Source organism: Ascaphus truei, chromosome 7 (genome assembly GCF_040206685.1).
Source record: "Ascaphus truei isolate aAscTru1 chromosome 7, aAscTru1.hap1, whole genome shotgun sequence".
In the NCBI taxonomy this organism is placed as follows: Eukaryota; Metazoa; Chordata; class Amphibia; order Anura; family Ascaphidae; genus Ascaphus; species Ascaphus truei.
This window is the reverse complement of record NC_134489.1, coordinates 4,563,685-4,699,449: the sequence shown is the minus strand read 5'-3', so window position 1 is coordinate 4,699,449 and position 135,765 is coordinate 4,563,685. Positions and strand designations below refer to the sequence as shown.

At 45.8% G+C, this 135,765-nt stretch overlaps 3 protein-coding genes across 5 annotated transcripts; 1 reads left to right on the top strand and 2 right to left on the bottom strand.

Annotated features, from left to right (window-relative positions):
* Positions 1 to 31,393: 31,393 nt before the first annotated feature.
* EXOSC5 (exosome component 5) lies at positions 31,394 to 88,697 on the bottom strand. Its single transcript, XM_075606889.1, is given in 7 exon segments — positions 31,394 to 32,524; positions 41,040 to 41,129; positions 43,331 to 43,471; positions 76,893 to 77,014; positions 85,843 to 85,956; positions 88,470 to 88,565; positions 88,568 to 88,697. Coding segments are annotated over 7 exon segments (771 nt in total). The 5' UTR covers positions 88,683 to 88,697; the 3' UTR covers positions 31,394 to 32,431.
* On the top strand, positions 88,622 to 106,979 carry BCKDHA (branched chain keto acid dehydrogenase E1 subunit alpha). Of its 2 annotated transcripts, none has more exons than XM_075606887.1 (9): positions 88,622 to 88,768; positions 90,466 to 90,645; positions 94,196 to 94,282; positions 94,588 to 94,696; positions 98,012 to 98,173; positions 100,570 to 100,776; positions 102,253 to 102,394; positions 103,322 to 103,493; positions 106,089 to 106,979. In XM_075606887.1, the coding sequence occupies exons 1-9, from the start codon at positions 88,694 to 88,696 to the stop codon at positions 106,257 to 106,259; spliced, it is 1,305 nt and encodes a 434-aa protein (XP_075463002.1). In that variant the 5' UTR covers positions 88,622 to 88,693; the 3' UTR covers positions 106,260 to 106,979. The 2 variants fall into 2 exon arrangements, with proteins under 2 accessions (XP_075463002.1, XP_075463003.1); XM_075606888.1 differs by lacking the exon at positions 88,622 to 88,768 and adding an exon at positions 88,817 to 88,835.
* Positions 106,980 to 119,655: 12,676 nt separating this feature from the next.
* On the bottom strand, positions 119,656 to 122,469 carry B3GNT8 (UDP-GlcNAc:betaGal beta-1,3-N-acetylglucosaminyltransferase 8). 2 transcript variants are annotated; one of them, XM_075606722.1, is made up of 2 exons: positions 122,346 to 122,469; positions 119,656 to 121,480 (listed from the first exon to the last, which is right to left on the bottom strand). In XM_075606722.1, the coding sequence occupies exon 2, from the start codon at positions 121,468 to 121,470 to the stop codon at positions 120,280 to 120,282; it is 1,191 nt and encodes a 396-aa protein (XP_075462837.1). In that variant the 5' UTR covers positions 121,471 to 121,480; positions 122,346 to 122,469; the 3' UTR covers positions 119,656 to 120,279. The 2 variants fall into 2 exon arrangements, with proteins under 2 accessions (XP_075462837.1, XP_075462838.1); XM_075606723.1 differs by having other exon boundaries at positions 119,656 to 121,477; positions 122,346 to 122,426.
* Positions 122,470 to 135,765: the final 13,296 nt, after the last annotated feature.

The following is a 135,765-nucleotide window of genomic DNA, read 5'->3' as shown; positions in this document are numbered from 1 at the left end:
AAATGGGAGTGTGTGTGTGTGCAAATGGGAGTGTGTGTGTGTGCAAATGGGAGTGTGTGTGTGTGTGTGTGTGTGTGTGTGTGTGTGTGTGTGTGTGTGTGTGTGTGTGTGTGTGTGTGTGTGTGTGTGTGTGTGTGTGTGTGCGCATGGGAGAGTGTGTGTATGGGAGTGTGTGTGTAGGATACCAGAAGTGTCACATATCCCCCCCCCCAATCACCCAATCACCCCAGTCACCTAAACCCAATCACCCCAGTCACCCCACCCAATCACCCCGTCACCCCACCCAATCACACCATCACCCCACCCAATCACCCCGTCACCCCACCCAATCACCCCGTCACCCCACCCAATCACCCGTCACCCCACCCAATCACCCCACCCAATCACCCCGACATCTCGCCCCCGTCATCTCGCCCCCCGTCTCTCACCCCTATCTCTCTCTCACCCTCTCTCTCACTCACCATCTCTCTCTCACTCACCCTCTCTCTCTCACTCACCCTCTCTCTCTCACTCACCCTCTCTCTCTCACTCACCCTCTCACTCACCCTCTCTCACTCACTCACCCGCTCTCACTCACTCACCTGCTCTCACACACTCACCCGCTCTCACTCACCCCCCCTCTCTCTCACCCTCTCTCTCTCTCACCCTCTCTCTCTCACTCACCCTCTCTCTCTCACTCACCCTCTCTCTCTCACTCACCCTCTCTCTCTCACTCACCCTCTCTCTCTCACTCACCCTCTCTCTCTCACCCACTCAGTGTGTCTGTCTCACACTCTGTATCTGGATATCTTATTTACCCTATATATCTTAACTGCCCTATACTACACCGAAATAACCTATACTGCTTCCAGATCTGACTCAAGCTTCACACGGAAGACATCGGAACCCCCCCTAACCCAGAAGACAGGTAGGAAACACCTCCCCTCCAATGTATAAGATTGCGGGAATGAAGGTATCTGGACATTGAGGGACTGCGGATCAGGTAAGATCCCAGGTGGGATTGCTGCTTTAGATATTGTGAAGCGGGGACATCCAGACACTGGTTAAGGGGTTCAGGAAACTAGTCATTCACACCTGGCTTTTATTTCTAGATCGACATTTACACACACACAGACACACACACACACACACACACATAACAAAGACTAATTGTAGTATAATGTAATACAATAAATACATTTATGTCAAAAACGAATGTTGTTCTGACTAGGAATTTATTAAATGTATTTTATTTATATATTTTATTTTAAAGCGGGGTTGGGGGCGGGACTAGGGTTGGGGGCGGGACTAGGGGCGGGGTTGGGGCGGGACTAGGGGCGGGGTTGGGGCGGGACTAGGTGGCGAGTAGATTTTTGGGTGATTTGTCGAGCACAATTATTTTTCATTTGAAGGAAGTTTTTACACAAACAAAAGACAGAGAACACCGCTCACTCAATATAATACTAATTGATAATATATCATTAATTTTTCACGAAAGGGTGCAACCTATGTACTCAAGTTAACAGATTAATATATAAATGAAAGGCTGACAAAAACTCAATCAGTCAGTCAAAGAAAGTACATTTTAAAGTGCACTCCTAAATAATTATTTTTATATTTTACAGTGAATATAATATAGTGAAAAAACTGTGATTAAGTGATAAAAATTAAATTGTTAAAAATAACACGTGGTGCTCCGATCTATATTATATGGCTGCAGTATTAAATTATTTGCCATAAACAATCATGTCTTGGACAACAGAAAGAGTAGTGCAAATAATTGCTACTCATATGATGGAGTATGTATGGATGCTGTGTTGCCTAAAGCAGCTGATTACAATTTGGCTAGCACACACTTAATCATTGCAATCAGAGGAAAGAAAAATTCACTGAATATCATGAACCATAGCCAATCCACCTAATGTCAATACAGTAGCACAAAACTGCTTGCTATCTTTATATCATCACTGTGTATAAATCGTAACACCACCCAATGGTCAATTGTATTCCAATAATAACATAGAACCGCTACATAGTGAACAATTGCATTATTTATAGCAAGGATAGTTAACAACTGCTATCAACACATGTAAACCATAGATGTTCATTGATGTTCCTTGTCCAGTGAATATATAATGAGTATATCAAAGCATGGTATAATGCCTAAAAACTGATATATAAATGTTGTATGTTGTTAATGTTAACAGCGCAGTTCCAACATCACTGCATAGGTTTAAACTCCTCTAATAATGATTGCAATCTGGTGCATAATTGTACTCGTGCTGCAGAGTCCCTCATCTAGCTAAGCTGGCTGAAGGAAGCTTTTATCTGCAAGTCTGTGGAACGGCGATGGACACAAGGTTCACACAGAGTTATGCGAACATTTTTAGGGGTATGTGGGAAGATGACCATATATGGTCCAACAACCTATACGGTGTGGGCCTTGTGCTCTGGCATCGTTTCATAGACGACGTGCTTTTCATTTGGGTTGGCACTGAGCAGAATCTAGGCAAATGTATTGAATACATTAATTTAATAATTCAAATTTAAGGTTCACAGCAGTTCAAGATAGGCTGTCGGTCAACTTTATGGACCACAACATCTATATTGAGGATGACTTGATCCACACAAAGACATATCATAAATATGTGGATGCCAATAATTATCTTTTAGCAACAAGTCATCAGGATCTGAAATGGATCCAAAACATCCCGCAAGGACAGTTTTTACATATTAAACAGAACTGTTCTAAAAATGAGGTTTATCAACAGCAAGCGGAGAGTTGAGTGAGAGATTCCTGAACAGAAAGTATAAAAAAAGTAACATCGAGACAGCGTTTCAGAAGGTTGAGGCAATAGAAAGGGAGGATTTGATTGTAGCTAAGAGAACGCAAGCAGTCAATGGTAAAGGAAGTTTTAACATGAACATCCCTTTTTATTACGGATTACAATGCTATGGCACCAGATGTTAAAAGAATTGTGAATTGTGAGTAAACATTGGGGAATACTCCTGAGGGATGAGAAATTAAAAACTATTCTTCCCATTCATCCACAAGTAATCTTCAGGAGGGCTAAAAATGTAACACAAGCACTGGCGCCTAGTTTGAAGAAATCTGTTACCAGCACTAGCTGATTGACAGAATCCACTTGGCAGAGTGGATGTAAGGGCTATTTTACATGCACTGATCGCTGTGCGTAAATTCAGTGTTAGCAGCAGTAGATTCATGTCGAAAATAACCAGTAAAGAGTATGAAGTTAACTCCTTCATTAACTGTAGTAGCACCAATGTTGTATACCTACTGGAGTGCCCATGTGGACACCAGTACGTCGGAAGAACATGTAGACCACTTAAAAGGAGACTAGGAACATAATAATAATATTACAAAAGGTTTGCAAACCTATAGTGTCTCCAATCATTTTAGATTTGTCCATGAAAAGAATCCCATTGGTTTAAAATGTATGGGGATTGAATGTCCTAAGCCGAATTGGAGAGGAGGAAACAGAATAATCCAGATATACAGAAGGGAAACTTTCTGGATATATCAATTGAAGACACTGTCGCCCCATGGATTAAACCTAGATTTTGATCTGGGTTCATTCCTGAGAGACTAGAAAAACTGTGGCACTGTACCCTCTTTCTGTCTGTTACCCTGTAATAATATTTAAAATTGGCCTTCCATCATTGAGCGATCGGTGGATGAAACAAAATGTGTAATTTATCTGAGATTAGCTCAGAGTATAATCCCAAGGATCTATGGTACATATCACTCTGTGGAAATATATATTTTAATCTTTAAAAATTTGAATGGATAGTACTCATGTATCTTTTATTCATGTATATATTTCCCTATCAGTCTTAGTGTTTGACTATATTATAATGTCCATATAGTATAAGTGTCTAGCACTGATTACATCAATGCAGATATACATAGTTGAGGTTTTATTTATGATAATTGGTTGAGATGATCTGTTTTGAATACATCAGGCAGTTGGGTATTCTAGATGCATTACCTACTCACATTTGAATCATAATACAAATCACCTGCATACAGGCTGGGCAAGCAATTGAAGGCATCATTTTACCATCAGTATTTGTGTTGTGAGTGGATAGCAACAACTATTTAGTGGAGGGAGTTCCCTCCTATTAATTAGGTCACCCCTGAGGAAGTGAGACGTCTCTCACGAAACATGTTGTGTTAAATTACTTTATTCTCACATTTCGCTCGGAATCCGCCTGAAATACCTAGCTGCCTGTGGGCCTGAGTTTGGGGGGTGTATATTTTATGATCGTGGACTGCCGATGGACTGTTTGCGGTTTGCTGTTCGAGCACTGTTAGTGTGTTGTCTCCTCGCCGTGTCACTGAATGTGACGTTATCAGGACGGTACGGGCAGCGCCAACTAGGAAGCTGCACCAGGAGATTCCCTGCACGTGGGCTTCCAAACAGAGAGTTGCAGGAGACTGCACTCACAGCCAAAGCGTGGATATCGTGGATATCGGCAGATCCGGAGAGAGCATACCCCAAAGGGCCCCACAACCAGGCTTACAAGGTTGAAATGCGTTTATAGAAAGGAATAATTCATGAGTTTTATTCCATATGTTTGTTTGTATGTACAATACTAAATCTTAGTGTATAGCAGTGCTGTGCTATGTTTTCATTTTATTCCCTTATATATCACTGCTGGGAGATTTATATTTGCGGAGTGGTTCCAACAACTTCGTTCAGCTACACTTTTGTAAGTGTTTTTTCCGTCTTGCACCATACACGGTGTATATTTTAAGTATTAGTGGACAAAGTGGTTAATTATCCATTGAGATCCACTCTAAGTATGTATGGGTGTATATGTTTGGTAGTGGTGTGTTCACAAATTAATGCCAGTCACCAGTTATTTGATTTAATTTGGTGCAAAATTACACAGAGGTGGTTTTTGTCTTTAAAATAGTGTTTTTAAATTTAGTTTTTAGTGTTTAAAATTTTGTTTTTAAAATACCTCATTATTGTTCTCTACACTTTTTGTTTTTTCATTTCTTCATGTGCTGCATTGTGCAAGAGAAACAAGTACCAGCACCAAGGAGGGCTCTATTTTGCAAAGACGTTCATATGGGATTTGGATAACCTCAGAGGACTCACGGCTGCAGGACTTTTTGTTTGCAAGTAGACACTCTATACTTGTAATATATCGGTATATAATAATTGTCTGACTGCTTACATTTCATCAGGTGGTTTTTGTGAACAGTATTTATATATTTGATAGTCAACGGGTATAGCGCTATAGTTGAGTGTTTGTTCCAGTGTTTAGGTTTAGCACTCACTGTACGTTTATACAGTAGTTAGAATATTTTCTTATAAACAAGGATGACTGATGGATTTACAAAGAAGATGAAATGATATCTCCTAAAATACTGATACTAAAAAAGAACTAACAATCCAACTAAAGCATATCTTAAAATGACCACTATATACTAATACTAGAGTGTACAGTTGAAAGTAGGGACTTGTGACAACCTACAAACATACATTTATTAGAAGATCAGATGGCAAAGCTAAAAGGAATAACTATAGCTAAAAAAAACAATATGCAAATTATAATATAATGAATCTGTTATAGTGAAAAGGACCGTTTCAAAAAATCCAAATGACACACAACCAAACCTGTAAGGTGTCCACAGAACATATAACCTGTACTTTATAATGAATATCAAAGGGGCCTATTCACTAAACTTCGATAAGTGCATGTAACGAGTGCTCACCACAAACAGGACGGGGCCGCAAGGCTGAGATGGGGATGTTTGAATACACCGACCAACAACCGCGCAACCGTGTCCCGATTGCAGAGTTGTAGTCTTGTAGCTGGGTCAGGGTATGAGCGGTCAGAATAATCGTGGTACTCGACGTGGTCTAGGATTGGAGAAGTCGGATGGTCGTTGTGCGTAGCCGGGGTCCAGGAGTAGAGAAGGTGGGAGTCCAAATACAAGCCAAGGTCAGGGATCAGAGAACGCAGCGGTCCGGGTACAAGCTGAGGTCAAAGGTAACAGAAAGCAAGACAGAATGCAGAGCAACGGCAGGGCAGCAGGAGGCTTGAGGCAAGAACTTCAAACATAAGCAGTAGTCTATGCTCAGCCAGTTTGCCTATTGGTTGTCTGAGCATATAGGGAACAGATAACCAATGGGAAAGTACTGCAGGCTGTGAGTCACGAATAATTAGACATATGCTGTCCACTGGTAAGCAGGGGCGGAGTGCACCGCAGGTGAGGAGTAGTTGCAGATAGCATTAACCCCTCGAGTTCCCCTGGATTGTGATGCCGGCATGAGGTGGATACAAGAACGTCCTCAGTCGCGTCGCGGGGCGGAGCCAAGGTCTGGTCCCGGCAGGAGTACTGTGGCGCTCGCACGTGGGGCATCACCCAATGCGTCACGGGGCGGGACCGAGGTTCAATCCTCACAGTGCATTATAGCACTAAAAATGACTGCCTGTGCTGCTCCGATAACAGGGCAATATCGCACTAAAACGGCTTTTTCTAGCACTATAACACTGTGGCTAAAACAAGCCGTGTGGTAAGCCAAACAATGCCCGAAATAGCATTTTTTTACAAAAACTGCTATTCACTAAACTCTGATATGCATATAGTACTATAAAAACTTGCAATCTTTTCTCACCAGCTAAAAGCTGATGCTTGTAACAATGCTCGTCGCAAGCAGGAAACGAACCCGCAGGGCTGAGGTAGGAAGGTGAAAGAACCGACCTGAGCCGAGGGACAGAGTCCTGATAGAGTTGTGTGTCGTAGGCCAAAGGTCAGGGCTGGCAGCAGAGTTGCGTAATCAGTGTGGATGCAGAGGTCGTGGCGGGCAGAAGACAAGGATAGTCGAGGTATGTGCTACAAATAAAAAAAATTGAATAAAATACATGATATTTCAATACAAAAAAACCATTTGCCAATAAACAAATTGATTGGCACAGTGGTACACATGCCCATAATATGAGCATGATTTGTCACTATGCAGTCAATGGACAACCTAAAAAGAAACATGCAGCAAAAATACAATACATTAAAATTTAAAAAAAACAAGTATTTGCCTAAAAATTAATTGCCTGTCACTGTGCATATCTATACCCTGAAAGTGACGTCACATCCTTTAAAAAAATGGAAGCCGTCACGTGGTATTCCAACAAATGGGATTAGGGGAGTACTAAGTGATGCCTCTCATGGTATATCTCCCAATCTGATTGGGACCGGTTGGCCATTTTTTTCTTGTAACGTCATTAATTTCCGCATTACCAGGGCCTGTAACTCCCGTGCACTATTAAATCAATATTTAAACTGCATGATCGCCTGTAAGAGCTGTGCACAGAGATGCAGCGTCTCCGTTCAGCTTTTCCAGGCTGCCGTTTAAACAAACACTTTCAGTGCGATAAGACTTAGAAGAAAAAAAATAGTACAATCTTTTTGACCGCACTTAAAAAAAATGGTGTTCTTAGTGAATACCGTTTTGACACACGTTTTGTAGTGCGGTAAAACAATGCAAATTTGCTGGCCAATGCACTGAATTTATTGAGGTTTAGTGAATAGGCCCCATGGCCCTTTGATATTAGTTTTTTATGGATAATCGTTTGATGTCCCTTTGGTATCCTCTTCTGCAGGGACTCTTTTGATTGAGTTTCTTCTGCTCTGAGTAGACACTTTGATAAAGTCCAGTGGGTCTTTCCGCCCTTTCTTTTGTTTCTTTATATGTACCGTGTACATCTTACAGTTTTGGTTGTGTGTCATTTGGACTTTTTGAAACGGTCCGTTCCAGTTTATCAGATTCATTCAAATTTGCATATTGTTTTTTAGCTATAGTTACACCTTATAGCTTTGCCATCTGATCATCCAATCTATATATATAAGACTGAAATAATGTTTGTGTGTGTATTTGTTCGCCCTGTGTGATTGGCCCTGTGTGTATTTCTTCCCCCTGTGTGATTGGCCCACGGACGCCCCCCCCCCCTCACATTGCGTGCACCTCTTGCCCTCACTTGGAATTGGAACCTCACTTGGCAGGACCATCTCACTTGGAAGCTGACTTGCTAGGAGAACAACTTTGCTACTCAACGCTACCCACACTCCTCGGCGACCCCGGCCTCACTGCCTCACCTCTCCCCACACACCAACTCCCACCGTCCAACCAAAAGCAGCCGCCGCCGCAGCCACCGCTCCTCGCCCCCGCCAGCTTCACCGCCTGACCTCTCCCCCCACCCCCACCCCCCGGTCACAGCACAAACAGCCGTCGCAGCAACCGCTCCTCGGCGCCGGCAAGCTCACCGCCTCACTGCCTGACCTCTCCCCCCCCAGCACAAACAGTTACCGCCTCACCCCCCCCCCGGCCCAGCACAAACAGCCGCCAATGGCCTCCCCTCTCTCTCTCCCCCCCCGGCACAGCACAAGCAGCCGCCGCTCCTCGGTGACGCCGGACTCACTGCCTCACCTCCCCCTCCCCCCCCAGCCAAGCACAAGCAGCCACCGCTCCTCGGTGCCAACGGCCTCACCTCTCTCTCCCCCCATCCCCCCCAGGTCACAGCAAAAGAAGTTTCCCAGTCTCCCCCTTCCTCCGCACCACTGAGGGGTGGGGGGAGGGTGAGGGGGAGCAACACCAGACTGACTGCCACACACACATACGTACTGCCTGACACACACATACTTACTGCCTCACACACACACACACTGACTGCCTGACACACACACACACTGACTGCCTCACACACACTGACTGCCTCACACACACACACACACACACACTGACTGCCTCACACACACACACACACACACACTGACTGCCTGACACACACACACACTGACTGCCTCACACACACTGACTGCCTCACACACACACACACACACACTGACTGCCTCACACACACTGTCTGCCTCACACACACACACACACACACACACACTGACTGACGCACACTGACTGGCTGACGCGCACACACACACACTGATTGACGCACACATACACTGACTGACGCGTACACACACTGACTGACTGATGCACACACTCACACACACACACACTGACTGCCGCGCACACACGCACACACGCACACACACACACTGACTTCCACGCACACACACAATGACTGCCACGCACACACTGCCTGATGCGCACACACACACAATCACTGCCGTGCCCACACACACCTTGACTGACTGACACACAAACCCGCACACTGCCTGACGCGCCCACACACACAATGCCTGACGCACACACACTGACTGACTGACACACACACACCCACACACTGCCGCACACACCCTGCATGAAGCTCTAAAGAGGGGGAACTGTAAAGGGTGGGGTGAACGGGGGACAAACAGAGAGGGAGGAGGGGGGAGGTGAGAGAGGAGGGCGGCAGAGGAGAGAGATAGAGAGGGGGGAGAGGAGAGAGGTGAGCGGGATCATTACATCCCGGGCAACGCCGGATATATCAGCTAGTAAATGTATAGTTGTAGGTTGTCACAAGTGCCTACTATTAACTGTACAATCTAGTATTAGTATATAGTGGTCATTTTAAGATATGTTTTAGTTGGATTGTTAGCTTGTTTAAGTATTGGCATTTTAGGAGATATAATTTCATCTTCTTTGTAAAACCATCAATCATCCTTGTTTAATTTGCTATCACAATTCATAGGTTTATTAAGCTTTCACAGTGGGGAATTGTGTCAATGTATTATTTTAGCATTTACAGTTAGATATATCTAATTAATTCTGTATTCACCGTGCAGTTAAGGTCAATACTGAACTCCTAGCACGTTTGTTTCAATTTTGTGGTTTCATTGTTTGTCATATTTTAGAAATATTGTTTGCTTCACCTGCAGTCACCACACTTTACTGCTACATTGTTCGCCGTTTGTATACCCTGTAGGTTTGGTTCATCCATTAAGGGTTTTAAGCAATTAAAACTGAAATTCATGCATTTGTGCTCTATATGCCTTGGATTACGATTTGTCTCTTTATTGTGATATTTCTTGTTCAAATGCTATGGTCACAATATCTTTATCTACCTCTTTTTTTTACCTCTCTCTACATGCAAAGAGTAGGTTGTATCGTGCTCTGTTAAATTTCTAATTATTGGCTGATATACTGTATATATTCACTTTCTCTATTAGGAGAATAATTGGTTGTATCATCTTTCGTTTAAATTCTATAATTTTCAGTCAAGTCTATTGTTACATTTATAATTGCTTCTCACTTGAAGTCTTTGAATGCATTTTTAGTTTATTAGCTCACCTGATTATCATTGACTATCATTAATAGTAAATTTAACCCCGTATGTGGGGTCTTGATGGACATTTACCCCCAATGAAGTGATCCGTGGACAGACACGAAACACACAGGGTTAACATTTTGTGAGCAGAAGGGCAGGAGTGGGATCAGAGAGATGGGGCTGGGAGCGGTGACGTCATCAATCGAGGACCGCCGTCTTCTGTAGGATCAGCTTTGGGTATTTTTTTCATTCATCTTTTCATTATTGTACTTTGTGTGGCCTTACTATGTATTATTTTTCAACTATTTTTTTTTAATAAGTATTATGAAAAGAATGTTGTAAGATATCCCTTGATTTGTATTCCATCTTTGTGGAATTGATAAAGACAGGTGCTACATAGATTATTTCTGAAGGTAAATAATGTGGGTAGTTTCAGTAGATGATATTACATAGAGGTTATTTGAAGAAGTAAAAAGGTGTGGCTGACTCCAAAGATAGAGATTCAGGGGTAGATGCAGGGCCGGCCCGTCCATTAGGCAAACCTAGGCGGTTGCCCAAGTTGCAAAGGTCCTAGGGCACTTTAATAATAATTTTTTTCTCTCTTATTATTTATTTATCCTTTTTTTAAATTATTTTTCTTTTTTTTGTCTGGTATTTTGACGCCCTATTTTTATTTTACGTCGCGCTGGGGTGCAGTCGCACCCCCTGCAGCCCCAATAGTTATGCCACTGTTTATTTTATTCTTGGGGTGCAAATGATGGCTTCTGATAGTAATTTGTGCTCCTTATTTGAAAATACACTAGTCATACATGATGTCACATAGATCTACAAAGACACATGTGTTGCCTTATTGAGAGAAACAGGTAACTTATAAGTAATGCTGCGTATATGGTTTTTGCTCTATATAAGAAGACTAGAATATGAGATCAGTGTTCAAGGCAAACAAGATCTTATCTTGCATCAAACGGGCAATGGATGGAAGGGAAGTAAACATAATTATGCCCCTTTACAAAGCACTAGTAAGACCACACCTTGAATATGGAGTACAATTTTGGGCACCAATCCTAAGAAAAGACATTATGGAACTAGAGAGAGTGCAGAGAAGAGCCACCACATTAATAAAGGGGATGGACAATCTAATTTATGAGGAGAGGCTAGCTAAATTAGATTTATTTACATTAGAAAAGAGGCACCTAAGAGGGGATATGATAACTATATACAAATATATTCAGGGACAATACAAGGAGCTTTCAAAAGAACTATTCATCCCACGGGCAGTACTAAGGACTCAGGGCCATCCCTTAAGGTTGGAGGAAAGGAAATTTCACCAGCAACAAAGGAAATGGTTCTTTACAGTAAGGGCAGTTAAAATGTGGAATTCATTACCCATGGAGACTGTGATGGCAGATACAATAGATTTGTTCAAAAAAAGGTTGGACATCTTTTTAGATGGGAAAGGTATACAGGGATATACCAAATAAGTATACATGGGAAGGATGTTGATCTAGGGATTAATCCGATTGCCAATTCTTGGAGTCAGGAAGGAATTAATTTTTCCCCTTAATGGGGTTTTTTGTTTGCCTTCCTCTGGATCAATAAGTAAGTATAGATATAGGATAAAGTATCTGTTGTCTAAATTTAGCATAGGTTGAACTTGATGGACCAATGTCTTTTTTCAACCTCATCTACTATGTAACTATGTAACTATGTTAAGAAAGGATAACACAAGGACACAGGAGGATTATACTGTACCAGGAGAAGAATCCAATAGGATATTTCAAGTAGAAAAAAGAACAGATAACATGCAACCTCTTTATAAAGCATATGACATATGTGATGTGAACTACCATATATATGTATATGTAAGTAATAACTTCAGGCAATAAATGTGATTTTTGTGTGCTAAACCGGATGCGGAATTATTATATCTAGGTAAGATATAATGTATTGAAGACGTTTCAACAAATGTATACACAGATAAAGTTAAAAATTACTCAAGGAGAAATAAGATTGAAAAAAATGTTAGACAGAAAATTACTCATGACATGAAATTTCTCCAGCCAGAATTCTTTACTTTAGAGATATTCTTTAGCATAATGTCTTTCTAGTCTTTGAATGTGAGTCGAATAGTGTGCGATTGTTCCAGGAACTTTATTTATGATTTTTAATATAAATCAGAGGGGAATGATAGAATGTCCTCCCCCTCCTCCGAAAAGAGTGTGAGTAATTCATTGGGAATATCTGAAGAAGTAAAGATGTGTGGTTAACTTCTAAAGACAGGGTGACTGAGATTGATTGCAGACAACTGTTGTTGAATATTTTTGTGAGAGATTCGGTTATAGAAAACAGACAAGTTTTGAGTTCCTTATATGAAAGATGCTATTCATATTATGCTAGCAAACCAGGTTTGTATGGTAAGACCGGAAAAAAGGGAAACACAAGAGCGCACCAAGATAAGAGAATTGAAGTGTATTACCAACAATATAAGATAGTAACCACTTACATGAAATAAAACTTTAATATTCCCCGATCTCGACGATAACTTCTTTGGCGGGGCATCACATTAGGTGTGCAGGGGCAGTTTCAGTCCTCAGAAATCAGTCCCGCGTGCTGGGGCTGTCTCCATAGCACTGTCAGACCTCCACGAGTGTAAGCGTGGCTGAAAGCGTAGCACGCATGCGCAGGAAAAGAAGCCCTCTGCAGCTGTCCTTGGAATACCTGTCCGTTTTAGTTATCGTAATTGTGGTCGGAATAGATACACTTGTGTGTATACTGGCTTTCAAGAGCGTATAGGCCAGCAACACAATTCGCGACGCGTTTCGTATACAAAAGTATACTTCGTCAGGCAATAACTGGGGCACCTGTCTGGGGTCCTTTATATGTCTGTCAAGATTCGTCATTGGTTAATCCCAATGACTGTACAGCCAATCAGGCTGATAACTGAAAGGGGTGGGTTAAATTTAGAATACTCCCCTCTCATGTGTGATTCCATAATGTAATTATGGGCTTGATAGATATATTATAATAATTCAGTGGCACTTGTAAATTTGAGAGGGTAATCATTCTCAAAAACAAGAATGTCACAGACTAAAAAAGACATATAAAGTCACATAATCAGGTAGCCCCTATGGTCAAGTGTAATGGATAAAAAATACATATATAATAATATGAACATATATAACATTGTACAATCACATTAAAGACAAATGAAACACATTAAAAACATATAAAACAGATAATGGGGTACATATATTACATAAATTACATTACATTATGGAATCACACGTGAGAGGGGAGTATTCTAAATTTAACCCACCCCTTTCAGTTATCAGCCTAATTGGCTGTACAGTCATTGGGATTAACCAATGATGAATCTTGACAGACATATTATGGACCCCAGACAGGTGCCCCAGTTATTGCCTGATGAAGTATACCCTTGTATACAAAACCCGTCGCGAATTGTGTTGCTCGCCCATACTCTCTTGAAAGCCAGTATACACACAAGTGTATCTATTCCGACCACAATTACGATAACTAAAACAGACAGGCATCCGAGGGCTTCTTTTCCTGCGCATGCGCGCTACGCTTTCAGCCACGCTTACACTCATGGAGGTCTGACAGCGCTACAGAGACAGCCCCAGCGCGCGGGACTGATTTCTGAGGACTGAAACTGCCCCTGCACACCTAATGTGATGCCCCACCAAAGAAGTTATTGTCGAGATCGGGGAATATTAAAGTTTTATTTCATGTAAGTGGTTACTATCTTATATTGTTGGTAATACACTTCAATTCTCTTATCTTGGTGCGCTCTTGTGTTTCCTTTTTTTCTTGTTTATTTGGTATCACCGTCGCAGTTCTCCGTTGGGATCCAATTTGGAGGTGGGGGAAGACACCTCGAATTGCAGGAGCAGCAAAAGAACAGAGAGGAATCAACATTCCACATCCTTAAAGAGCAAGAGCGCGGACTGAACATTTTCCTACTGGTAATCTGTGTGACCCACTTGTTGAGTCACACAGCATCCCCTTTTTCCCATCCAGTTTACGCAGCAGCTATCAGACTCTTATGGTTTTATTGTCTCATTAACACATTTTTGTTTTACTGGGTTCATCAAATAACTTGTGTATATTTTGTTTTAGTATTGGTTATCGTATTGTTCCATGTTTCGTCCACCTTTTCCTTCCCTTCCCCCTCCTATTCTCCCTTCCTCTTTCTCCTTTTTTCTTTCCCCCCTTCCTCTTCCCTCTCCCCTTTCTCTTTCTTCCCCACCCCTCTCGCCTTCCCTATACGGACGTATGGTGGCTGAAAGTAATACCAGCCAATTCCTAGACTGCCTCAAAAATAGGTTTAACAAACCAGAGCTGTTTAGCAAAATGTTTTCAGACACACCGCTAGAAGATGTGGCAACTCCTAGTTTGCCTTCTCTTATGAATGAGTTGCATAAATTATTGGAGAAAGAGACTAAGTCCTGGCTAGAAATGGCCACATTGGAGGAATACATAAGGGTGGGTCGCATACCAAGGGGACTTAGAGTCCTCAAACCCTCAACTTATGTCACAGATAGTCCGGAGTTTGTCAAAGAATGGGAGAGAATTCAAGATCATTGCTCATTAGAGCTAATCCGATTATTAATCCTGGAAAGGAAAAAAGAGATAATCGAAGTGGATAGCAAAATAACTAAAGTCAAAAATGAGATTTTAGAGATTCCCTGTCTAGACAAACTACCGCAACTAACTAAAGACATGAATGTTAAATTGAGGAGATCAGAAAACCAAATTTTGATCAATAAGAACAAAAAATTCCTTAGAGATAAGAGGGATTATGCTCTTAATATACAGAGATGTTGGGACACAATAAAAGAAACCACTACAGATGGAGATCCTGTTACACATGATATCCATAAATCCAGTGTTGTAGCCCCAATTCAATCCAAGGGTTCATTACAAACTAAACATACTAACCCTAAAGCCAATATTACTATCCCAAGAACTCCAAGGGATCCTAATTTTCACGCTAGACCCACCTATGAGAAACACACTAGACTCCCGTCCAAATATCAAAGGAATGATACTACAGATCATTCTGGATGGGGTACTAATGTCCATAAACATCAACAATGGAATTCCCACTATTCCAAACAGAATAGGAAGCATAACAAACACCAAACTCCACATAATAGGAAAGACAATAGTGCCCCTAGAAAACATACCAACACCCGTGGAGGACAGGAAAGTAGAACACCTATCATTCCTCTTCATAATAAATTTGAAGTATTAAAGGATATAAAAGAGGAAATAGCAAATGAGGATTTTTTAAACAGGTTGGAGAAAATGAGACAATCAATATCCACCTGGGACTCCAACCATCCGCCTCTATTGGGAGCCCCCAAAAAAATCACAAGGAAAAGACAGGATTCAGGAGAGGACATAGAGGAAGTGGAACAAGAGGTAGAAAAAAAACCCTCCCCTCCCAAACCTATCCAGATGACCCAACATTAAAATCAAAGGGCATCTTTAACTTATCCAATTTCCGCATAGACCATACCCTAATCAATGTCTTGGGCAAAGGACTTTCATTGGCCCCTACACGTAGAGTTAATAATTTTGATCTTTATATAGATCTTCAGAAATTCAATCGTAAGTTAACTCTAAGTAGACATTTAATTTCAGATCAGGGGGGGTCAATTACCAATTCCTAATACTATCAACCCTATTGTCAGTACACTGTCTACTAGTGAACAAATCCAACTAGTGAACATGATGTCCTTGATGGATGAGGGTTCCACTAGTACTAAGGATGACATGTCTACGCAACATTCATTGTTCAAACCTAATTCCACCTTCCATCCCTATCACTCTAGGGGACAGTATATTGACATTTTTAATAAACTAGTTGAAAAGGAATTTCAGACTCTTGGACAATCGCAGACAACACGAGTGAATCAGGATACAAATCTAACTGCCCAGGAAAGACATACGCTAAAAACATTACAATTAGATTCAAATATAGTTGTACGTGAAGCAGACAAGGGTGGAGGCATTATACTCCAAGATAGAGCAGATTACTGCTTGGAGGCTACAAGATTATTGTCAGACCCATTGTCTTATTGTAAACTGTCTAAAGATCCCACAGCTCAATTCCAACTGGGTCTTAATGAGTTGCTAAAATCTGCTTATCAATCAAATGTTCTTACAAAATATGTGTTTGATTATTTGTGTTGTGCGGCTCCCACCATCCCTATTATGTAACATTTGTCTAAGATTCACAAATCACTCACTAATCCTCCGGGGCGACCTATTATTTCAGGGATTAATTCACTTACTGCTAATCTTTCATCTTTTGTAGATCCCTTTCTACAACCACTAGTACCACTGTTACCATCACATTTACTTGACAGCACTTCTCTTCTCACCATTCTTACAGGATTCACTTGGAAAACTTCTTATCATTTAGCCACTTTAGATGTTCAAACACTTTACACCTCTATCCCACACAAAGGGGGTTCAGATGCTATTGATCACTTTTTAGCACTACACGGCACTTTCCCACTTCTTCAACGCAGGTTTATTCACAATTCAATAGAATTTATTTTGAAACACAATTATTTCCTTTTTGAACACGAGTTTTATTTACAACTGTGTGGCACCGCTATGGGGACACGTTTTGTACCATCTTTCGCAAATTTATACATGGGACGGTGGGAATCGTCACACATATGGGGTGCCGATGTACAGTATCACCGCCACAGTTGATTATGTGGCGGAGATACATCGATGATGTGATTGTAATTTGGGACGGTGACAGCATCTCATTTGACAGCTTTGTTGCCAGGTTAAATGACAATCAGTTCAATCTCATTTTCACCAGTGAGTTAAGTCCAACTAATATTATTTTTTTGGATTTAGAAATATACATTGCTAATAATAAATTATACACCAAAACCCATTTTAAAAGCAGGAATGTAAACTCCTTTCTACACCCAGCAAGTGGACACGAAAGGAGATGCATTAATAATATTCCCTATAGTCAGTTTCTGCGCATTAGGCATAATTGGGCTGATCTAGAAATGTTCAAAGTACAATCCCAGATACTCTTTGAATGTTTTCTACAAAAGGGCTATGACAATATTATAATTAATAGAGCGTACAAAAGGGCGTTGAATATCAATAGGGATAAATTGATTCAACCTCCGAACAGTAAGCGAACTTAAAATCAAATTGTCTCCACCAATGGAAATTTGAATATATCCATTCGACCATTGGAAAATACTGTTGTTAGCAACTCCATTTCACCAATCACTGCACCACATATTTTAGAGCTCAACAAAACAGACCTTAAAAATGAGAGAAAGACACCATATTTTGTAACTAAATTTAATAGTTCACATAGTAAGATTAAACATATCCTCAATACATATTGGTATATCTTACATATGGATCCCATTTTGGCAAAATTTTTACCTAAAAGACCACCTTTTGTCTTTACAAAATCCAATAATCTAAAAACTATTCTGGCCCCGAGTCTCCTTAAAGGTAGTGTTTCCCCTAAAAAGAAGGACCTTAGAGATTATTGGGTTTAAAAGGTAACCACAGATGCAATAGGTGTAAAATCTGTCCGAGAATGTTAACACAAGATCATTTTAAATCCAAAATGAAAGACTTTACATATGAGATCAAAAATTATATTGATTGCTTAACAACATATGTTATATACATCTTACAATGTGGATGTGGACTACAATATGTAGGTCGCACCAAACGCCATCTTAAAATACGTGTGATGGAACACCTTAGAAATATTGTTAACATTCCTAAACTATTGGCTTTAGGTAAACCACTTACACATTTGTTGTCCCATTTTAAAGATGTTATCAGTGCAGCACTGTAGGGGTTAAATATATGGGTATTGAACACATAGCTACAACTATTAGTGCTGGTGATAAAGATCTGCAAATTGCAAAGAGGGAGCAGTTTTGGATTTTCACCCTTCAAACAAAATATCCTGGGGGGTTAAATGATTATGTAGAACTGACTCCCTTTTTGAGGTGATTACATAAATGTTATTCTTTTAGTCTGCCAGTTGTTCATTTCAAGGTTCTGCTTTTTTCTGGTTTTTTATTATATTTCTGTTTTTTTTCCCTTTCCCATTATATTATGGTTCATTTTCCCCCCTTTTTCCCCTTCCTTCCCTCTCTCCCACTTCTTTATTCCCCCGTCCCTTTTTTCTTTTTTATGTAATATATGTACCCCATTATCTGTTTTATATGTTTTTAATGTGTTTCATTTGTCTTTAATGTGATTGCACAATGTTATATATGTTCATATTATTATATATGTATTTTTTATCCATTACACTTGACCATAGGGGCTACCTGATTATGTGACTTTATATGTCTTTTTTAGTCTGTGACATTCTTGTTTTTGAGAATGATTACCCTCTCAAATTTACAAGTGCCACTGAATTATTATAATATATCTATCAAGCCCATAATTACATTATGGAATCACACATGAGAGGGGAGTATTCTAAATTTAACCCACCCCTTTCAGTTATCAGCCTGATTGGCTGTACAGTCATTGGGATTAACCAATGATGAATCTTGACAGACATATAAAGGACCCCAGACAGGTGCCTCAGTTATTGCCTGATGAAGTATACTTTTGTATACAAAACGCGTCGCGAATTGTGTTGCTGGCCCATACTCTCTTGAAAGCCAGTATACACACAAGTGTATCTATTCCGACCACAATTACGATAACTAAAACGGACAGGCATCCCAAGGACAGCTGCAGAGGGCTTCTTTTCCTGCGCATGCACGCTACGCTTTCAGCCACGCTTACACTCGTGGAGGTCTGACAGCGCTACGGAGACAGCCCCAGCGCGCGGGACTGATTTCTGAGGACTGGAACTGCCCCTGCACACCTAATGTGATGCCCCACCAAAGAAGTTATTGTCGAGATCGGGGAATATTAAAGTTTTATTTCATGTAAGTGGTTACTATCTTATATTGTTGGTAATACACTTCAATTCTCTTATCTTGGTGCGCTCTTGTGTTTCCCCTTTTTCTTGTTTATTTGGTATCACCGTCGGAGTTCTCCGTTGGGATCCAATTTGGAGGTGGGGGAAGACACCTCGAATTGCAGGAGCAGCAAAAGAACAGAGAGGAATCAACATTCCACACCCTTAAAGAGCAAGAGCGCGGACTGAACATTTTCCTACTTGTATGGTAAGACCATATACCGATAACTTATGCAGAGAAAAGCTGCGTAAGAAGTTTTTCTCTGCATAAAAGACTAGCAGACTAGCAGATTAGTGAAGAATAAGGATAATACCAAGACAGGTTGCCATCTTTGAGAACAAGTAAGAACTTGATTTGTATATCCTGTATCTGTAAAAGACTCAAGGAAATAAATGTTTTTTATGAGCTAAATCCGAATGCTGAAATTTCATATCTAAGAAGAAGATATGGACATTTGATTTTTTTTTTTACAAGGGCTTGTCGAGACATCTGAATGGGGATAGCGAAGAACGGATTGGACCTGACAAAGTAGAAGAACCTGTCAAGGGTGGGTCTATGACTAGAGTGGATCCCAGTGGCAGGAACAGCATGGAGCGTTATCGGGGTCACAAACAGAGGTCGGAGGTAGACGGAAGGTAGCGTGGTCGGGTCACAAGCAAAGGTCGGAGGCAGGCGGCAGACAGTGTGTCGGGGTCACAAGCAGAGGTCGGAGGCAGGTGGCAGATAGCGTGGTCGGGGTCACAAGCAGAGGTTGTAGGCAGGCGACAGATAGCGTGGTCAGGTCACATGCAGAGGTCGGCAATGAGGAGACAGGAACAGGACAATAGCAATAGTAACAGCAGCAAACATAGGAACCTAGCAGGAACTGAAGGAACAAGTATAAACAGGCACTGACAGATAGGAAAGGAAAGTTTAAAGAGGCAGGCTGAGAGGTAAAACACAGGTGCAGACATGTCAGGTCTCAGGGTCTGGAATCTTCCTTGAGAGAGTAAGCAGAGCAGCAGAAATCTCGGTGGAGAAGCATGGGTACAGCAGGCTAAAACATGACATTACTCCCCCCTCCCAAGAGCATTCTCTGGACGATCCTTCCTAGGCTTGTCTGGATATCTCTGGTGGAAGGCTCAGACTAGTCGTGGAGTATGTACGAAGTCTTCGGGTTCCCAGGACCACTCCTCTGAGCCATAGCCTTTCCAGTGGAGAAGGTACTGTAGTCTCCCTCCGTTTAACCTGGAGTCCTAAATTCTCTCCACAATTAATTCCTCTTCGTTATCCACCAGGACAGGATCAGGGGGAGGAAGGCTCCTTCCAGGAAATGGATTCTCCCGGAATGGTTGCAGCAAAATCCAAAGTTTGAGAAGAATGGACTCTTTTGTGTCGATGAATGATGTGAGTTGTACGAAAATTCAGCAAGAAGTAGGAAGTCAATACAGTCATCCTGGACATGGCAAACAAAACATCATAAGAATTGTTCTAAAGTCTGGTTTGTCCTTTCGGTCTGGTCATTCGATTGTGGATGATAGCCAGACGATAAATTTAACCGGATTCCTAGAGAGGAAAAGAAAGTTCTCCAAAATCTTGAAGTGAATTGCACCCCTTTATCATATATGATCTCATCTGGAGTCTCATGAAGCCGGAATACCTCTTTCCAGATCAACTTGGCTGTCTGGTCTGCAGAAAGGAGATTCAGTGCAGCAATGAAGTGAGCCATTTTTGTAAGTCGATCTACTACTACTACAAGAATTCACTTGATCTGGGCAGGTCAACAATAAAATCCATTGATATGGACCCACAAGGATGAGAAGGAATCGGAAGAGGCTGTAGCAAACCCAAAGGGGATGCTTGAGGAGCCTTGGTCCTAGCACAGGTCTCACAAGAGAGGACATAGTCTTTAATATCTTGTGATATTTTAGGCCACCAAAAAGAGCGGGACAACAGTTCCTGTGTCTTGAGGACACATGGGTGACCAGTGGGTCGGGAGTCATGCATTAATTGGAGCACTTCTAATCTTACCTCTTTAGCAATGAACAGACAGTCCTTACAGTTCCACAGACCATCACTTAGAAATAGTTCAGCTTATGGTGGAGCTTTATCAAGAAAAAGGTCATTTGAGTAGGCTCCCTTAATTCGTGCGAAGAGATCTGCGGAAAACGTAACCCAGAAAATTTTTCTTTGGTAGAATAGTTCCTTCTTGCGCTTTATCTGAATAAGGATTAGGTAATAACCGTGACAAGGTGTCAGCCTTCCCATTCTTGGAGCCAGGGCAGTATGAGATGTGGAACTGAAATCTTGCGATGAATTGTGCCTACCTGCCTTGTCGCGCCGACAGTCTCTTTGCAGATCGAATGAATTCTAAGTTCCTGTGATCCGTAAAGACGGTAACTGGGTGATTGGCCCCCTCAAGTAAATGCCTCCCCTCTGAAAATGCGGCTTTTATTGCCAAAAGTTCTTGTTTCCGATATCATAATTTCTTTCCGCTGTTGACATTTGGTACGGAAAAAAAGCGCAAGGATGAAGGAGCATCTTGGGTCCAATTTTTTGTGAAAGGATGGCACCAACAGTGGAGTCGGATGAAAAATGGTATTTCTGGATTTGGATGAATAAGGACAGGGGCAGATGTGAAAAGTGACTTCAACTATTCAAATGCCGCATCCGCTTTAGAAGGCCATTTGAAGGGGAGTTCTTTCCATGTGAGTTGGGTGATTTGGGCAATAATGCCAGAGAAATTTTTAATAAAACGTCTATAGAAATTAGCAAAGCCCACAAATCTCTGAATGTCCTCATTTCAGGAATTGGCCATTCCACCACGGCTTGAATCTTGCCTGGGTCCATACTCAAACCCTCAGGGTAGATGACATAACCAAGAAATTGTATGTTGGTCTTTTCAAATTCACATTTTTCTAATTTGATGTACAATTTCTATTTTCGGACATGCTCTAGGACCATCCGGACATGATTCTGGTGATCCATGATGTTATCTGACTAGACTAGGATATCATTCAGGTATGCCACTGCGAATTAGTCCAGTAGCTCTCGAAGAACATCATTGATGAAATGCTGGAAAGTAGCAGGAGCATTACAGAGTCCAAAAGGCATCACCAGGTATTCATAGTGCCCATAACGGATTCGGAAGGCTGTCTTCCACTCGTCACCGGGTCGGATGCGGACCAAATTATACGCTCCTTTGAGATCTAATTTGAAAAAGATCTTGGCTGACTGAATTTTTTCCAAATGTTCTGGAATTAGATATAACGGATACCTATTCTAAAGTGTGATTTTATTTAGTTCCCGATAGTCAATGAAGGGACGTAACGAACCGTCTTTCTTTCCCACAAAGAAGAGAGCAGCACCTGCTGGGGAAGTAGAATGTTGGATGAAACCCTTCTAAAGGTTCTCCTGTAGTTAGCCATTGAGGACCTTCAATTCTGTCTCAGAGAGAGAATAGATTCTTCCGAATGGAATGGCAGCACCCAGTAATAATTCAATGGGGCAGTCATAAGAATGATGTGGGGGAAGCGTATCCGCGTTCTTCTTGTCACACACATCCAAAAACTCAGAGTATGAGTTGGCAGTAGATTTTCTTGGGACGAGGAAATCTGATGTATTCCCACACACTCTGGTATAGAAGTTTTAGGTGTTAGGTAGGCAGGCTAGCTGGCAGTGCTCAGAGGGAAATGTGAGAATCTTGGTCTTCCAGTCAATTAGCGGGTTGTGGATCATGAGCCATGGAATTCCCAGGATCACTGAAAACAAAGGTGAAGGAATAAGACTAAATGAAATCTTCTCCTGATGATTGGGCTCTATGATTTGTGTTACTGTCCCGACACAGCTTATTCTAACAAAAGCCGCCGGTTGACCGGGGCTTACTCCGGCTGGCGCCGGGTCTAGACCGCGTGCCGCCGCATCTCCTCTGTGCACCCCCTCCGATCGCATGGCATTTTGCTCCCCCTTCCCGACCCCCTAGCTGCTCCTGCTGTGCCCCTCTGCTTCCCCGCACCCCCGCTTACCTCACTTCAAACCTTCAGGGGTGTCGGGGAAGCCGGAGAAGCCGGGCGCGCACGTGACAGTGACGTCACAGTGACGCGCGGACAGGCCGCGTCTCCACGCTGCCCGCACGCATCCTGCCGTGCGGGAAATGTTAGAATAAGCTGTGTCGGCTGTGTAGATTACTTGTTTCGTAGGTAACAGGTCCAGAGCTCAAAAGAGAAACGTCAACCACTTCCATCCTTTCTGGAGATTCCTTGGCTATGAAATGTACCGAATGGCTCTTGGTGAATTCTATGTCCATAAAATTCCCTGCCGCCCTGAGTCGACTATCACTGTGGTTGGAAAACAATGTGTTCCTTCCTCGATTATAATAGGGACCAGGAGGTGTGGATGTAAAGAAGAAGGGTTACCTTCATTTTGAGAAGCAGAGAAAACAGTCTTTGAAATGGCGTGGAGCTGATTTCTCCTAGGGCTCTGGAAAGAAGACCGCCTGGACTTATTTGGGCACTTGGCGAGATAGTGTCCATCATTTCCGCAATACAAACCGAGATCTTCTGTTCGGCGTCTATTCCTTTCTCCAGTTGAAATATGTGTTTACTTGCATTGGTTCCTCCTCAGTCTCCCTGGAACGTCTTGGGGTGCTGACATCTCTAACCATGGGGTTGCTTGGCATTAACCCAATCGTCTTTCAGTAAGCCTTCGATCAATTTCAATGCATAAACGGCCAAATTCCTCAAATCCCTCTGGAGGCACCACCCGGGATAGTTTGTCTTTAATTTGCTCGGAAAGACCCTGACGAAATCTTTGAGTAATAGAAAGGGGAAAAAGAACAAGCGCAAAAATACTGTGAGCTATAAAGGATACGTCAAAGTTCAAATGTATAAGGATCCCCTTGATGGGTGCCGCACCGGATAACAAATGGGTTCGTTCTGGGCCACTTGAGTAGTTGAGGAGGAAGGTTCCAAATGCGCACAGTCTCATCAGAATTGGAAATATATAGAGAGAAGAAAAGACACACAAAGTGTAATACTGTATATAGCAGTTTGAGCAGAGAAAGTATTGCACTCACATTTGATGAAATCAAGCGGGCATTTCGGTTACTAAGTTTAACCACACTGGTGTTGTAGACTCTCCGTTAAAAGGACACCTCTAGTGATGTATACCGTCTCCAGTAGCAGGACTCACAGTGTCGTACAGGATCACCGGTGGCAGGATATTCTCAGTGGAACAAATAAAACACAAATAGTGTAATACTGTACATGTGAGTAATCATAGAATACTAAAGCAAAATATGTACTCACATTTTATGAAAATAAAAGGTTTTTGGTTGTTAAAGTAACCAACTTCAGAGGGTGGTTCTGGAATCACAGGATATTTCCAGTTGGAAAGGAAAAGGACACAGGAAAAAAGGAAATAAATCTTTATATAGTAAAAACAAAATAAACAAAAAAACAGAGATGACTTCCTCAGGACATCACGCAACGTGACGAAACGCGTAGAGACGGAGTGACGACATCTCAGATGGTCGTGTGGGAGGAGGTCCTGTGTTCTTCGGCACTGTGTTCTTCGGCTCAGAAACTGAAGCAGAGAGACTGTTCCATTCCCTTGAGTCAGTACACCAAGGAGAAAACAGACGCAGCGGCAACCTTGACGACAAATTACAGAGCTCCAGAATATGAAGGAGACTCTGATACAGATTCCTCCAATACGGAAAAAGGTATTGGCTCTGTCCAAGCACCAGTATCCCACAGTAACTAATGCCCGTAAGGACAAGGGTACAGTGAGAGTTGGGGACTCCACGCAACTTCAAAACAAAAGTACGAAGTTTGAGCCACCAAAGAAAGCACTATCCAAACCTACAGCTGCCCAACAGGCAACAAACAGAGGTAGGAGTGCAGAATCAATGCCAGAAGAATCCTTAGCTGAAGAAGCTGAACTGGCGACTCCGTGGTGTGGAGAAGCTGCAGAAAGACCACTTCAAGAGCAGAAAACTCTAAGGGCTAGTCCTAACTGCTCTACAACTGCTGCCATACACTTTGTCTACAAAAAGATTAGTGCCCGATGCAACAGAAATCTCAAGACCGCGCACGCGATAAAAAGACTTTACGTGGAAAAAGTCCTCCTCGAGCGACTGAGGAGTGCTGATCTCAAGCATCTTCGGGAGGAGACAAACATAAACTGGAGAAGGGGCTCCAATCCCAGCGGGACAGAGGGTTCTCTTCCTCCATCCACTCTCATTTAAGTCACAGAGATATCTAGAATGAGAGTGGAAGGATGGGCTTTGGCCGTGGTAAGCCCGAGCTTCCCATAACAGGGGAGGTATATAATAGGGGACTTATCCCTGTTCAGTAATGTGCCTTTAATCTAGCAGTGTGGTAGTTAATTACTAAATACCACCTGCCTGATTAGATTGTTTACAAAAACCTATCTGTTCAGACAGGAAGTGACTCTCCTTAGCTCTGATTGAGAGCTGACCTTTGGAGAGACAGAGCAGAGGTTCTTGAGTCCCAGGAGAGACTGACCAAAAGAAACCCAGATCTCTGGAGCTGACCAGTCTTGACCTCTGCCCAGCAGAGCTGATTTCAAGACACAGGGAAAACTACTACACCTGAAGCTGAACCAGGAAGTGAGAAGATTTTCCCTCCAAGAAACAGATACAGTAAGACTTTTATTCTTAAGAGACTGCTTATATCTGCTTATTTCATGCTATATGTTTTGGGCTGCGAGAAATGCTTGACTAAGGGAGATGTGAATTATTGCATAGTGTTTCACTAGAAATACTCCCAAGTGAATAGAAGCTTTGTCCCCCCCCCCCCCCCCCCCTGTGTTTGGATGGATTTCCTGAAGAAAAGGAAAATGCACAATAAAGCCTTATTATAATTTCACATTATAAACGTCTCCAAATTGTGTACATCTGTGAACGTCCGTCTACATGCAGTAACAGAGCTCTGGCTGTGCTCAGTATAGGAATGATAGAGAAGGCTGCAGGGCAGGATGAAGGTGCAGTAACAGACCCCTGGGTGTGCTCAGTATAGGAATGATAGAGAAGGCTTCAGGGCAGGATGAAGTTGCAGTAACAGACCCCTGGGTGTGCTCAGTATAGGAATGATAGAGAAGGCTGCAGGGCAGGATGAAGGTGCAGTGACAGAGCCTGGGTGTGCGCAGTATAGGAATGATAGAGAAGGCTGCAGGGCAGGATGAAGGTGCAGTGACAGACCCCTGGGTGTGCTCAGTATAGGAATGATAGAGAAGGCTGCAGGGCAGGATGAAGGTGCAGTGACAGAGCCCTGGGTGTGCTCAGTATAGGAATGATAGAGAGGACTGCAGGGCAGGATGAAGGTGCAGTGACGGAGCTCTGGGTGTTCTCAGTATAGGAATGATAGAGAAGGCTGCAGGGCAGGATGCAGGTGCAGTGACGGAGCTCTGGGTGTGCTCAGTATAGGAATGATAGAGAAGGCTGCAGGGCAGGATGAAGGTGCAGTAACAGACCCCTGGGTGTGCTCAGTATAGGAATTATAGAGAAGGCTGCAGGGCAGGATGATGGTGCAGTGACGGAGCTCTGGGTGTGCTCAGTATAGGAATGATAGTGAGGACTGCAGGGCAGGATGAAGGTGCAGTGACAGAGCTCTGGGTGTGCTCAGTATAGGAATGATAGAGAGGACTGCAGGGCAGGATGAAGGTGCAGTGACAGACCCCTGGCTGTGCTCAGTATAGGAATGACAGAGAAAGCTGCAGGGCAGGATGAAGGTGCAGTGACGGAGCTCTGGGTGTGCTCAGTATAGGAATGACAGAGAAGGCTGCAGGGCAGGATGAAGGTGCAGTGACAGAGCCCTGGGTGTGCTCAGTATAGGAATGATAGAGAGGACTGCAGGGCAGGATGAAGGTGCAGTGACGGAGCTCTGGGTGTGCTCAGTATAGGAATGATAGAGAAGGCTGCAGGGCAGGATGAAGGTGCAGTGACAGACCCCTGGGTGTGCTCAGTATAGGAATGATAGAGAAGGCTGCAGGGCAGGATGAAGGTGCATTGACAGAGCTCTGGATGTGCTCAGTATAAGAATGATAGAGAAGGCAGCAGGGCAGGATGAAGGTGCAGTGACGGACCCCTGGGTGTGCTCAGTATAGGAATGATAGAGAAGGCTGCAGGGCAGGATGAAGGTGCAGTGACAGAGCCCTGGGTGTGCTCAGTATAGGAATGATAGAGAAGGCAGCAGGGCAGGATGAAGGTGCAGTGACGGACCCCTGGGTGTGCTCAGTATAGGAATGATAGAGAAGGCTGCAGGGCAGGATGAAGGTGCAGTGACGGAGCTCTGGGTGTGCTCAGTATAGGAATGATAGAGAAGGCTGCAGGGCAGGATGAAGGTGCAGTGACAGACCCCTGGGTGTGCTCAGTATAGGAATGATAGAGAAGGCAGCAGGGCAGGATGAAGGTGCAGTGACAGAGCCCTGAGTGAAGTGACATAGCTGTGACTGTGTGTGTGGGGTCAGTACTGAAACAGCAGAGAAGGCGGCGGATATATGAGGGATGGGTGTATCATATTTTAGAAAATGTAAAAAGGGTTGATTCTGTAAAAATAACGGTGAAGTATTCCCAATATAAATCATTTTTTTCTTTAAAATGAATGTGCAATTTTAAGTGTATAAATGAAACAGTATTAATATGAGTGTGAAAATAAAAAGCATTCGCTAGCACCATCACACGTTGACCACGGATTATAAAGCATTTTGGAACTGGAAGGCATTATATAAATACCAGGAATATAGTCAGATAAGATGCACAATACACAGCTTTTTATGTCCAGGAGGGTACAGGATTTATTGTGGTAATGGAAATAATGCAGAGAGCTATTACCTGCGTATAATATCAATGCTCTGTGCTACACCACCCAAAGTCACAGTGCACAATGACACAGTGCACAATGACACAGTGCACAATAACACAGTGCACAATAACACAGTGCACAATGACACAGTGCACAATAACACAGTGCACAATAACACAGTGCACAATGACACAGTGCACAATAACACAGTGCACAATAACACAGTGCACAATAACACAGTGCACAATGACACAGTGCACAATAACACAGTGCACAATGACACAGTGCACAATAACACAGTGCACAATGACACAGTGCACAATAACACAGTGCACAATGACACAGTGCACAATAACACAGTGCACAATGACACAGTGCACAATAACACAGTGCACAATGACACAGTGCACAATAACACAGTGCATAATAACACAGTGCACAATGACACAGTACACAATAACACAGTGCACAATAACACAGTGCACAATGACACAGTGCACAATGACACAGTGCACAATGACACAGTGCACAATAACACAGTGCACAATGACACAGTGCACAATAACACAGTGCACAATGACACAGTGCACAATGACACAGTGCATAATAACACAGTGCACATTGACACAGTGCACATTGACACAGTGCACAATGACACAGTGCACAATGACACAGTGCACAATGACACAGTGCACAATGACACAGTGCACAATGACACAGTGCACAATGACACAGTGCACAATGACACAGTGCACAATGACATTGCATTTAGAGGAGATCTGATTAAGTCTTATATATAATTTAATAATTATATTGCATATTTGTGCTTTAAACACCTCAGGACATTTTCATTGCGTTTTCCTGCAAAGCAAAGCTCGTCGATACTACATCTCCCTGCAGAGCGCCTTCCATCAGTCACACTGAGGCCTATGTACCAAGCGTTGCAAACTGTGTTTCTCATTCAAAATTGGCACAGGGAAATCTCACTTTAACTTGCCCTTCTGTGCGCGTGCGGTATACACTATCCTGGAATGCCTCAATCTGCAGCATCAGCGGCACACTTAGAACTGCGCCAAGCGTACAGATGTAAATGGTAAGTACCAAGTATCAAATAAACAATAAGTGCATCAAAATCGCCGCCGGGTGGCCGTGGCCCCTCTGGCACTCACGGCCCCCTGGCACTCACGGCCCCCCTGGCACTCACGGCCCCCCTGTCACTCACGGCCCCCCTGTCACTCACGGCCCCCCTGGCACTCACGGCCCCCTGGCACTCACGGCCCCCCTGGCACTCACGGCCCCCCTGGCACTCACGGCCCCCCTGGCACTCACGGCCCCCCTGGCACTCACGGCGCCCCTGGCACTCACGGTCCCCCTGGCACCCACGGCCCCCCTGGCACCCACGGCCCCCCTGACACCCACGGCCCCCCTGGCACTCACGGCCCCTCTGGCACTCACGGCCCCCCTGGCACTCACGGTCCCCCTGGCACTCACGGCCCCCCTGGCACTCACGGTCCCCCTGGCACCCACGGTCCCCCTGGCACCCACGGCCCCCCTGGCACCCACGGCCCCCCTGGCACCCACGGCCCCCCTGGCACTCACGGCCCCCGTGGCACTCACGGCCCCCCTGGCACTCACGGCCCCCCTGGCACTCACAGCCCCCCTGGCACTCACAGCCCCCCTGGCACTCACGGCCCCCCTGGCACTCACGGTCCCCCTGGCACCCACGGCGCCCCTGGCACTCACGGCCCCCCTGGCACTCACGGCCCCCCTGGCACCCACGGCGCCCTTGGCACTCACGGCCCCCCTGGCACTCACGGCCCCCTGGCACTCACGGCCCCCCTGGCACTCACGGCCCCCCTGGCACTCACGGCCCCCCTGGCACTCACGGTCCCCCTGGCACTCACAGCCCCCCTGGCACTCACGGCGCCCCTGGCACTCACGGTGCCCCTGCAAGATCGCGTCCTGCCCTTCAACACAGAAATGAGCGATTAGATTAGGATGTAGCTATGTTACGGGGCCACTGGGGCAGAACGGGAAATTTGGGTGCAGCCGTTTCACCGCGGCCAAATTGCAGCCGGCGTTTGGCCACAGACGGACCCTCTGCTTAGGGTAGAGGGTTAGGCACTTACCTTAGTGGCGAAGTGGCTGGTTGCGGTACTGTAGGTTCCGGCGGCGGGTGAGTTGCGGCAAAGCGCCGGCGGCCATTTGGTCGCAGCAAAAACGGCCACAACCAAATGTTCTAATCCACCCCTGGAGTGCCAGACCCCACGACGTAGCAGCTACGTCTGTGGGCCCCCAAAGGGTTAAATTGTATCCATCGGTTATTCCACATGATGCATCATACCTACAGTATGAAGAGTTCACAGCTGCTACGCACGTTTTAGGAAGGTATTACTTAAAATATATATTATAATCTGAGTACACATATGGGCAGGACCGGGGAACACGAACATCAGTGAATACAGGCGCAAAATTACACTATAAACTCTGTTAGAAAATCTGTAATGAAGTTCTTGCTTCGGTATTGTATCTCAGCGGTGCGCACAGTGGGGGGGGTGCTGGATTTGTGTGTGGGGGGGGGGCGCGGGCAGTTGCAGAGGCCCCACGCTCTTCCCCGAGGCATTTAAATTAAATGCCGGGAGATAGCGTGCGGCCCCTGCAACTCCAAAACTTACCTGGACTCTGCCGGCGTCACTCGTGTCCATGGCAACGCGGCGGAGGGGGGCTCAGAACGGGGAGGAGCAAGCGGGCGGGGGCGGGGGGTTCAGCAAAAACAGTTTGCGCGCCCCCCCCTGCTGTATCTAACAGTCTACAAAGCATAAAAAAAAATGCAGATAAATTGTAACAAGTTTCAAACTTTATTTCATATACATCCTAAAAATAAGCCTGAAGTCATTGAAACGTTCAATCCTACATAGCATGTTCCAACGGTTTTTGTTGTTGTTTTAGAATAAAATGACCTTTAAAATACTTAATTTCTTATAGTCTCCTGAAGTTTGCTAGTTCGTTTAACAATAAAAAAAATTGTGGGACTGACATTTTCTAGAAAACGCTTTATAACGAGAAATTCCGGGTGTACGATGTAAATGTTTTCGGGGCGTGAAATCGGCGTTTCTGTTTTTCCAGTTTTCATTACATTAAAAATATGTGTTGCTCTTTGTCGGAGAAAGATTGACACACGTTTGAATTGTGTGTTTATCTGCGCACTTTCTTGCGCACTTTCTTGGAGCTGCCTTTGCATCCTATCTGTGGCTGGGTTGCTACAAGAGGTCTAATGCACGAGTACTCAACTTCAATCCTCAAGCCGGCCCCCCCCCCCTTCCCCCCCCCCAACAGGTCAAGTTTTCAGGATATCCCAGCTTTAGCACAGGTGGTTCAATCTGCCTCTGAGCCACCTGCGCACTGAAGCTGGGATATCCTGAAAACCTGACCTGTTGGGGGGGAGGGGGCTTGAGGACTGGAGTTGAGCCCCCCTGTTCTAATGCAATAAGAACGTATACCTCATTTTCTGTTTTTAACTAATTTAACTGGAAGTATCAAATAATCAGTCAGTGGTGTTTTTTCAGTCAAAACCTAAAGCTGGAATCCCTATTTAGACCTCAGTGCTGTTCAGGAAACTCCTGCTGCATTCTCTATCCTGAGCCATGAACCTTGCTTTAAACCCAGACAAAATGGCTGCGGGGTCAGGGCTTGCTCCCGCAGCCAACAGAAAAGCCGCTTTCTATTGGTGACCTGCGGTCATGTTGGTGGTCAGCTGACATTTTCTTTTGTCAAAAGCAGCATAAAATAAAAAATACAAATCTCAGGGACAAACGGTCCCAGGCAGTACTGCAGCTTTAAATTTGATTCTGTTAAAGATTCTGGGACTGCACATTCACAGCTAAATACATCTTCAGCTACAAACTAAACACAGAGGTTAATAATAGAACTGCATTAAATGGGACTAAAATGTAACTTAAATAGCAACATTTCCATGGTGACAAAGGCAGAACAGGTTCAACCCCTCAATGCAGCCCCTCTGCCCTGGAAGGGGTTAAGGGGAGATGTATTCTCCTGTGCTTGTTCGCTTTACAGGGAAATGCCCATACATAGCCTCCCACATGTATTTCATGTAGGTCATATTAAATATGGCTGCTCCCGTCTGAGGTAAAATAAAAGGACTCGGCCTTATCCAAAGGGGACCTCGCCTGGATTAACTTCAAACACCACAGATTGTTTTTACTATCCATGTGTTATTATTTTGGTTGACGGTTAACATTGTTTTCAACATTAACCCTTTTGCTGTCAGAGGGCCTTGCAAGGCAAATGTTCTCAGGATTCAGGGAGATGGGTACATCAGAGAGTTTCTTGCCGCGTGTGCGAGTCCCGACGGTGTGAAGATCATTCTTTTGTTTAGGATTTGGAGTACTTCCTCCTGACGGAGTCTCTGTAGAACTGGAAGAGTTTGTGGGACGCATTCTGTGCCGCTGCGATGCTCTGCTGGAGCTGTGGGAGGGGAGAGCGAGGGGGAGGATGGACAGAGAGGAGGGGGAGGATGGACAGAGAGGAGGGGGAGGATGGACAGAGAGGAGGGGGACAGATCAGGACATTGCAGTGCTCGTTTACAATAAATGTTTGTGAAATGGTAATAAAGGGATATAAGGGAGCAGTGGCGCATGGAATCTGTCCCTGCCATTGCTGCAGTGGCAATATAGGAAGGGCCCATGGAGTAGGGCAGGGGTGCGTAAACTGGGGGCGCGGCCCTTAGAGGCCCCCTGCTCTTCCCCACAAAATGTAAATTAAATGCCGGTGGAGCGCGCGAGGCCTCTGTATCCCTCTTGCCTGCTCTCAGCTGGCTTCTGGCGACATGTGACAACGCTGGGTCAAATGCTACGTCACGACATTGCAGGGTCAAATGCTACGTCACGACATTGCAGGGTCAAATGACGCAGCCGAGAAGGTAAAGGGGGGGGGGGGGGGGAGGTGCGAGCAGGGAGGCACAAAGAAAAAAAGTTTGCGCACCCCTGTGTTAGGGGTCTCTCTCTAGCACAGAGTGACACAATCGCTGAGACGGGTGGGACACAACCTGTCCAGTCTGTCTTTCCCATTTCGGAAAGACACATAACACTACAGCCTATCTGTATTACGTGTGTGCACGGCCTCAATCTGCTACACGCAGAGCACGGCGTGCATCGATCTTACACGCAGAGCAGCATGTCAATCTGCTACACGCAGAGCACGGCGTGCATCGATCTTACACGCAGAGCAGCATGTCAATCTGTACTACACGCAGAACAGGGCGTGTATCTGTTTTATACACAAAACATCTGTGTATCGGTACTTTACACAGAGTAGCGTGTATCTGTAACACCCCCCCCCCCCCTATTTTACATGTAGCTCTTGCATGCAGAGCAGGGAGTGTATCTGCAGTTTATGCTTTGCAGGCCGCTTTAGCAGTGAACGGTTCCACACAAGATTGAAACAATGTTATTGATCTGAAGAAGAGTTATGGCAGTCTCTGTACTGCAAATTGAAATGAAAGAGCTTCTCTCTGTCATATTAACATCTTTTTGCTCCGCAATGCGTTGCAGGCCTCTCTGGCAACACAGGAGTTAACTCCGTGTACGGGAGGGGTTAATGCAAAGTGAGGGAGGCAGAAAATAAATAAATACACTGGGGCACTTCAAGCCCCCCTTCTCCCTCTTCCCAGACCTCTCTGCTGAGTTTATTAAGTGCCAGAGGGAATATGAGCTATTTGTTCAATTTTAATGATTCTCTTTAAATCCTTTTTATTACATTGCTTCCTCCCCTCCCCTTCTCTGTGCCCAGAAGGCAGGCGGCGTTGTGAAGCAGCAGAGCTGGCAGAGTGATTTTCAGCAGGCCGCCACATGCACATATTTAGCGACCGTGAAGGGTTTCAGTGCCAGTTGCGATGCATCTTCTGTTAACCTGCTCACTGCGGGTAAGCTCAGATAATCAAGACCCTGCAGATATAGGGCCTGACGTTAGCAAAGTTCAAAGCACATAGTGCGCCGAGCCAACAATGTACTATTCTTTTATCACTCGTGAACACATGACTTTTTATGTCTGTTCCAACAACAAAGTGACACAGGGGGCAGCCATGTCCTATGGCGTCTGTTCCTCACACTGCAAGGTGACGCAGACAGAAGGGAGCCATCACCCACAGTATCCCTCTCACTGCAAGGTGACGCAGACAGAAGGGAGCCATCACCCACAGTATCCCTCTCACTGCAAGGTGACGCAGACAGAAGGGAGCCATCACCCACAGTATCCCTCTCACTGCAAGGTGACACAGACAGAAGGGAGCCATCACCCACAGTATCCCTCTCACTGCAAGGTGACACAGACAGAAGGGAGCCATCACCCACAGTATCCCTCTCACTGCAAGGTGACACAGGCAGAAGGGAGCCATCACCCACAGTATCCCTCACACTGCAAGGTGACACAGACAGAAGGGAGCCATCACCCACAGTATCCCTCTCATTGCAAGGTGACACAGACAGAAGGGAGCCATCACCCACAGTATCCCTCACACTGCAAGGTGACGCAGACAGAAGGGAGCCATCACCCACAGTATCCCTCTCACTGCAAGGTGACGCAGACAGAAGGGAGCCATCACCCACAGTATCCCTCTCACTGCAAGGTGACGCAGACAGAAGGGAGCCATCACCCACAGTATCCCTCTCATTGCAAGGTGACACAGACAGAAGGGAGCCATCACCCACAGTATCCCTCACACTGCAAGGTGACACAGACAGAAGGGAGCCATCACCCACAGTATCCCTCTCATTGCAAGGTGACACAGACAGAAGGGAGCCATCACCCACAGTATCCCTCTCACTGCAAGGTGACACAGACAGAAGGGAGCCATCACCCACAGTATCCCTCTCATTGCAAGGTGACACAGACAGAAGGGAGCCATCACCCACAGTATCCCTCTCATTGCAAGGTGACACAGACAGAAGGGAGCCATCACCCACAGTATCCCTCACACTGCAAGGTGACACAGACAGAAGGGAGCCATCACCCACAGTATCCCTCACACTGCAAGGTGACACAGACAGAAGGGAGCCATCACCCACAGTATCCCTCTCACTGCAAGGTGACTCCGTAACAGAGACTGGTTGGACCTATGGAGTTTGTGCCTCCCACTACAGGGTGACACACAGACGGCCAGAATGGAAATGATCTAATAGATCTGAACTGCAGAAGATGTTGTATGTAGAAAATCAATGAATGAAGAGACGGACTAAATTGAACATTAGAAAATAACCCTTGCGGTTGTGAAGAAGTTAATGCAAACCCCAAGCGCGCTGTACTGGGGCCTGATATTTTACAGTTTCAATATCCTATTGGTATTCAGCAGGGGAACATTGTCGTCAGACAAAGCGTGATCAGGGAGCTCCAGCTGAGAGCTATTTGTAACAGTGTGTCGGCGTGACAACGAGTCGGGAGGGGGATGGGGGAAGAGACGCTTTGTACGGTTTGACTCATGCTTGGGACAGTCGCTGATGGCAGATAACCTAATTTTACATTCATCCCCCCGCCTGGCACATCTGGAGCTCAGGTTGTAGTCTGGTCTGCTGTTCCGAGTCTCAGTATGGACGGTGTCCAAGGCTGCGCTTATAGTGCTGGTGACGCCAGGCTGCGGGCGCTGGAGAAATCAAACTGAGATGACTTCCAGCGATCGTGACCAAGCCGTGCGTCGCGCTTACTATAAACGCACGCGACAGCAGCAATGCATTTGTTTTGACGCGACGTCGCTGTCACTATAAGCGCAGCCTAAGAGAATGGGGTGCAGGGTGAGCTGTGTCAGGTCAATGCTGGATTAGCAAAGGGTGCTTCAGAAGGAGGATTAGAGTGCAGTGACAGAGCTGTATGTTTGTGTTTAGGGTCAGGACTGGAATAGCAGGGGATAAAGGGGAAAGGTTTGGGGTGCATTGACAGTAGTTTATGTGTAAGACTCCATACTGGAATAGTATCTGTAGATGTGACGGAGCTGTGTGTGAGTGTTAAGGTGTCAGCACTGGAATAACAGCCACCTGCAAAGCGAGTGTGGGGTGCAGTGGTAGAGACACTTGTGGGAGGGTCAGAACACCGAGTAGTGGATACTGCTGAGCATAACTGAGGTGCAGCGACAGCTGTGAATAGGGGTCACCATGTATAGCAGAAAGATTGGCCATTAACCTTTGCCTTGTGCAGTAAAGACTGATCACATTACCCAGTGAGGCAAAGACACTAATCACAATAAAACAGTAGGACCGGGGATTCACTAAGCCACAATGTGAGGTATCGCACTCCGATCCCACATCAATTCCGGATCAGGGCACAATACCCTACATGTCAGCTTAATCAATTTGTCCCAAAGTGTTAAACCATTGGGGATGCCAGTGAGAGAATTCGGGACGCTACCTGGAGTGTCATTGCTGCACGGTCACGTTCAGAATCTCTTCCTATCATTTAAGGAGAAGGCGGATAAGCCGGGAGATCTGTGCATCGCTTAGGGGGGGTGTCGTCATCAATAAGGAATCGTGGTCTGCTCAGGCCCAGAAGCACTTAGCAGAATAAACTCCGCTTACTGGGTCTCCTCTGAGAATTCAGCCTGCCAGCCGCCTGACAGGGCGTTAACACCCCTTTAACTCCCGCACTACTGAGCGTGTAGTGTCATGGTATTAGGGAGCTGTTTGGTTTTTTTTAATGTATAGATCAGACAACCACTTTCCTTGGGCACGAAACCTACTTTCCTAATCAAAAGGATTCTTTCAAAATCTGCTCCGGCTTTTATTTTAGGTATTGTTTAAATATAACTAAAGAGAGAGGCCTGAAGAATTGCTAGCCCAAAGCTTAGTTGGGTAAAATTGCGTGATAAAAGGCACAGTAACAAATAATTTTTTCTTTGATGCAAACCTACTGATATTCGTTACGATGAAAATAAGTCACATTAGCAAAACGGCTCCCTATTTTAAAGAGGTAATTCAAGCGGCGCTTAAAAAGATTTATATTTTTTATTTTAAAGTATGCAGCCTGTGATTACCTTTATTGAAAGCTAATTACCTAAGCTACCGATTGATCCGTTCTCCCGTAAATCGATCAGCAAAGATCCTGCTTCCCAGGGATCACTAAATGGCTGCCTTTCCGTTTCAACAATCCTTCAGTCCGTGTAACTCAGCAGCCACAATGTATTCTCACATTAAGGTAATATTATCTATTGTTACAGTTTGCAGCTCACGCTGCTGGGAATATTGGCAACAAATTATCCCAAACAGGAAAGTGTGCCAAATATCCTGCACTGCTGGGGAAGTGTGCTAAACCTGCTAAAGAAATCAAAGGATGCTCAGTATATTAAAACTCTAACAATGGCATTAAGCGTTGAACAATAAAAAATAAAAATGCTGCACGTATTATCTAATATTACAGAACAGAATTAAAAAAAAAAAAGCACACGTAGGATATTGCCCCTTTAAAAGGAAAAACATGGCAGATATATGTTGAAAATGAGACCCCATTCTAAGCAGGTTTAAAATGTCTTATCAGATGCAATAGCACTGTGGTTTTTAGGCTGCACTGACTGGCAGCGGTCTCACTACCATCTCTGTTTGCACATCACAAGCGACGATGGATTTCATACAAACAGAATACATTTGCACGCAAAGAATCCATTTCTGTTTCTTTTCGAGAAGAAATGTAACGACGACCTTCCAAACTCTCCTGGAGGTTAGTCTTTTCTAAGCCATACTCGTCCCAGCGTATCTGCATTACATGCAGCGCCGTGTGTTACAGGCCTCGCCAGGCACAGAAGGGGCTGGGCAGTATATCTGTACGAGAACATAGGCAGAGTACTGTGATGCAGGTTCCTCTGGTGTTGAAAAGGTTAATCCTCAATAAACCTTTTTTGTTTTTTTGTTTTTTTAAACTACACCTTTTGCACAAGGCAACTGGCCACAGTTTCTCTGGCATGGAAGGGGTTAATATCGCCAACGACCATGTTAAGTGAAGCCGTGTGGTCTGTCTCTCTGGCACGGAAGGGGTTAATTGGTGCATGTGCCAGTGGTAGCTGCCTCCCGTCCTGCTAATGCAATCACCGTGTCTACAATCTATCATCGTGTGTCTGCCGGCATCTCCCTGAAATTAAACGGAGCAATTCTCTCTCTCTCTCTCTCTCTCTCTCCGAGACTTGCCTTAATTAAAAAGCATTTGGCTGCATTTCAAATGCCAGCCACTCAGCGGCCCAGTCCTAGAGGTGCTCCTCCTAGCACCTCCATCCTAGCGACACCTCTAGGATAGTACAGCACAGGACAAAAATGGTCATCTCTATGGAAGGGTATGGAGATGAAAATCCTGAAACCTCTAGGGTGGGATAGTCGAGTATGGCAGAAGCTGCACGGAGCCTGGCACCCCATAGGACTGCAAACCTAAGGTGATGAGTACAGCGCCGGGTACCTTTACAGCTACACACACCTTGTACAAATATTCGATCATGCCATTCAGGGTGACGAACTCTCCAGCCACCTTCCAAATTGGGATGGTTGCGATCGTATACCTTGGGCACAGGGTAGGCGGGGGCATCTCAAGCCGAGCCCGCCAAGATGGAAGCCATTGTGGGGTGACCGGTTCCCAAGGCCCAAAAACCGGTGCCAACGTTTTTGGGGTCAGTATTACCGCAAGTTTGTACCCCACTAGAATGCCATGGCCAAACCCCTGACAGAGCGGACCCCCCAAAAATGGCTCCTTCGCACAGAAGCCTGGTTGCCAGTGTCAGAACTCTCTCTCTGCTCTCAAGGCTGCCCTAGCACGCGCTCTGATCTTCGCCGTCCCCGACTACGACAAGCGGTTCCTGATTCAGACCGATGTCTCTAACTTTGGCATTGGTGCGGTGTTGAGTCAGGTAGGTACCGATGGGATGTACCGGAGCCGCAAGTTGCTAGATTGTTGCATAGGCGGTCTCCCAATTGAGGAGTGCTTGGTCATAGTGTGGGCCCTCTGGAAAGTCCAGCCATATGTGTTTGGTCATTAAGGACCACAATTCCCTGAGCTGGTTGAAGCAGGTCTCAGGGGATAATGCCAAGCTGTTATGATGGAGTCTGGCCTTACAAAAGTATGACTTCCCCATACAGCAAAAGAGGAGCAAGCACGGCAATGCTGATGGACTTTCCCCAGCAGGACAATCCGGGGACAGCTAAGCTCCAACCTTTGAGTGTCAATCTTGGGGATCAACCCAGAGCCCTCGCTTAAGGGAAGAGGTGTGACAGTAGGGGCAGATTTGGCTGTCTCTAAATAAAGGTTAAGCCCGCCATTACCCCTACCTGTCAATAATATGATGTATTTATCCATGCATATACAGTTTATTGTACCAAACTTGTATCCGTGTACTGTGCCCACATTGGGCTGATATATTCTGTAGTCTGGTTCCAGCCCTTCAGGAACCAGGGGTTAACTATGTAAAATGTTTTAAATGTACGGCTCTTTGTGTGGAAAATGGGTATACAAGTATCCAGCCTCAGCACAAAGGAGATCCTGAGCAAGATAAGGTGAGTGGCTTGGGACGTTGTAGAGAGAGGCTGGGCTGTGGACTCAAGTGTGGGAAAATGGCTTACCACAGAGGGACCATTGTTCGAGCCAGATACGGAGTCGGCTATATCTTTGGGGGGTATTGGGAGGACAAGGGGAACCGTTGCTCAGACTGTGCTCAGTAGTCACGATTCCCATTGGTTCGTTCAAAAGCCCCGCTCAAATAAAGCCCTCCCCTGCAAGTTCGGTAACCTCACTCACTCAGGATTGGTCCAATACAGGCAAGCACTCACGTGCTGATTGGACCCCAAAGACAATCCGCTCTGGGATTGTTGCTGGATGGAGACCGAGGGCTATATCAATATGATCCCGGCTTTGGTTCCAGAGAGTTATTGCGGAGTTCTCGGAGAGCCGGTGTAAACCCCTTAAATCTCCAAAGTCCTCCTAGGGTGTTCCGGAGACTTGCAGAGAAGTTGGGAGGGAAAACAAACAAACACACGTAAAGAGAACACTCACATGTGCAGGACGACACTCACCAACAGACACATTCATTATGTCGCGCACACTCCCAGCAGTGTAAAAAAAAAAAAACGGCCTTACGGTCCTCAAAAGCATATATCTATGTGCAAATGGGGTTAATGGCTTCTATTGGATTTAAAAAAATATTTCAGAGTATTTTTTCTATTTTACATCTTTTTTAGTCTCAAAGTTAATAATAATAATAATAAAAAAAAAAACACAATTTCTTTAAGCCTTCTGCTGCCAATGTGGTTCATACGAAAGTAGTGATAGAAAGCACAAACTTGCATCCTTCCAGCACTATAAGGTTTAACATCAGAGATGATTAAAATTCAGTGGCTGTCAGGAACCTACTATCGAAAGGAACATTTGTCTAATTAATGCCTCCTTTCTCCTGTCTGTGCTCGATAACGCATTTAGAAATCCTAATTGTCCCAGGCAAGGACTCCGCTCCGAGCCATTAAAGGATGCTCTCCATGGAGAGGAACGTGGGAAGAGGGAGAAGGAGAGATAAAGGAGCCAAAAATGTCATCTTCATGAGCATCTGTGAAACTCTTGCAGATGAGGTGCGTCCCAGTGCCTGGGTATGGGGAGGGGGCAACAGGTACGTGCCCCAGACTTCGGTATATTAAGGGGGAGGGGTGCGCAGGAGGAATGTGTCCCTGAGGTCTGTGTATTAGAAAGGGTCGGGATGTATGTGTCACGATGTGTGTGTATAAGGGAGAGGGTGAGAGGCATGCCCCTCTGATGTCTGTGTTAGGAGGGGGTGAGGGGTGTGTGTCCCTTTTGTCTATGTATTTGGAGGTGAGAGGTACGTGTCCTGATGTCTGTATGTTAGAAAGGGGTGAGAGGTATGTGTCCCTGATACCTGTGTATTAGACATCAGGGACACATACCTCACACCCCTTCCTGTGTATTAGGAAGGGGTGAGAGGTATGTGTCTGATGTTCGTGGGGTAGGGGCGGTAACTTACCTCTGTGTTAGAATATGCTCCTCTAGTTGACATCATTAACACTTTCTTCTCCACACTCTCTAAAGCGAAAGTTAACAGCGCTCTGCTCTCCTGGTGACGCAGAGAAGAAACATTAACGCCGGCCTGAGCTAAAGCCTGTGTGTTTTCTGCTATTAGCTGCTCCAATGCCAGAGGGCTGAGCAGGGCAGTGTGTTATAGTCCTCTATGACAGTGGGGTGAATAGCTTGTATTATTTATTTCAAAAGGTCCTTTTAGTCAATGTTAAAAAATGAATAAAATACACAAACCATTTGTTCATCTGAACAGACCTGCGAGTGCCTATTTCAACCTACAAAGTTCTATGGCAAAATTGGAGTGCACCTGGGCAACTTACCTTCTTCATTAGTGGAGGGGCCACCTGCATACGGGGGGGGGGGGTTATACACACGTTTGCAGAAGTATTCACCCCCCACCAATAATGGCAACATTTTGTTGAATGACAAAATAATGTATACACTGTTTTTCAAACTACATTTTTTTTTTATTCAAAGCTACAATTCTATAATGCTTAAAACGAACAGTGTTATACGAGGAGGTGGTAAAATGTCAGCAAAGGAAGCGTACAGAATAAAATGTACTGCTTGCTGAAGTCAGTACTTGGTAAAAACACCTTTTGCAGCAATTACTGCCAAGTCTTTCTGTATAGGTCTCTCCGAGCTTTGCAGTGGGATGGTGACATTTTTGCCCATTCTTCACGGGAAAATGGATCCAGTCCTGCCAAGTTTGTTGGGGATCGTAGATGGACTGCAGTCTTCACGCCTCGCCATAAACCTTCAATTAGATTCAAAGCTAGACTGTGACTGGGCCTCTCAAGTACATTAATTATCTGCATGTTCAACCACACCAAGTGCTTCTACCAAGCAGGGGCTGAATACTTATGCAACCAGAACATTTCCTTTGCTGACGTTTAACCTCCTCCTCATAGAACAGTGTGCCGTGTAACCCCCTCCTCATAGAACAGTGTGCCGTGTAACCCCCTCCTCATAGAATAGTGTGCCGTGTAACCCCCTCCTCATAGGACAGTGTGACGTGTAACTTCCTCCTCATAGAACAGTGTGACGTGTAACCTCCTCCTCATAGGACAGTGTGACGTGTAACCTCCTCCTCATAGGACAGTGGGACGTGTAACCTCCTCCTCATAGGACAGTGTGACGTGTAACCTCCTCCTCATAGGACAGTGTGCCGTGTAACCTCCTCCTCATAGAACAGTGTGACGTGTAACCTCCTCCTCATAGGACAGTGTGACGTGTAACCTCCTCCTCATAGGACAGTGTGACGTGTAACCTCCTCCTCATAGAACAGTGTGACGTGTAACCTCCTCCTCATAGGACAGTGTGACGTGTAACCTCCTCCTCATAGGACAGTGTGACGTGTAACCTCCTCCTCATAGGACAGTGTGACGTGTAACCTCCTCCTCATAGGACAGTGTGCCGTGTAACCTCCTCCTCATAGAACAGTGTGATGTGTAACCTCCTCCTCATAGGACAGTGTGACGTGTAACCTCCTCCTCATAGGACAGTGTGACGTGTAACCTCCTCCTCATAGGACAGTGTGACGTGTAACCTCCTCCTCATAGGACAGTGTGACGTGTAACCACTACAACTTTGTATAAAAAAAAGTTATTTAAAAAATAAAAATAAAAAAACTGTGCATACATTATTTGTAATTCAACAAAATGTGACATTATTGGTAGGGGTGAAGACTTCTGCAAACCACTATGCATAGAAGCATTTACATTGGTAGCACTAAACGAGGAGGGCTGTGATGTCCAAAACATGGTTTATGTGCAAAAATTTTAAAAAAATACGTTTTTGTAATGTCTTTGTGACCATATCTCATTTTTTGAGTGCTATCAATGTAAATTCTTCTTCTTGTCCAAATTGGGATGGTGAAGGACTCCTATCTTGTTGAACTGCACCGTATGCTCAAGCAAGACTTCTGCCTTAAAAAAAACAACGCGCGCCTCACATAATCTGCAGCGCACACAGCTAGAGTGCCAAGCCTGGGAGCCCCTGGGAATAAGCAACAGTGTCAGGTGGAGGAACTCGGGCACTCAACTCGGGCACTCAACTCGGGCACTCACAGGACTTCAAATATTAGAAAAAGTATTATTTCATTCATCAACATTTCGGCTTTCACACAAGCCTCTCTCAAGTCCACAGTTACTTGAATATTTCTAATTAAGTTAATTCCCCTGAAAAGTTTTTTAAATGGCATTTATTTTAACCCTTTATGTCCCTTGATGCACCCACCTTCTCCTGCTTGGCCGTGGGGTCCAGTGTCAGGTGCCCGTCACAGTCCAGGACGCAGGTGACCCCACAGAACAGAGACTTCATGGGGAGCCCAGCGTCCATCAGGCTCATGCAGGCAGCATTCAAGCAGCAGGAAAGCAACTGGTAGAGTGGTTAAGGGAAGGTGCCTGGAAAAGCAGCGAGCACAGGAAGGCTCGGGACGCCACGAACACGTGGCCTACACCACATGGCACAATGGGACATTTGGTTGCAGCCATCTGCTATGACCAATCCCCGCTGGCGTTTAGCCGCAGTGGGACCCTCCGCCACCGGCATCTTGTAGAGAAGGCGTATTTGTGTAGGGGGTTCGTTTTAGGGTAGGGGTTAACTTTAGTGGTTTTAATAGTTAGGGCAGGGCGTCCGTTTTAGGGGTTTTAGTGGTTAGTGTAGGGGTTAACTTTACGGATTTAAGCAGATAAGGTAATGGCTTAGGGTTGGAGGTAGCGTTCGTATTAGGGGTTAATATTACGGGGTATCAGGGTAAGGTTAGTCACTTACCATAGTGGTGAAGTGGCAAAGTGCTCCGGCGGCGAGGTGAGCAGCGGCAAAACGCCGGCAGTCATTTGGTCGCGGTGAAACAGCCGCAACAAAATGTCCCAGACCAGGTTCAGGAGGAGGGGAAGGCAGGAGAAACAAGGGAGGAAAGAACAGGGTCAAAGCTTCGCCGAGATGTTACTGCAGCGCACAACAGCACAGCAACGGGACCAGGGACACCGTGTTCCGGAATAAATAAGGATCTCCTTTCCTATTGTCTGATTTTGCTGCGCCGATTGTATTATAGTTCCCTGTACTGTATTCTTTGTGAAGCGCTGAGTACACTTTTGGCGCTACATAAAGACATACAATAAAAACAAAACCAGAACACCTAGCAAACCTGGTGTAAGAGAATTTAACTTGAAACACAGTCTCTTAGAGCAGCGCTCAGCATACACGGAGGGAATACTGCGCAACCCACACAAACACGGCACATCTGGGGATAAAGCTGCCCCAGATCCAGGAGACAATAGACAACTCTTTCTGGAGCATGTGGAAGGGGCTTAACCACCAAACAAAACCTGATCTAGAACTCCAGGGCGGTAAAACATGGACTGAGCATATAGATCTATCAAGATAAAAAAACGTGACCTCACCCAGAATCAAAGAACAAACCCAGGATGCATTGAATTTACTGGAAAGGGAGATAACCAGGCACACTGTAAGAAGGAGATAACCAGGCACACTGTAAGAAGGAGATAACCAGGCACACTGTAAGAAGGAGATAACCAGGCACACTGTAAGAAGGAGATAACCAAACACAGTGTAAGAAGGAGATAACCAGGCACCCTGTAAGAAGGAGATAACCAGGCACACTGTAAGAAGGAGATAACCAGGCACACTGTAAGAAGGAGATAACCAGGCACCCTGTAAGAAGGAGATAACCAGGCACACTGTAAGAAGGAGATAACCAGGCACACTGTAAGAAGGAGATAACCAGGCACCCTGTAAGAAGGAGATAACCAGGCACACTGTAAGAAGGAGATAACCAGGCACACTGTAAGAAGGAGATAACCAGGCACCGTGTAAGAAGGAGATAACCAGGCACACTGTAAGAAGGAGATAGCCAGGCACACTGTAAGAAGGAGATAACCAGGCACACTGTAAGAAGGAGATAACCAGGCACACTGTAAGAAGGAGATAACCAGGCACCCTGTAAGAAGGAGATAACCAGGCACACTGTAAGAAGGAGATAACCAGGCACACTGTAAGAAGGAGATAACCAGGCACACTGTAAGAAGGAGATAACCAGGCACACTGTAAGAAGGAGATAACCAGGCACACTGTAAGAAGGAGATAACCAGGCACCGTGTAAGAAGGAGATAACCAGGCACACTGTGAGAAGGAGATAACCAGGCACACTGTGAGAAGGAGATAGCCAGGCACACTGTAAGAAGGAGATAGCCAGGCACACTGTAAGAAGGAGATAACCAGGCACCGTGTAAGAAGGAGATAACCAGGCACCGTGTAAGAAGGAGATAACCAGGCACCGTGTAAGAAGGAGATAACCAGGCACCGTGTAAGAAGGAGATAACCAGGCACCCTGTAAGAAGGAGATAACCAGGCACCCTGTAAGAAGGAGATAACCAGGCACACTGTAAGAAGGAGATAACCAGGCACACTGTAAGAAGGAGATAGCCAGGCACACTGTAAGAAGGAGATAACCAGGCACCGTGTAAGAAGGAGATAACCAGGCACACTGTAAGAAGGAGATAACCAGGCACCCTGTAAGAAGGAGATAACCAGGCACACTGTAAGAAGGAGATAGCCAGGCACACTGTAAGAAGGAGATAACCAGGCACCGTGTAAGAAGGAGATAACCAGGCACACTGTGAGAAGGAGATAACCAGGCACACTGTAAGAAGGAGATAACCAGGCACACTGTGAGAAGGAGATAACCAGGCACACTGTGAGAAGGAGATAGCCAGGCACACTGTAAGAAGGAGATAGCCAGGCACACTGTAAGAAGGAGATAACCAGGCACACTGTAAGAAGGAGATAACCAGGCACCGTGTAAGAAGGAGATAACCAGGCACCGTGTAAGAAGGAGATAACCAGGCACACTGTAAGAAGGAGATAACCAGGCACACTGTAAGAAGGAGATAACCAGGCACCCTGTAAGAAGGAGATAACCAGGCACCGTGTAAGAAGGAGATAACCAGGCACACTGTAAGAAGGAGATAACCAGGCACACTGTAAGAAGGAGATAGCCAGGCACACTGTAAGAAGGAGATAACCAGGCACACTGTGAGAAGGAGATAACCAGGCACACTGTAAGAAGGAGATAACCAGGCACACTGTACTGTAAGAGGGAGATAACCAGGCACACTGTAAGAGGGAGATAACCAGGCACACTGTAAGAAGGAGATAACCAGGCACCCTGTAAGAAGGAGATAACCAGGCACTCTGTAAGAAGGAGATAACCAGGCACACTGTAAGAAGGAGATAACCAGGCACACTGTAAGAAGGAGATAACCAGGCACACTGTAAGAAGGAGATAACCAGGCACACTGTAAGAAGGAGATAACCAGGCACCGTGCAAGAAGGAGATAACCAGGCACCGTGTAAGAAGGAGATAACCAGGCACACTGTAAGAAGGAGATAACCAGGCACACTGTAAGAAGGAGATAGCCAGGCACACTGTAAGAAGGAGATAACCAGGCACACTGTGAGAAGGAGATAGCCAGGCACCCTGTAAGAAGGAGATAACCAGGCACACTGTAAGAAGGAGATAACCAGGCACCCTGTAAGAAGGAGATAACCAGGCACACTGTAAGAAGGAGATAACCAGGCACACTGTAAGAAGGAGATAACCAGGCACACTGTAAGGAGATAACCAGGCACACTGTAAGAAGGAGATAACCAGGCACCCTGTAAGAAGGAGATAACCAGGCACACTGTAAGAAGGAGATAACCAGGCACACTGTAAGAAGGAGATAGCCAGGCACACTGTAAGAAGGAGATAACCAGGCACACTGTAAAGAAGGAGATAACCAGGCACACTGTAAGAAGGAGATAACCAGGCACACTGTAAGAAGGAGATAACCAGGCACCCTGTGAGAAGGAGATAACCAGGCACACTGTAAGAAGGAGATAACCAGGCACCCTGTAAGAAGGAGATAACCAGGCACACTGTAAGAAGGAGATAACCAGGCACCCTGAAAGAAGGAGATAACCAGGCACACTGTACTGTAAGAGGGAGATAACCAGGCACACTGTAAGAGGGAGATAACCAGGCACACTGTAAGAAGGAGATAACCAGGCACCCTGTAAGAAGGAGATAACCAGGCACACTGTAAGAAGGAGATAACCAGGCACACTGTAAGAAGGAGATAACCAGGCACCCTGTAAGAAGGAGATAACCAGGCACCCTGTAAGAAGGAGATAACCAGGCACACTGTAAGAAGGAGATAACCAGGCACACTGTAAGAAGGAGATAACCAGGCACACTGTAAGAAGGAGATAACCAGGCACACTGTGAGAAGGAGATAGCCAGGCACCCTGTAAGAAGGAGATAACCAGGCACACTGTAAGAAGGAGATAACCAGGCACCCTGTAAGAAGGAGATAACCAGGCACACTGTAAGAAGGAGATAACCAGGCACACTGTAAGGAGATAACCAGGCACACTGTAAGAAGGAGATAACCAGGCACCCTGTAAGAAGGAGATAACCAGGCACACTGTAAGAAGGAGATAACCAGGCACACTGTAAGAAGGAGATAACCAGGCACCCTGTAAGAAGGAGATAACCAGGCACCCTGTAAGAAGGAGATAACCAGGCACACTGTAAGAAGGAGATAACCAGGCACACTGTAAGAAGGAGATAACCAGGCACACTGTAAGAAGGAGATAACCAGGCACACTGTAAGAAGGAGATAACCAGGCACCCTGTGAGAAGGAGATAACCAGGCACACTGTAAGAAGGAGATAACCAGGCACCATGTAAGAAGGAGATAACCAGGCACACTGTAAGAAGGAGATAACCAGGCACCCTGTAAGAAGGAGATAACCAGGCACCCTGTGAGAAGGAGATAACCCGGCACACTGTAAGAAGGAGATAACCAGGCACACTGTAAGAAGGAGATAACCAGGCACACTGTAAGAAGGAGATAACCAGGCACCCTGTGAGAAGGAGATAACCAGGCACACTGTAAGAAGGAGATAACCAGGCACCCTGTAAGAAGGAGATAACCAGGCACCCTGTAAGAAGGAGATAACCAGGCACACTGTAAGAAGGAGATAACCAGGCACACTGTAAGAAGGAGATAACCAGGCACCCTGTGAGAAGGAGATAACCAGGCACACTGTAAGAAGGAGATAACCAGGCACACTGTAAGAAGGAGTTAACCAGGCACACTGTGAGAAGGAGATAACCAGGCACACTGTAAGAAGGAGATAACCAGGCACTGTGTAAGAAGGAGATAACCAGGCACACTGTAAGAAGGAGATAACCAGGCACACTGTAAGAAGGAGATAACCAGGCACACTGTAAGAAGGAGATAACCAGGCACACTGTAAGAAGGAGATAACCAGGCACACTGTAAGAAGGAGATAACCAGGCACACTGTGAGAAGGAGATAACCAGGCACTCTGTAAGGAGATAGCCAGGCACCCTGTAAGAAGGAGATAACCAGGCACACTGTAAGAAGGAGATAACCAGGCACGCTGTAAGAAGGAGATAACCAGGCACACTGTAAGAAGGAGATAACCAGGCACACTGTAAGAAGGAGATAACCAGGCACCGTGTAAGAAGGAGATAACCAGGCACCGTGTAAGAAGGAGATTACCAGGCACCGTGTAAGAAGGAGATAACCAGGCACACTGTAAGAAGGAGATAACCAGGCACCGTGTAAGAAGGAGATAACCAGGCACACTGTAAGAAGGAGATAACCAGGCACCCTGTAAGAAGGAGATAACCAGGCACACTGTAAGAAGGAGATAACCAGGCACACTGTAAGAAGGAGATAACCAGGCACCGTGTAAGAAGGAGATAACCAGGCACCGTGTAAGAAGGAGATAACCAGGCACCGTGTAAGAAGGAGATAACCAGGCACCGTGTAAGAAGGAGATAACCAGGCACACTGTAAGAAGGAGATAACCAGGCACACTGTAAGAAGGAGATAACCAGGCACCCTGTAAGAAGGAGATAACCAGGCACCCTGTAAGAAGGAGATAACCAGGCACACTGTAAGAAGGAGATAACCAGGCACACTGTAAGAAGGAGATAGCCAGGCACACTGTAAGAAGGAGATAACCAGGCACACTGTAAGAAGGAGATAACCAGGCACACTGTAAGAAGGAGATAACCAGGCACAGTGTAAGAAGGAGATAACCAGGCACAGTGTAAGAAGGAGATAACCAGGCACCCTGTAAGAAGGAGATAACCAGGCACACTGTAAGAAGGAGATAACCAGGCACACTGTAAGAAGGAGATAACCAGGCACAGTGTAAGAAGGAGATAACCAGGCACAGTGTAAGAAGGAGATAACCAGGCACCCTGTAAGAAGGAGATAACCAGGCACACTGTAAGAAGGAGATAACCAGGCACCGTGTAAGAAGGAGATAACCAGGCACACTGTAAGAAGGAGATAGCCAGGCACACTGTAAGAAGGAGATAACCAGGCACACTGTGAGAAGGAGATAACCAGGCACCGTGTAAGAAGGAGATAACCAGGCACACTGTAAGAAGGAGATAACCAGGCACACTGTAAGAAGGAGATAACCAGGCACACTGTAAGAAGGAGATAACCAGGCACACTGTAAGAAGGAGATAACCAGGCACACTGTAAGAAGGAGATAACCAGGCACAGTGTAAGAAGGAGATAACCAGGCACAGTGTAAGAAGGAGATAACCAGGCACCCTGTAAGAAGGAGATAACCAGGCACACTGTAAGAAGGAGATAACCAGGCACCGTGTAAGAAGGAGATAACCAGGCACACTGTAAGAAGGAGATAGCCAGGCACACTGTAAGAAGGAGATAACCAGGCACACTGTGAGAAGGAGATAACCAGGCACCGTGTAAGAAGGAGATAACCAGGCACACTGTAAGAAGGAGATAACCAGGCACACTGTAAGAAGGAGATAACCAGGCACACTGTAAGAAGGAGATAACCAGGCACACTGTAAGAAGGAGATAACTAGGCACACTGTAAGGAGGAGATAACCAGGCACTCTTTAAGAAGGAGATAACCAGGCACACTGTAAGAAGGAGATAGCCAGGCACCCTGTAAGAAGGAGATAACCAGGCACACTGTAAGGAGGAGATAACCAGGCACTCTGTAAGAAGGAGATAACCAGGCACACTGTAAGGAGGAGATAGCCAGGCACACTGTAAGAAGGAGATAGCCAGGCACACTGTAAGAAGGAGATAGCCAGGCACACTGTAAGAAGGAGATAGCCAGGCACACTGTAAGAAGGAGATAACCAGGCACACTGTAAGAGGGAGATAACCAGGCACACTGTAAGGAGATAGCCAGGCACACTGTAAGAAGGAGATAACCAGGCACACTGTAAGAAGGAGATAACCAGGCACACTGTAAGAAGGAGATAACCAGGCACACTGTAAGAAGGAGATAACCAGGCACACTGTAAGAAGGAGATAACCAGGCACCCTGTAAGAAGGAGATAACCAGGCACCCTGTAAGAAGGAGATAACCAGGCACACTGTAAGAAGGAGATTACCAGGCACAGTGTAAGAAGGAGATAACCAGGCACAGTGTAAGAAGGAGATAACCAGGCACACTGTGAGAAGGAGATAACCAGGCACACTGTGAGAAGGAGATAACCAGGCACACTGTAAGAAGGAGATAACCAGGCACCCTGTGAGAAGGAGATAACCAGGCACCCTGTGAGAAGGAGATAACCAGGCACACTGTAAGAAGGAGATAACCAGGCACACTGTAAGAAGGAGATAACCAGGCACCCTGTAAGAAGGAGATAACCAGGCACCCTGTAAGAAGGAGATAACCAGGCACACTGTAAGAAGGAGATAACCAGGCACACTGTAAGAAGGAGATAACCAGGCACACTGTAAGAAGGAGATAACCAGGCACACTGTAAGAAGGAGATAACCAGGCACCCTGTGAGAAGGAGATAACCAGGCACACTGTAAGAAGGAGATAACCAGGCACCCTGTAAGAAGGAGATAACCAGGCACACTGTAAGAAGGAGATAACCAGGCACCCTGTAAGAAGGAGATAACCAGGCACACTGTAAGAAGGAGATAACCAGGCACCCTGTGAGAAGGAGATAACCCGGCACACTGTAAGAAGGAGATAACCAGGCACACTGTAAGAAGGAGATAACCAGGCACACTGTAAGAAGGAGATAACCAGGCACACTGTAAGAAGGAGATAACCAGGCACACTGTGAGAAGGAGATAACCAGGCACCCTGTAAGAAGGAGATAACCAGGCACCGTGTAAGAAGGAGATAACCAGGCACACTGTAAGAAGGAGATAGCCAGGCACACTGTAAGAAGGAGATAACCAGGCACACTGTGAGAAGGAGATAACCAGGCACCGTGTAAGAAGGAGATAACCAGGCACACTGTAAGAAGGAGATAACCAGGCACACTGTAAGAAGGAGATAACCAGGCACACTGTAAGAAGGAGATAACCAGGCACACTGTAAGAAGGAGATAACCAGGCACACTGTAAGAAGGAGATAACCAGGCACACTGTAAGGAGGAGATAACCAGGCACTCTGTAAGAAGGAGATAACCAGGCACACTGTAAGAAGGAGATAGCCAGGCACACTGTAAGAAGGAGATAACCAGGCACACTGTAAGAAGGAGATAGCCAGGCACCCTGTAAGAAGGAGATAACCAGGCACACTGTAAGAAGGAGATAACCAGGCACACTGTAAGAAGGAGATAGCCAGGCACACTGTAAGAAGGAGATAGCCAGGCACACCGTAAGAAGGAGATAACCAGGCACACTGTAAGAGGGAGATAACCAGGCACACTGTAAGGAGATAGCCAGGCACACTGTAAGAAGGAGATAACCAGGCACACTGTAAGAGGGAGATAACCAGGCACACTGTAAGAAGGAGATAACCAGGCACACTGTAAGAAGGAGATAACCAGGCACACTGTAAGAAGGAGTTAACCAGGCACACTGTGAGAAGGAGATAACCAGGCACACTGTGAGAAGGAGATAACCAGGCACACTGTAAGAAGGAGATAACCAGGCACCCTGTAAGAAGGAGATAACCAGGCACCCTGTAAGAAGGAGATAACCAGGCACACTGTAAGAAGGAGATAGCCAGGCACCCTGTAAGAAGGAGATAACCAGGCACACTGTAAGAGGGAGATAACCAGGCACACTGTAAGGAGATAGCCAGGCACACTGTAAGAAGGAGATAACCAGGCACACTGTAAGAAGGAGATAACCAGGCACCCTGTGAGAAGGAGATAACCAGGCACACTGTAAGAAGGAGATAACCAGGCACACTGTAAGAAGGAGTTAACCAGGCACACTGTGAGAAGGAGATAACCAGGCACACTGTGAGAAGGAGATAACCAGGCACACTGTAAGAAGGAGATAACCAGGCACCCTGTAAGAAGGAGATAACCAGGCACCCTGTAAGAAGGAGATAACCAGGCACACTGTAAGAAGGAGATAACCAGGCACACTGTAAGAAGGAGATAACCAGGCACCCTGTGAGAAGGAGATAACCAGGCACACTGTAAGAAGGAGATAACCAGGCACACTGTAAGAAGGAGATAACCAGGCACACTGTAAGGAGGAGATAACCAGGCACTCTTTAAGAAGGAGATAACCAGGCACACTGTAAGAAGGAGATAGCCAGGCACCCTGTAAGAAGGAGATAACCAGACACACTGTAAGGAGGAGATAACCAGGCACTCTGTAAGAAGGAGATAACCAGGCACACTGTAAGGAGGAGATAGCCAGGCACACTGTAAGAAGGAGATAGCCAGGCACACTGTAAGAAGGAGATAGCCAGGCACACTGTAAGAAGGAGATAGCCAGGCACACTGTAAGAAGGAGATAACCAGGCACACTGTAAGAGGGAGATAACCAGGCACACTGTAAGGAGATAGCCAGGCACACTGTAAGAAGGAGATAACCAGGCACACTGTAAGAAGGAGATAACCAGGCACACTGTAAGAAGGAGATAACCAGGCACACTGTAAGAAGGAGATAACCAGGCACACTGTAAGAAGGAGATAACCAGGCACACTGTAAGAAGGAGATAACCAGGCACACTGTAAGAAGGAGATAACCAGGCACCCTGTAAGAAGGAGATAACCAGGCACACTGTGAGAAGGAGATAACCAGGCACACTGTAAGGAGATAGCCAGGCACACTGTAAGAAGGAGATAACCAGGCACACTGTAAGAGGGAGATAACCAGGCACACTGTAAGAAGGAGATAACCAGGCACACTGTAAGAAGGAGATAACCAGGCACACTGTAAGAAGGAGATAACCAGGCACCCTGTGAGAAGGAGATAACCAGGCACACTGTAAGAAGGAGATAACCAGGCACACTGTAAGAAGGAGTTAACCAGGCACACTGTGAGAAGGAGATAACCAGGCACACTGTGAGAAGGAGATAACCAGGCACACTGTAAGAAGGAGATAACCAGGCACCCTGTAAGAAGGAGATAACCAGGCACCCTGTAAGAAGGAGATAACCAGGCACACTGTAAGAAGGAGATAACCAGGCACCCTGTGAGAAGGAGATAACCAGGCACACTGTAAGAAGGAGATAACCAGGCACACTGTAAGAAGGAGTTAACCAGGCACACTGTAAGAAGGAGTTAACCAGGCACACTGTGAGAAGGAGATAACCAGGCACACTGTAAGAAGGAGATAACCAGGCACACTGTAAGAAGGAGATAACCAGGCACACTGTAAGAAGGAGATAACCAGGCACACTGTAAGAAGGAGATAACCAGGCACACTGTAAGAAGGAGATAACCAGGCACACTGTGAGAAGGAGATAACCAGGCACTCTGTAAGGAGATAGCCAGGCACACTGTAAGAAGGAGATAACCAGGCACGCTGTAAGAAGGAGATAACCAGGCACGCTGTAAGAAGGAGATAACCAGGCACACTGTAAGAAGGAGATAACCAGGCACCGTGTAAGAAGGAGATAACCAGGCACCGTGTAAGAAGGAGATAACCAGGCACCGTGTAAGAAGGAGATAACCAGGCACACTGTAAGAAGGAGATAACCAGGCACCGTGTAAGAAGGAGATAACCAGGCACACTGTAAGAAGGAGATAACCAGGCACCCTGTAAGAAGGAGATAACCAGGCACACTGTAAGAAGGAGATAACCAGGCACACTGTAAGAAGGAGATAACCAGGCACACTGTAAGAAGGAGATAACCAGGCACCGTGTAAGAAGGAGATAACCAGGCACCGTGTAAGAAGGAGATAACCAGGCACCGTGTAAGAAGGAGATAACCAGGCACACTGTAAGAAGGAGATAACCAGGCACACTGTAAGAAGGAGATAACCAGGCACCCTGTAAGAAGGAGATAACCAGGCACCCTGTAAGAAGGAGATAACCAGGCACACTGTAAGAAGGAGATAACCAGGCACACTGTAAGAAGGAGATAGCCAGGCACACTGTAAGAAGGAGATAACCAGGCACACTGTAAGAAGGAGATAACCAGGCACACTGTAAGAAGGAGATAACCAGGCACACTGTAAGAAGGAGATAACCAGGCACACTGTAAGAAGGAGATAACCAGGCACACTGTAAGAAGGAGATAACCAGGCACAGTGTAAGAAGGAGATAACCAGGCACCCTGTAAGAAGGAGATAACCAGGCACACTGTAAGAAGGAGATAACCAGGCACCGTGTAAGAAGGAGATAACCAGGCACACTGTAAGAAGGAGATAGCCAGGCACACTGTAAGAAGGAGATAACCAGGCACACTGTGAGAAGGAGATAACCAGGCACCCTGTAAGAAGGAGATAACCAGGCACACTGTAAGAAGGAGATAACCAGGCACACTGTAAGAAGGAGATAACCAGGCACACTGTAAGAAGGAGATAACCAGGCACACTGTAAGAAGTAGATAACCAGGCACACTGTAAGAAGGAGATAACCAGGCACACTGTAAGGAGGAGATAACCAGGCACTCTGTAAGAAGGAGATAACCAGGCACACTGTAAGGAGGAGATAGCCAGGCACACTGTAAGAAGGAGATAACCAGGCACCCTGTGAGAAGGAGATAACCAGGCACACTGTAAGAAGGAGATAACCAGGCACCCTGTAAGAAGGAGATAACCAGGCACACTGTGAGAAGGAGATAACCAGGCACCCTGTAAGAAGGAGATAACCAGGCACCCTGTAAGAAGGAGATAACCAGGCACCCTGTGAGAAGGAGATAACCCGGCACACTGTAAGAAGGAGATAACCAGGCACACTGTAAGAAGGAGATAACCAGGCACACTGTAAGAAGGAGATAACCAGGCACACTGTAAGAAGGAGATAACCAGGCACACTGTGAGAAGGAGATAACCAGGCACCCTGTAAGAAGGAGATAACCAGGCACCCTGTAAGAAGGAGATAACCAGGCACACTGTAAGAAGGAGATAACCAGGCACCGTGTAAGAAGGAGATAACCAGGCACACTGTAAGAAGGAGATAGCCAGGCACACTGTAAGAAGGAGATAACCAGGCACACTGTGAGAAGGAGATAACCAGGCACCATGTAAGAAGGAGATAACCAGGCACACTGTAAGAAGGAGATAACCAGGCACACTGTAAGAAGGAGATAACCAGGCACACTGTAAGAAGGAGATAACCAGGCACACTGTAAGAAGGAGATAACCAGGCACACTGTAAGAAGGAGATAACCAGGCACACTGTAAGAAGGAGATAACCAGGCACCCTGTAAGGAGGAGATAACCAGGCACTCTGTAAGAAGGAGATAACCAGGCACACTGTAAGAAGGAGATAGCCAGGCACCCTGTAAGGAGGAGATAACCAGGCACTCTGTAAGAAGGAGATAACCAGGCACACTGTAAGGAGGAGATAGCCAGGCACACTGTAAGAAGGAGATAACCAGGCACACTGTAAGAAGGAGATAGCCAGGCACACTGTAAGAAGGAGATAGCCAGGCACACTGTAAGAAGGAGATAACCAGGCACACTGTAAGAGGGAGATAACCAGGCACACTGTAAGGAGATAGCCAGGCACACTGTAAGAAGGAGATAACCAGGCACACTGTAAGAAGGAGATAACCAGGCACCCTGTGAGAAGGAGATAACCAGGCACACTGTAAGAAGGAGATAACCAGGCACACTGTAAGAAGGAGTTAACCAGGCACACTGTGAGAAGGAGATAACCAGGCACACTGTGAGAAGGAGATAACCAGGCACACTGTAAGAAGGAGATAACCAGGCACCCTGTAAGAAGGAGATAACCAGGCACCCTGTAAGAAGGAGATAACCAGGCACACTGTAAGAAGGAGATAACCAGGCACACTGTAAGAAGGAGATAACCAGGCACCCTGTGAGAAGGAGATAACCAGGCACACTGTAAGAAGGAGATAACCAGGCACACTGTGAGAAGGAGATAACCAGGCACACTGTGAGAAGGAGATAACCAGGCACACTGTAAGAAGGAGATAGCCAGGCACACTGTAAGAAGGAGATAACCAGGCACACTGTAAGAGGGAGATAACCAGGCACACTGTAAGGAGATAGCCAGGCACACTGTAAGAAGGAGATAACCAGGCACACTGTAAGAAGGAGATAACCAGGCACACTGTAAGAGGGAGATAACCAGGCACACTGTAAGGAGATAGCCAGGCACACTGTAAGAAGGAGATAACCAGGCACACTGTAAGAAGGAGATAACCAGGCACACTGTAAGAAGGAGATAACCAGGCACACTGTAAGAAGGAGATAACCAGGCACACTGTAAGAAGGAGATAACCAGGCACACTGTAAGAAGGAGATAACCAGGCACCCTGTAAGAAGGAGATAACCAGGCACACTGTAAGAAGGAGATAACCAGGCACACTGTGAGAAGGAGATAACCAGGCACACTGTGAGAAGGAGATAACCAGGCACACTGTAAGAAGGAGATAACCAGGCACCCTGTAAGAAGGAGATAACCAGGCACCCTGTGAGAAGGAGATAACCAGGCACACTGTAAGAAGGAGATAACCAGGCACACTGTAAGAAGGAGATAACCAGGCACCCTGTAAGAAGGAGATAACCAGGCACCCTGTAAGAAGGAGATAACCAGGCACACTGTAAGAAGGAGATAACCAGGCACACTGTAAGAAGGAGATAACCAGGCACACTGTAAGAAGGAGATAACCAGGCACACTGTAAGAAGGAGATAACCAGGCACCCTGTGAGAAGGAGATAACCAGGCACACTGTAAGAAGGAGATAACCAGGCACCCTGTAAGAAGAAGATAACCAGGCACACTGTAAGAAGGAGATAACCAGGCACCCTGTAAGAAGGAGATAACCAGGCACACTGTAAGAAGGAGATAACCAGGCACCCTGTGAGAAGGAGATAACCCGGCACACTGTAAGAAGGAGATAACCAGGCACACTGTAAGAAGGAGATAACCAGGCACACTGTAAGAAGGAGATAACCAGGCACACTGTAAGAAGGAGATAACCAGGCACACTGTGAGAAGGAGATAACCAGGCACCCTGTAAGAAGGAGATAACCAGGCACCCTGTAAGAAGGAGATAACCAGGCACACTGTAAGAAGGAGATAACCAGGCACCCTGTGAGAAGGAGATAACCAGGCACACTGTGAGAAGGAGATAACCAGGCACACTGTAAGAAGGAGATAACCAGGCACTGTGTAAGAAGGAGATAACCAGGCACACTGTAAGAAGGAGATAACCAGGCACACTGTAAGAAGGAGATAACCAGGCACACTGTAAGAAGGAGATAACCAGGCACACTGTAAGAAGGAGATAACCAGGCACACTGTAAGAAGGAGATAACCAGGCACACTGTGAGAAGGAGATAACCAGGCACTCTGTAAGGAGATAGCCAGGCACCCTGTAAGAAGGAGATAACCAGGCACACTGTAAGAAGGAGATAACCAGGCACGCTGTAAGAAGGAGATAACCAGGCACACTGTAAGAAGGAGATAACCAGGCACACTGTAAGAAGGAGATAACCAGGCACACTGTAAGAAGGAGATAACCAGGCACACTGTAAGAAGGAGATAACCAGGCACACTGTAAGAAGGAGATAACCAGGCACACTGTAAGAAGGAGATAACCAGGCACCCTGTAAGAAGGAGATAACCAGGCACCCTGTAAGAAGGAGATAACCAGGCACACTGTAAGAAGGAGATAACCAGGCACCCTGTAAGAAGGAGATAACCAGGCACACTGTAAGAAGGAGATAACCAGGCACCGTGTAAGAAGGAGATAACCAGGCACCGTGTAAGAAGGAGATAACCAGGCACCGTGTAAGAAGGAGATAACCAGGCACCGTGTAAGAAGGAGATAACCAGGCACCGTGTAAGAAGGAGATAACCAGGCACACTGTAAGAAGGAGATAACCAGGCACACTGTAAGAAGGAGATAACCAGGCACCCTGTAAGAAGGAGATAACCAGGCACCCTGTAAGAAGGAGATAACCAGGCACACTGTAAGAAGGAGATAACCAGGCACCCTGTAAGAAGGAGATAACCAGGCACACTGTAAGAAGGAGATAACCAGGCACACTGTAAGAAGGAGATAACCAGGCACACTGTAAGAAGGAGATAACCAGGCACCCTGTAAGAAGGAGATAACCAGGCACCCTGTAAGAAGGAGATAACCAGGCACACTGTAAGAAGGAGATAACCAGGCACACTGTAAGAAGGAGATAGCCAGGCACACTGTAAGAAGGAGATAACCAGGCACACTGTAAGAAGGAGATAGCCAGGCACACTGTAAGAAGGAGATAACCAGGCACACTGTAAGAAGGAGATAACCAGGCCCCCTGTAAGAAGGAGATAACCAGGCACCCTGTAAGAAGGAGATAACCAGGCACCGTGTAAGAAGGAGATAACCAGGCACCGTGTAAGAAGGAGATAACCAGGCACACTGTAAGAAGGAGATAGCCAGGCACACTGTAAGAAGGAGATAACCAGGCACACTGTGAGAAGGAGATAACCAGGCACCGTGTGAGAAGGAGATAACCAGGCACACTGTAAGAAGGAGATAACCAGGCACACTGTAAGAAGGAGATAACCAGGCACACTGTAAGAAGGAGATAACCAAGCACACTGTAAGAAGGAGATAACCAGGCACACTGTAAGAAGGAGATAACCAGGCACACTGTAAGAAGGAGATAACCAGGCACACTGTAAGGAGGAGATAGCAGGCACCCTGTAAGAAGGAGATAACCAGGCACACTGTAAGGAGGAGATAACCAGGCACTCTGTAAGAAGGAGATAACCAGGCACACTGTAAGGAGGAGATAGCCAGGCACACTGTAAGAAGGAGATAACCAGGCACACTGTAAGAAGGAGATAGCCAGGCACACTGTAAGAAGGAGATAGCCAGGCACACTGTAAGAAGGAGATAACCAGGCACCGTGTAAGAAGGAGATAACCAGGCACCGTGTAAGAAGGAGATAACCAGGCACCGTGTAAGAAGGAGATAACCAGGCACACTGTAAGAAGGAGATAACCAGGCACACTGTAAGAAGGAGATAACCAGGCACACTGTAAGAAGGAGATAACCAGGCACCCTGTAAGAAGGAGATAACCAGGCACCCTGTAAGAAGGAGATAACCAGGCACACTGTAAGAAGGAGATAACCAGGCACACTGTAAGAAGGAGATAGCCAGGCACACTGTAAGAAGGAGATAACCAGGCACACTGTAAGAAGGAGATAACCAGGCACACTGTAAGAAGGAGATAACCAGGCACACTGTAAGAAGGAGATAACCAGGCACAGTGTAAGAAGGAGATAACCAGGCACCCTGTAAGAAGGAGATAACCAGGCACACTGTAAGAAGGAGATAACCAGGCACCGTGTAAGAAGGAGATAACCAGGCACACTGTAAGAAGGAGATAGCCAGGCACACTGTAAGAAGGAGATAACCAGGCACACTGTGAGAAGGAGATAACCAGGCACCGTGTAAGAAGGAGATAACCAGGCACACTGTAAGAAGGAGATAACCAGGCACACTGTAAGAAGGAGATAACCAGGCACACTGTAAGAAGGAGATAACCAGGCACACTGTAAGAAGGAGATAACCAGGCACACTGTAAGAAGGAGATAACCAGGCACACTGTAAGAAGGAGATAGCCAGGCACACTGTAAGAAGGAGATAGCCAGGCACACTGTAAGAAGGAGATAACCAGGCACACTGTAAGAGGGAGATAACCAGGCACACTGTAAGGAGATAGCCAGGCACACTGTAAGAAGGAGATAACCAGGCACACTGTAAGAAGGAGATAACCAGGCACACTGTAAGAAGGAGATAACCAGGCACACTGTAAGAAGGAGATAACCAGGCACACTGTAAGAAGGAGATAACCAGGCACACTGTAAGAAGGAGATTACCAGGCACAGTGTAAGAAGGAGATAACCAGGCACAGTGTAAGAAGGAGATAACCAGGCACACTGTGAGAAGGAGATAACCAGGCACACTGTGAGAAGGAGATAACCAGGCACACTGTAAGAAGGAGATAACCAGGCACCCTGTAAGAAGGAGATAACCAGGCACCCTGTGAGAAGGAGATAACCAGGCACACTGTAAGAAGGAGATAACCAGGCACACTGTAAGAAGGAGATAACCAGGCACCCTGTAAGAAGGAGATAACCAGGCACCCTGTAAGAAGGAGATAACCAGGCACACTGTAAGAAGGAGATAACCAGGCACACTGTAAGAAGGAGATAACCAGGCACACTGTAAGAAGGAGATAACCAGGCACACTGTAAGAAGGAGATAACCAGGCACCCTGTGAGAAGGAGATAACCAGGCACACTGTAAGAAGGAGATAACCAGGCACCCTGTAAGAAGGAGATAACCAGGCACACTGTAAGAAGGAGATAACCAGGCACCCTGTAAGAAGGAGATAACCAGGCACACTGTAAGAAGGAGATAACCAGGCACCCTGTGAGAAGGAGATAACCCGGCACACTGTAAGAAGGAGATAACCAGGCACACTGTAAGAAGGAGATAACCAGGCACACTGTAAGAAGGAGATAACCAGGCACACTGTAAGAAGGAGATAACCAGGCACACTGTGAGAAGGAGATAACCAGGCACCCTGTAAGAAGGAGATAACCAGGCACCCTGTAAGAAGGAGATAACCAGGCACACTGTAAGAAGGAGATAACCAGGCACCGTGTAAGAAGGAGATAACCAGGCACACTGTAAGAAGGAGATAGCCAGGCACACTGTAAGAAGGAGATAACCAGGCACACTGTGAGAAGGAGATAACCAGGCACCGTGTAAGAAGGAGATAACCAGGCACACTGTAAGAAGGAGATAACCAGGCACACTGTAAGAAGGAGATAACCAGGCACACTGTAAGAAGGAGATAACCAGGCACACTGTAAGGAGGAGATAACCAGGCACTCTGTAAGAAGGAGATAACCAGGCACACTGTAAGAAGGAGATAGCCAGGCACCCTGTAAGAAGGAGATAACCAGGCACACTGTAAGGAGGAGATAACCAGGCACACTGTAAGAAGGAGATAACCAGGCACACTGTAAGGAGGAGATAGCCAGGCACACTGTAAGAAGGAGATAACCAGGCACACTGTAAGAAGGAGATAGCCAGGCACACTGTAAGAAGGAGATAGCCAGGCACACTGTAAGAAGGAGATAACCAGGCACACTGTAAGAGGGAGATAACCAGGCACACTGTAAGGAGATAGCCAGGCACACTGTAAGAAGGAGATAGCCAGGCACACTGTAAGAAGGAGATAACCAGGCACACTGTAAGAAGGAGATAACCAGGCACACTGTAAGAAGGAGATAACCAGGCACACTGTAAGAAGGAGATAACCAGGCACACTGTAAGAAGGAGATAACCAGGCACCCTGTAAGAAGGAGATAACCAGGCACACTGTAAGAAGGAGATAACCAGGCACACTGTGAGAAGGAGATAACCAGGCACACTGTGAGAAGGAGATAACCAGGCACACTGTAAGAAGGAGATAACCAGGCACCCTGTAAGAAGGAGATAACCAGGCACCCTGTGAGAAGGAGATAACCAGGCACACTGTAAGAAGGAGATAACCAGGCACACTGTAAGAAGGAGATAACCAGGCACCCTGTAAGAAGGAGATAACCAGGCACCCTGTAAGAAGGAGATAACCAGGCACACTGTAAGAAGGAGATAACCAGGCACACTGTAAGAAGGAGATAACCAGGCACACTGTAAGAAGGAGATAGCCAGGCACACTGTAAGAAGGAGATAACCAGGCACACTGTAAGAAGGAGATAACCAGGCACACTGTAAGAAGGAGATAACCAGGCACACTGTAAGAAGGAGATAACCAGGCACACTGTAAGAAGGAGATAACCAGGCACACTGTAAGAAGGAGATAACCAGGCACACTGTAAGAAGGAGATAACCAGGCACCCTGTGAGAAGGAGATAACCAGGCACACTGTAAGAAGGAGATAACCAGGCACCCTGTAAGAAGGAGATAACCAGGCACACTGTAAGAAGGAGATAACCAGGCACCCTGTAAGAAGGAGATAACCAGGCACCCTGTGAGAAGGAGATAACCCGGCACACTGTAAGAAGGAGATAACCAGGCACACTGTAAGAAGGAGATAACCAGGCACACTGTAAGAAGGAGATAACCAGGCACACTGTAAGAAGGAGATAACCAGGCACACTGTGAGAAGGAGATAACCAGGCACCCTGTAAGAAGGAGATAACCAGGCACCCTGTAAGAAGGAGATAACCAGGCACACTGTAAGAAGGAGATAACCAGGCACCGTGTAAGAAGGAGATAACCAGGCACACTGTAAGAAGGAGATAGCCAGGCACACTGTAAGAAGGAGATAACCAGGCACACTGTGAGAAGGAGATAACCAGGCACCGTGTAAGAAGGAGATAACCAGGCACACTGTAAGAAGGAGATAACCAGGCACACTGTAAGAAGGAGATAACCAGGCACACTGTAAGAAGGAGATAACCAGGCACACTGTAAGGAGGAGATAACCAGGCACTCTGTAAGAAGGAGATAACCAGGCACACTGTAAGAAGGAGATAGCCAGGCACCCTGTAAGAAGGAGATAACCAGGCACACTGTAAGGAGGAGATAACCAGGCACACTGTAAGAAGGAGATAACCAGGCACACTGTAAGAAGGAGATAACCAGGCACACTGTAAGAAGGAGATAACCAGGCACACTGTAAGAAGGAGATAACCAGGCACACTGTAAGAAGGAGATAACCAGGCACCCTGTAAGAAGGAGATAACCAGGCACCCTGTGAGAAGGAGATAACCAGGCACACTGTAAGAAGGAGATAACCAGGCACACTGTAAGAAGGAGATAACCAGGCACCCTGTAAGAAGGAGATAACCAGGCACCCTGTAAGAAGGAGATAACCAGGCACACTGTAAGAAGGAGATAACCAGGCACACTGTAAGAAGGAGATAACCAGGCACACTGTAAGAAGGAGATAACCAGGCACACTGTAAGAAGGAGATAACCAGGCACCCTGTGAGAAGGAGATAACCAGGCACACTGTAAGAAGGAGATAACCAGGCACCCTGTAAGAAGGAGATAACCAGGCACACTGTAAGAAGGAGATAACCAGGCACCCTGTAAGAAGGAGATAACCAGGCACACTGTAAGAAGGAGATAACCAGGCACCCTGTGAGAAGGAGATAACCCGGCACACTGTAAGAAGGAGATAACCAGGCACACTGTAAGAAGGAGATAACCAGGCACACTGTAAGAAGGAGATAACCAGGCACACTGTAAGAAGGAGATAACCAGGCACACTGTGAGAAGGAGATAACCAGGCACACTGTAAGAAGGAGATAACCAGGCACCCTGTGAGAAGGAGATAACCAGGCACACTGTAAGAAGGAGATAACCAGGCACACTGTAAGAAGGAGTTAACCAGGCACACTGTGAGAAGGAGATAACCAGGCACACTGTAAGAAGGAGATAACCAGGCACTGTGTAAGAAGGAGATAACCAGGCACACTGTAAGAAGGAGATAACCAGGCACACTGTAAGAAGGAGATAACCAGGCACACTGTAAGAAGGAGATAACCAGGCACACTGTAAGAAGGAGATAACCAGGCACACTGTAAGAAGGAGATAACCAGGCACACTGTGAGAAGGAGATAACCAGGCACACTGTAAGAAGGAGATAACCAGGCACGCTGTAAGAAGGAGATAACCAGGCACACTGTAAGAAGGAGATAACCAGGCACACTGTAAGAAGGAGATAACCAGGCACCGTGTAAGAAGGAGATAACCAGGCACACTGTAAGAAGGAGATAACCAGGCACCGTGTAAGAAGGAGATAACCAGGCACACTGTAAGAAGGAGATAACCAGGCACCCTGTAAGAAGGAGATAACCAGGCACACTGTAAGAAGGAGATAACCAGGCACACTGTAAGAAGGAGATAACCAGGCACACTGTAAGAAGGAGATAACCAGGCACCGTGTAAGAAGGAGATAACCAGGCACCGTGTAAGAAGGAGATAACCAGGCACCGTGTAAGAAGGAGATAACCAGGCACACTGTAAGAAGGAGATAACCAGGCACCCTGTAAGAAGGAGATAACCAGGCACCCTGTAAGAAGGAGATAACCAGGCACCCTGTAAGAAGGAGATAACCAGGCACACTGTAAGAAGGAGATAACCAGGCACACTGTAAGAAGGAGATAACCAGGCACCGTGTAAGAAGGAGATAACCAGGCACCGTGTAAGAAGGAGATAACCAGGCACCGTGTAAGAAGGAGATAACCAGGCACCGTGTAAGAAGGAGATAACCAGGCACCGTGTAAGAAGGAGATAACCAGGCACACTGTAAGAAGGAGATAACCAGGCACACTGTAAGAAGGAGATAACCAGGCACCCTGTAAGAAGGAGATAACCAGGCACCCTGTAAGAAGGAGATAACCAGGCACACTGTAAGAAGGAGATAACCAGGCACCCTGTAAGAAGGAGATAACCAGGCACACTGTAAGAAGGAGATAACCAGGCACACTGTAAGAAGGAGATAACCAGGCACCCTGTAAGAAGGAGATAACCAGGCACCCTGTAAGAAGGAGATAACCAGGCACCGTGTAAGAAGGAGATAACCAGGCACCGTGTAAGAAGGAGATAACCAGGCACCGTGTAAGAAGGAGATAACCAGGCACCGTGTAAGAAGGAGATAACCAGGCACACTGTAAGAAGGAGATAACCAGGCACACTGTAAGAAGGAGATAACCAGGCACCCTGTGAGAAGGAGATAACCAGGCACACTGTAAGAAGGAGATAACCAGGCACACTGTAAGAAGGAGATAACCAGGCACACTGTAAGAAGGAGATAACCAGGCACACTGTAAGAAGGAGATAGCCAGGCACACTGTAAGAAGGAGATAGCCAGGCACACTGTAAGAAGGAGATAACCAGGCACACTGTAAGAAGGAGATAACCAGGCCCCCTGTAAGAAGGAGATAACCAGGCACCCTGTAAGAAGGAGATAACCAGGCACACTGTAAGAAGGAGATAACCAGGCACCGTGTAAGAAGGAGATAACCAGGCACACTGTAAGAAGGAGATAGCCAGGCACACTGTAAGAAGGAGATAGCCAGGCACACTGTAAGAAGGAGATAACCAGGCACACTGTAAGAAGGAGATAACCAGGCACACTGTAAGAAGGAGATAACCAGGCACACTGTAAGAAGGAGATAACCAGGCACACTGTAAGAAGGAGATAACCAGGCACACTGTAAGAAGGAGATAACCAAGCACACTGTAAGAAGGAGATAACCAGGCACACTGTAAGAAGGAGATAACCAGGCACACTGTAAGAAGGAGATAACCAGGCACACTGTAAGAGGGAGATAACCAGGCACCCTGTAAGAAGGAGATAACCAGGCACACTGTAAGAAGGCGATAACCAGGCACACTGTAAGAAGGCGATAACCAGGCACCCTGTAAGAAGGCGATAACCAGGCACCCTGTAAGAAGGAGATAACCAGGCACACTGTAAGAAGGAGATAACCAGGCACCCTGTAAGAAGGAGATAACCAGGCACCCTGTAAGAAGGAGATAACCAGGCACCCTGTAAGAAGGAGATAACCAGGCACCCTGTAAGAAGGAGATAACCAGGCACCCTGTAAGAAGGAGATAACCAGGCACCCTGTAAGAAGGAGATAACCAGGCACCCTGTAAGAAGGAGATAACCAGGCACACTGTAAGAAGGAGATAACCAGGCACACTGTAAGAGGGAGATAACCAGGCACACTGTAAGAAGGAGATAACCAGGCACACTGTAAGAAGGAGATAATCAGGCACCCTGTAAGAAGGAGATAACCAGGCACCCTGTGAGAAGGAGATAACCAGGCACACTGTAAGGAGATAGCCAGGCACACTGTAAGAAGGAGATAACCAGGCACACTGTAAGAAGGAGATAACCAGGCACACTGTAAGAAGGAGATAACCAGGCACACTGTAAGAAGGAGATAACCAGGCACACTGTAAGAAGGAGATAACCAGGCACACTGTAAGAAGGAGATAACCAGGCACACTGTAAGAAGGAGATAACCAGGCACACTGTAAGAAGGAGATAACCAGGCACACTGTAAGAAGGAGATAACCAGGCACACTGTAAGAAGGAGATAACCAGGCACACTGTAAGAAGGAGATAACCAGGCACACTGTAAGAAGGAGATAACCAGGCACCCTGTAAGAAGGAGATAACCAGGCACACTGTAAGAAGGAGATAACCAGGCACACTGTAAGAAGGAGATAACCAGGCCCCCTGTGAGAAGGAGATAACCAGGCACACTGTAAGAAGGAGATAACCAGGCACACTGTAAGAAGGAGATAACCAGGCACACTGTAAGAAGGAGATAACCAGGCACTCTGTAAGGAGATAGCCAGGCACACTGTAAGAAGGAGATAACCAGGCACCCTGTAAGAAGGAGATAACCAGGCACTCTGTAAGGAGATAGCCAGGCACACTGTAAGAAGGAGATAACCAGGCACACTGTAAGAAGGAGATAACCAGGCACACTGTAAGAAGGAGATAACCAGGCACCCTGTAAGAAGGAGATAACCAGGCACACTGTAAGAAGGAGATAACCAGGCACACTGTAAGAAGGAGATAACCAGGCCCCCTGTGAGAAGGAGATAGCCAGGCACACTGTAAGAAGGAGATAACCAGGCACACTGTAAGAAGGAGATAACCAGGCACTCTGTAAGGAGATAACCAGGCACTCTGTAAGGAGATAGCCAGGCACACTGTAAGAAGGAGATAACCAGGCACACTGTAAGAAGGAGATAACCAGGCACACTGTAAGAAGGAGATAACCAGGCCCCCTGTAAGAAGGAGATAACCAGGCACACTGTAAGAAGGAGATAACCAGGCACACTGTAAGAAGGAGATAACCAGGCACCCTGTAAGAAGGAGATAACCAGGCACACTGTAAGAAGGAGATAACCAGGCACACTGTAAGAAGGAGATAACCAGGCCCCCTGTGAGAAGGAGATAACCAGGCACCCTGTGAGAAGGAGATAACCAGGCACACTGTAAGGAGATAGCCAGGCACACTGTAAGAAGGAGATAACCAGGCACTCTGTAAGGAGATAGCCAGGCACACTGTAAGAAGGAGATAACCAGGCACACTGTAAGAAGGAGATAACCAGGCACTCTGTAAGGAGATAGCCAGGCACACTGTAAGAAGGAGATAACCAGGCACACTGTAAGAAGGAGATAACCAGGCACACTGTAAGAAGGAGATAACCAGGCACACTGTAAGAAGGAGATAACCAGGCACACTGTAAGAAGGAGATAACCAGGCACACTGTAAGAAGGAGATAACCAGGCCCCCTGTAAGAAGGAGATAACCAGGCACACTGTAAGAAGGAGATAGCCAGGCACACTGTAAGAAGGAGATAACCAGGCACCCTGTGAGAAGGAGATAACCAGGCACACTGTAAGGAGGAGATAACCAGGCACACTGTAAGAAGGAGATAACCAGGCCCCCTGTAAGAAGGAGATAACCAGGCACACTGTAAGAAGGAGATAACCAGGCACACTGTAAGAAGGAGATAACCAGGCACACTGTAAGAAGGAGATAACCAGGCACACTGTGAGAAGGAGATAACCAGGCACCCTGTAAGAAGGAGATAACCAGGCACACTGTAAGAAGGAGATAACCAGGCACACTGTAAGAAGGAGATAACCAGGCACACTGTAAGAAGGAGATAACCAGGCACCCTGTGAGAAGGAGATAACCAGGCACACTGTAAGAAGGAGATAACCAGGCACCCTGTGAGAAGGAGATAACCAGGCACACTGTGAGAAGGAGATAACCCGGTACCTGTAAGAAGGATTCCTGAGAACCCCAGGAAAAGCATGTGACCCCGATCAGATACTGAACGAGATGCTCAGACACAGCAGCCCCAGGAGGGAACAAGAAACATTATTCCACATAATCCTACAGTCTGGGCAGTTCCCGATTACCCCAATCTACACAGGGATACCACCAAAACAAATAATAATAATAATAGAGCCGCCTCTAGTCTAGCCTATAGTAAGATCATTGAACTCTTCTGTATAATCATTAACAAAGGAGTTTAACAATTCCTAACCTACGCACCGACATCACTTACCAGCCGCCGCACCCACTCACCACACACCCGGCGCCTGGCGCCTCCCACCCACCCGCCGCACTCACACCCCTATGCACCGAGATCACTGACCAGCCGCCGCACCCACTCACCACACACCCGGCGCCTCCCGCCTCACACCCACCCGCCGCACTCACACCCCTATGCACAGACATCACTGACCAGCCTCCGCCCGCACTCGCCAGACACCCGCCGCCTCACACCCTAGCGGTAGCCCCACCCACAGCCAGCACTCACTACCCACCCGGCACCCGTACTGAACACCCACCCACAGCCAGCACTCACTACCCACCCGGCACCCATACTGAACACCCACCCGCCGCCTCACCCCCACCCACAGCCAGCACTCACTACCCACCCGACACCCGTACTGAACACCCACCCGCCACCTCACACCCACCCACAGCCAGCACTCACTACCCACCCGGCAGCCATACTGAACACCCACCCGCCGCCTCACCCCCACCCACAGCCAGCACTCACTACCCACCCGACACCCATACTGAACACCCACCCGCCGCCTCACACCCACCCACAGCCAGCACTCACTACCCACCCGCCACCCGTACTGAACACCCACCCGCCGCCTCACACCCACCCACAGCCAGCACTCACTACCCACCCGACACCCGTACTGAACACCCATCCGCCGCCTCACACCCACCCACAGCCAGCACTCACTACCCACCCGACACCCGTACTGAACACCCACCCGCCGCCTCACACCCACCCACAGCCAGCACTCACTACCCACCCGACACCCGTACTGAACACCCACCCGCCGCCTCACACCCACCCACAGCCAGCACTCACTACCCACCCGGCACCCATACTGAACACCCACCCGCCATCTCACTCCCACCCACAGCCAGCACTCACTACCCACCCGACACCCGTACTGAACACCCACCCGCCGCCTCACACCCACCCACAGCCAGCACTCACTACCCACCCGACACCCGTACTGAACACCCACCCGCCGCCTCACACCCACCCACAGCCAGCACTCACTACCCACCCGACACCCGTACTGAACACCCACCCGCCGCCTCACACCCACCCACAGCCAGCACTCACTACCCACCCGACACCCGTACTGAACACCCACCCGCCGCCTCACACCCACAGCCAGCACTCACTACCCACCCGACACCCGTACTGAACACCCACCCGCCGCTTCACACCTCACATTTTTACATCACTTATGTCACCAAAATATACATTGTACTGTGGTGTGTTTACAATAAACCATTTTTAAACAAGATCGTATTACAATTTATTCCATGTTTTCAACATTATTATACAATCTTTCCACCAAATAGTCATCCTATTGTTCCCCTATTACCATAGATTATATATATATATATATATATATATATATATATATATATATATATATCTATATATATATATATATATATATATATATATCTATATATCTATATCTATATCTATATATATATATATATATATATATATATATATATATATATATATATATAGTTGCCCGGGATGTAAATTCGTAATAGGTAGTAGGGGGAACAATAGGATGACTATTTGGTGGAAAGGTTGATATAGATATATAGATATATATATATATATCAACCTTTCCACCAAATAGTCACCCTATTGTTCCCCTATTTATAAATAATACTACCTATTACGGATTTACATCCCAGGCAACGCGGTGTGTGTGTATATTCAAAACATAAATAGACGATACCGTTCTGTGGCTAACAAAATGCTTTTATTTGTGCGAGCTTTCTTCCGGCGATGTTACAATGAATGAAGCAAGCAAAGGGAATACTTCAAAACAGTGTTTCATGGAATGTTATCTGTGCTGGTCCCTCCCCAGTGTGTGGACACACCTTTAGTAAAGCACTGTATACACTGTGGGCTCTCCATTCATTTATGTTTACACAGATACACACACACTCTTACATCACTTACTTTCAGGAACCATTTAACACCTCTAGCCATTAATCACATCCACACACGGGGGAGGGACAAGCACAAATAAAAGCATTTCGTTAGCAACAGAACGGTATCATCTATTTATTTTTTGATTATTGAAGCTCGGCTAACACGGTACTGATACATGTACATATGAATCATGTATACTGATACATGATATGTATATGTATGTGTGTACACACACACACACACACACACACAAAGGCTGCGGCCAGGCATCGAGCGAGATGGCGCTCATGCGCGGTGACGTCACGCTCCCTGCTCGGCCAGGAGATTTGTGGCCGGCTAGGTTCACGCGCGGGCGATTCGGGGGGAGCGGCCACGACGTTACGGGCGAACCGCTAACGTGACGCGCTTGCAGGCGGCAAATTCAAATTTGCTTGCTCCGCAAGCAGCTAAGCGCCACACACATTGCCTCAATGTGTTTCATAGCGGCCAGCGTGAGTGCGCCCGCCAGCTCAGCACCACCCTGGCTGAGGCCCAACAACGAACTTTGTTACTTGTAACAAAGTAATATTTCTTCCACAGCTTGTACTAAGGTAATTTGTATTTGTTTTTTATTTCATTTGTAGTTAAAAATCACTGACTCCACCTCATCACCCCCCTCCCTCCCCTCGATTCCACTCCATCACCTCTTCCCCCCCCCATCACCTCTCTTCCCCCCCAATCACCTCTTCTTCCCCCCCCCCCAATCACCTCTTCTTCCCCCCCCCACCATCACCTCTTCTTCCCCCCCCCACCATCACCTCTTCTTCCCCCCCCCACCATCACCTCTTCTCTCCCCCCCCCCCCCACCATCACCTCTTCTCTTCCCCCCCCCCCACCATCACCTCTTCTCTCCCCCCCCCACCATCACCTCTTCTCTCCCCCCCCCCCACCATGACCTCTTCTTTCCCCCCCCCACCATGACCTCTTCTTCCCCCCCCCACCATGACCTCTTCTTCCCCCCCCCACCATCACCTCTTCTTCCCCCCCCCCACCATCACCTCTTCTTCCCCCCCCACCATCACCTCTTCTTCCCCCCCCCCACCATCACCTCTTCTTCCCCCTCCCACCATCACCTCTTCTTCCCCCTCCCACCATCACCTCTTCTTCCCCCCCCCCACCATCACCTCTTCATCACCTCTTCTCCTCCTACCCCCCCTCAACTCTCTCCCCCCCCCCATCACCTCTTCTCCCCCCCCCCCATCACCTCTTCTCCCCCCCCCACATCACCTCTTCTCCCCCCCCCACATCACCTCTTCTCCCCCCCCACATCACCTCTTCTCCCCCCCCCCACATCACCTCTTCTCCCCCCCCCCACATCACCTCTTCTCCCCCCCCCCACATCACCTCTTCTCCCCCCCTCAACTCTCTTCTCCTCCTACCCCGCCTCAACTCTCTTCTCCTCCTACCCCCCCCTCAACTCTCTTCTCCTCCTACCCCCCCCTCAACTCTCTTCTCCTCCTACCCCCCCCTCAACTCTTCTCTCCTCCTACCCCCCCCTCAACTCTTCTCTCCTCCTACCCCCCCTCAACTCTTCTCTCCTCCTCCCCCTCAACTCTTCTCTCCTCCCCCCCCCCCCAACTCTCTCCTCCCCCCCCCCCAACTCTCTCCTCCCCCCAACTCTCTCCTCCCCCCAACTCTCTCCTCCCCCCAACTCTCTCCTCCTCCCCCCCCCAACTCTCTCCTCCTCCCCCCCCCCCACCCCTCTCCTCCTCCCCCCCCCCCACCCCCCAACTCTCTCCTCCTCCCCCCCCCCAACTCTCTCCTCCTCCTCCTCCCCCCCCCAACTCTCTCCTCCTCCTCCCCCCCACCACTCCTGTGTGAGTGAGGTCTGAGTCCAACATTAACCCAAAACTATCCAAGAATAGCAGAATACCATCATAGAAAACATGTACCGCCACATTCACTGCGTGTGCACACAGCCTGCCCTAACAATACAAACATGCACTGCGTGTGCACACAGCCTGCCCTAACAATACAAACATGCACTGCGTGTGCACACAGCCTGCCCTAACAATACAAACATGAACTGCGTGTGCACACAGCCTGCCCTAACAATACAAACATGCACTGTGTGTGCACACAGCCTGCCCTAACAATACAAACATGAACTGCGTGTGCACGCAGCCTGCCCTAACAATACAAACATGCACTGCGTGTGCACACAGCCTGCCCTAACAATACAAACATGAACTGCGTGTGCACGCAGCCTGCCCTAACAATACAAACATGCACTGCGTGTGCACAGAGCCTGCCCTAACAATACAAACATGCACTGCGTGTGCACACAGCCTGCCCTAACAATACAAACATGCACTGCGTGTGCACGCAGCCTGCCCTAACAATACAAACATGCACTGCGTGTGCGCAGAGCCTGCCCTAACAATACAAACATGCACTGCGTGTGCACACAGCCTGCCCTAACAATACAAACATGAACTGCGTGTGCACACAGCCTGCCCTAACAATACAAACATGCACTGCGTGTGCACACAGCCTGCCCTAACAATACAAACATGAACTGCGTGTGCACACAGCCTGCCCTAACAATACAAACATGAACTGCGTGTGCACACAGCCTGCCCTAACAATACAAACATGCACTGCGTGTGCACACAGCCTGCCCTAACAATACAAACATGAACTGCGTGTGCACACAGCCTGCCCTAACAATACAAACATGCACTGTGTGTGCACACAGCCTGCCCTAACAATACAAACATGAACTGCGTGTGCACACAGCCTGCCCTAACAATACAAACATGCACTGCGTGTGCACACAGCCTGCCCTAACAATACAAACATGAACTGCGTGTGCACGCAGCCTGCCCTAACAATACAAACATGCACTGCGTGTGCACGCAGCCTGCCCTAACAATACAAACATGCACTGCGTGTGCACAGAGCCTGCCCTAACAATACAAACATGCACTGCGTGTGCACACAGCCTGCCCTAACAATACAAACATGCACTGCGTGTGCACGCAGCCTGCCCTAACAATACAAACATGCACTGCGTGTGCGCAGAGCCTGCCCTAACAATACAAACATGCACTGCGTGTGCACACAGCCTGCCCTAACAATACAAACATGCACTGCGTGTGCGCAGAGCCTGCCCTAACAATACAAACAAGCACTGCGTGTGCGCAGAGCCTGCCCTAACAATACAAACATGCACTGCGTGTGCAAAGAGCCTGCCCTAACAATACAAACATGCACTGCGTGTGCACAGAGCCTGCCCTAACAATACAAACATGCACTGCGTGTGCACAGAGCCTGCCCTAACAATACAAACATGCACTGCGTGTGCGCAGAGCCTGCCCTAACAATACAAACATGCACTGCGTGTGCACAGAGCCTGCCCTAACAATACAAACATGCACTGCGTGTGCACAGAGCCTGCCCTAACAATACAAACATGCACTGCGTGTGCACAGAGCCTGCCCTAACAATACAAACATGCACTGCGTGTGCACAGAGCCTGCCCTAACAATACAAACATGCACTGCGTGTGCAGAGCCTCCACTAACAATACAAACATGCACTGCGTGTGCAGAGCCTCCACTAACAATACAAACACTGCGTGTGGACAGCACCTCCACTAACAATAGAAACATACACGCATCACGTGAGTGGCGCTCGTGCACCGAAGGATTCACTCTGTCCCGTTCGGTGTATCGGCTGGAGAGGAGGGACGGGCTTGCATCGTCACACCGTGCCCGCGGTTCTACCGGCTGTAGCTGCTGCTGGTCTTGGCGCCGGAGGACTCTTGCTCCCTGCAGCGGCCCATGTGAAGGCTGGTGTCCTGTGATTGCTACCCGGAGGTTCCCTCGGCTGGCAGTGGGCACCGAGGCTGCACCGCTACATGTTTAAAGATACCCTGTTATATCGTGTAAGTGGGCATTGTCTAGCACTCATCTTTTATTACATAAACCCCCTTGTTTCTGGTAATGCACTAGGGGTCTCTTTCCCCTTTCTATACAGACTTCCCTTAGGGGAACGATTCTCCCTGGATACAGCAGCCCCCCGTTAATACACCTGCGTTTGGCTTCAACAACATTACACATTATGTGTGTGGACTGCATTTTCACATTATTTCATTGCTCATCTCCTGGACTTGTAACTATCTTTGATTTATTTGAGATATTTAGTAGAGTTATTTATCAGGTGCTCATTTTTGTATGGGTTTAGCGCTGTTTTTTTCTGTGTAGAGATGGATGGGTAGATAGATAGATAGGGTGGATAGATAGATAGATAGGGTGGATAGATAGATAGATAGATAGGGTGGATAGATAGATAGATAGATAGATAGATAGGGTGGATAGATAGATAGATAGATAGATAGATAGATAGATAGATAGATAGAGTGGATAGATAGATAGGGTGGATAGATAGATAGATAGATAGATAGATAGATAGATAGATAGATAGATAGGGTGGATAGATAGATAGATAGATAGATAGGGTGGATAGATAGATAGATAGATAGATAGATAGGGTGGATAGATAGATAGATAGATAGGGTGGATAGATAGATAGATAGATAGATAGATAGATAGGGTGGATAGATAGATAGATAGATAGATAGATAGATAGATAGATAGATAGATAGATAGATAGATAGATAGATAGATAGATAGATAGATAGATAGATAGATAGAGTGGATAGATAGATAGGGTGGATAGATAGATAGATAGATAGATAGATAGATAGGGTGGATAGATAGATAGATAGGGTGGATAGATAGATAGATAGATAGGGTGGATAGATAGATAGATAGGGTGGATAGATAGATAGATAGATAGATAGATAGGGTGGATAGATAGATAGATAGATAGATAGATAGATAGATAGATAGATAGGGTGGATAGATAGATAGATAGATAGGGTGGATAGATAGATAGATAGATAGATAGGGTGGATAGATAGATAGATAGGGTGGATAGATAGATAGATAGATAGGGTGGATAGATAGATAGATAGATAGATAGATAGGGTGGATAGATAGATAGATAGATAGATAGATAGATAGGGTGGATAGATAGATAGATAGATAGATAGATAGATAGATAGATAGATAGGGTGGATAGATAGATAGGGTGGATAGATAGATAGGGTGGATAGATAGATAGATAGATAGATAGGGTGGATAGATAGATAGATAGGGTGGATAGATAGATAGATAGGGTGGATAGATAGATAGATAAATAGATAGATAGATAGGGTGGATAGATAGGGCGGGTAGATAGGGCGGGTAGATAGGGCGGGTAGATAGGGCGGGTAGATAGGGCGGGTAGATAGGGCGGGTAGATAGGGCGGGTAGATAGGGCGGGTAGATAGGGCGGGTAGATAGGGCGGGTAGATAGGGTGGGTAGATAGGGTGGGTAGATAGGGTGGGTAGATAGATAGATATATAGGGTGGGTAGATAGATAGGGTGGATAGATAGATATATAGGGTGGGTAGATAGATAGGGTGGGTAGATAGATAGGTAGATAGATAGGGTGGGTAGATAGATAGGGTGGGTAGATAGATAGGGTGGGTAGATAGATAGATAGATAGATAGGGTGGGTAGATAGATAGGGTGGGTAGATAGATAGGGTGGGTAGATAGATAGATAGATAGGGTGGGTAGATAGATAGGGTGGGTAGATAGATAGGGTGGGTAGATAGATAGATAGGGTGGGTAGATAGATAGGGTGGGTAGATAGATAGGGTGGGTAGATAGATAGGGTGGATAGATAGATAGATATATAGAGTGGGTAGATAGATAGGGTGGGTAGATAGATAGGGTGGATAGATAGATAGATAGATAGATAGATAGATAGGATGGGATAGATAGGGTGGATGGATAGATAGATAGGATGGATGGGATGGATAGATAGGATGGATAGATAGATAGATGCAGGAAAGAGACAGACTGATGGATAAGATAGAAAAGAGGTAGTATATCAATGATGTGCATCTGAATGGCGTCTAGATTGTAAGCTCTCATGAGCAGGGCCATCAGTTCCTTTTGCGTTTGTTTATTCTTGTTGTGTGTGCACGTTATTCTCCCATTGTACCGCGCTGCAGAATCTCGCTGTATATACTAATGATGATGATAGTAATAATGCAGTGCAGGCCTCTGCAGCGTGTTACAGCACTGCCCTCCAGTGGGCATAAAGAAGAATGACGAATGGACATAGGCCAGTGCAGGCCTCACTCACTGGGCCCTGGGTTAGGATACAGAGCCAGCATCGCTGACGATATGAAGCACGACGGTGATGGAGGTCCTGGGGTGCAGGGTGCCCAGGATCACAGCCTCACACGTCTCGCGGATCAGCTGCTCCTGATTCTTCTCCTGAACGGCTGGTGGAGTGAAGGAGAGAGGGAGACGTGGAAAAGTAAATACGGAGAAAAAGGAGAGAAAAAGAATGAATAGGGGGAGAAAGAGAGGTAGACAGAAAGCCCAAGAAGTGGCGAGTGAGAGCCAGTAAGGAAAGGCCCAGGGAATGGAGAGAGAAGGACACACAAAAGCCCAATATTACTCTGACAATCTTCACCGGAAAACAGTACATCAAATCCAGCAAACTTCTGGAAAGTCATTAACAAGACAGGTTGTCCATAAATTATTCACCCCATTATCAGCCTTAATAACTTGCAATGGGGTGAATCATTTATGGATAGCCTGTATATTCCAGCCTTCTAGCCACCCACCATGTAATATCATTAAGGATGAAAACAACAAAGAAAGGTAGCGCTAACCAACAAAGTGTAATGTGGTATATAATATATAATACCCTGTGTTGAAATAATTAAACCCACAAAGGGGGCTGCCTAGGATACAAAAACTGACCCCCTGGTCAGAACTATAGCATGGGAAGAGAGGGGTATCCAGAGGCGCCTAAAACAGCTAATATATACAAAAAAGGATATATGAAAACCAAGCCTGTTGGCTGATGGAAGGTTGCTCCTCACGGTGTGCTTTAAAGAAAAGAGAAAGCACAACACATAGCGTAATACCGTAAAAATAGGACAAACAACACTTAAGACAACATATAATCAGCTGAAGACTAAACAGGTGAAATTACACAATAAAACAATTTAATAACAATTAATAATATTCCATATTATACATAGATATGTAATAATAGGACAAATAAAATTGATTGAAGTGCTCCGCAGCACCGATGGTGACAGTAGTAGTGCCTACTCACCAGATGGAATAGGTAAGCAGGTGGTGGATAATTTAGAGAGTATCCCCTCTCGTTTCTGTAAGCTGGTTCCCGCTGGCTGGCGTCTCCATCCACGCGTGGGTGTTGGGCTACACGCAGGATCTCCCGCAGCACGCTGGGCAGGACGCCGAGTTGGTTTAGAACGGCAATAGCTGATTCGGCTCGCCGTCGGCTACAGCAGGCTAGATGATTGGCATCCAATACAGATTCGACAATGCGTGGGGGAAATCACCAAGGGTCAAGCTGCAGAGTACAGGAATCGCCACCCTACGCGTTTCGAAAGCTCTCTGCTTTCTTCCTCAGGGGTATGTGAAGTAAAAGAGTCCCATAAAGTCCCTTATATACAGAGTCTTTAATTATAGGAATTAATTTCACCTGCAGTCTGATGCACATGCGCAGTAGCTGATGAAGTAGTTCTTGGGCACAATTGTGCAATCAAGCACATGCGCAATGAAATGTTCATGATGATAATATAAAGTGCTGCTGCATATCTACGAAATCTGCTGATATATGACACAAACAACTAAAACATGACAGACATATACTATAAACAACAAAGAAACCTTTATAACTATATAAATACATATTTATAAACACAATACATGAATTTAATCCTAATGAATATTCAAATTAATATACATATAAAATATACTGGACACCTAACAAGCTCCTATTGAACCCCCAAAATAACCACAACATATATATAAGCATATGAGTGTTACAGAGGAGTGCTACTGAGCATGGCAATATATATTTAAAACCAGAGACAGCACATAAAAACAGACAAAGCTCAGTTTTAGCACATCCAGTGAAAATCATACACGGTACAGTGCCTAAATATATATGTATAAATATCTATTAAGTAAAATGGTCTTTTAGTTTGACATTTTTGGCCAAAATTGTTGTAAGCCCCTGAGCCAACGTCACACGGCAGACCACAATTCATTGTCTGCCGTGACGTTGGCTCAGGGGCTTACAACAATTTTGGCCAAAAATGTCAAACTAAAAGACCATTTTACTTAATAGATATTTATACATATAGATTTAGGCACTGTATCGTGTATGATTTTCACTGGATGTGCTAATATACATATAATATTGATACTAAAAACATAATAATTGTGGACTCTAGTGAGTTATTATACATATCAAATATAAGTGTATATATTACATTAAAGTGAATTCAAAAGACATACAAATATGTTATACAATTAGTTGTATTATTCACTATTAGTTTTAACTCAGTTGAGGAGGAACCTAATGCTAAAGGCTAGAATCAAATGGACAATGGTATCAATAATATACAAACTGAAATTACAATTGTAGTTCTATCTGACCAAAAAGGCTTTTAAATCGAATTTAACATTTAAGCCCATTGGGGAGAGAGTGCGTAGTTCATATATCCAATAGGATTCTCTTCTCCCCAATAGGCTCAAAGTATTGCCTCCTCTCCAGTGCGGTGTAATGCATTCTATAGCCACGCATTTTAGGCCTTTAGGGTCTTGATTGTGCACCCGAAGAAAATGATTGGACACATTGTGTGTAACTAAACCAATTTTAATATTGTATATGTGTTCATACAAACGTCTTTTTATAGCTCTAGTGGTCATACCCACATACTGCAGACCACATGGACATTCAAGTAAATTACAGTTACAGGGCCAGATAGCTTTAAGTTATATGTTGATGTTCAACGTTACGTACGCAAGTTATGTCTCAAAAAATATTTTCAAAGAGATGCTATATCAAGAATTAATACTAATACCAATTTACCTAGATCTGCTAATACATCTACTTTCAGGAACCCCTCTACTTTTTTCCCCAAGTTTGTAAGTGGTCCTTTTGTTGACACATTTGCTCAAATGGTCACGGATGATCTAGAGACCATGAGCCGTAATTTTAAAGTCAAAACAGACAATCTTAGTAAAGACGAAAAATTGACGCTACGTGCACTTGAAGAAAATGAAAACATAATCATAAAACCGGCAGACAAAGGGGGGGGGGGGTTGGTAATAATGGACAAATCGTATTATATCAATGAGTCACTGAGAATTTTAGGCGATAGGTCCACTTATCAACTCCTCCCATCAAACCCTACCACACAGTATCAACAAAAACTATTTAATTACCTCACATTAGGTTTAGACCAAAATGTAATCACCCAAAAGGAGTTTGATTTTCTTTATAACAGTCACCCCAAATTACCTCTTTTTTATATAATACCCAAAATACATAAAGACATAAATTTCCCCCAAGGTCGCCCTATCATTTCGGGCATCCAGTCCCTAACATCACACCTATCTCAGTATATCGATAGACAGCTTCAAAAATATGTGGTACAATTACCTTCTTATCTACGGGATACTACCCACATACTGCAGACCCTCCAGGACATTCAATGGCAACCTCATTATTTTTTGGTTACAGCTGACGTTAATTCTTTATACACAATTAATCATGAACAGGGATGCGAATCAGTCTTGAATACCCTGAATAATGACCCAACTATATCTAAAGAATATAGGGATTTTCTTATTTTAGGGATTAATTTTATTTTTTGTCAACTTTTTTTACTTTAATAAATCTTTTTATTTACAGGTATGTGGCACCGCCATGGGCACCAAGTTTGCTCCCAGCTATGCAAATTTATTTATGGGCAACTGGGAGAAACAACATATATGGTCCAGTTGTCCATACGGGGCAAACTTGGTGCTGTGGCGGCACTACATAGATGATATTATTTTTATTTGGTCAGGCACATTAGCACAGTTTCAGTTATATATGAATACCAATAATAATAATTTAAAATTCACATTTGTCACTAGTTCTAATAAAATAGAATTTTTAGATTTAGAGATAACGATTATTAATAACCTTATTCACACTAGCACTTACTTTAAACCAGTTCAATCTAATAATTATTTGCACGCACATAGTCACCATAATCCCACATGGGTCAAGAATATACCTAAGGGACAGTTTATTCGACTAAAAAGAAATAGTTCGCATCCAGACACATTTAAATCCCAAGCCGAAGATTTAAAGGAAAAATTTGTGGAGAGGAAGTATTCTCCACAAGATTTAGACAGAACAATTAGCGAGGTTGCAGCGATGGACAGAACCAGTCTTTTGCAGTATAAAAATAAAAATAAAAAAATTAATACAACAGACAAACTGTCATTTATCACTCAATTTAATCAAATGGCCCCAAATATAAGAAAAACTCTTAGAAAATACTGGCCAATTCTAAAAAAGGATAAAGAACTAGAGGGCATCCTACCCGAATATCCACATATTATATTTACCAAAGCTCCTAATATAGGACAAAGACTGGCACCCAGCTGTCCATCACTGCAACCTATCCATCGTAGATTGGCACTCTGTGGGGGATACTTTATTTGCAACAAATGTACGGCATGCAAATATAGCACTAAAAAAATCTGAATTTGCTTCCAATAAAACTCAAAAAACGTATAAAATAAAGCAACATATTACATGCAACAGTTCTTTTGTTATTTATTTACTTGAATGTCCATGTGGTCTGCAGTATGTGGGTATGACCACTAGAGCTATAAAAAGACGTTTGTATGAACACATATACAATATTAAAATTGGTTTAGTTACACACAATGTGTCCAATCATTTTCTTCGGGTGCACAATCAAGACCCTAAAGGCCTAAAATGCGTGGCTATAGAATGCATTACACCGCACTAGAGAGGAGGCAATACTTTGAGCCTATTGGGGAGAAGAGAATCCTATTGGATATATGAACTACGCACTCTCTCCCCAATGGGCTTAAATGTTGAATTCCATTTAAAAGCCTTTTTGGTGAGATAGAACTACAATTGTAATTTCAGTTTGTATATTATTGATACCATTGTCCATTTGATTCTAGCCTATAGCATTAGGTTCCTCCTCAACTGAGTTAAAACTAATAGTGAATAATACAACTAATTGTATAACATATTTGTATGTCTTTTGAATTCACTTTAATGTAATATATACACTTATATTTGATATGTATAATAACTCAATATAGTCCACAATTATTATGTTTTTAGTATCAATATTATATGTATATTAATTTGAATATTCATTAGGATTAAATTCATGTATTGTGTTTATAAATATGTATTTATATAGTTATAAAGGTTTCTTTGTTGTTTATAGTATATGTCTGTCATGTTTTAGTTGTTTGTGTCATATCAGCAGATTTCGTAGATTTGCAGCAGCACTTTATATTATCATCATGAACATTTCATTGCGCATGTGCTTGATTGCACAATTGTGCCCAAGAACTACTTCATCAGCTACTGCGCATGTGCATTAGACTGCAGGTGAAATTAATTCCTATAATTAAAGACTCTGTATAGAAGGGACTTTATGGGACTCTTTTACTTCACATACCCCTGAGGAAGAAAGCAGAGAGCTTTCGAAACGCGTAGGGTGGCGATTCCTGTACTCTGCAGCTTGACCCTTGGTGATTTCCCCCACGCATTGTCGAATCTGTATTGGATGCCAATCATCTAGCCTGCTGTAGCCGACGGCGAGCCGAATCAGCTGTTGCCGTTCTAAACCAACTCGGCGTCCTGCCCAGCGTGCTGCGGGAGATCCTGCGTGTAGCCCAACACACACGCGTGGATGGAGACGCCAGCCAGCGGGAACCAGCTTACAGAAACGAGAGGGGATACTCTGTAAATTATCCACCGCCTGCTTACCTATTCCATCTGGTGAGTAGGCACTACTACTGTCACCAACGGTGCTGCGGAGCACTTCAATCAATTTTATTTGTCCTATTATTACATGTTTATGTATAATATGGAATATTATTAATTGTTATTAAATTGTTTTATTGTGTAATTTCACCTGTTTAGTCTTCAGCTGATTATATGTTGTCTTAAGTGTTGTTTGTCCTATTTTTACGGTATTACGCTATGTGTTGTGCTTTCTCTTTTCTTTAAAGCACACCGTGAGGAGCAACCTTCCATCGGCCAATATCCTCTGTTTTGGTTTTCATATATCCTTTTTTGTATATATTAGCTGTTTTAGGCGCCTCTGGATACCCCTCTCTTCCTATCATTAAGGATGAAATTACACTGACAAATCCCACTGACATTGCAAACGCATGCAATGATTACTTTGTAGGGTGTGCTACCAAGTTATTAGCAAAACACAAGCAAACTGTAAACATGAAGCCCTATCTGGGAGTACCCCTATAGCCCCACACTGCCCACAATTTTCAATTTGTCCCAGTTTCTGAAGAGGAGATTACACAAGCGCTCCTCACATTGAAACTGAGCAGCCAACGTGGACCTGACCTGCTGCAATCAAAGTTTCTACGACTTGGTACCCCAGCCTATGCCACACCACTTGCTTCCCTAATCAACTCTATTCAGGTCATATCCCCAAGACCTGGAAAACTGCCAGAGTGTTCCAATCTTCAAAAGTGGGGATAAAAATATTGTATCAAACTATAGGTCAATCTCTCTTCTCCCAAAAGTCATGGGAAAATGTGGTCACTCCCAATTAAGCGATTACTACACCAAGACAAATTTCCCTAGTCAATTCCAATCTGGCTTTCACTCCAAACACTCCACAGTAACTACCACCCTAAAAAAGTTTGCAATGAAATCCAGTGGGGAATGGAACAGGGACAACTTACTGGTGCAATATTCCTAGATTTTGCAAAGGCTTTTGATACTGTTAATCGCGCTATATTGCAAAACAAACTCCAGAGCTCTGGAATAGGGAAGCATGCTTTAAACTGGTTTCATTCCTACCAATCATGCAGATATCAACATGTATCTATCTCATGCACTAACTCCAACCCCTTGGATATCACCTATGGTGCCCCGCATGGCTCTGTTCTGGGGCCCCTACTCTTCTCAGTGTTGATCAATGATCTACTTACAGTACAGCTTGTAAGCGAGCTTCAATACACATGTATACGGATGACAAAATTCTATATGCACACAGCCCTCGCCTCTCTGACCCTGAACACGTAATTCAATACGATTTTTTGATACTTGAAAATTAGATTTCCCAAAACACTGACAAGACTGTAACAATGGTATTTGGGAGCAAGGCTACATTTCTAAAGCTACCAATGACAGAGCTACAGATAAGAGCCAGCTCTAATACCATCCTAGGCCCCATTAGTAGTTTTAAATACCTGGGCATATGGTTTGACTCCCATTTAACATTTGGGTTGCACATTGATAACCTGACATCCAAAACCTATGCAAAACTAGGCGTACTTTATAGGAACAAATCCTTCCTAAGCCCGCTGTCAGAAAGCACATCGCTCTGCAGATGCTAGTACCAATTATAGACTATGGGGACATAGTATATGGCCCAGATAATAGGGCCATGTCTATGCCATTGTCACTTGAAAAAGACCTTCACGGTCGAAACGTTGTGTTGGCTCAATAAATTCGTTTTCATTTGCTAAAAATCCGTTGTGCCCTCTGTTCCTTCTTCCTTCGACATAGTATATGGGCCAGCACACCAAACCCACCTTAGCAAGCTAGACACCCTCTACAATTCAATATGTCGCTTTGACCTCCAATACAACTACAACACACATCACTGCAAAATGCTCAAAGAACTAGATTGTCCATCACTTGAGACCAAGCAAAGTTTCTCTCTCCTGTCATGTCTTCAAATACTCCTTGGGCAAGCTACCCCTGTATTTGAATAAGCTCCTCACCCCTACCACACGCAACACTCATCACCTCAGATCTGACTCCAAGGGACTTTCATGGTCCAACAAAGTAACCAGCCGCTCCTCCTCTTACCGGGCAGCTCACAACTGGAACAACCTACCTGAGACTCACATCCACCACGTCCAAGCTCTTTTAAAACTAAAAGTTGTCTCACATTTTAATGTGGTCTGTAAATGTTACATACGCCTATAACTTATTTTATCTTTAACTGCAATGTCTTCATATTTCATGTATGACCCTGTTCACCTAATGTATCCATGTATTTGTAACCATGTATCTGTCATCATAACTCTGTGCCCAGGACATACTTTAAAACGAGAGCTAACTCTCAATGTATTACTTCCTGGTAAAACATTTTATAAATAAATAAGGTTGGAAGCGATGGGTATCCATACAGGGGAAAAGATAAAGACGATAAAACATGAGGATCAGGTGAGAGGGAACAACATTCAAGCAAGAGAGAGGAGAAGATGAATTCATGAAAAAAGGACGACAGCAAGAATGGGTGAAGGTGTCAGAGAAAGAGAGGAAAACATTAAAGAGATGGGAAAGATAAAGACAGATGACCAGTTTCACATCATACTCTGTTATATTTCTGTTACAGTATATTTATACCTTGTTTACATTCAAATATTAGAAAAAACACTTTCTCCAAATCAGCTGCAACCACAATGGGTCATATTTACTAAGGTGAGCTACTCCATAAGACATCTTTCAGCAGAGATCAGAACATATAGCACGTAATGGCCCATTCAAGTGAATGGGCAGAAAGGGGGTCTACCAGCATGGAAGGTGTCCTATCACAGGGGGGAGCAATCCTTTTTCTTTGCGCCCCCCGTACCTTTCCTCCGACATTAAATGACGCTGAGTTGCCATTTGAGTCAGCAGCGTCATTTGACTCTGCGTTGTCATGGTGACGCATCGCCAGAAGTCGCCGGAGACAAGGTAAGAGACATACAGAGGCCTGGCGCGCTCCACCGCCATTTAATTTAAATGTTGTGGGGAACAGCGCTGGGCCTCTGTAAGCGCTGCACTCCCCTCCCCCCCAAGAAAATGTCAGTTTGTGCACCCCTGTCCTGTCTAAGTATGCATGGCGCTGGAAGGTGTGTTATGGAGTAGCACTTCATAAACGTGGCACCGCGAATGTCCAGTACCATTTTACTGCCACGAGCTTATGTGGCACAGGACAGGATGCATCCCGGGGCGGAGTGTGTGAGCCGCAGGCGATGCACTCACCAGGTAACCCAACTTTTGGTCGGAGTATCACTTCCAGTGTGGCCTTGTCATAGATTTCCCTGCTGACTCTGACCTCGGCCGGGCCGTACACTCCGGCCAGCACCGACGTGTCACCTGTAGTACGACGAGATGCAAGGGCACGCTTTATACCGCGGCACAATAACACTCAATAAAAAAGGTACTGCTCCTGATTCTGATTTAAAAACAGGTCTACATGTATAACACATGGATTAGGCTGCATTTTATCACGTTTTCAGGGAGAAAGGGGTTTGTTTTAAAAATGCTTATTTCGTTAGAAAGTGAAATTGCAAGTTTGTAAGCAAAAAAAGGACTATAAAATGGATAAACCGAATAATCTTGAAATGCACATATTCTATTGAGATGTGAAGATATGCACATAATGGTACACTGCTCACGTTGTTATTAGAAGATGGACACTCTGCCATGTGTGATGAACCTGCTCTAATGAGAGGTGAGGTACATGTTCTGATCACGTTTGTATATATTACATGTATTATATTATTATTACACGTGTTCTCATGTGATTCTCACACTGTAATGAGCTGTAGATATATGCAGATTAAGTGAATGATCTGATCCCATTTTTATTAGATGGACCCTCTATTATTATTATTATTATATAATTATATTGTGATCAGATCATGCACGTCATCTGCATATGTCTACATTTTATTACAGTATTACAATCCCGACGAGTAGAAGGATCCATCTAATATAGTTACATATGAGATGAGGTTGAATAAAAGACATGTCCATCCAGTTCAACCTATATTAAATTCAGATACTTTATTCTATATTTATATTTACAGTATATTGATCAAGAGGAAGGCAAACAAAAAACACAGTTAAATATCATCCAATAGTATCTCATGAGGGAAAAAAGAAATTCCTTCCAGACTCCAAATATTGGAAATCGGATAACTCCCTGGATCAACATCCTTCCCGTGTTTACTTATATTCCTGTATACCTTTCCTTTCTAAAAATATGTCCAACATTTTTTGATAATATCTATTGTATCTGCCATCAAGGGAATACAGCATCTTGGCGATCCGCTGATACGGCGGTACCGAGAAGGGGGCCGCCAGGTCTGCGCATAACGGGGAAGTCAGGGGTCGTGCATGCGCAGAAAGGGCGGTTGACGAGGGTGTGCAAGCACAGAACTGAGGTTGCGCGCACCGAACTGAGGTTGCGCGTGCGCAGGAGCGGGTGGGGGGCGGGGGTGGAATTGCCGGTTTGCGCATGACGAAAATCGCCGGTTTCGCTTTCCGGCGTGCCATAAGGCTGCGCTTATAGTGCCCACGACAGTGACGCAACATCGCCCTAAAACAAAACCATTTACTCTGTCGCCAGCGGAGGTAGGTTACATATGATTTTTCACAGGCTATCGCTACATGACAGCCTCTGAACCAATCAATCACCCTGTCGCCAGCGAAAGTATAACTATAAGCGCGGCCTTAGGCTTCGTTCAGGGTGCTGGCTTCGGAGGGAGGGCGTGCTGCTGCCGTGCGTGCTGCCGTGAGAAACAAAGTATTCAATTTGAATACTGGTTGTCAGGGTAACAACTGCCCTGTCTCCGAAGCCAGGAGTTGAAGCTGGCTACAGTTTCAAGAAACGAAAATTTCGTTTTTTGGAGCTGCAGCAGCGTCACAGGGACCTAGGCAGCCAATGAAATCATTCTTGAGAATGATTTCATGACTGCAACCTCGATACTTAACCTGCCGTGTGTAACCCCGCCCCCTCCTCAACGCTGAAAAGTCTGCTGGGGGATAAACACAGATCGCCCAGCAAACTGCCGCACTCCCGCCAACTCCTGCAGCTGGCACCCTGAACGAGGCCTTAGAACGGAACCCGAGTGAAGAATCCCAGCAGGGTATGAAGGCGGAGCACAGACGATCAAATAAGGGGTTACAGTATGTCCATTGAAAAAATACTTTATCGAATAAACAACAGCATGGTGCAGGAAAATAAAAAAATGGGGTCCTCTTACGCGTTTCACCATGCTGTTGTTTATGATATGGGAGGAGTGGCTCAGTGAGTAACGACACTGACTGGCACTGTGGTTCAATTCCCGGTGGCGGCTCCTTGTGACCTTGGGCAAGTCACTTTATCTCCCTGTGCCTCAGGCACCAAAAACATAGATTGTAAGCTCCACGGGGCAGGGACCTGTGCCTGCTAAAATATCTCTAAAGCGCTATGTAAAAATTAGCAGCGCTATACAAGAACAAAAAGTTATTATTATAATTAGATGGACTCCTTTTCCTGGCGCAATTCTCACATTGTATTAAGTTGTAGATCTATGCAGATGTGTATGATCTAATCATATTATTAAATTACATATCACTGATAGATGGACTCCTGCTCCTCGTATAATTGTAACACTATATTAAGATGTAGGTATGCATAATCACATTATTAGGTTGTATATAATTGATCGATTGACTCTTGCTCCTCGTTTAATTCTCACATTGTATTAATCTGCAGATAATGTGCATGATTTGATCCCATCATTAGATTGTATATCATTGCATTATTATTCATAGATGGACTCCTCGTGTGACTGTCGCACTATAATGAGCTGTACATGGGACCCCTTCCGTACTCTCACCCTGCAAAAAGGCTGCGGACCCGTCAGGCCGGCTCAGCAGGTTCTGCTCACATCCGAACTCCCGGAGCCCGGGCCCTGCCAGCACCGCGTCCATCCCGTGCGCCCGCCACACGTGCGGGTCCTGCCGGCTTCCGGGGTCCTAGTGGCGCAGCTGTCTGTGGCGCTGCCTGTGCAGATATTCCTTAAGGGGAGGGGGAGGCGGTGACAGGGCATTCCGGTGCAAAATGGCGGCGCTGAGGGCACTGCTGAGGATTCGCTGGGAGAGAGCAGCCGGGTGGAGGGGACCCGGGGGAAGGAAGGTGACAGAGAGGGACACGAGAGAGAGTGTGGCCGAGTCAGAGAGTCCTGTCTGTTGTGTGCGCACTGGTATATATATGTATATATATATATGTATGTATGTATGTATCTGTGTGTACATAAGAGAACATACTATATATCGAAAATATTCTCTTTTTGTCCCAGGACCACACTGCTTATTTGAGTCTCTTGACACTGACCGTTATAATCCCATTTATACGCTCACCCTTTATTTTCACTACCATTGTACCCACTGTGGCGGGCATATTTATCACCCTGGCACACCCCAGTTGCCTGCTACTTGCACGGGGATTTATGCTTTGGAGGAGACTCAGTTGGGCATAGGCATCAAGGCAGGGAAACGTGGTGTCATTATAGAGCAAAAAAATGCACTATATGTATTCATAACCTTTTCCCAAGCCAAAGTCTCCTTGAAATCAATATAATTTGAGACATTGTGCCCCAGACTTTCACCACCTTTTGATTTGATACATTGATCCTCGAATTCATCACTAGAGATTCTGATCACTATTGTACCTTTAAGCAAAGTGACACTGATAGAACCAGATAGTCAGGATACTAGATAATGCCCTGGTAATGTACACTTGTTGTGCAGTAGTTCTCGTTCTTATTTGCTTGTCACCTCTGGTTTATAATGGGCTCTGGTTTATAATGAGTTGTGCTAAATAATCTGTAGACACTGAATTGAAACACAAGGTCTCTATTTTCATTCATAGCCACATTCCTGTGTCACCTTCCACGATTTGCCTTGCTGTCTGGTTTTTGGTGACACCCCTGATTTGTAATACAGCACCATTTTTTGCAATACCCTGCTTAAGTATAATTGCTCTAGGGGGCTTAAACCTCCTTTGCTCTGTGGAGTCCGGACATGGCTGCAATCTGGTTTCTGGCAGGAAAACACAGTAGAATCCCCCTTTTAAAGGGTGACATTGCTTTCGTGTGTGTCTCTTGAATTCATGTTTGGAGGGAGTTGAATTTCTCAGTGCCTCTTCCTGGTTAAGGAAGGTCAGAAGCTTTGTGGGGAGGCTCGGCAGAAGAGCTGTCTGCTGATTGGCTAGGTTGTAGGGAGGGACGAGGGCTTGACATGTGTCCAGTAATTGTGTACATGCATATCAGTCAAGTACCCTTTTTCAGCTCCATATGGAAAACTCGTCATTTACAGGGTCAGTCCCCTCCTTAGACTAAAGTGTAAGGAGTCCGTTCTTGTGTAATTGTTGTGTGGCTTTTTTTTTTTTTTTTTACCCTAATTTTACAATTTGAAGTATTGTTAAATCATTTTTAAAGTTAGTCCTTTTTGGCACTCTGATGAGGACTTGGTGGCTAAAGATTGAAAGACAGTCCCCCGTTCAGAGGGCGTGGAATGAACATGTATTGCCAAAGAAACAAAAACAGACATATATTTGCTTTTGCAAACAGACATGTATGTCTTTATTATACATGCGTGTGTTAGGAGGGGTTAGAGGGCATCATGAAAAAGTCCTAATTATTTATGGGTTTCCTTTTGAAACATGAAGGAAAGTAATTTAAGGTGTACAGAAATATTTGGTATTATCATCATGCTCTGAATTGCTGTATAATGCAGCATGTCATTTTCTGGGGCAGAGCTCTGCTTCTGTATTTGCTCCTGTTCTCCTACGGATCAGGGCGTGCTTACCTGACGATCACTGTCTCCCCTCAGCATGCTGTCCGATCACAGAGTGACTTCACGTCCCTGGAGGAAAAGCCACAGTTCCCCGGAGCGTCCGCAGAATACGTAGATACGCTGGAGTTCATCCAGCCCAACGTCATCTCCGGCATCCCCATCTACAGAGTGATGGACCGGCAGGGTCAGATCATCAACGCCAGTGAAGACCCTAATGTAAGACCGCCCCTCTGACCCTGGAAGGGGGTTAACATATCATAGACACAATACTGCACAAATTCTCTAGCACTCACTAAAACACATATGGACACACTGGATGTACATAGTAGACCCACATTAATACATGTCTATACACTGATATATACTGCTGAAATTGTAAGTCGGTTCTTTATTGCTTATCTGTGTATGTATGTCTTTAATTATATAGCGCCTTTACTGTACATAGCGCTTCAGAGCAGTAATACATGTGACAATCATATACAGCTCAACCCCGTTATAGCGCGGTCCTCGGGGGCCACCCGATCCAACCGCGCTATAACTGGGGTCGCGCTAATTTTTTTTAAAAATGGCTGACGCACGCCCGATCAGGAGGAGGGGGAAAGAGGTGGAGTTAGGCGTCGGCAGCCCTACACATCCTCCAGCAGCCACCGTACTTATCCCAACATTCCCCGCACTCCCCTCAACAGCCTCACTTCCCCCAGCAGCTCCACACCGATTTGCCCCGCACCGATCCCAGCCCTGCACCGATCCCCCAGCCCCGCACCGATCCACCCCCCCAGCCCCGCACCGATCCCCCAGCCCCGCACCGATCCCCCAGCCCCGCACCGATCCACCCCCCCAGCCCCGCACCGATCCCAGCCCTGCACCGATCCCCCAGCCCCGCACCAATCCCCGCCAGAAGCCCCATGATGCCCCAGCAGCTGACACCAAAGGTATGGGGGGGGAGGGGCAGTGTGCTGGTGCTGAGTGTGCTGGTGCTGAGTGTGCTGGTTTAAATATTCGGGGTCAACGCTCAGACCGCGTTATAGCGAATCGCGCTGTAAATAACAAATAATACAAATAACACATAATTTGAAGAAGTGCTTCAGACATAAAAGTAACATTTAGGAAAAGGAGTCCCTGCTCCGAAGAGCTTACAATCTAATTGGTAGGTAGAACGGACAGTGACAGTAGGAGGGCGTTCTGGTAAGTGTATCTGCAAGGGACCAAGGTTTATGTATGTGGTGTAAAGTATCAGCCATGGAGCTATTCGTACGCGTCCTTAACCAGGGGTGTTTTTAAGGTGGTTCTTAAAGGTGGATAGAGAGGGCGCTATTCGGATATTGAGGGGAAGGGCATTCCTGAGGTGTGGGGTGGTCATTGAGAAAGGTTTAAGGCGGTTGAGGACTTTAAACAAAAGACAGGGGTGCCCAATGCTACATCCAATTGACAAAACATATAAAGTAATAAGTATAAAGTTTAAATACTTCAATAATAATAATATTCACTTGGTTATTTAGTTAAACCCTTTGGCCAAAGCGTCATAAGCCTGCATACCACGTCAAGGTAAACCAAAATAAATGCAGATCCTAACACTAAACTGTGAACCTTTCCTGTTACCTCTGTATGAGGGGAAGCAACCACAGTGAGTCCTGTCCATTCAGCAAAATGCTAGAACCTCCCAAGTTAAAAAGGTGGGAGGGGTGAGCTCTGGGAGGAGGGGCCACTTACATCCAAAAAACTGTTGCCAGTCAGGAACTAAATTAACACACACATTCCCAGCACGCTCTAACTCCAACAACACCCACCACATCATATATATATATATATATATATATATATATATATATACCATAATACTGAGTTAAGTTATGGTGAGTAAAAAAAGTGACAAAAACCCTCCACAGGAAAGCAAATATGCAAATATAACTGTATGCTCATCTGCATGTCTTAGGCAGGTCTGCAACCCCGCCTTTCCCCATTATCACCCAGCATACAGCACTTCCACTGTGCTCAAAGCTGTGACCATGCAGCAAGCTTAAGCCTATAGGGAACCATGTTAAAAATGGTTATTGAGGCAAAAAGTGGCACTGTGTGCTCATTTGCATGTCATTTCCCAGAATCCCTTGCTGCAGTGGAAGTGCTGTATGCTGGGTGATAATGGGGAAAGGCGGGGTTGCAGACCTGCCTAAGACATGCTTAGGAGGCGCCTGCTGCAGGGGGGAATAGATCTGGGACCCGGCAGCCCGACATGGCGCTGGTGGCACCGGGTGTAAGTGTGCGTCCCCTCCCCCCCGGTACCTGTTCGGGCCCGGCCCACCGCAGCCTCCCGGTCCGGCAGAGGGTGGTGTGCGTCCCCTCCCCCCGGTACCTGCTCGGGCCCGGCCCACCGCAGCCTCCCGGTCCGGCAGAGGGTGGTGTGCGTCCCCTCCCCCCCGGTACCTGCTCGGTCCCGGCCCACTGCAGCCTCCCGGAATAGCCGCCGCAGCTCTGCAGGGGGTGTAAGTGTGCGTCCCCCCTTCCCCCGGTACCTGCTCGGTCCCGGCCCACTGCAGCTTCCCGGTCCGGCAGAGGGTGGTGTGCGTCCCCTCCCCCCCGGTACCTGCTCGGTCCCGGCCCACTGCAGCCTCCCGGAATAGCCGCCGCAGCTCTGCAGGGGGTGTAAGTGTGCGTCCCCCCTTCCCCCGGTACCTGCTCGGTCCCGGCCCACTGCAGCTTCCCGGTCCGGCAGAGGGTGGTGTGCGTCCCCTCCCCCCCGGTACCTGCTCGGTCCCGGCCCACTGCAGCCTCCCGGAATAGCCGCCGCAGCTCTGCAGGGGGTGTAAGTGTGCGTCCCCCCTTCCCCCGGTACCTGATCGGGCCCGGCACACCGCAGCCTCCCGTGATATAGCAGCCCCAGCTCTCACACACACCACACACACCACACACACACAGACACTACAAGAACCGGAGCCGGGAGTCCCACTCACCAGAGGTATGTGGGTATCTGGGCCTGCGGGCGACATCGAGGTCTGCGGGTGACATCTGGGGGCATTGGGGGGGAAATTTAGTATGTGGGGGCATGCGGGGGACATCCGCATGGGAAACGTGGCCGGACGGGGACGCGCTGGATCCAGCAGTCAACTTTGCTTGCGCGCGCTGGGGACGGAAGTGAGAGCCCCTGGCAGCAAGCGGGGATCGTGGGCAGGGGAGGGGAGAGAGAGAGGCTGACCCAGAGCTGCCAGCCGGTCCTCTTCCCCACGTCAGACCAATCAGGGAGAGGAATTTTTTATTTATTTATTTAAAAAAAAAAATTTTGAAAATTTTGGCGCGAGCAGGGGAATTAATAGAGCCGCAGCACGGATCGCCAGCGGCCTAAATCCACTCGCAACGGGCGAGTTGTTATTATTTGTCGAGCACTGTATATATATATATATATATATACTGTATATAGTAACACATTCATTCCCAGCACGCTCTAACTCCAACACCCACCACAATATATACACTTATACTCGACCGTTTGCTTATTTTATTTTATTGTCAAAATCGCCTACATTATAACCTGTTAACATGCTACTGCCAGGACTTCACTTTGGTCCTAGAAGGGACTGCCTCAATATATTTGCATGGGGATGAGGGGATTGCGAGGGAGGGAGGTGGAGCATTGTGGGACACAGAGCCCCCCTTCAATAAAACTGACTCCTAAAAAGTCTATCAAGCTCTTAAATAGTTTTTGTTTTTACCACCCTTCCCTAAGGGATTAGAGCAGAGGGAGGCTATTTACACCTATCTCTGCTTCTCTCAGATCCCCAAAGACAAGGTGTTGAAGTTCTACCATACTATGACGCTGCTAAATACCATGGACAGGATCCTGTATGAGTCACAGAGACAGGTAAGATAAAATACTCCAGACGCTGTTTGTCTTCTATACACTATCCTTGCACTATGTCCCAAAGACCGGCCAATGAAATAGTCACATACTACACCTGCATGAGCCATGGAGATAGTTCCTTACATCAGACATGCAGTGCTGGATGTGCCATAGTTCTCACCATGAAGTGGAAGGGACAATGGGGCATTATTCCCTTATGTCTGTTACTGAGTCACCCTGCAGTGGGAGGGAAAGACAAAAGTTTCATTTAAACCCCTGCACAACTGGAGACTCAGACTTGGACCCTGCTCTGCTCCTGTCCCCAGGGAAGAATCTCCTTCTACATGACCAACTACGGCGAGGAGGGGACACACGTGGGCAGCGCTGCGGCTCTGAGCGACACAGACCTAGTGTTCGGGCAATACAGAGAGGCAGGTAAGAGCAAACACTACTGCAAGTTTAAAGTCTGCATCTCTGGCCTATTCCACACCCACACGTGTCTATTTGTAATGTATGGCCAGGCTCATTCTTTCGTCTTTGCTGCTAGTGCCGGTGTGGAAACACAGTGGCAGGGACCCCTTCCTTGCTGAGAACGCTGTTGCAATGTAGGATTAGAAGATTTCTCCTCTGCACACTTATTAATCATCAGGAATCCATTTACGATTTCATAATGTATTTTAGCAGCGAAAAGATTGCATAACGTTTTGGGGGGGTGGTCCCCTTCGTTAAGTATTGTATTGTATGTCTTTATTTATATAGCGCCATAAATATATATAGCGCTTCACAGTAGTAATACATGTTGTAATCATATAAATAACAAATAATATAAATAACAGGTCATGGGAATAAGTGCTTCAGACATAAGAGTGACATTAAGGAAGAGGAGTCCCTGCTCCGAAGAGCTTACAATGTAATTGGTAGGTAGGGAGAACGTACAGAGACAGGAGGAGGGAGTTCTGGTAAGTGCGTCTGCAGGGGGCCAAGCTTTATGTATCGTGTCCAGGATTATCCACAGTGCTATTCATATGCTTCTTTAAGCAAATGTGTGACTTAAGGTGGGTCTTAAAGGTGGATAGAGAGGGTGCTAGTTGGGTACTGAGGGGAAGGACATTCCAGAGGTGTGGGGCAGTCAGTGAGAAAGGTTTAAGGCGGGAGAGAGCTTTAGATACAAAGGGGGTAGAAAGAAGACATCCTTGAGAAGAACGCAAGAGTCGGGATGGTGCATAACGAGAAATTAGGGCTGAGATGTAAGGAGGAGCAGAAGAGTGTAAAGCTTTAAAAGTGAGCAGGAGAATTGCGTGTGAGATGCGGGATTTGATCGGAAACCAGGAGAGGGATTTCAGGAGAGGAGACGCGGAGACAGATCTAGGAAAGAGTAGAGTGATTCTGGCAGCAGTGTTTAGGATAGATTGTAGGGGAGACAGGTGAGAGGCAGGGAGGCCGGACAGCAGGAGGTTTCAGTAATCGAGACGGGAGAGAATGAGGGCCTGAATCAGAGTTTTAGCAGACGAGTAACAGAGGAAAGGGCGTATCTTTGTAATATTGCGGAGGAAAAAGCGACAAGTTTTAGAAACATTTTGAATGTGAGGAGAATGTGAGAGAGGAGTCGAGTGTAACCCCTAGGCAGCGTGCTTGGGCTACTGGGTGAATGATCGTAGTTCCAACCGTAATGTGGAAGGAGGTAGTAGGGCCAGGTTTGGGAGGAAGTATAAGGAGCTCTGTTTTTGACATGTTAAGTTTCAGTCGACGGATGGCCATCCAGGATGATCATGGGGACCACACCCGAAACGTTGTGCAAGCTTGTTGTGCTAGAATAAATTATGAAATCTTAACCGGATTCCTGATTGCGAAGTCTGTGTGCGGAGGAGAAATCTTCTATTCCTATATTGCGACAGCGTTCTCGGCAAGGAAAGGGTCCCTGCCACTGTCTCCATACCAGCAACAAAGAAGAATAAAATTAGTGAGTGCTATACCATCCGCTGTATGAATTTACTGCTGTTACAAACCTCTCATCTCCACATTGCTCCACCAATTTTTCTGATTTCTTCCTCCGATTTTACTCTTGTCTTCTTGCGATTTATGTCCGGTCCACTGCCATTTTAATTTATTCATCCTCGTTTGGTTTCAAATCCATTCATTCATTTTCCCATCTCTTCTGGTAATATCCAGCATACATCTCTCCATACTTTGAATTGCTGGAAATTTCTGAATTGCCTTCGCATTTCGAGTCCAAGTTTCACATTCATATGAGCACAGGTAGAATAAACTGGATAAACACTTTGTTTTACTTTTGAAGCACGGTAGAAGGTTCCCTTGCTGCATCCTATCTTTATTCTCTTATTGGTTTTATTTGAAAGGTTACCATCTATTTATGCATGCTGGCCAAGGTAATGAATAATAATTGTTTGTGCTGCTAGTTGTACGCAGCGCTTTACAGAGACAATTTGCAGGCACAGTTCCCTGCCCCGTGGAGCTTACAATCTACGTTTTTGGTGCCTGAGGCACAGGGAGATAAAGTGACTTGCCCAAGGTCACAAGGAGCCGACACCGAGAATTGAACCAGGTTCCCCTGCTCTAAACTCCCAGTCAGTGTCGTTACTAACTGGCATCGTTTTTGACTTCTTCCAATTCTATTTGATTTATTTTGATCTTTGTAGAGTTGACACATTTGTTGAACATCACTTTGGTGTCGCTAAGATCCATATGGAGGCCCACCTTCTTGCTTCGGCGAGTTCTCTGATCTGTTGCTGGAGGCCTTTTGGACTTGTGGCCAAACTAACAATGTCATCTGCAAATCGTAGGTGACTCAAGTGTTCCGTGTTGATTTTTTTTTTATTCCTTTTTCTTCTCAATTCAACGTTTTGAACAATACAAGTGTTACTGTAACAAGTTTTGGTGACGTTGTCTCCGTTGCGGATCCTTAGCTTACTTGTATTTTTTGTAAATCTATGTTATTACTGTCTTGCTAGCTGTTCTGTGGCCAGTGTATAAACTTAATGAGGGTCCTTTTTGCCTTCTAATTATCTTTCACTGTCAAATTGCCCCAATGGTTTCAATTTCAGAGCAGTAATTTGTAAGTGAATTTAATAAACTCCCCATTGTCGTTTGTAAGAAATACCCAACAGTTCAGCCCTACTCATTGGACTTTGCGATATTCATACCTCGCTGAGAAATTATAACTCAAACCTTTCTATTTATTTGTAAAATAGTTAATTTAAAAGTCCTGAAATAAGTATTGGATTTTGCATATGTCTTGTACACATATACTTCCTACAACATATAAAAAAAAAGGACGTATGGGGAAGTTAAAAAAGTTCTTTCAACACATGGAGTGCTATTAAAGTAGCAGTTTCCACAAAAAAACACAAATTAGGTCATAGTAAAACCTCATATTTCATGTTGTGCTGGTCTATTTCTAACCTTTTTTTAATTGTGATAAAATCTTCTTTTTTTGGCTTCGGTTTTTCACCTGCCTATTATTTTACTTGCATCGGCTGTTAACACGTGATCCTCTTATTGTGTGAATGGCAGCAGCAATTTGACAAGGATGAAAGTACCAAGGACTGCATCAAAAGGGCTTTGCATTGGTGAATAGGAAGGAGACCTTTATGTTTAGTGATGATTGGAGCAATTGCTACTTTAAGAGCAATTCTGGCAGTGAAGGGTTAATTAGGCCTGTACACTGTAATACAGCGCTGCGGGCGTGTGGAAGAGTGACTGCAGGGTGTTGAGCTGTGTTTCTCTCTGCAGGTGTCCTCATGTACAGGGGGTACCCGCTCGACCTCTTCATGTCTCAGTGCTACGCCAATGCCAACGACCCAGGGAAGGGGCGGCAGATGCCTGTGCACTATGGCTCCAAGGATCTGAATTTTGTGACCATATCTTCTCCGCTGGCAACACAGATCCCACAGGGTGAGGTCACAGCAGACACTACAGTGCATAGACACACAGCTCTGTCACTGCACCGTAATCCTGCGCTGCAGCTCCCTCTGCTATTCCTGTACTGACCCCACACACTCGCTTACACAGCTCTGTCACTGCACCTTAATCCTGCCCTGCAGCTCCCTCTGCTATTCCTGTACTGACCCCACACACTCGCTTACACAGCTCTGTCACTGCACCTTAATCCTGCCCTGCAGCTCCCTCTGCTATTCCTGTACTGACCCCACACACTCGCTTACACAGCTCTGTCACTGCACCTTCATTCTGCCTTGCAGCCGCTTCTATTTCTTTTGTGACCGCCAACAGCTCTGTTATTGCATCTCCATATTGTCCTGCAGCTCTCTACTATTCCTCTACTGCAGTCGTTCTCAACTCCAGCCCTCAAGTACCCCCAGCAGGTATGATTTTAATGATATGTATGCTTCAGCACAAGAGGCTCAGTCATTTTGATTGAGCCACCTGTGCTGAAGCAGGTATAGCATTAAAACCTGACCTGTTGGCGGTACTTGAGGACTGGAGTTGGAAATCACTGCTTTACTGACCCTCCAAACACAGCTATGTTACTGCATCTCTATCTTGCCCTGCAGACTCCTACTATTCGTGTAGGAACCCCACACCCACACGTCACTGCACTCCACCCTGCCCCAAAGCCTCCTCTGCTATCTGTTTACTGACTCCCCCAGCACACACAGCTCTGTCACTACACCTCCATCCTGTCCTGCAGCCTCCTATTTATTTACTAATCACACACCCTCACTGTTACTACACCTCTGTCATGCAATGCAGCCTTATGTACTGACCACACACTCACACCGCTGTAACTACACTTCCATCATGCACTGCAGCCCGTATGTCATTCCTTTACTGATTCATCCTTCTCCACCTGCAGCCGCCTCTGCTGTTTGTGTACTGACCCTACTCTTACGCACAGCTGCCACTAAACCTCCATCCTGCGCTGCAGCGGTACACAAACTCCCTGCGCCCCCCTATCATCTCTCCTCGGTCACGCCCCCCGCGCCTCTAATGCTGCGTCAAATGACGCTGTGGGGTCATGTGATGTCACGTGACCGCAGCGTCATTTGACGTCACGTCTCTATGGCAACGGACGTAATTTGACGCCGCGTTGTCATAGAGACGTGTTACTGGAGTCGGGTAAGTAAGTTTACAGAGGCCTCGCGCTCTCAGCACGTGGCCTCTGTAAACACTGCACCCCACCCCCGAAAAGTCTTGTACCCCAGTTTGCGCAGCGCTGCTATACTGACCACACATGCACACATCTGCCACCTCTGCTATTCTTGTACTGAACCCACACACCACTGTAACTGCACCTCCATACTGACCACTCTCGCACACTGTCACGGTAGACCAGGACTTTTAACACCATTTATAGTTAAGGGATCAATCACAGGGCAAGACAAGACAGTGAAATCAAATTAGGTTTATTTTGGATAAATCCTCGGAAATACACAGAAATACAAAATACAAAAATATACACACTTATGGGGGTCTTGGAATGAGATCTACCTTTCCTAGGTGTAGGAACCCACTTCAAATGGGTTTCCCCTGTCCGCTTCTCTGCTTCAGGATATCAGAGTGCTGCACACAGCAGCCACAATGACGTACCTCCAGCTGATCACAGTCCAACTCCACACCCCTTTCCAGAGATGGACTGATCAGCAGTGTTCCTTTATATACCCCTTGGTGGCTATCCTTTAACATAAGGCAGCCAGCCAAGAGAAACAGTGCCTGTGGCTCAGACCTGATAACTGATTCATTTAACTAACCCCCTACCTTTTTTGTTCTGATCAATTTCTATGGAGAGCTTCAACTGAGTGAATTACTTGGTCTTTCTCCCTAGAAATGACCGTAACTGTGGAATATCTCATTTATTTTCTTGCATGTTAATTCCATCACCACACAATACCAAATACTGTACCTGGGGGGAATTGCTAACACAGGCATAAATACAGACATAAGGTAATTATGTAAAAGACAGGACAGGTAGCCCAAATCACATCACAGAACAATGTTGATTCACTAAACTGGGGAAAGGATTGTCACAGGGAAAACCGAATACATTCTTACAGACATTGTGCATTATACATTCCCTGTTTTTCCCTAGATATTAAAGACATTTGGCTGGAGGAAATATTACTAGGACAGCCAAGTTACATGTTTTTTATTTTTGTTTTTTAGGGGTAAATTGCTGAGATTTCTCTTTATTAGGTCCCCCAGCTACCCCTTTCGTCACACACACACCCAATACTGGTGCAGCCAATATATTGCAGGTCCTCCCTGCTATCCCAATACCAACTGAAAGAAGCTGCAACACCAAGACCTACAATCTCCTCCATCCCTCCCCTCAGCTGTTGGCGCCGCCTACGCCATGAAGCGCGAGGACGCCGATCGAGCTGTCATCTGCTACTTCGGGGAGGGCGCAGCCAGCGAGGGGGACGCCCACGCCGCCTTCAACTTCTCTGCCACCCTCGAGTGCCCCGTCCTGTTCTTCTGCAGGAACAATGGATACGCTATATCTACCCCAACGTCCGAGCAGTACCGGGGTGACGGCATTGGTGAGTAGAGACTGAACAGTGCCCTCCTACAAGACAAATTCAGCCCTTTTCCCCTCCTGTGATTAAAGGGTCAGCCCAACTTGGCAGGAAAAAACATGAAATCAGTCGAGGAAAATAAAACTACTGCTACGAACTTTACAAAGCACTAAACTGAGAGCCAGTCCACCATGGGAAATGTATATGTTGATTTGTTCAATTAATGGGACAGTACAGTATATGTTTAAACACAATGTACTTGGAGGAAAAAATAAATATACATAATTTAAACTGGGCATCATATGTTACAGCCCACTATGGCCCACAGTTTTCAGCCATTAGGCTAAGGACCCGCTCCCAGAGTCAGCGCGCCCGCACTGCAGGCAGGCGGGGCGCTGACATACACAGACCGCGATATGCGGTCTGTAGGGAGCGGGAGGGGGGGGGGGGCGTAGCTTGAGCGGAGGGACCCGCTACTCTCCCCCCCTCCCTCGACGGCTCGGGTAAGTAAAGCAACACACACACACAGACAGAGGCAGGCACTCACGCACTCAGGCACACACATACACACAGACAGGCACGCACGCTGCTGTCACTCCACACTCCTTCCCGCTCCCCGAAGCCTCTCCTCCTCCCAAAGCCTCCCCTCCCCATTGGCTCACAGCCACACCACGTGACGCGTCAACGCTAGGGAACACCATTCTCTTGTATCCCCTAGCGGCTGACGCGCCACAGCGTGTAGTAAGCTGTGCAGCCAGGGGAGACCGGGACCGGCTCCGCAGGATTCCCCTGCTGGTGGGGAACTCGCGTGTGGCCGCCCGCGCCACCGAGCGCAGCGGGACCGAGGCCTAAGACACCTTCTGCTGCTGAAATACCTTACAGCATATTCAAATCAATGGTCTGTAGTGTCTCCCAACGTCAGGTTGTGTGTCACGGCAGAACACTGCTTCGTAAATATGTCCTAAATGTTTATGTTTGTTTTAGGTCGATTTTTCTTCACAGAGCGAGAGAGAGACAGAGGTTTAAACCCTCAAAGCTCCCTCAACCCCCTTCTCTCCCCCGCCCTCCCATAAATATGTTAAGTAAACACTGTGTCCCGCAGATTGAGCCGTGAACATAAATATTGTATTATCTTCTCCGTGTCATCGACTCCTTAGGAAAATGTAGTCCTCGTTGACGTAACTGTTTCACTTATATGTATCTTGTGAAAATGTATTGGTTCTCTTCGGGATCATTGGATTTAAGCAACTTCTGGTCATCTGTTTCACTAATAATGGCACCAGAATTACTTTGCAAACAAAGAAACAGAACTTGGCTAACAATTGTGATGACTGACAAACGGCCTCATCACCAGAAGATGATGGCTAAAGGCTATGAAACCTGCCCCCTCTCCCCACCCCCCAGCCTTTTGTTTACCATTCTGAGCTGAAAGGATCCAATCACACGGAGGTCCCATCCTTACAAAAGGACATTAAAGCCCCACTCTCTCCCCTGTCACAGCCGCCCGCGGCCCCGGTTACGGCATCTTGTCAATCCGCGTGGACGGAAACGACGTGTTTGCCGTGTACAACGCTACGAAGGAGGCGCGGCGGAGAGCTGTGGCAGAGAATCAGCCCTTCCTTATAGAGGCCATGACGTATAGGTGAGCGGTGAGCGGTGTTCTTTGTTCTACTGTCCGACTGCGGCATGCCCATTTAACCCAATACTGACGATGACCACCACCCCACCACACACACACACACACACACACACACACACACACACACCACACACACCACACACCACACACCACACACCACACACACACACACTTGCCATTACACTTCTGTTCCACCTTGTAACTCCACACAAGATGGTTGCATGTGTTTTGCAAGTAAACCCATTTGGTTACACAATGGTTTACATATCATAAGAACCAACTGCTGCTATCTTTTAATGGCCCCTCAAGGGTTCTTCACAGATGCGCTTTAGAAATAAACAATATTAATAAATGTAACAGTGTGGTCAGAGCTCACGGGTCTCTTCATGGGTAGAGATCCTTCCAAACCTCACGGGTCTCTTCATGGGTAGAGAGCCTTCCAAACCTCAAGGGTCTCTTCATGGGTAGAGAGCCTTCCAAACCTCACGGGTCTCTTCATGGGTAGAGAGCCTTCCAAACCTCACGGGTCTCTTCATGGGTAGAGAGCCTTCCAAACCTCACGGGTCTCTTCATGGGTAGAGAGCCTTCCAAACCTCACGGGTCTCTTCATGGGTAGAGAGCCTTCCAAACCTCACGGGTCTCTTCATGGGTAGAGAGCCTTCCAAACCTCACGGGTCTCTTCATGGGTAGAGAGCCTCCCAAACCTCACGGGTCTCCTCTGCACATGCAGAGCAACCACGAGGCATGTAAGGTCCCAAGCTTGTGTCCAAACATTTGTGACTTGTTAGTCCCTTTTGTACAGTAAAGGGTTTAATGGCCTGCAACAACATCCAGTGAAGAATGTAAGAGTCCGATTTTAAAAAGGTCACATGAATAACTATTTGTATTGAGTAAAATGGATGGCACCTCTTAATATTCTGTTTGCGGTAGGATTGGACACCACAGTACCAGTGATGACAGCTCTGCGTACCGTTCGGTAGATGAAGTCAATTACTGGGACAAGCAAGATCACCCCATCTCTCGCCTCCGGCACTACATGCTGCACAAGGGCTGGTGGGACGAGGAGCAGGAGAAGATATGGAGGAAGAAGTCACGCAAGATGGTGAGACTGGCACTGCCCACGCTGCACCTGTGCTGTGTATACCTCATGGTGTAGTAGTGTGTGTAAGGGAGGCTGGTATCGCAGCATCAGTGTATAAATGTCATGGTGTAGCTGTGTGAGGGGGAGGCTGGTGCTGCTGCAGCATTGCACACTGTTCCTGTGTTTGTGTGTGTCAGGGAAACAATGCAATCTCAAAAATATTAACATTTTTGCGAGCATACAAACTAGGCTGACCAAACGTCCTGTCCTGGTGTTTCGACTATTTAGCTAATGTCCCGGTTTTAGTGAGAGAGTGAGAGAGTGAGAGAGTGAGAGAGTGAGAGAGTGAGAGAGTGAGAGAGTGAGAGAGTGAGAGAGTGAGAGAGTGAGAGAGTGAGAGAGTGAGAGAGTGAGAGAGTGAGAGAGTGAGAGAGTGAGAGAGTGAGAGAGTGCTATTGGACAAATACCATTATATTTATTTTGAAGAGATGTTTTAAAAATAATTTTTTAATGTGTCCCGGTTTTTACTTTTTGGAGATCTCAAACACTGACAAGTGAAGAGAATCCTTGGAAAAGTCACCCAGAAAATCAGCTTTCACACATTCACCATCTCTAATGACTTGAGGACTGCTCCTTAAATGTGCCTTCATGACTGTTTGTCATAGATGTGAGGCATAACATTGCTTTCCCCAATAGCATAACCCAGAATATCTTGCAGCCGCCACAGGATTAACAAACACACAGATACCCAGCAAGCTCTGGGCGTGGCCAATTGTATAAAACAAGAAACAAAAAAGTCCAGAGCAACATCCAATGTCACAAAAATACACACTGAAATACCTATATATCTCTTGAAAAGGGGTCATTTAGTTAACCCCTTTGGCCAAAGCGTATAAGCCTGCGAGCCATTTTCAAGGCATGACCATAATATCGCAGCCTCCATAGGATTCAGTGGACATGTTGTCACAAAACATCCCGTCATTTCACACCAGCGAGATCAGTGAAGCCTGTAATTTAGTACATGAACTTTCCAGACCGCACAAGCATGTACATGGGGGTGTGTGAATAGAACAGAGAAACCATCCTGGAAATGTAGGTCCATGGTTACTAAGCAGCGTTCTGATTTTCTTAGAGAGAGATCTCGTAGTTGCTATTTGACTACTTTAGTGAAATAAATCACAAGCGACATTTTTAGGTGACCCCTGGATGGGGAGGTGCGGGAGTCTCCCCCTTCCACAATCAAGTGTTTTTTGTACCTTTTATTCTTCACTGTCATATCAGAGAACTAATAAAGATTAGAGGGGAGGGAAGGAAGAGGGGTCTTTAGCTGTGCAAGCGCATATTGGACACCTCAAACAAAAGGGAGCAGCCAGGGGCACAGAGGCACAGGGGCTGAGGTAGATGTATGTGTCACCCACACCAGAAAAAAATAGTTCCTGTTCAGAAATTGAAACACCTCCCATGTCTCGACTCGCCATGTTTACAAACGAAGTAACACATTTGAGAAAAAATGATCATTAATTACCTGCATGCATGCAGAAATGCATATGTGCATACATATATAGCACCATCCATATACATAGCTCTTCCCAGCAGTAATACCCGTGACATAATAATATAACACATAACGGGAATAAGTGCTTCAGACTAGTGATGTACCGAGTACCTGGCACATTTTCAACTACCTGGACATTACCCGGCGCCGGGCCCACTTCTCAGTTGCCGGGTCCGGGTAATGTCAGGATAGCTGAAAATAATCACATCACTTACCTTTGGCATCATCAGAAGTGTCTTCAGCCGGCGTGGGAGCTGCAGGGATCCATTACACAGCAGCAGGTAAGCAGTGTGAGCTGGGGAACCATGTGACCAGAGCAGGAGCATTCCTATTGGACAGACAGCTGTCACATGGTTCCCCGGCTCCCACTGCTTACCTGCTGCTGTGCAACGGATTCCTGCAGCTCTCACACCGGCTGAAGACACCTGATGCTGCACCGCCACAGGACCTCTGCTGCTCTTCATAGATGTCGCCATGGTCTTCCTCCACCCTGCAGGTAAGTGCCGGCCGGGTAGAACTATTGATTTTGGCTGGGTACCCGTTTTGTTTTTTAAAAAACATTACCCGGTACAACACTACGTCAGACATAAAAGTAACATTAGGAGAAGGAAGTCCCTGCCCCGAAGAGCTTACTATCTAAAGGGTAAGTAGTGTGAACTTACAGAGACAGTAGGAGGGTGTACCCCTTAATTGGTTCTAGGTGGAACTGACCCCTCTTAACATGTCATTATCTATAATCCAAAATGGATCAGGACCAGTTGAACATCGTCACTATTTTCAAATATTGTTGAGACAATACGTGCTGGGTGACACCCTCACTGCCTCCAAAAATAAACTAATTCAATTACCAGAGCACTCAAATTGGTTCATTTTCTTATGGCTTAGTGGTCCTATACAGGTAAAGAAAAATGAACATTTTAGGCTACAAAAGCCATATTAAGGGGGGGGGGGCGGGGGGTTGCATGTTGGTGACATTGGATTATATTGTTTAAACTGCCATTAGTACACTTTGGTCCTAGGATGCACTGACCCCTTAACCCCCGTCTCCTCTTCCCTGGCAGGTGATGGAAGCCTTCGAAGAGGCAGAGCGCACGCGGAAACCCAAACTGGAGCACATGTTTTCCGATGTCTATTCCGAGATGACTCCGCAGCTGAAGATGCAGCAGGAGTCGCTGTGGAAGCATCTAAAGCTATACGGAGAGCACTACCCACTGGATAGCTTTGAGAAATGAGCCCTGTGAGGAGGGACGGGAGCTGCGATGACACTACATGCAGGGTTTTCTTATATAAGCAATTACATGGTTATTCCTGTTACAGGCAATGAGGCACTCAGGCAGTGGGCATTTTCCAAACACCTATACGCACCAGGTGCAGAATATACTGAAAAAAGTCTCCACTATATCGGTGCGGATAATTATGCCTTTTCATTTTGTTTTTGTGGAATACAATTAAAATCTTGGGTTGTGAATCAAAAATAGGGAGAGGTTTCTAATTCAAAGGCTGGTCCAGTCATCCAGTTATAGAGGCAGCTTCTACCAGCCATGGTTTTCAACCTTGTGTTCCCGGCTTTTGAATGTCTAACATAACTTCACCCAGTGCTGCTCTATTCAATTAAGTGGTAAATCTTGTGGTATCTACATAACCAACAGTAGTACAAGGCGGCATGGTGTTTGTAACTTGTGTCTGGGGGGGAAGGGGGGAGGTGGGGTGGGGGGGGGTGACACCAGCGTCACAGTGACATCACTACACACATGGGTAAGAGACCCCAGTTAGGGTTTGAATTAGAGGAACTCATAAAATGGATATGAGGAAGTAGCTGTATCAAGAGTCACGTGTACGTTATAGGGTCATCGTACATTAAAAATAACAGAAGTATAATCTCTCTTACCTATAATCATTGCAAAAAAAAGTTTTTCAGTGAATAAACATTGCCCTCTTTTTACTTCCACAAACTTTGCTGATTCTACTTTTTAACATGCACTGCAACGAACACGGTCAGTACCTTTTGTAAATTGTTGCTATAGAAACAGCGTGATGTCGCACGGTGTCGCGTTGCCATGGTAACGCACCATCATGGCATCATTTGACGGCGCCTTGCCATGGCAACGAGACGCTGTGTGACGTCCGCAACACTCCAGGGTTGCCACCACTCCGGGTTTGACCGCATACCTCCGGGCTACGGGTTTACATTGTAAACCTCCGAGTGGCGGTGTCTCCCGACATCCCCTGCAACTCCTGTTAATATGGCTGTGTGGCGTCAAATAGCGCCATGTTGCTATGAGAACGGGAACGCTATATGACGTCACGCAGCGCCATAATGTGACGCCGCTGCCCCATTTTGATGTCATGTAGCGTCCTGTTGTCATGACAGCGCAGCACCATTACGTGCCGCACAGCCATATTGATGGGAGGATGGCAGGAGATGCCGCCCCTGAAGGTAAGCGCTACATTTAAAAATGTTATCTCTGTGGTAGTCTTCAGAAGAAGGCGGCAACCCTGTTTGACGCTACAATTTTGAAGGAGGGCGGCAGCATGGAGGCGGCCGCCACGTGTAAGTGCCTTCCCAGCAGCCCCGATACTCCTGAGAGTGTGGCATCTGTATATGGGGGAGGACATTTTTGCCACCCAAGATTTAGCCGCCCTAGGCCCGAGCCTATCCGGCCTAATGGGAACTCTGACACTGACAACACAATGACTATCTTGGTCATTAAATAGCGGGCATAAAGAATTACAAATGAACACAGCCATATTAACTATACTTTGCTATCACAAAGGCACTTTCATGTCTTATGGAAAACTCACCCAGTACAAATAAATACTTGCAATTTAATTTTTAATAATTTCGTGGAGTGCGCTTGAGGTATGACCAAAACAGTAAAAAGCGAAAAACACAAGATAAATACCCCAGATAGGAAAGTAAAAATAAAAACCCACCTGGGAATACCTTGCCTAGTTATCATAGATGAGGTTGAAAAAGACATTTGTCCTTCGAGTTCAGCCTATATTTATAATGAGTATTTTCATCCAGATGAAGGGAAACAAAAAAATACAATTGAAAAATTATCCAATGCTGTTTGATAAGGGGAAAAAGAATAAATCCTACCTGATTCTTCCGGCTTTCCCTGTCTAACAAAACAACTGTATATCAGTTTAATTTGTGTAACTGTAAAGTATTGCAAGGCCCCCTTAAGTGGTATGTTTTTACTCAAAATCAATAATGATGATTCCAATAATGGCAATCGGATTACTCCCTGGATCAACATTCTTCCCATGTTTACTTATTTGGTATATCCCTGTATACCTTTCCTTTCTATAAAGATGTCCTACTTTTTTTGAACAAATCTATTGTATCTGCCATCACAGTCTCCATGGGTAATGAATTCCACATTTAATTGCCCTTATTGTAAAGAACCCTTTCCTTTGTTGCTGGTCAAATCTCCTTTCCTCCGACCTTGATTTGGGCTTTTAGAGATGTTGGATGTGCATTCATCTTGTGTTTTTTATTATTATAATAATTAAGACAATGGGCCATATTAACTAAGCAGTGTTGCTCCCTAAGACACCTTCAGTGCTGGAAGACACCATACAGTGGCATTGTCTTGAATGGGATGTAAAGGGTCATATTTGTAAATTATGCTGGAAGGTGACTTCGAGAGTAGCACTGCTAAGTAAATATGGCACCAAGGCCCATATTTACCATGTAGTCTTCTGCTTTATGAACATCTGGTGCTGGACATATAGATATATAGATATATACACAAAAATTGTGGGAGCTATGTTCTTGTGGAGTAGAGGTACAAAATATAACAAAGTTGGGTACGGCCGCATTAGACTTAAGACGCTCAAACAAATATTTTCTAGAATTCACACATTTTTTCCGACTTAAATATTTGCCTTTTATTCTCAGTGAGAAGGTGCAAATGGGACAGTAGGGGAAGGAACATTCATAGCTGTAATGTGAGGGGTTTCTGTTATTAAGAGGGATATCAGAGCCTCTAACATACCCACTTGGCACTGGATTATGTCCTGTGCACCCCCTCTCCACCTGTGCACCAGCACACCCTTTAATGTGTGTGATGAGGGAACTCTACTTGGAACATTTAGAAAGCAAATTTGCTTTATATTACAGCCGCCAGGAGACATCTATTTTGCAACACAGAGACTACAATTTCTTTAGACTTCAATTACCAGCCTACGTAACCCAGACTAATTAGAACCCACAATCCATCTCTGTAATTACATCCTAATGAGCCTCTTGCAAAATGCATCTAATGAGTCAATTACATTGAGCAGATACTTGCAATGTTCTCCTACGGGCTGTAATGTCATCAACATGCACACACCCACTGGGTGCTATGGAATCATTCTAATCCCTTGTTTAAAGCATGTTTAACCTCTTTATTGCCATTGGTCAAGCTTTCACATTCTGCTCTATCAGAAATAAAGTGACACGGTTCTGTGAGGCAAGACATGCAATAAAGTAATATTTCCATTTGCTATATATATTTGTACTACAACAAAAAAGAATAAAACCATAATACAAAAAATATAAAAAACTTAACTTACACGCAAGAAATAAACAAGAATAATGTATGAAGAAAAAGAAATAATAAAACTGCTGATAGTTTGATAGTACTGATGTATAACATCTGAAAAAATACAAGTGTAAACAAAACACATACAAAACCAGGGTCTACCTATGAACTATGTATATATGTATAAAGAATACAATGTGGAGAAATAGTAATTAAATAAACAAAAAATCAATAATAGCATCTATCTCTGTGTTGAGATTTTAAAGCAGCTATATGAGCTCTTAATATAAAACTCAACTGTGTCCAATAATACAGTATAGTAACTAAATATGTTTATATAAAGAGAACAATAATTCTATAGATTTTTATATTAGAAGAGGAAACATAAGTTGTTTGGCGCTGTTAGTTAATTTACACTATTTTTAATCATGTAAAAAGTGTGTAAGCTCCCATTCAACGTTGATGCCTTTCGGCAAAAGAGTAGCGTAAAGATCCAATACATTTCTTTTTTGTTTAAAAGATTAAGTCTATCACCTCATCTGATGTGTGGTGCTATATGTTCAATACCAGAGAATTTAACATTTTCTATACCCCCTAATGGACATTAATTGCTCAACAGTAATCCTGGCCGGCCCATCGTGTCGAGCATTGGATCTTTGGGAGATGGGGTTTCCCGATTTGTTGAAAGGTTCTTGCAACCATTGGTACATACCTTAGGCCGCGCTTATAGTGCTGGCGACGGCGACGCAATCGATGACGTCACCCGTTGCCAATCGCTAGAGTTGCACTTTAGTTTTGGGCGACGTCGCTGGCTACAAGGCCAGCGACGCCATAAAAGGGGCGGGCAGAGGCACAGAGAAGCTCCCGACTGGCCGCAAGGGGAGACTGTAGCCGAAAAAATGAAATAACAGTGACTACCACATTTTTGATAGCACTGTCGCTTCATCGCTTTGTCGTCGTCATTTGTTTTGCCGCGATGCGACGGCTCCGTCACGTCACCGTCGCTCTAAGCGCCGCCTTACCTTCCTATATGCGAGATACTACAGATCTTCTGTTAGCCATGGAGGGAGTTGTCTGGGATAATAATTATCGCTGGGTCACCATGGACGTCACATCATTATACACTATTATTGCACATAACCACGGCCTTCAAGCCATTGAACACTATTTACAATCTTCACCATTATCAATATCACAGAGCACGTTCATCACGGATTCTATATTGTTTCTAGTCATAATTATTTTTTATTTGATTCACAGTTTTATCTTCAGAAGGGTACGGCAATGGGGACTTCCTTTTCACCCTGGTATGCAAATCCTTTTCATGGGTCTATGGGAACTTACGCACATTTCCCTCCCCCTCCCCCATTCTTTCCATTCCCCACACTTTACAGGTTTACCCTTTTCATAATCACATTCATTCTGTTTGAACTTCTCTCATTGTTAAATTAATCATTTACCATATTATAATGTTTCATTTTTTAGCTTGTCATTTTAGGCTCTTATATTTTCATATGATCAATGGTTCATGGTGTTATTATTAGAAGCTTATACGCATGGGTTCTGATTTACATTTATCATTTTTTGTTGTTGTGGTCCATGGTCTCTACGTATGCTTTTTTATTTATTTTTGTATTGTTATTTTATTTACTTGTTTGATGCATTCATTATTCATTTATTTAGTGCTAGTGTTAATATATACATTTGAAAGATTTTTATATTTCACTCATAATAAACCTAGAGTGTTCCGTATTTGGAGTAATTACTAGTTAATTGGGTTTCTGCTGCTGACCAATGAAATTCAGGTAGTTTAAAGACGATCGCCGTGTTCTACCCGGCATCCGAAACGCGTTGGGAGTGATGTCATCACGCTACCTTGAGAACGCGATTTTGTTTGGGGAGGGAATCCCTGGCTGTTATGTGAGAGCGCACTGATTTGTGCCGTGCTGAATCAGTTTATAAACCTCCAAGCTGCCTGTTTGCTGACCATTGAGAACGGACAACGCTGTCGGTGTGTGTTGGTGTCGGAGGACTCCAGCCTACAGCAGTCCACAGAGCAGGAGGCGCTTGTGCAACTCGCCACCGGGTGATCCCCTCAGCTGACAGTGATTATACACAGTTACACCGCCAAAGATACCTTTATGTGAATTTCCTGTTTTCTATCTTGTAAGTGGGCATTGTTTACAGCCCCTTTGTTTATAATACCTGTAATATTTGTGATAATGCAATAGGGTGTGCGCTGTTTCTTCTCACTTTTTCTTAGATTTATCTTGGGAAGTGATTCTTCCATGAATACAGCAGCCCCAATCTCCTGCAATTTGGCTATTTAAACACCCATTTGTGAAGTGGGATTATACTATCCTCCTCGACACCTGGACAGGACTTGTAACTATACTCTTGGTCTATACAATTTATCTTGATTATATGGTCAATTTATTTTATTTTTTCCATCTAAAGTTGCATCTATATTTCGTGCTTAGCGCTGTTTTTTTCTTTGATATATATATTTATATAGCAACTGTAAATATTACTGTATGTTCATGTGCATGTCTTAGACAGGTCTGCAACCCTGTCTTAACCCATTATCGCCCAGCACACAGCTTTTTTGTCTCAAGCTCGTATTACACGAGCAAATCCTCAAGCCAATGCATACTGTTTTAAACACAGCTTTTAGACAGAGGCTGGGGTGAGATGCAAAGCCAGTAAACCCACTCACAGGGAAGGTCCCATTTTGGAGGACCGAAACGTTGGGTTTCTTGATGTACCACTATTTTCACCAATACACTTTGTGAAGTTTTCTACAATTGAGTGCTGTCTCTTGCTTTACCAGACCTTGGAACGGTAACGTATGTCTATATTATACATATGGGGCAAGCACCTACATCCTATCAGCACCTAAGGAGTGCCAACTGTTCTATATATATATATATATATATATATATATATATATATATATAGTGTTCGACAAACCTATACATTTGCTCGCCCCGGGCGAGTGGATTTAACATCGTGGCTAGCTCCTATTGGCCCAAGCAGCACACGTGTGGTACTAGGTGGCGAGTAGATTTTTTTTGTTCGGCGAGTAGATTTTTTGGTGATTTGTCGACCACTATATATATATATATATATATATATATATATATAAATCTCTACACACACCATATATACACCTTCCCATTGTACAGGAGAGGAGCCAGCCTGGGAGAGGAGGAACTGCGAAGAGAAACACGCTGTGTTTATGTAAAAGGTGCATGTAACATGCATTATTATTGTGACTGGTGTGTTGCAGCTGGACTACTGCTCAATAAAGTGTATTACATCTGTATGTATATGGTGCATATATGTTGTGTGCGTCTATTTATATAATACAGGCATAGTATGTGTGGTGCATGGTACATGTGTGATGTGTGCACATTTTTGTATGACACGTGCATCTGGTGTGCGTATCTTTGCATGGTGCGTGTATCTGTGCATGGTGCGTGTATCTGGTGTGCGTATCTGTGCATGGTGCGTGTATCAGGTGTGCATATCTGTGCATGGTGCGTGTATCAGGTGTGCAAATCTGTGCATGGTGCGTGTTCCTGGTGTGCGCATCTGTGCATGGTGCGTGTATCTGGTGTGCGTATCTGTGCATGGTGTGTGTATCAGGTGTGTGTATCTGTGCATGGTGCGTGTATCTGGTGTGCGTATCTGTGCATGGTGCGTGTATCAGGTGTGCATATCTGTGCATGGTGCGTGTATCACGTGTGCGTATCTGTGCATGGTGCGTGTTCCTGGTGTGCGCATCTGTGCATGGTGCGTGTATCTGGTGTGCGTATCTGTGCATGGTGTGTGTATCAGGTGTGCGTATCTGTGCATGGTGCGTGTATCTGGTGTGCGTATCTGTGCATGGTGCGTGTATCAGGTGTGCGTATCTGTGCATGGTGTGTGTATCGTGTATCAGGTGTGCGTATCTGTGCATGGTGAGTTTATCTGGTGTGCGTATCTGTGCATGGTGCGTGTATCTGGTGTGCGTATCTGTGCATGGTGCGTGTATCTGGTGTGCGTATCTGTGCATGGTGTGTGTATCAGGTGTGCGTATCTGTGCATTGTGCGTGTATCTGGTGTGCGTATCTGTGCATGGTGCGTGTATCTGGTGTGCGTATCTGTGCATGGTGCGTGTATCTGGTGTGCGTATCTGTGCATGGTGTGTATACCTGGTGTGCATATCTGTGCATGGTGTGTATACCTGGTGTATGTATCTGTGCATGGTGTGTGTATCTGTGCATGGTGTGTGTATCTGTGCATGGTGTGTGTATCTGTGCATGGTGCGTGTATCCGGTGTGTGGGCCGCCCGGTTTTTGGGACAGTTTGTTGGGCTTGCCCTCCAGGCTAAAATTAACTAGCCCCTGGTGTAAGGAGTGAGTACTGGAATAGTAGAGTTCTGCAGGGCAGTACTGAGGTGGCATGAAAAAGGTGTGTGTGTTTTGCAAGAGCAGTGTGTGTAGGGTGTAGGGATAGTGTCGGGCAGGATGGAGGTGCAGTGAGAGCTGTGTGTGTAGGATGTAGGGATAGTGTCGGGGCAGGATGGAGGTGCAGTGACAGAGCTGTGTGTGTAGGGATAGTGTCGGGCAGGATGGAGGTGCAGTGAGAGCTGTGTGTGTAGGGATAGTGTCGGGCAGGATGGAGGTGGAGGGACAGAGCTGTGTGTGTAGGGTGTAGGGATAGTGTCGGGGGAGGATGGAGGTGCAGTGACAGAGCTGTGTGTGTAGGGATAGTGTCGGGCAGGATGGAGGTGGAGGGACAGAGCTGTGTGTGTAGGGATAGTGTCGGGGGAGGTGCAGTGACAGAGCTGTGTGTGTAGGGATAGTGTCGGGGCAGGATGGAGGTGCAGTGACAGAGCTGTGTGTGTAGGGATAGTGTCGGGCAGGGTGGAGGTGCAGTGACAGAGCTGTGTGTGTGTAGGGATAGTGTCAGGGCAGGATGGAGGTGGAGGGACAGAGCTGTGTGTGTAGGGATAGTGTCGGGGAGGATGGAGGTGCAGTGACAGAGCTGTGTGTGTAGGGATAGTGTCGGGGGAGGATGGAGGTGTAAGTGACAGAGCTGTGTGTGTAGGGATAGTGTTGGGGAGGATGGATGTGCAGTGACAGAGCTGTGTGTGTAGGGATAGTGTCGGGGGAGGATGGAGGTGCAGTGACAGAGCTGTGTGTGTAGGGATGGTGTCGGGGGAGGATGGAGGTGTAAGTGACAGAGTCGTGTGTGTAGGGATAGTGTTGGGGGAGGATGGATGTGGAGTGACAGAGCTGTGTGTGTAGGAGTAGTATTGGAACATGATGGGGGGGGGGGGGTGAGAGCAGTACACAAATAGCAACGGGCTACAGGGCAGGATGAAGTAACACAGCTGTAGGAATAGTATCAGAACCGGATGGATTTGCAGTAACAGAGATGTGTCTGTAGCAATAGTATAAAGGTAGAATGGAGGTGCAGTGACAGCTGTGTGTGTAGGAATAGTATCAGGGTAGAATGGAGGTGCAGTGACAGCAGTGTGTGTAGGAATCGTATCAGGGTAGAATGGAGGTGCAGTGACAGAGCTGTGTGTGTAGGAATAGTATCAGGGTAGAATGGAGGTGCAGTGACAGAGCTGTGTGTGTAGGAATAGTTTCAGGGTAGAATGGAGGTGCAGTGACAGCTGTGTGTGTAGGAATAGTATCAGGGTAGAATGGAGGTGCAGTGACAGCAGTGTGTGTAGGAATCGTATCAGGGTAGAATGGAGGTGCAGTGACAGAGCTGTGTGTGTAGGAATAGTATCAGGGTAGAATGGAGGTGCAGTGACAGAGCTGTGTGTGTAGGAATAGTTTCAGGGTAGAATGGAGGTGCAGTGACAGAGCTGTGTGTGTAGGAATAGTATCAGGGTAGAATGGTGGTGCAGTGACAGCTGTGTGTGTAGGAATAGTATCAGGGTAGAATGGAGGTGCAGTAACAGAGATGTGTCTGTAGCAATAGTATAAAGGTAGAATGGAGGTGCAGTGACAGCTGTGTGTGTAGGAATAGTATCAGTGTAGAATGGTGGTGCAGTGACAGCTGTGTGTGTAGGAATAGTATCAGTGTAGAATGGAGGTGCAGTGACAGCTGTGTGTGTAGGAATAGTATCAGTGTAGAATGGAGGTGCAGTGACAGCTGTGTGTGTAGGAATAGTATCAGAGTAGAATGGAGGTGTAGTGACAGCTGTGTGTGTAGGAATAGTATCAGGGTAGAATGGAGGTGCAGTGACAGCTGTGTGTGTAGGAATAGTATCAGAGTAGAATGGAGGTGTAGTGACAGCTGTGTGTGTAGGAATAGTATTAGGGTAGAATGGAGGTGCAGTGACAGCTGTGTGTGTAGGAATAGTATCAGTGTAGAATGGAGGTGCAGTGACAGCTGTGTGTGTAGGAATAGTATCAGAGTAGAATGGAGGTGTAGTGACAGCTGTGTGTGTAGGAATAGTATCAGGGTAGAATGGAGGTGAAGTGACAGCTGTGTGTGTAGGAATAGTATCAGGGTAGAATGGAGGTGCAGTGACAGCTGTGTGTCTAGGATTAGTATCAGGGTAGAATGGAGGTGCAGTGACAGCTGTGTGTGTAGGAATAGTATCAGGCAGGATGGAGGTGCAGGGACAGCTGTGTGTGTAGGAATAGTGTTGGGGGAGGATGGAGGTGCAGTGACAGAGCTGTGTGTGTAGGGATAGTGTCAGGCAGGATGGAGGTGCAGGGACAGAGCTGTGTGTGTAGGGATAGTGTTGGGGGAGGATGGAGGTGTAAGTGACAGAGCTGTGTGTGTAGGGATAGTGTTGGGGAGGATGGAGGTGCAGTGACAGAGCTGTGTGTGTAGGGATAGTGTCAGGGGAGGATGGAGGTGTAAGTGACAGAGCTGTGCGTGTAGGGATAGTGTCGGGGGAGGATGGAGGTGTAAGTGACAGAGCTGTGTGTGTAGGGATAGTGTTGGGGAGGATGGAGGTGCAGTGACAGAGCTGTGTGTGTAGGGATAGTGTCGGGGGAGGATGGAGGTGTAAGTGACAGAGCTGTGTGTGTAGGGATAGTGTTGGGGAGGATGGAGGTGCAGTGACAGAGCTGTGTGTGTAGGGATAGTGTCAGGGGAGGATGGAGGTGTAAGTGACAGAGCTGTGTGTGTAGGGATAGTGTCGGGGGAGGGGGGAGGATAGAGGTGCAGTGACAGAGCTGTGTGTGTAGGGATAGTGTCGGGGGAGGGGGGAGGATAGAGGTGCAGTGACAGAGCTGTGTGTGTAGGGATGGTGTCGGGGGAGGATGGAGGTGTAAGTGACAGAACCGTGTGTGTAGGGATAGTGTTGGGGGAGGGGGGAGGATAGAGGTGCAGTGACAGAGCTGTGTGTGTAGGGATGGTGTCGGGGGAGGATGGAGGTGTAAGTGACAGAGCCGTGTGTGTAGGGATAGTGTCGGGGGAGGGGGGAGGATAGAGGTGCAGTGACAGAGCTGTGTGTGTAGGGATGGTGTCGGGGGAGGATGGAGGTGTAAGTGACAGAACCGTGTGTGTAGGGATAGTGTTGGGGGAGGGGGGAGGATAGAGGTGCAGTGACAGAGCTGTGTGTGTAGGGATAGTGTCGGGGGAGGATGGAGGTGTAAGTGACAGAGCCGTGTGTGTAGGGATGGTGTCGGGGGAGGATGGATGTGGAGTGACAGAGCTGTGTGTGTAGGAGTAGTATTGGAACATGATGGGGGGGGGGGGGGGGTGAGAGCAGTACACAAATAGCAACGGGCTACAGGGCAGGATGAAGTAACACAGCTGTAGGAATAGTATCAGAACCGGATGGATTTGCAGTAACAGAGATGTGTCTGTAGCAATAGTATAAAGGTAGAATGGAGGTGTAGTGACAGAGCTGTGTGTGTAGGAATAGTATCAGAGTAGAATGGAGGTGCAGTGACAGCAGTGTGTGTAGGAATAGTATCAGAGTAGAATGGAGGTGCAGTGACAGAGCTGTGTGTGTAGGAATAGTATCAGAGTAGAATGGAGGTGCAGTGACAGCTGTGTGTGTAGGAATAGTATCGGGGTAGAATGGAGGTGCAGTGACAGCTGTGTGTGTAGGAATAGTATCAGGGTAGAATGGAGGTGCAGTGACAGCTGTGTGTGTAGGAATAGTATCAGAGTAGAATGGAGGTGTAGTGACAGAGCTGTGTGTGTAGGAATAGTATCAGAGTAGAATGGAGGTGCAGTGACAGCTGTGTGTGTAGGAATAGTATCAGGGTAGAATGGAGGTGCAGTGACAGCTGTGTGTGTAGGAATAGTATCAGGGTAGAATGGAGGTGCAGTGACAGCTGTGTGTGTAGGAATAGTATCAGGGTAGAATGGAGGTGCAGTGACAGCTGTGTGTGTAGGAATAGTATCAGAGTAGAATGGAGGTGCAGTGACAGCTGTGTGTGTAGGAATAGTATCGGGGTAGAATGGAGGTGCAGTGACAGCAGTGTGTGTAGGAATAGTATCAGAGTAGAATGGAGGTGCAGTGACAGCTGTGTGTGTAGGAATAGTATCAGAGTAGAATGGAGGTGCAGTGACAGCAGTGTGTGTAGGAATAGTATCAGAGTAGAATGGAGGTGCAGTGACAGAGCTGTGTGTGTAGGAATAGTATCAGAGTAGAATGGAGGTGCAGTGACAGCTGTGTGTGTAGGAATAGTATCAGCGTAGAATGGAGGTGCAGTGACAGCTGTGTGTGTAGGAATAGTATCAGCGTAGAATGGAGGTGCAGTGACAGCTGTGTGTGTAGGAATAGTATCGGGGTAGAATGGAGGTGCAGTGACAGCTGTGTGTGTAGGAATAGTATCAGAGTAGAATGGAGGTGCAGTGACAGCTGTGTGTGTAGGAATAGTATCAGAGTAGAATGGTGGTGCAGTGACAGCTGTGTGTGTAGGAATAGTATCAGAGTAGAATGGAGGTGCAGTGACAGCTGTGTGTGTAGGAATAGTATCAGGGTAGAATGGAGGTGCAGTGACAGCTGTGTGTGTAGGAATAGTATCAGAGTAGAATGGAGGTGCAGTGACAGACTGTGTGTGTAGGAATAGTATCAGAGTAGAATGGAGGTGCAGTGACAGAGCTGTGTGTGTAGGAATAGTATCAGAGTAGAATGGAGGTGCAGTGACAGCTGTGTATGTAGGAATAGTATCAGAGTAGAATTGAACTGCAGTGACAGCTGTGTGTGTAGGAATAGTATCGGGGTAGAATTGAGGTGCAGTGACAGCTGTGTGTGTAGGAATAGTATCAGAGTAGAATGGAGGTGCAGTGACAGCTGTGTGTGTAGGAATAGTATCAGGGTAGAATGGAGGTGCAGTGACAGCTGTGTGTGTATGAATAGTATCAGGGTAGAATGGAGGTGCAGTGACAGCTGTGTGTGTAGGAATAGTATCAGAGTAGAATGGAGGTGCAGTGACAGCTGTGTGTGTAGGAATAGTATCAGGGTAGAATGGAGGTGCAGTGACAGCTGTGTGTGTATGAATAGTATCAGGGTAGAATGGTGGTGCAGTGACAGCTGTGTGTGTAGGAATAGTATCAGAGTAGAATGGAGGTGCAGTGACAGCTGTGTGTGTAGGAATAGTATCAGGGTAGAATGGAGGTGCAGTGACAGCAGTGTGTGTAGGCATAGTATCAGTGTAGAATGGTGGTGCAGTGACAGCTGTGTAGGAATAGTATCAGAGTAGAATGGAGGTGCAGTGACAGCTGTGTGTGTAGGAATAGTATCAGGGTAGAATGGAGGTGCAGTGACAGCAGTGTGTGTAGGAATAGTATCAGGGTAGAATGGAGGTGCAGTGACAGCTGTGTGTGTAGGAATAGTATCAGGGTAGAATGGAGGTGCAGTGACAGATGTGTGTAGGAATAGTATCAGTGTAGAATGGTGGTGCAGTGACAGCTGTGTGTGTAGGAATAGTATCGGAGTAGAATGGAGGTGCAGTGACAGCTGTGTGTGTAGGAATAGTATCAGGGTAGAATGGAGGTGCAGTGACAGATGTGTGTAGGAATAGTATCAGTGTAGAATGGTGGTGCAGTGACAGCTGTGTGTGTAGGAATAGTATCGGAGTAGAATGGAGGTGCAGTGACAGCTGTGTGTGTAGGAATAGTATCGGGGTAGAATTGAGGTGCAGTGACAGCTGTGTGTGTAGGAACAATGTTAGGGTAGAATGGAGGTGCAGTGACAGATATTAATGAGGGAGGGATCAGTACAGGACTAGCAGAACAGCTTTAGGGCGGGATGGAGGTGGAGTCACAGAGCTGTGCGTCTGTAGAAATACAGTAGTATCAGGCAGGATGAAGATTTAGTGACAGAGCTGTGGCTATAGGCATAGAACCAGAATTGGATGGAGGTGCCGTGACAGAGCTGTGGCTATAGGCATAGTACCAGAGTTGGATGGAGGTGCAGTGACAGAGCTGTGGCTATAGGCATAGTACCAGAGTTGGATGGAGGTGCAGTGACAGCTGTGGCTATAGGCATAGTACCAGAGTTGGATGGAGGTGCAGTGACAGAGCTGTGTGTGTAGGATTAGTACCAGAGTAAGATGGAGGTGCAGTGACAGAGCTGTGTGTGTAGGATTAGTACCAGAGTTGGATGGAGGTGCAGTGACAGAGCTGTGTGTAGGATTAGTACCAGAGTTGGATGGAGGTGCAGTGACAGAGCTGTGTGTGTCTTTATAAATAATTGCAGGGCAGTATGGAGGTGCATTTCAACACCCATTGCCCCCCTTTAACACTGTGAAGTGGGGTCCCTCAGTTCCCCCCACAGCCTTAGTATCTGCTGTGGGGTCTTTCTATGAACCAGTAGAAGGCTATGGCTGGAACACCCGCTCTGCGTATCTTTTCCAGGTGCCTCAAATGTCTGAAATCCCGGGTGCCCTCTGGGCCGCACCCCCAGTGCCATAAAACACATCCCGGTGTACACATCATCAATGGGGAAAGGAACTACGAAATGGGACACCAGGTAGAGCCATGGGGTGAGGGAGCCCGAAAACACATACCCCCCACCCCCAGCATAGGGAGGGTATGATCCTGTGTAATAAGAAGGGGGTATGTAGTATTTGCTGCGGGGGTCTCTGAAGGGAGTGGCAGACATCACCACATGCCCCATGTAGAGAGCATGTGACTGTCTCAAGCTCAGCGAGGAGAGGTAGCGCAGAATGGCAGGCGTGCGGGCAAAAACGTCATCATCACCTTTAAAGACAAAGCTGGCACCTGGGCAGCGGAGCCTCGCCCACCCCAGGAAGAGCTGGTCCTTCAGCGTCAGGTTGAAGAAGGTATCCTGGAAATCCCACTGCAGAATGTCACGGGAGCGGCTCCCCTCATAGTGCAGGAGGGCAGAGAGGTCGGGGCCCTGGGCTGTGCCCAAAAGGAATACCAGCCGCACTGGGAGCCCAGCGTAATCTCGCTCCGCCCCCCAGCTGTCTCTCACCGCCTGACGCTGGGCAAAGTTCTGCGGGGACGACTTGACTGCCAGGAGTAGGTATGTCCTGTTTGTGGGGCACTTATCCGGCTGATCGATTAGGAGCCGGTGATTCCTGCAGCCCCCATGTAGCAGAAACCGCTGCAGTAGATCAGGGAAAGCCGCAGGATCTTTTAATGGCGGTCCTGATGCCCCACAAGTCCAGGCCCTCGGGTCCCCGGTGGACAACAACTGCAGTTCCTCCTGGTTCCAATAAGCGTCGGATTCAGCGACAGCTCCACGCAGTCTCTGCGCCAGGTCATGGAGAGCAAGCAGGGACAGATCTTTCCGGGCCCGCAGGGGTTCAAGCAATTTAAGGGGGTCGCTGGGTGGGTTGATGGGGCTAGAGAGAGGATCGGAGAGGAGGGGGACTTCGTAAGTCGACTCCATGTAAATCTTGAGGGCTAGAAGAGTGATCAGAGCACTGACGAAGATGGCAAACTTGGGGCATCGCACCATGGCTCTTCTGCTGGGAAACAACACACCTGTTAAATCCTCAGCAACATGCACACATAGACACAAACTGGATCTACTTCAAAGCACTCAGCCACATAATGCCCCCAAAACTTTCTCCCAGTAGTTTTATGGTCCAAATGTAACAGCTATTTAAAATCAGGACCCCAAGACCAACCTTCCCAAAAGCCGAACCACAAGCTTCATAGGGCATGCAATACAAGTGGCCCTTGTTAAGGGCTCGTCATGGGATCAGGCTTAAGTGAAGATGCTGTGAAGAATCCAATGCTGCAATGATCATGGACAAGTTATAAACCACAACAGCAGTTACTTTTAGAGTAATACAGCAAATAAAAATATCACTGTGAGCACATTCACATGCCTGAGACAAGTCTGCAGCCCTGCTTTCCACCATTATCAGCATACAATGCTTCCATTGCAGCTAGGGATTCTGGGAAATAACATGCAAATGAGCACTCTGTCACCTTTTGCTTCTAATCCATTTAACATGGAGCCCTATAAGCTTATGCCTGCCATATTACACAGCTTTTCCAGCACAGCCTGGGTTAAGAAGGGTATCTAATGGAATACAGAATAAACTCAGGCGTTTCTAAACTCTCTCTCAGTACAGAATATACAGATTCCTTTCTAGCCCTTCTAATGCAAGACATTATGCAGTCATACATATGTATGTATATCTTTATTTATATAGCACGTAGCGCATCACAGCATTAATACACGTGACATAATAATAGAACACATAATGGGAATAAGCGCTTCACACATAGACATTAGGAAAAGGAGTCCCTGCCCCGAAGAGATTACAATCCAAGTGGTAACTAGGCAGAATTTAGAGACAGTAGCAGACATGGCAGGCTTACCTTGTTGCAGGGACTAAGTTAAAGATTTTTCAGTATCTGCGAGCATTCCTTATCCCCCACTCCCTGCCCTTCTCCTCTGTCTCTCCGCCCTCCTCCTTTCTTCTTCTTGTTTACACATGGATACAGCCTCCTCCCTCCCTTCGTAGCTCTTTCTCGCTCTTCCCTTGTCTGGCTTTCCCTGTGGTACCCAAGTTTTATGATCCAGAATAAAAGAGCTGAGCCTGAGAGACAGCTGAGGTAAATTATGCATGAAAGGGAGGAGGAATTCTTAGCCCGTTAAATACTGATCTGCCGCATTCAGTGGCCAAAATGCTATCAAGGGTCAGTCCCTCTACAACCAAAATGTACTGATGGCATTGACATGTTTAAGGGATCACATAGGGGTGATTCGTGCCTTTTTTTTTTTTAACCCAAATCTGACATTAGTAAGAATTTTACATCATTTGTTAGTCTATAAACATGGTGAGCTGAGGCTTAGGAGGGGTTTGACTTCCTCTGGCTGCTCAATTTTGTCTTATTCACCAAGAGTTTGCACAGGCAAAGCCTCACCTTTCTCCCCCTTCCCCTTATTTTTATTGGCTCTCTAAGGACAGGGTGGGCTGCAGGGTAAAGAAAACACTGGATTGATAAACACTCCCATTCTGAGGACCATAAGAAATTCAATCTGTAATTAATTTCCCCAAAAATGAAAAAAGTTAAATATCTAGTATTAGGCTCGGACATGGTCAAAAAGACTGTGCTGAGGTGCGCTGAGCCGCGCTGAGGGGAAACATTATCCCCATCAGCGCGACTTTACACGGCGCTTCTGCAGTCTTCCGCAGGCGTGCGGAGACGTGTGGAAATGCAGGAGACAGGCAAGTTTAAATTTTGCCGCTCATGCAAGCGCAGGGCCGGTCACGTGACTGCCAGAAGCCAATGGCCGTCCGTGATGTCGGTGACGTGGCGCGCTAGGCCCGCCTCCCGATACGCCTCCCACCCGGCACACAAGCGCGCTCGCTGACGCTCATGCAGGGACAAGAAAAATCTCCTGCTTGAGCAGGAGAGCATGAGCGTCAGCGCTGCCCAGCGCCGCTCCCTGCCCCATGTCCCAGGCCTTAGTATGTCAGCGCTGCCCAGCGCCGCTCCCTGCCCCATGTCCCAGGCCTTAGCGTGGTTATATTAATTTAGGGAAAACCATACAACAGATTTTAGTCTGGTCGACTACCTGGGATTGCACCTATAAAAAAACAAAAAACAGTGGTACGGTGTCTGATATGTATGTATGTATATCTTTACTATATAGCGCCATCCATGTACATAGCGTGTCACAGCAGTAATACACGTGACATAATATAACACATAATGGGAATAAGCGCTTTACATATAAAAGTAACATTAGGAAAAGGAGTCCCTGCTCCAAAGAGCTTACAATCTAAGTGGTAACAGGGAGAACTTACAGTAACAGGGTGTTAAGAAATTCTCATTAAACATCAGGGAAAAACTAATTTTAGAAGCTTTTATGCAATATTTATACTATATAAAGAAATCAGAGGAGAGACATTCAAAGCAAAATCTCATTTGAAAGACAATGGAACTGTAGGTTTGTAAATAACAATGCAGAGGTATCCCCTAATGTCATACATACCCGGATCCCTGGTTTCACTGTATAGCTCTACCAAGTATCTTTACACACCATCATCTTGGAGAAAACTGGAGAATTCTGCACAGGATAACACTGCCTACAATCTATAGTTTCAGTAATGTCTCTAACCCATTATAATTTCCCAGCAGCTAAGCCATTCCCTGGTGCTTAAACTGAGAGGTTAACTCCTTTAGTGCTGGAAGTGAGAGGTTATAAATTTTGTAATAACAAAAATGGCAAAAATTCATATAGATTTCCAAGATGTGCTGACACAGCTCTACAGTTAAGAACATCAATCCTCGCCAGAAGCCTATATGAGTTTAACTATGCTAGTATCTTCTCCCCTAGGCAAGCCATGCTCTTTTTTTCTTTTCTTTTTTAATACTCATTTTATTGGTTTTGCCATAGATTCTGTAATTATACAACAATAAGTTCAAGCGAAGAAAAAAAGGGGGGAGGAGGGACGTACAGAAAGGAGAAAATAAAAGGGGGCAAGGGGTGTCCAGGAGTTCACAACTGAGATCAGTGGTATAGTTGTATATTGGTTTGAAATGATAAAGATACATACAGTACAGTAGGTGAATATTTTCAGCTCAGGTGAACACAGGTGTCGGCATCTGGTACACGCTACTCCAGGGGGCTGTAAGGGCCCTAGGACCGCTGACAGGTTTTGATGCTAAAAATCAAATGGATTCGGTGCCTAGATATACTCTCGAATACAGATTGTACTGATTAGAAAAGGATATACAACCGTGTGGTGGTGATGAACACGGGGTCCTTGGATCATCCAATGAAGATGGTATACAGTATAGATTACCTTAAACATGAAAAACAAAAAACATAGATACACATTGTGCGATACTGCTTAAAAACAATACCTAGAACAAAATGACACCATACAACCGGAACAACAACTAGACAAAAAATAAGACAAAAAAATGCCTTAGAAGCCTCACAAAAAACAGGTGATATATTGCTGAATAAAAAAAACACATTTCTTAAAAAAAAATAGGTAAATCCAAGACAACTTAATAGCAAAACCTACAAATCTCTCAGCTACAATAGGTGCAATTCCCACTTACTAGATGGAAAATTATAGTAGACGGTGGATAGTGTTTGAGAGCATTCCCTCTCGTATGTGGCATATCTACTGCAGGGCAACTGATGTCATCTGCGGTCTGCAAGTCCCCAGCCGTTATCCCGTCTGCTTAGGTCATCGAATCGATGGACTCCTTACTCGGACAGAGGCCAATGTCGGAAGCCAAATCGAGTCTCCTCACACAGGCTGAGGCGGTGTCGGCAACCGCCGGAGTGTGTCTGTCCTCGGTGTATGATTCACTGCCAATGCTCAAGTCTCGCGAAACTCCTGACAATATAGCAAAAAAGCCGGTTCCGGTCTGGGGCTATTGCAAAGTCTCTGATTGTGGTAGCAAATGTGCGTAAATGGAACAAGAGCTGCTGAGAGAGAGTACAATAAACCCTACACTTTCGAAAGTCTTGCTTTCTTCGTCAGGGGCATAAAGTATAGTACATATTTATGGTAATCTATATACCATCTTCATTGGATGATCCAAGGACCCCGTGTTCATCACCACCACACGGTTGTATATCCTTTTCTAATCAGTACAATCTGTATTAGTGAGTATATCTAGGCACCGAATCCATTAGTTTTTTAATGTTATTTCAGTGACCAGGTGGTCAGTGTTAGATTTAGCAGCTGCCCTCTATTTACAGCATTGTAATAGACAGGAACATTTTTCTTTATATATCTGTGACATCTGTTGATTTTAGCGCTACCTATCTTTGCTTTACTTCCAGGTTTTGATACTACGTACCTGTGGCTTAGTCAGTGGCCGTCAGCTACCCTTTGTGGGATAGAGGGGGCGAGATCAGGTTGCTATTGCTCCATAGTGATTTAAAGCAGAACCAAGGAATCATCAAGTCTTTAGGCAGCTGAGCCTCGGTTATTGTGATATATTAGCCACGGCTGCTTCACTGTCTGGAGCTTGGATCAGGAGTCTCTCAACAACCTTGTCATTCTCTCCATTTGGAGAATGGATCAAATGTTTTTACTATATCCCAGAGGGGAGGTCTATTTTCTTCCAGTGTAAGGCTATGGCACATCTTGTTGTCGTCACAATGTTTGAGATTAATTTATTTGCGTGTTGATCAAGGTCCTGGGAGGGCATGTTCAATAGGTACGTCTAAGGGTCTAGTCTTCATACGAAACCAAGTATATTTTGAACCAGTCTGGGTACTTTGGTCCAGAGTAGAGCGACCCTAGGGCACGAATACCCCATGAGTAAGAAGTCAGCCCGCTACCCACAGCCACTAGGGCAAATGGGGGAGGTCTCGGGGAACATTCTCGAGAGCTACACCAGAGTTAGGTACCATTGGTATAGGACCTTATAAGCATTCTCTTTGATTGTCGTACTGATAGATACTTTTGAAGTGACCTCGAAGATCTCCCCCCATTCCTCCGGATCCAATACTGTATAAGAGGTCCGATTCCCACTCATGGATAAACTTGCTAGCTTCTGTGGGTAAATGAGAAAAATAGATTAATAAAATAGGGATGTTATCTTTGACTGGTTAGGGGAGTTGAAATAAACAAACACAACCTTTAAACACTCTAAGGCTAGGATTGGAGGTGTGCGCGTGTATTTTTATTTACACTTAGTTTATCATGCACACCACACTCATTTCACAATAGAGTATATAGGTTACATAGTTACATAGTAGATGAGGTTGATAAAAGACGTACGTCCATCAAGTTCAACTTATGCTAAATTTAGACAACAGATACTTTATTCTATATCTATACTTACTTATTGATCCAGAGGAAGGCAAACAAAAAACCCCATTAAGGGGGAAAATTAATTCCTTCCTGACTCCAAGAATTGGCAATCGGATTAATCCCTGGATCAACATTCTTCCCATGTTTACTTATTTGGTATATCCCTGTATAACTTTCCCATCTAAAAATATTTCCAACCTTTTTTTGAACAAATCTATTGTATCTGCCATCACAGTCTCCATGGGCAATGAATTCCACATTTTAACTGCCCTTACTGTAAAGAACCCTTTCCTTTGTTGCTGGTGAAATTTCCTTTCCTCCAACCTTAAGGGATGGCCCTGCGTCCTTTGATCATTTCACATCTAGAATGACTTACTGACCAAAGTTTTTTATTGCAAGCATTGTTGCACTAGCACTAATATAGATAGGTATCGAGTACTGCATATTACATCCACGGCATAAATTGAGTTTACATATATGGTTCATACATTTGCATGCTGATTGTCCGGGACTCTTCTACTCAACATATTTCTCATGATAGTCACCAAGCGGACTGGCATGCTTTCTATACTGCCATCCGATGGTAGTGTTACCAATCAGAATAGTATTGCGAGTCTAGGAATTGGTGGTGTATAGATGTAGTACTACTACTGTTGTTTACATCAATATTAATGTTTTTTGCATTGACTATTTCACTATTTACTGTTTATATATCATTTCACTTGTTAACTGTCTGTGATTGCTGTCTGTTTTTTTTTGTTTTGTTGGGACATCCAGTTTATGGGCGCACCATCTGCGCATGTCCAATTATCTGAGTAGGTGCACTTCACCTTTAAATCGGAATTATATATATTGGGACATACAGGGACTGAACTATTACTCTTTTCACCCATGAGGAAGGAAGCCACGACTTCCGAAACGCGTAGGGTGGTCCCGATTTACACTCTACATTTTTATTCTTCTGTTATCCCCGTTGGAGGCCAATTCCACTAGCACAACATCTTGAATTGTAGCGAATCAGCTACCATATTCATCCCAGATGAATCTGCGGCCACGGCTTCACAGCTACCACTGTGCAGGCGCAGGCCGGATCGGAGACGGAGGTGAACGCCACAGACTGGAGAGGTCTGTCCCTGTGAGAGCAGGGGAGCACCCCGCCCAGAAGCAGATGCCAGCATGCAGTGTGATATCGTTTGGAGCTGACTGTCCATAAGAGGGGATAATCTTAAATTATCCATCGCCCGATACCTTCTTGACTCTGGTAAGCAGGTATTCTAGCCACAGTTTGAGTGTCTATTTGGGACTTTTTTCATATGCTATGTTATTGATGTGTTTTATTAAATGTCATTTTATTAATATCAGTCACCTGTTGTTTACAGCATCTGTTGTATGTAATTGTGTTTGTATGTCTGTTACCATTGTTTTTACTCACAGTATTACGCTATGATTTTTCTTCTATTGTCTTTCCATGTATAATCATCCACACGTAGAGTACCTCATTGGACGTGCCACACCATTGGATCTGGTTGTATATTATTATTTTTATATACAGTTTGAATTTAGTGCCGAGCGCCAGAGATATAACACTTTTTCCAGGACTACACATCACACAATGCCATAATACAGTATGCACATAACTGCACTAATTTTTTGTTTTCTTGTCTTTTCAGAAAAAAAAAAGGATGGACTGGGGGAAAGGGGGGTATCATGTATAATGTTTGTGAACTGTTTGTACAGTTAAGTGTATCTAAACTGCCATCATGATTTACACAAAACCTCCCCTCAATGACCTACTGTATTCAGAATGAGGAAGAAGATAAAGACGGAAAAAATTATATTATTATATATTATATATTATTAATTTATCTTATTATCAATGTGCATTATTCATGATTATCCACCGTCCCTCAATTTTCAACTCACAGAAGTACTGAATAAAGACTGCATTTTGTATTATTCATGATTATTTGTATATTTGTATTTTTTGTTCCTGATAAAATAAAATAAATATTTATTTACATTCACGATAATCATAATCATTGAGACCCCCTCCCCCCCCCTACACTAAAGAAAAAGAAAGAATGACAAAAAGTGGTAATTTACTGCATCAAAAACATGAATCAGATAATGTTTTTTTTAACTCTAAATTTCACAGTGCTGTGCAAATCAGATTTACATATCAAATTCGAGAAGGGATTATCACAAGCGTTACCGTAAACAAAGCCTCAAAGGGTTGGGGTGGGGGTGGATGGGTGAGTCATGCGCAGTAATCATCAGATAGCTCCCTTCCCAAAGAGGATTACAGAGAGATGACTCAAAGCCAACAATAGGAAAATTAATGAATGGTTTTGTAGAGGATTACAAACAGGCGCAGAGAGGTGATGCTCGGCTAGGGACGGACGATTAAAAGCACAATGACAAGCTTTAGAAATGGAATGGTTCTGGAGAGGTGGATAAGAGGTTCAAATCCTTGAGCGAGCTCCGTGTGTGTGCGAGGGGGACGGAGGTACAGTTGCATGAAGGATTAACTGTACTGTAGTTCAAAGACATGACATATTTTCAACAGACAGGTCAACATAATAATTTGATCCCCACACCCCAAATACAGAAAAAGCACACAAATCAACCATGTGCAGTCAAACGCACAGTGTCGCAGTCCAAAGCTACAGCACAGATTGAATATCGTAATATCAAGATGGTTTAGGCAGGCTTGTGGAGAAAATAGAAATAAAAAATGACGAGAATTTTTTTTTTGTTTTTTGGTCACTAACTCTTGAACTTCGCAAGCAAGCAGTGGAGATGTTACATAGTTACATAGTAGATGAGGTTGAAAAAAGACATAGGTCCATCAAGTTCAACCTATGCTAAATTTAGACAACAGATACTTTATCCTATATCTATACTTACTTATTGATCCATAGGAAGGCAAACACAAAACCCTATTAAGTGGAAACATTAATTCCTTCCTGACTCCAAGAATTGGCAATCGGATTAATCCCTGGATCAACATCCTTCCCATGTTTACTTATTTGGTATATCCCTGAATACCTTTCCCATCTAAAAAGATGTCCAACCTTTTTATGAACAAATCTATTGTATCTGCCATCACAGTCTCCATGGGTAATGAATTCCACATTTTAATTGCCCTTACTGTAAAGAACCCTTTCCTTTGTTGCTGGTGAAATCTTCTTTCCTCCAACCTTATGTGATGGCCCCAAGTTCTTTGTACTGCCCGTGGGATGAATAGTTCTTTTGAAAGCTCCTTGTATTGTCCCTGAATATATTTGTATATAGTTATCATATCCCCTCTTAGACGCCTCTTTTCTAATGTAAATAAATCTAATTTAGCTAGTCTCTCCTCATAAATTAGATTGTCCATCCCCTTTACTAATTTGGTGGCTCATCTCTGCACTCTCTCTAGTTTCATAATGTCTTTTCTTAGGATTGGTGCCCAAAATTGTACTCCATATTCAAGGTGAGGTCTTACTAATGCTTTGTAAAGGGGCATAATTATGTTTATTTCCCTTCCATCCATTGCCCGTTTGATGAAAGAAAAGATCTTGTTTGCCTTTGCCGCTACTGCATGACTTTGGGCACTATTGCTAAGCCTGCTGTATACAAGCACTCATAAATCCTTCTCCATGAAGGATTCCCCCAATTTATCCCCATTTAATTTGTAATTCGCCTTTTTATTCTTGCATCCCAAATGCATAACCTTACATTTATCTGTATTAAACCTCATCTGCCATTTACCTGCCCATGTTTCCAGTCTCTCCAAGTCCTTCTGAAGAGAAATTACATCCTGCTCTGATTCTATTACCTTACACAATTTAGTATCATCAGTAAATATGGAGACTTTACTCTCGATGCCAACCTCAAGGTCATTAATAAACAAGTTAAAAAGCAGGGGTCCCAGTACCAATCCCTGAGGTACTCCACTCACGACTTTAGCCCAACCTGATAAAGTTCCATTTATGACAACCCTCTGTTGTCTGTCCTTTAACCAGTTTTCAATCCGGGTGCATATATTATTACGGAGTCCAATTTGCTTTATTTTGTACACAAACCTCTTGTATGGATCCGTATCAAAAGCCTTAGCAAAATCTAAGTAGACCACATCAACTGCATTACCCTGGTCTAAATTCCTACTTACCTCCTCAAAGAAACAAATAAGGTTTGTTTGGCATGATCTATCCTTCATAAATCCATGCTGACTATTACTAATAAATTTGTTTTCCATTATGTATTCCTGAATATTATCCCGTATTAAACCTTCAAGTAGTTTCCCCACTTGAAGTCAGGTTTACAGGTCTGTAATTTCCTGGTTGTGATCTAGCTCCCTTTTTAAATATAGGCACCACATCTGCTTTACGCTAATCTTGTGGTACTGAGCCTGTGGAAATGGAGTCCTTGAATATTAAATATAATGGTTTGGCTATTACTGAGCTTAACTCCTTGAGAACTCTTGGATGTATGCCATCGGGGCCAGGTGCCTTATTTACTTTAATTTTTTCAAGTCGCTTATGAACTTCTTCCTCAGTTAACCAATTGTTCATTAATATGGAGGTTGTGGCTTCCTCCTGCGGCACTACTATTGAACTTGATTCTTCCTTGGTAAACCCAGAGGCAAAGAATTTGTTCAATACCTCTGCTTTTTCCTTATCTCCAATAATCTGCCTACCCATCTCACACTGAAAGGGTCCTATATTTTCTTTTCTCATTTTTTTGTTATTAAGGTACTAAAATAACTTTTTAAATGAAACCTCTAAACCTCTAACTATTAACCCTCTAACATTCTATTTGTTCGATCCTTCCGAAAAATGGAATAACCCTCTAAATTAAATGTCCAGTCATGAGTTTCATCCCACCATGTTTCAGTAATGCCTATGATATCATACTGCTCCCATGCAGCTATTAATTCAAGCTCCCCCATTTTATCTGTCAGGCTTCTTGCATTAGCAAGCATGCATTTAAGTTTTATTTCAGCCTGTACTATTATCTTATCTGCTCCTTCCTTTCTATGCCCACTTGGTTTAGTCTTTGGACGTTTTCTAGTATTATCTGTATCTACTATGGGTATCTCACTGCTTGTCAAACTTGCACTTGCCCCCATTCTACCTCCATACCACCTTGTATCCTCCTTTATTCCATTTAGTTCATTATCTGTTTCATTCCCCTCCCCCCCCAGCCTAGTTTAAAATCTCCTCCAACCTTTTTAGCATTCTCCCCCCTAGCACAGAAGATCCCTCTTCATTGAGGTACAATCCGTGACTTTTTAGGGTTGACCTTACTTTCTATTGCAATCCTTTTTTCATTATCCATTTTTGCTAATTTGATTGCCCTTTTGCAATTTTTGTTACATTCTGTGACGACTCAGGAGATTCCTTGTACCTCTCTCCCATCTCCTGTGCCTCCTCCTGCCCTTCTCCCCTTGCTGCAGCGCGTCCCCCGCAGGTCCCGTGTACCCACGCGTTCCCTGAGCCCCTGCTTTAACCCTCCCCGCTCCCTTGCTCCCGCGGTCACGGAATTACCTGTCCCTGTAGCGCCACCTGACCCATTGCCTCCTCCTGGCGTGATGCCTGCGGCGCGGCGCTCCGCACGCCTGGTGGCCGTCTGGCGCGTGCACTTCCCCAGCCCTCGGAGGGCACGCGCACACGCTCCGCCATGGCTCTTCCTGACTTATCTGTCCCCTTCGCTTTGCCGAGGTACGCCATTGCGCAGTCTCAGGTCGCGCGCATATTTCCCTTCATTGAACTCCGTCCGCCCCCTGCGGCCATGCCTTGCTCCATGCGATCCCTCGCTGTGCTGCAACCAGTGCACGCGCACTCCCAACTTACAGAGGGCACGCGCACAGGTCCCATTTGTCCTGGCTCCCAGGGCTCCGCCTCCCAATCCCTTCAGGCCGTTCCCCTGTCCGCCCCTTCTGTCTCCTCCTCTTCTCTTCCTGTCCAATCCTTGTCATCTCCCACTTCTCTCTCTACTCCTGCCCTCTCTCCCATTGATAACTCCTATTTTATAATCCCTGTCTGTCCACTTCTTCCCCGCTCTGCATAGTTCCTGTTTCCCTGTGTGTACCTGACCTATGCTTTGCTCTCTCCGTGTACTCCCTGTATCCTGCTCCTGTGATTTATTGGATCTCCCTGGTTTTGACCCCTGCTTGTCCTGGACTACTCTGCTATCTGGTATCCCTGTGAACACTGCTACGCCTTCTACTACGTTAACCTCTGGACTCCTGAATCTGGCACACAGACACGACTATTCTCTCGGACTATCCCCAGCGTTGCAAGTATATGCTAACAATTCTTTCTACAGGCCCAGCAACGCTATACCACACTCCGGGCTTGCTTCCACTGCTGTGGGTGTATGGTATCATACCGTTCCCACCTCGGTATTGGGGTCTAGCCAGGTCTGCAGGCATACAGGCGTGACATTATGCAGAGCCCAACAAACGCAGAACCCCCCGAGGTGGGTACAGTATTTGAGATCACTATTCCCTTAGAGACCTTTCAACTCGTCAGTGATCAGCTGTCCACTCTCTCCCAGCGATTAACTAATGCCTCTCTTCCGGAGACGCGCAGGGCTTCTACGCCACCTGTGGCTACCAACGCCAGCCCTGTCCCACGGATTCCTTCTCCAAACCGCTAGTATGGGAATCCCCTTAACTGCCGTGGTTTCCTCAACAAATGTGAGGTACAGTTCGAAGTGTCCCCTTCTCTGTTTCCTACTCTCCGTGCCAAAATTGCTTATATCTACACCCTGCTTACCGGAGACGCCCTTGCCTGGGCCTCCCCCCTTTGGGAGCGTAGATGCGAAATAACGCAGGACTATATGTTATTCAGACGCGAATTCCAACTTGTGTTTGATACCTCTGCCCGGCGCGAGACAGCCGCATTTGCTCTCTTTCATATTTCTCAGGGTCGTGAGTGTGCTGCCAAATACGCTATCGGGTTCCGTACCCTGGCCAATGAAGTACAGTGGAATGATGAAGGCCTCACCTCTGCGTACTGGCATGGACTCTCCGATACGCTTAAAGATGATCTGGCTACTCACGCCTGACCTACGTCCCTGGAAGAACTCATCAACTTAACCGTACGCATGGATCAGCATACGAAGGAGCGACGACATGAGAGACAATGTTCCTGTTCTTCTTCCCCTGCCTTTTCTCACAGGTCAGCCGATACACCCCTCTTGGCCCTGGAGGCACCAGAACCTATGCAGGTTGGCAGCCAACAACTCCAGGCAATTGAGCGAATGCACCGGCGCCAGAACAGGCTGTGTTTCTATTGTGCTTCCTCGGAACATCGTCTCCAGAATTGTCCCTTGAAGCCGGGACGGGCACACCCAGTAAAGGTAGAGGGTCTTTTGCTGGGTACTGTCTCTCATAACCCCTCTCCTCCCAACACTCTTTCTAAGAGGTTTATACTACCAGCCACGCTGGGGATCCCAACCTCACCGTAAAGGTTGAAGCATTCATCGATTCCGGATCGGGCGGTAATTTCCTGGACCAGCAGTTTGCATTGGGGAATCAAATTCCCATGGTCAGAAGGAAGAGCCAAGTTGGCCTTGAGGCCATCGACGGACGACCACTTCAACCGGCTTACATCATTTTGGAGTCTATTCCCCTCACCTTAACCCTGGCTGATGGTCACAAGGAGGTAATTGTCTGTGACATTTTTCAATCTCCTTCTGTACAGATTATATTAGGATTGCCTTGGCTTCAACTCCACAATCCGCACATTAATTGGTCCGGTACCCTAACCATCCAGTGGCCTTCAGCCGCGGAGACTACGGCAATGCTGCCTCCCGTGCTCGTGCTTGCTGGACTCAACTCGGTACCCACCGATCATTCGTCTCTGCCCGTCGTGTACCATGAGTACTTGGATGTATTCAATAAAGTACAAGCTGAGGTCCTCCCTCCTCATCGCCCGTACGATTGCCCGGTCGACCTCATCCCAGGGACTGTCCTGCCTAAATTGAAGTCTTACCCACTCTCCATTCCGGAGACCGAGGCCATGACTGCTTATATTCAGGAAAATCTGGAAAAAGGATTCATCGGCAATTCCACCTCTCCTGCCGGGGCTGGCTTTTTATTGTGAAAAAGAAGGATGGATCATTGAGACCATGCATCGAATTCCGCGGTCTCAATAAGGTCACTGTGAAAAAACGGTATCCGCTCCCGCTCATTTCTTAACTGTTCTGAACTGTTCTGAACCTCATTCGTATAAGAGAAGGAGACGAGTGAAAAACAGCATTTTATACCCGTTCGGGTCACTATGAATATCTGGTTATGCCTTTTTTTGCTGTGCAACGCCCCAGCCGTGTTTCAGGAATTTATGAACGACATCTTCCGTGATATATTGGGAACTTTTGTCATTGTCTATGTAGACGACATTATGATCTTTTCTAAAAGTTTGGAGGAACATATTCAACATACCAAACTTGTGCTCTCCAGGCTTCGTGCTAACCGTCTTTACGCCAAGATGGAGGAATGTTTGTTTCACCAGGCCTCCACGTCTTTTTTAGGCTACATTATCTCCAGCATGGGTTTTTACATGGACCCAGAGAAACTGAAGGCGGTTCTCGACTGGCCACTTCCCAATTCGCTCAAGGCTGTGCAACGTTTTCTTGGCTTTGCCAACTACTACAGGAAGTTTATAAAAAAAATTTCTTCAATTGTACTTCCCATCACCGCCTTGACCAAAAAGGGCGCCGATGTCTCATCTTGGTCACCTGAGGCCATTGCAGCCTTTGAGACTCTCAAAAAGGCGTTCGTGTCTGCCCCCAACCTTTCGTCATTCTGATACCTCCCTCCCCTTAACTCTAGAGGTAGACGCCTCGGACGTAGGAGCCGGTGCAGTTCTTTCACAGAGGACCTTGTGGTTTTTTTCACGGAAATTTTCAGCAGCAGAGAAAAATAATGATGTCGGTAATCGTGAACTTTTGGCCTTTAAAATGGCGCTCCAGGAGTGGAGACATCTTCTAGAAGGTTCCAAGGAACAAAT

What these genes read in the sequence shown, in the direction of transcription:
- BCKDHA (XM_075606887.1), top strand. Translation starts at nt 88,694, where the DNA reads ATGGCGGCGCTGAGGGCACTGCTGAGGATTCGCTGGGAGAGAGCAGCC. An exon ending in GGGGACCCGGGGGAAGGAAG is followed by an intron (nt 88,769 to 90,465) that starts GTGACAGAGAGG and finishes GTCTCCCCTCAG; the next exon opens with CATGCTGTCCGATCACAGAG. An exon ending in GGCAACACAGATCCCACAGG is followed by an intron (nt 98,174 to 100,569) that starts GTGAGGTCACAG and finishes CCCTCCCCTCAG; the next exon opens with CTGTTGGCGCCGCCTACGCC.
- B3GNT8 (XM_075606722.1), bottom strand. Translation starts at nt 121,470, where the DNA reads ATGGTGCGATGCCCCAAGTTTGCCATCTTCGTCAGTGCTCTGATCACT.